This window comes from Schistocerca americana, chromosome 2 (genome assembly GCF_021461395.2).
Source record: "Schistocerca americana isolate TAMUIC-IGC-003095 chromosome 2, iqSchAmer2.1, whole genome shotgun sequence".
NCBI classification, from domain to species: domain Eukaryota; kingdom Metazoa; phylum Arthropoda; class Insecta; order Orthoptera; family Acrididae; genus Schistocerca; species Schistocerca americana.
In genome coordinates, this window is record NC_060120.1 from 472,138,046 (window position 1) to 472,282,224 (window position 144,179).

The following is a 144,179-nucleotide window of genomic DNA, read 5'->3' on the forward strand; positions in this document are numbered from 1 at the left end:
TTACATTAATAATGAAAAGAAACATGTACAAGTGGAGTGAAAAATGTTGATTATGATCATCCATAGGTGTTATACAAATATCAATTAACATTTAATACACACTTTTTACATGATGTGAAGTAGTGTGTAGTCAACTATAGAAAAATGATTGTTATGACACAAGCAGTAATCTAATATTAAAATAAAAGTATAAAATTTACACATTACTATATGAAAATAGTTCACTCAGGTTTCACTTTATAGCATGGTACAAACACGGTTTACTCAAGATCATATCTGAAACAATTTTCTTTATTTTTCAAATACATTAACTTCACTCTGTCACAATGTTCAAATCATGTCGCAGAATTGTGCTATGACCTTCAAACAGAAAGTAACCTTTGATCTTATGCCCTTGAAGTATAAGTGGTAACCAGTGTCGATCATCAGCCCACATCTTATCAAATGGTATCTCGTCAATTGAATACCACTTTGGCAACATTTCTGTAAAATGATATTAACATACTTAAAAACTAACACACTGCACTTTTTAACAAAAAAAATGTTAACAGAACTATTACTATTTGCTTAGAATAAGGAGAAGACTAGGATTTAAACGTCTTCGATACATTAAAGGATCCTTCATGACACTAATTTTCTGCTCCCATTCCTTTGATAGTTTGTTGAAATAAGTCACTGTATTACTAGTTCATTAAGACAGCAAACTAAGTACAATGAGCAGAACACCATAACTATTCAAGTGAAAGATTAATAGAAAATAAGCTGCAATATAATGTGGAAATTTGTGCCCATTACTCCTTTACTGTTTACAAAATATTATAATACACTGTCAAAATCGAGTGGCTTTTAAAAATTAAAGTGTCACTACTAAGCCAAGAACCTTATAAAGAGGATGAATATTCCAAAAAGCATTGCACTCAGTATCACACCAAAACACATACAAAAATATAATTGTAACGTGACAAGGCTGGAGAGAAAGCCTCATGCTGTCGTTAAGAGTTATTTGTTAAAGCTGGGGAAATCAGGAAAGGTTCCACTGCTGTGGTAAGGCCCAGAAACGCAAACAATAATAGACGGTCCAAACAAGTGCTGTGGAAAGACCAGAGCGTCAAAGGAGCATGACCATTAGTTTAAGCTGCTGAAGAATGCCAGGGATTGTTTCCTGTCAGGAAATGCATCCAGCACACGGAATCACTGCAGCAAAACTGTTCATTGTGCTATGTATAAAAGATTGAAGGCTGGGCAATGGTAATGGGTTCTGCCAAGGTCAGCTACAGACAAAGGAGGTAATGATTAACAGGAGTGAATATCTGGCTGCAAGCGATAAGCACCAAGAGGTAAATGCTGAGAGGGCTGCTAACTGCTACAATGGACAAAGCTATGTTGTTTGGAAATATCATGGTGCTGAATATAATAAACACTCTAATAACTTAGAATGGGATGAGGAATATTTGCAGTAAGCTTAAGGGTTATATGTGAGTACAGGAAATGCAATCTTACATACACATGCACCAACTGTAATTACAAGCATAACCCAGACTCTACAGTGTAAATGTTAATACACTATAAATCACAAACAAGGCTGTCTTACACTGTAGACACAATACTGGATATAGTCTGTCTGTGAACTAAAGAGGAAGCAGCAGAGGCCTTTTCATAGGAAGAACCCTGCCAATGACCTACAGGGGCACCCAAAATCAGTTGCCTGTTGCCTGTCTAGCAAAGTAGATCGGCGTGCAGTGATACACATTGTTTCTGTTCGTGGGATCTTAGTTGCCAGTGTCAGTCAGTTAACTTTGTATATTAACTGTTATACTTCGGTATCCGGAAGAGATAGGTTGTCGCCATGCATTGCAAAAAAAAAAAAAAAAATTGTATAATATGAAGGAGAGGCGGTACCTATGGAGTAACGAGCATTCAATCGTCTATAATGTTATTACAGCATGTGTTATGAAGGTGACACAAAAGAACTGTTGGCTAATATTATCAGTCCAAATCCAAAGGCTGCAATTTATGCTAACGTCAGCCTCACCACAATAGAATGCATAAGGAAGGAACACGAAAATAGTAGAAGTAGTGATTCTTGTCATGAAAACTGGCAACAGGCAGGAGAACAGTGTGCTGACCATATCCAGTGATGCCTATCATCTGAGAACGGCACAGTGGTTGGCCGGTACCACTGGGCCTTCCGAGACCTGTTCAGATGGGAGAAAGAATAGTAGTTTGATGGCTCAGAATGTGACCTATCAACCAATCCTTTCTTTTAAACAATGGAAAATCCAGGATGGAATGTACCAATATTATGAGAAGGAAAATTGCTACTCACCATATACTGGAGATGCTGAGTCGCAGATAGGCACAACAAAAAGACTCACAATTATAGTTTTCTGCTGTTGAGGCCTTTGTCCACACGACTGCAGTTTCAGGCAACTGAAACCATACTTCGAGCACCAGCACCAGTGCATGACAGGAATGACGACTGGGTGGGGGTATGGAGAAGGCTGGAGCAGGGAGTAGGAGGGATAGTATGGTGGGGATGGCGGACAGTGAAGTGCTGCATGTTACAGTGAGGGCAGGGAAGAGGTGGGGAGGGGGTGGGGAGGTGGGGGTGGAGGAAGTAGTGGAAAAGGAGAGAAATAAAAAGACTGGGTGTGGTGGTGGAATGACAGTTACACACTACAGCACAACACAGCCCTCCTCCCCAATGCCCACGGTCCAGCCTGCAGCAGTTCGCTGTCCACCACCCCTACTATACAATCCCTCTCCCTCCCCACTCCAGCCTCCTCCTTACCTCCATCCAGTTGCCACTCCCATCATGCACTGGTGCTGCTGCTCGCAGTGTGGTTTCAGTTGCCTAAGACTGCAGTCGTGTGTGTGAATTGCGTTTGTGTGTGTGTGTGTGTGTGTGTGTGTGTGTGTGTGTGTGTGTGTGTGTGAGCGCATTTGCGCGCACGCCGCACACGCGTGTGTGTCTGTCTATTGTTGACGGAGGCCTTAACAGGTGAAAGCTATAATTGTGAGTCTTTTTGTTGTGCCTATCTGCGACTCAGCATCTCCACTACATAGTGACTAGCAACTTTCCTTTTCATGATATTGTTACAATCCTTTCTTTTAGTTAAGTTATGCTGTAAATTTCTTTTCTCTCTAATTCAAAATCAGTACCACCTCATCAGTTACAAGATCTATCCACCTGGTCTCCAGCATTCTTCTCTACCATCCCATTTCGAAATCATCATTTCTCTTCTTGTGAAAATTACTGATCATTCATGTTTCACTACTGTACAAGGCTAAAGTTCCGACAAATAGCTTCAGAAAAGACTTCCTGAGAATTAAAGTCCTCGTTTTCAGAAATGCTTTCCTTGCTGTTGCCACTCTACATTTTATGTCCTCTTTTCACTGCAACTATCATTAGTTATTTTACTGCCCAAATACAAACAGTCATCTAATAATTTTAAATTCTCATTTCCTAAGCTAGTTCCCTCAATGTCGCATGATGTAATTCAACTACACACCTTTGCTTTTGCTGATGTTCATCTTACATATTCCTTCAAAGACATCGCGCATTCCATTCAAATGCCATTTCAAGTCCCTTGCTGTCTTTGAGAACATTACAATATCATCAGCAAACCTAAAAGTTTTCATTTCTTCCTCCTGAACTTAATTGGTCAATGTGTGTGTGACTGAAAATGCAGAAAATTGAGTTTTGTGTTGTTATTCCCTTTCTGAATTTTTCCTAGGTTTCCTACACAGCCTGCTCAATGTACAAACCGAATAACATTGGGCACTCCCTTCTCCAATATGGCTTCCCTCTCATGTCCTTCGACTCTTACAACTGCAGTCTAGTTTCTGTGCAAGTTGTAGATAACCTTTCACGCCCCCCCCCCCCCCCCCCCCCATTTTATTTATACCTGGTACCTTCCGAATTTCAATGAGTGTATTTCAGTCAATATTGTCAAAACCTTTCTTTAAAACACAAAAGCTACCTCCTAACTTAAGTCATAGGACCAGTAATGATTCGTGTGTTCCAACATTTCTCCAGAACCCAAACTGATCTTCCTCAAGGTTGGTTTCTATCATTTTTTCTAATCTTCAGTACATAACTGGTATCAGCACTTGCTTTCTTTGGAATTGGAATTTTTACATTCTCCTTTAAGTCTGAGGGTATTTCTCCTGTCTCATGCATCTTGACCACCAGTGGAATAGTTCCATCATGTCTTGCTCTCCCAAGGATATCAAAAATTCTGATAGAATATCATCTACTCTAAGGGCTTTGTTTCGGCTTAGGTCTATCAGTGCTCTGTCAAATTCTTCTTGCCGTATCTTATCTTCATCTACTTCGTCTTCCCTTCCTTTAGTGTTGTCTTCTTATTCATTTCCCTTGTATAGCCCCTATATATGATGGTGACTTGATAGTCTGGGAAATTTCCGTGAAAGAATGGAACATTTTCCTCGTTCTTTTACGGTTGGTAAGCTTGATTATTTCAAGGATCGTATACAGAATTTCAACAATGCACAGTGTAAAGTTCTCTGTTGATCGCCATCTTAATTGGTCAATGTGTCTGTGACTGAAAATGCAGAAAATTTTTGAGTTTTGTGTTGTTATTAAACCATTTCATTCACAGTGTTGGACTGCCACATAAATCAAACTGGAATTGGAAGAAGTTCTGCAGACTCTGCACCATCACAGACTACCATTTACTTGGAATTAGTGAATTTAAACATGGTCGTACAAGCACCAGAGGCTAGGCAGACTCTAGCAATCCAGCTAAGGTCATAGCAAAGGAAACCACTGACAAAATCCACGATATAGTAATGCACGACTGTTGATTGCTGAGTCTATAGGCATCTCAACTGAGCAATTGCATTATATCCTTCAAAGAGAATTGGCTAGAAAGGAGATGCATGTGTAGTGATGCGGCAATTCCTCACAAGATTTTTTGTGCTGATCTGTGACTGCTAATGAAACCTGGATCCATCATTACACACCAGAGTCAAAATAGCAGTCAAAACAATGGGCAAAGGTAGGTGAAAGTACACCAAAGAAAGCAAAGAGCATTTAGCCAGCTGGTGAGATGATGGTCAGGGATTTATGGGTTTCCCAAGGAATAATCCTCATATATAACTTGGAAAGAAACAAAACAATAACTGGACCCTATTATGCTTCACTGTTGGATCATCTGAAACTTGCGTTGGCAGAAAAAAGACAAAGGTTGGCATGCAGAAAAGAGCTCTTTCACCAGGATAATTCACCATCCCACACATCAGCAATAGCAATGGTGAAAGCGGATGAACAGAGCTTTGAACTGGTTCCTCATCTACCCTATTCGTCAGACTTATCGTCAAGTTCTGTTTCATAACTTGAAACTTTAGCTTGCCAAGAAGAAATTTTGATTGGATGAGGAATTGATGGTTGCAGTCAATGAGTATTTTGCACAGTCTGATAGAACCTATTTTTACAATGGGATGAAAAAACTGGAGGATCGCTGGACAAAGTGTATATCCCTCAAAGGAGATTATGTCGAGGCGTAAGGTGAGTTGTTTATGAAACAAATGTTTTTCCTTGCTTTGTTGTAAACTTATCACACCACTCTCATATGTTCATTCCACATTTCAGCTCTCCCTTGTTTGCTTAGTGGTGGTTTTCCATCTAAACTCTTGATATTCATAGAACTGCTTATCTTTTCTCCAAAGGCCTCTTTAATTTTCCCATTCGTCTTCTTCTGTGTTCCTTTTTACCATTTCAATCATTGCGTAATGATCCCTTTGAACCTTCAACAACCTTCGGTACTTCCAATTTATTCAGGTCCAATTTCCTTAGCATCAAAATCTTAAACATGGCTGCAAAACAGCAACTGTGTAATTCAGAGAAGATTGAAAAATCAGTCAACCAGTTGCAAATAAAGGTTTATTATCCCTTGACCATGGTTTCGACATATGTAAAAATATCTTCTTCAGAAGAAGTAGCTTTATTACATCACACGATGCAATATGCATCACAAGATAAAATATTTGCCAAGTTACTTGTACCTTATGTCAGAGACTAAGGCCAACTGGTACATGTATAACTTATGTAAATATTTTATCTTGTGATTTTGTACCTTGTAATCTGTAGTTTCTGACCAATAAATTATGGTCATAGTCCACATCTGCCCCTGGAAATGTCTTACAGTTTGAAATCTGGTTCCTAAATCTCTTTGTGTTAACATGTCTCTTCCATGTATACAGCCTTATTGTAGTGATTCGAGAATTTCTGTGTAAATTCTAGAACTACTCAGCCTTCTGCTGTCTCGAACACACAATATTCCAGATACAAGTGTCAGATGGTAAAATCCTACCTACTGTGCATCACATTTTTGTGTGTCCAAGTTTAAAGTCAGTCGCGAGAAGAAAGTAGACATGGCGGTCGTATGACACCGACAAGTACTTGTTGGGCAATCCATAGATGTTTTAAGAGGAAGAACCGTGGAGTTTTTATGCAGCTCTGTGCCTATTGTTATGTGAAAGAAGAACAGTTGAAAAAATAATCTTGAAAACTCTTAATCCAGCCTTGTTAGAGGCAAGACCCTTTCTATGATTCATTTGAAGTAGAGTCATGGTTATTAAGCCATCTCTTTTATAAATGTAATTAAATTTGTTTCTGACGTTGGATGGAGCGAGTGACTTACCGGAAGTCATATATGTATGTGAAGAGTAAGAATTTTATTCTGTATGGAGTTCAAATATACCGTTGGTTAATGAAAAGTAAAGTTCATGTATCTCCTTATTTCACAAGTGGAGAGATAGGCTTAAATATTCCCGTACCTAGCATCATTCTACAGAGATGAAGTCCAGAGAGTTTTATAGCAGCCAGCAAAGAAGATCAGCTGCGAATCTCAAGTAAGTCACCTCGTATAAAAGAAATGGGAACTTTGTACATCTACTTCTCATTTTAAATCACCGTCAAAAACATTAGAACGTGGCGACATGTCTGAAAGGACGTGAGAAAATGGGAAATTTAAGTCAAAAACTAGAAAAGAAGTTGTTACGTGTTGCCCTAGCAACCAAACATAACACGACAAGGGATTTACTCTGAGACATTGGAATATGTTCAAGTATCCAACGAAGCACAATTTGAATTAAAAATGGTGAAACATGGAAAATTCACAACTATAAAACAGCAAAGATTTTGACACATTTGTCTACGAAGGAATACACGTAGAACACTTCGCAGGGACACAGATGCGGAAACCAACATACATCTGATGCCGCTGGCACTAGCTGCTGTTCACCAGTGCTGACCTGCCTCTACATCCGCTCACCTACGTAACGAGACTTCCACGCCAGGTGAGCGTCAAACAAAACTTCATAACTTTAGTACGAAAGGGTACATTCTGTTGAGTGAACTTTTATTGTGTAGTTATAGTATTTAAAGTTAGTTTTAAATGCTTACTAGGGCTAAAGCACATAAAAGCATGGACAATATACAACAACAAGTTGAGGACACTCGCCTTAAATAGTATAGAAGAGAATTTAAAAATAGATTTAAAGAATGAATTGACTAATTCTTTGACCATTCATGTAAATCAAATGTTTACTGACCTTGGCCAGAAACAGAATGACAATTTCCAAGATTTATCAAAAAAGTTAGAATTTAACATTGAGGACAGATGTAATAATGTGGAATCCGAAGTTAACGAAAAGTTCGGATCCTTTGAAAATGTGTGCATTGTTAAGTTTAATGCTGTAAAGCAGGGATTGAATACTTTGAATACTTGTAATTACAGGTGTCGGTACAAGAATAGATAATGTTGAAAGAAATTTCAAAGAGAAAATAACAAACTCTGATATCCTAAATGGAAGCAGTTTGGAGGAACAATTTGAAGAAATTATAGATCGAAAAGTTACCGAGAGAATAACCTCCGGAAACGTATCGTCTATTCTGTCTTCCAAATTTGGTGATAACAGGAAGGGTATAGACGGCTTGTTGAGAGAATTCAAGCTTATCCAGGATAAAGTAGAAAAAACATTAACGTCACCTAATGAGGTATTAACTAGTGAACCTGTGACTGATTTACAATGGGGGGCTAATTCAGGGTTATCTAGACACTTCCCTAAATTTAAGCCAGAGGGAGATGTACATCCAACCCATTTCTTAAAAAGGTTTAACCAAGCATTACCAAAAAAACTGGGAAGATTCTAAGAAGATCGAACTTGCAGTAGGGTACCTTCTAGGGGAAGCCTCAGAATGGGGAACGGCAAATATTGAAAATTTTTCCTCTTGGGAGGACTTTCAAAAGAAATTAAAAAAAAAATTACTGGTCTGCCAGTGCACAAGAAAAGTTAATATCAGATCCATGGGACCCGGGTGGAGTCATCTATCCCCCATGGACGTTAACATTCTGAATTAATGGCAGAGTAACGACCGTCGGACCCCGAGTTGTTTCTTCCAAAATAGTCTTTCTGCACCAAATGCCTTTAAAATCTTAAACTATTCTGTCATCTATCCTTTAAAATCTAGAACTATCCTGGAGCCTTATTGCTTAGAAAACAGAATATGACTATAAAATAGAGAACAACTTAAGAAAAACACCGAAAAGAAATGATATCTAGACAAAATAAGCCGAACAGATTATTATATTTATGGATAATATAATATGATATGTCTAGTTAAACAACTGTGATACTGAAATGTATAGATTTTTCTATTTTGTATACAGCATTTTATACCTTTTATGAGATGTGATATAGATGGGATGGATTGTATAAAATTTTGATAATGTCGATCAGTTGTAGAATTTTGGAACACGTATTATGTTCGAGTATAATGAGTTTTCTGGAGACTAGAAATCTACTCTGTAGGAATCAGCATGGGTTTCGAAAAAGACGGTCGTGTGAAACCCAGCTCGCGCTATTCGTCCACAAGACTCAGAGGGCCATAGACACGGGTTCACAGGTAGATGCCGTGTTTCTTGACTTCCGCAAGGCATTTGATACAGTTCCCCACAGTCGTTTAATGAACAAAGTAAGAGCATATGGACTATCAAACCAATTGTGTGATTGGATTGAAGAGTTCCTAGATAACAGAACGCAGCATGTCGTTCTCAATGGAGAGAAGTCTTCCGAAGTAAGAGTGATTTCAGGTGTGCCGCAGGGGAGTGTCGTAGGACCGTTGCTATTCACAATACACATAAATGACCTTGTGGACGACATCGGAAGTTCACTGAGGCTTTTTGCGGATGATGCTGTGGTATATCGAGAGGTTGTAACATTGGAAAATTGTACTGAAATGCAGGAGGATCTGCAGTGAATTGACACATGGTGCAGGGAATGGCAATTGAATCTCAATGTAGAAAAGTGTAATGTGCTGCGAATACATAGAAAGAAAGATCCCTTATCATTTAGCTACAATATAGCAGGTCAGCAACTGGAAGCAGTTAATTCCATAAATTATCTGGGAGTACGCATTAGGAGTGATTTAAAATGGAATGATCATATAAAGTTGATTGTTGGTAAAGCAGATGCCACACTGAGATTCATTGGAAGAATCCTAAGGAAATGCAATCCAAAAACAAAGGAAGTAGGTTACAGTACGCTTGTTCGCCAATTGCTTGAATGCTGCTCAGCAGTGTGGGATCCATACCAGATATGGTTTATAGAAGAGATAGAGAAGATCCAACGGTGAGCAGCACGCTTCGTTACAGGACCATTTAGTAATCGCGAAAGCGTTACGGAGATGATAGATAAACTGCAGTGGAAGACTCTGCAGGAGAGACGCTCACTAGCTCGGTATGGGCTTTTGTTGAAGCTTCGAGAACATACCTTCACCGAAGAGTCAAGCAGTATATTGCTCCCTCCTACGTATATCTCGCGAAGAGACCATGAGGATAAAATGAGAGAGATTAGAGCCCACACAGAAGCATACCGACTGTCCTTCTTTCCACGAACAATACGAGACTGGAATAGAAGGGAGAACCGATAGAGGTACTCAAGGTACCCTCCGCCACACACCGTCAGGTTTCTTGCGGAGTATGGATGTAGATGTAGATTGTAGATAAGGGCATGATTTACACAAACAGATAAATCATGATAAACACAAAACACTCGGCACACCTTTCAAACAACCCTCACAAACAAGTGTGCCAGATTCATCATCATTTGCTGTTCCCATAGGGTTGCTAGGATTTCCTTCGGGTACCTCGACGGTGAAGGTGGGACAAGTCCATTCTGTAGGAGACGATTTAACACCAAACCTCCTCCGGCATCTCACTCAAGTACCTGGGAGGTAGGGATCCTGGGGTATGGAGGTGGGTAGGGTTTCCTGTATTTGGGGCTATCTTCTTTCTCTTCTTTGAGCCTAGCATCCACACCTATTTTTTTCCTTTCTTACTTCTCATTTGATGACCTGTTTATTTTTTCCCTCTTTCCACATTCATAAACTTCTGTTACGGAAGTCCTTCCTTATTTCTGTGGTTTCTAATAACCTACATCCTAATTTGTAGATAAGAAGGCCAAAGAATCAGACTACATGAACACACTTCCACATGTACACAAGTAGACACTTAGACACAAACATACAATTACAGGCTAGAAAGCCACGCGTTGTAGGGGAAAATATGTGTACATCTAGAAATATGCACAACGGTATAGGAAGCTATGATGGTTCTACATCGAATATACATAAGAAAAGGTGTATATAAACTAACAAAGAGGCATGAGAAAAGAGAGAAAATGAAAGCAGGAGAGAACGTTAATAATGATGTGCAATAAGAAATGTCAGTATAATAAATACTCTAATGAATCGAAGGATAGTGGGACATGAATAGTATATGTTGACATAGTATCTATTGAAAGTATAGAAGTTGAGAAGTAGAGGAGGACTCTAGGGAGTAAATGATGTACAAAGAATGAATATGAAGCTTCAGATAGATTTATATCTTTACCAGAAAATACTTAATTATGTTATACATAAAAATGTATACTGGGGTAATGAACCTTGAGGCCTACTCATAAAGGATAACGGGGCGTACACAACATTCACCAAGTATAAAGGGCAGGTGTACACAGCATTTTATACCTTTTATGAGATGTGATATAGATGGGATGGATTGTATAAAATTTTGATAATGTCGATCAGTTGTTGAATTTTGGAACACGTATTATGTTCGAGTATAATGAGTTTTCTGGAGACTAGAAATCTACTCTGTAGGAATCAGCATGGGTTTCGAAAAAGACGGTCATGTGAAACCCAGCTCGCACTATTCGTCCACGAGACTCAGAGGGCCATAGACCGGGTTCACAGGTAGATGCCGTGTTTCTTGACTTCCGCAAGGCATTCGATACAGTTCCCCACAGTCGTTTAATGAACAAAGTAAGACGTCGGTTTGCCGTAGGGTTTTGGAGCATATACTGTATTCAAACATTATGAATCACCTTGAAGGGAACGATCTATTGATACCTAATCAGCATGGTTTCAGAAAACATCGTTCTTGTGCAACGCAGCTAGCTCTTTATTCGCACGAAGTAATGGCCGCTATCGACAGGGGATCTCAAGTTGATTCCGTATTTCTAGATTTCCGGAAAGCTTTTGACACCGTTCCTCACAAGCGACTTCTAATCAAGCTGCGGGCCTATGGGGTATCGTCTCAGTTGTGCAACTGGATTCGTGATTTCCTGTCAGGAAGGTCGCAGTTCGTAGTAATAGACGACAAATCATCGAGTAAAACTGAAGTTATATCAGGTGTTCCCAAGGGAAGCGTCCTGGGACCTCTGCTGTTCCTGATCTATATAAATGACCTGGGTGACAATCTGAGCAGTTCTCTTAGGTTGTTCGCAGATGATGCTGTAATTTACCGTCTAGTAAGGTCATCCGAAGACCAGTATCAGTTGCAAAGCGATTTAGAAAAGATTGCTGTATGGTGTGGCAGGTGGCAGTTGACGCTAAATAACGAAAAGTGTGAGGTGATCCACATGAGTTCCAAAAGAAATCCGTTGGAATTCGATTACTCGATAAATAGTACAATTCTCAAGGCTGTCAATTCAACTAAGTACCTGGGTGTTAAAATTATGAACAACTTCAGTTGGAAAGACCACATAGATAACATTGTGGGTAAGGCGAGCCAAAGGTTGCGTTTCATTGGCAGGACACTTAGAAGATGCAACAAGTCCACTAAAGAGACAGCTTACACTATACTCGTTCGTCCTCTGTTAGAATATTGCTGCGCAGTGTGGGATCCTTACCAGGTGGGATTGACGAAGGACATCGAAAGGGTGCAAAAAAGGGCAGCTCATTTTGTATTATCACGTAATAGGGGAGAGAGTGTGGCAGATATGATACGCGAATTGGGATGGAAGTCATTAAAGCAAAGACGTTTTTCGTCGCGGCGAGATCTATTTACGAAATTTCAGTCACCAACTTTCTCTTCCGAAAGCGAAAATATTTTGTTGAGCCCAACCTACATAGGTAGGAATGATCATCAAAATAAAATAAGAGAAATCAGAGCTCGAACAGAAAGGTTTAGGTGTTCGTTTTTCCCGCGCTGTTCGGGAGTGGAATGGTAGAGATATAGTATGATTGTGGTTCGATGAACCCTCTGCCAAGCACTTAAATGTGAATTGCAGAGTAGTCATGTAGATGTAGATGTAGATGTACCTACATGGAGATAGGGCGACCCATGGCCTAAAAAATAGGGATGTTTTATAAGGAGCGTACCTACCAGAATGGATAGAGGAAGTGCTCTCATAAGGTCAACCCGCAAGTAAGGAATAGGTGCTGATACTAGGCGAAGGGGACAGTATCGTGGCAAAAGTCACAAATTTTATAGGAATTACTCTGGAAGGTATAAATTCTATGAACGACTGGCATTATTGTGTTTTGTAGAAATAAATGAGTGTCAAAAGAACACTTTTATTTCGCCCAGAGTTCCTCTGAGCTACAACTAATGCAGAGTAGTACATACTAGGAAAAAAGGTAGTACAAAAAGATAAGAATGGAAAACAGATTACTCATGCATCATAAACACCTGAAGTTTTCGATTGGAAAAGAAAATTAAGAAAAGAGAAAAAGTCCTCACGATTCCTAAATATTAAAAAAGCTGACTAAAGCGGTCTGCCTATATAAACATATCGATGAAAGGGAAGAAAACTTAGTTGTGAGGATGAGGCATTATCTTGTCATGTGAATGGGTATATACGGAATAGCATAGTTTTGGTTGATGAATAATTAATGATGGATTGTAACCTTGAAATTTATGGAACAATGAGATTTTTGTGACACTTTATTCAATGAAGCTTTTGTGAAGTGAATATTTGGGAGATTATGTAGTACTGCTGGTTATGTATTGAGGAGATATCAATACCGTATTTACTCGAATCTAAGCCGCACTTTTTTTCCGGTTTTTGTAATCCAAAAAACCGCCTGCGGCTTAGAATCGAGTGCAAAGCAAGCGGAAGTTCTTAAAAATGTCGGTGGGTGCCGCCACAACTTAGTTCTGCCGTCGAATATATGTACAGGCATGCTTTTTAGGGTGCTGTTTGTAGGCACAAAGATAAATACTGGCGCCAAAACCTCTGCGTCAGTAAATAAATTTAAAAAAAAAAGGTGGAAGACAAGCTTTTTTTCTCCGCGCCGAGTTTCGACCACTGCATTTTCATACATTATCCAACGAAGTAAATACTAATTCCGTATTGTTCATCTTCGAATGAAGCAGCATTTCAATGTACTACGAAAACCCGACTGGCAAGAATGTTTAGGATGTTTGTCAATATGGCCAAAAAACTCTACGTTCTGAATTTTTTCCTATCTGTGAAAAGAGATGGTTGCTAATACGAACTTTTATAAATTGTGAATCACATGCAGTATTCTCGTCACCATAAGATTAATACGAATATAAACATTTTGTCATGTATTGTTTCGTGTTTGCTACTATCTCATTTAAATCCTGTCTGCGTAATAAACCACAAAACTAGAGTGAGACAACAGCAAACGCGGAAGAATATGCATATCATGTCATGTGTATATTCGTATTATTCTTATGCTAAACAGTGATACAGTCAGAAATGAAGCGAGGCAATTGCCTAGATTTTTAAATCTAAGATGACTCTAATTTCTGTGCAGAATGTAATGTACTAAAGAGGCGCCTGCAAAGATTTTCAAACGGAGAAAAATTTTCGCTAAACTCTCGTTCAGAACATCATCTATCATACGCAGTCTATTATTTGGTTCTTGTTAATCATTATCAAAGAAAGCAGCAGTGTAAGTAACAACAAGTAGCAGTCTCTTGCCATTGTTTCGCTAATGAGACGATTCCTCTCTCTCTCTTTTTCTTTTTTTTTTATTTGTAAGCTGCGGTAGCGCGCTCAAAAGCAAGCCATGCCGCGATCGGCGAAAGGCCGTAAATACGCAGTATCAGAGTACGACAAACAATGCATGACACAGTACAGTAATGCATTTTCAGCGTAGAGTGACATAAACACCTATAACAAAGAAAACTGCGCTTATCAGATCAAAGAAAAATAAGCAATCAATTCAAACCAGACGAAGCACGTGAAAAAGGAAGGGTACCCGTATAAATACGGACGGAGCGCCTGACGCATAGCAATGGTAAAGCTTAACTGCTAAGCTTACGACTCGAACCAAACTACTGTAGCTGTATCGTCATTCACTCGACCTAAATTGTGTCATATTACAGTGGACCAACTTTTTTTCGATTTGGAGATGCTGCCTAAAACTTTTCTCTCCCCTTGAATTTCGAGTCTCAAATTTCAGGTGCGGCTTAGATTCGGGAAATTTTTTTTCCTTGATTTCGAGTCTCATTTTTCAGGTGCGGCTTAGATTCGAGTGCGGCTTAGACTCGAGTAAATACGGTAGGTGTATTGTGGTACTGTTGAAGTTTATTTTGGTGAAGAGTACAGATATTGTAAACATCACAATATTTCGATTATAATGATGATGAATTAGTGAGAGATATAATTAAGCATAAAGGAACAGATGTTTACAAAAAATTATTAGGAAATGTGAAGAGCTAAGCTCATGACATGAGGCTAGTGGAGTAGTAGTAATATCATCTGTGCATTTACAATGGAAAGTTAAGCTAATGGGTACTTGGTATATAAGTACAACACTATTTGAACACTTGAGAAGCACACAGTTACATTGTCATTGAAGTTGTGTCAGCTACTGCAAAGTCTTGGTGTGGTTGGGGTTAAAATTTGTGTACATTAGCTAATTGATTACTATTATTTTTTTTACTAGTGCGTGTTCTTAGTATTATCTTACAATTTGGTATGATACACACTGTCTGTGTGTCCTTGTAGAAGTAGTAATTTCCTTGAATTAAAAATAGTTTTTGTACTAATTATGAAATGTTTTGTCCATAATGTATTTTTTTTTATTTTATTTTATTTTTTTTTACTGTTGATATATCAACTTTTTGCCTGACATATTAACTCCTCTCCTTGAGATAACATATACACTCAGTAGTCTGTAAAGATTCTACTCCAGTCCCACTTATAACATGAGATGTAGAAAACTACATTCTGTTTAGTTTTCACAGTAGTGATCAGGTAATTTATTTAATTACTTCTGTAGTGATGGTAGAACAGTCAAATATTTTAATATGAAAATGAGAATATATCAGATGATGGAGCCTAATAGAAGAGATGAACCACAGTGGACTGCAATGGTGAGCCATGTACATTTCAGGTATGGAAATGAATGGGCCTTGGAACAATGAAGTTTATTCAATGGTTCAATTCCTACCAGTCTGACAGTAAAATAAAAATTTTCATGTGTTGACCAGATTCAATGACAAAATTCAAAATTACTTGTAAAACACTTGAGCATTAGTCAAGTCAAATGTTATATCTTAAAGGAACAGTAAATTTAAAGACATTTCATTCTCTATAAAATATAAAAATCAGATATTTCAGTAACTGTACAGTGTAGTGTTATGAGACAAGTTCTATTGGAGCACAAAAAACACAGTTTTAAAGAACATCTTGAATTTGGAAATAATATTTTTAAAAACTGTTATTGTTTATTGTAAATTGGCACTTTTGTTACACTGATGGCAGGATTCTGCTCACATATGATGCATACATAAATACATAAGTCTTGTGTGGGGGGGGGGGGGGGGGGGGGGAGGGGGGATGCTTGTTGTAATGAAATGGGGTAAAGCTGTACTCTCACTTTTTTGGGGAAGAATATGATACCTTGTTTAAAATACAATATGAACCAATAAAACTTCACATAATTTTTACATCCGTATTTATAATTTAAATGGCATTTAAAACAATTACATATTTTTATCAATAGTAAGTACTTATGGGGATTGCACTTCCACTGGAATGATGAATTTGAGAATATTCCATAGATTTTGTCTTTTTTTTATCTGGAAATAATGGATGTTAAAATTACATTTGCAATTACTACTGCTACTATTATTATTATTATTATTATTAATGACTACTGAAATGCTTACAAAATGAATGAACTACTTTTGTTAACATTACTATTATATCTTTCATGTACAGAGTGGTCCAAAAAATGTAGACACTCTTTGATACCCAATATTAATGTAACAAAATGACATTCCATTACAATTCTTCCACAGGGGGAATGTTATTTTATTTATTCAAAGTGACCCCCATTAGTAGCCAAACAATATTGATGCCACTGAACTGTTGACTGAACTATGGCAGTCAGTTCTGCTGGTGTGATAGCAGCACAGGATGCCTCAATGGTTTCTTGTAGTTCATTCAGTGTAGTTGGCTTCTGTTGATGAACTTCATTTTTAAGGTTGCCCATAGGTAGAAGTCAAGAGGCGTACTCAACAGCTCCTCTTTGATCCACCCATTGTTCAGGTAGATTTTCATCCACTTAGGCTCTGAAATCTCTGTGGTAGGGAGGTGGAGCACCAACTTTTTGATGGTAAAATCTTTCATTTTTAAACACCTCTTGGGTGGCAGGTAAAATCAATGTTTGCAGAAAAAATACGAAGAAAACACCTCACCAGTTATGGTACCTTTAAAAAAGGGGGGGGGGCAACCAAACTGTATAATGACACACCACACCACTCATTAACACTCAGCAGATAAACATGTTTGTCCACGTGAACATCAACATTTTCAGGAGCCCTGTACACACAGCTGTGGTGGTTTACAGTACCATCCAGTTTAAATTGTGCCTCATCAGACCAGATAACCATCCTTGCAAGCCGTTCATCCTTGTGAAGCATGCCTTCAAACCACTACCAGCACTCCAGCCTTCAATACAGATTGTTCTTGTTCACAGTGTTCAGTGATCTTGGAAAGTATCCTTTCCACTTTGTAGCCTTCAGAATTAGAATTCATTGTGTGCTTGATCAGATTACCCCACTTTCATGTGCATCCTGATTCAAAGATTTTTGAGGTGATCTAGTAATATGTTGCAACACAGCAGTGCTGGAAGCTGGACTTGTTGAGGTTTTTGGTCAGCCAGACCTTTCCTTATGCACATCCTGAACAGTACTGTCGGCTTCAAATTTATCCCGAATACAATAAATTGTTGTACATGTTGATGGTTGAGTTCTGTACACATTATGCCACTGTTGTACTTCCATCATGTTTTCGCACTTCCAGTACCAATTCCATGCAGCCTTGCATTGCTCAAATGACAATCTTACTTCACTCATCATTGCACTGTCACCTTCTGGAAAACACATGGCATGATCTGTTGAGAAAACAATCAACTATTTTACTGCAAAAAATTGGAATGATATGTCACTTTGTTCCACAGATATTAACTATCAAAGAGTGTCTACATTTTCCTTCATCCCTCTGGATTATCTTCATAGTCAACTTCTTGGTAAGGAAATGTAATATTGCGCAGAGCATGTACATGTTAGGTATTGTAACCCTGATCTTGTGTTGACTGGATATACTTTAAGAAGAATAGTATTGAAGGTGTTGATTAAAATGTGAAAGACAGAAAGGAAAAACTCATTACTATTTCATTTATAGACATATGTTATACCAAATGAAAGTTTCAAATCATCTCTACAAGCAGGAATACCATCCCCTGACACACAAACTGTGCCAACAAGGAGAAAAAGAATTAATGAACAACGAACAAAAGTCAAGTAAAAAGCAAAATTATAAATATTCCGATTCAAGGAAGTTCTGATCCCCACCTCTTACTGCTCCTCAAGGTGTTGAGAAATATTCACATAAACCCAAATCACTGTGGCAATTAGTGAGGTTTGCTGAGCATTGTTGCTCTTTTGTTTATTTCAGTACAGTGCAGATAAGAGAGAGGTTAGAAGGTACTACTGCTTTCTGATCGCTACATTAACAATGCAAATAATGTTTTACGATCTCCCACAAAAATAATTTTGATTTTTCAAGAGGAATATTGTTTAGTAAAATAAACTACATTGTGTCAGCATAAAGTATGACACATTGTAAACATCTGATGTCACTGAATGAGGCACGTGGACTTCATGTCCGAAGATGACTGCAGTTACAATGTGAAATGTTCTTAGGGTTTTCTCAATAATAGAACAAAAGAAACAATATCATTGCTTAATTAAATAAATACAACAATAGAAAAATGCAAGTGCTATGGGAATCAGTTATACGGGATGTCCTAAATTTTCAGGATCAAAATTATGGAAGGCAGAAGATCTTTAACTCAGTATTTTGATTCAGTGGTTGTAAATAACTATTTCAAGCAATATGAGGTCTTGAAACTGCCATGTGTGTGCTCCATAACCACCAAATGTTGGGGGCACTACATTTAAAAACAATACACAATCATCTCTGACATATACACAAATGGAGATTACCACAGTTTACAGTTCATGACAGAATGTTGACGATGGAGAATTAGTAGCTATATGAAATTCCAGATGTGTATAATGTGTGGTGGAGCAGAATAGAGTGCCTAGTACCTGAATAAATGCACACATACAATTTCTGCAATAGGCATCATCCAAATTGGAAGAAATTCATCATTGTGCATAGACATGTATAAGAAACTGGGGCATTAAAACCACAGAGGTACTCAACAAATAACTTCACACAGCAGAATCAGATGCAAAGATGTTGGATATTGTGGCTAAAGTTTCATCAACAAGCACCTGTCCTTGAAAAGCACACTTCAAAGAACAGAATGTAAAGAGTACTGTTTGACTAACAATTACATCTCTTTCATAAACAATATGTGTAAGTTATGGGCCCCAGAGATCCATTCTGTCAACAGATTACCCATTGCAGTTCTGCAGAGCCAAACTTCTTACGATTTATATCGTTCATCAATAAGGCATCTTTTAACTGTGTTAGCTTTCAACTGCCGGAGTGATGAAAACCAATGTACAATTTTTTTTACTTCGGATCACCAACGACAATTCCATAACAACTTGTGCACAGGAACTATACGAGATCAACAAATAAGACCTTACTTGCTACCACAAAGATTTGACAGTGTACATTACCTGACATCGCTCAATATTACTGTAGTAGTGGTTTCAACACTACTGTGCAGATTCCTACTTCAGCATTAATTTCCATTTCAACCCAGAACAATAGATGCCCTCAGAGATGGACTGGAAGGAGAGGTCCTATCCCACAGTCAGTGCGATTATCAGATCACCCTTCTGTGGATTTTTTTCCTATCGTGTCACAAGAAGTCATTGGTGTATGTAAATCCAGTTGACACTAAAGAGGAACTGGTTGAGGGTCCCTAACTATCTATCTCATTGTACACCACAAAACAGGAATACTAAAGAGAGTGTGACAAAATTATATGTGACACTGTAATGCATGTACTGAGACTGGTGATTATCACTTTCAACAGTTGCTATGAGCTAAGTTATTGCTACAAAATGTAATTTGTTTACATCCATAAAATCTGAATATTCAGTTTTGAGCACTAGCACCTAATCCCTAAGTACTCAGTTTAGGGTCCTCTACTACTTACATAATTTCGATCCTAGAGATACAGGACATCCTGTTTTCCGACCAGAAATTAATTGAGTAACAGCCGACTGTGAGATTCTAAAAATTTTGTCAATGAGAAAGGAAGGAAGGTTAGAGTTTAACATCACATTGACAGTGCGATCATTAAAGACAGAGCACAAGCTCAGATTACAAAAGGATGGAGAAGGAAATAGGCTGTGCCGTTTTCAAAGGCGCCACCCCAGCATATGCCTAGAGCATTTTTTATCAACATCATCACAGAATTAACAAACAAAAGAACAGTAACATAATTATTATACTTTAACATTCCATCTGAAAGTGCAAACCATATTTAACGAATACTACTGCATTAGATCAGAAGTAACACCTCAGTCTGTGGGCCATGCGAGCCTCACTGGGTGTAAGATTTTTGCTCCTATATGTTACATTCCTGAATATTCTACAAATCGAGAAAGGATCTAATCTGTGTCAGCACTAGAAGCTTGATCAGACACCGCACTGCTTCTAAAGCAGAATTTTACTGATGTACCACCAAGCCACATTATTATGAACATCTACCATTATGAACCTTCCAGTTGTCATTATTTGACATTAATAGACATCGTAACCCCTCATATCTTGTCTAACTTTTTACTGTAACAGTGATGTGAGACCCTGATGGTATTCCACAACTGCCATTCCTCTATCATTTGATAACCAATGAAACATCATTTGGTATACATTTTTCTGGTATATTGCTTCTGTAATGTCATCCGAGGAGCAATGTGTTAGAGCACGGGTGGTGTCTCGCAACAAAACTGCGATGCTGTGAGCCGAATTGACAAATGGGAGACACTGGGATAGGTATGCTCAGAAACATTTGTTAGGCCGTTGCATCAGCTCTTCTACTTAGGGCCTAGCACAAGACCACCCATCCCAGTATGCGATCATTGAATAAGACAATAACATCGTCATCTAGTAGGCCAGCTGTGTGATCAATGTATTATGCAGAACTAAACATGAGAGTTATTGTTAAATGTACTCTGTGTGAGACACTTGTCATCTGTATCAACTGATAAACCAATGTTCAGAGGCAGTTGTAAATACTCATCACATTCTTGTGAAAATGGACTGAACAAAGATAACTCATTCTTCTGATCTAAGTTGTAATAACTAATATTTTATGTATCATAGTACTCACTCAGTCTCCTCCTGGAGCAAAGCAACGAGTGTGTTTTTGTCCATTACAACAGCCTCAAATTGCAGTTGCTGACATCATTTGATTAAGTTCTCATGTTGTGACATCCTTCAAAAGAACCACCAGATAGATACAGACATCCTCCGTTACGCCCTTCATTAGCCATGAAACTTTGTCAACTTTGGTCCTATTCATGTTCACTGTGTGATATGCAACAAACACTCTATAGACATGACTGTCATCTTTATGGCAGTCAACCTCGTTCTTCACTTGTTCTTTGGCAATGCACATTGTTGTCATACATGTTCTTCGTTTCTGCCTGGAAGTTGTCCCAACTCTTGAGCTTTCTCACTGCTGGGCAGTACAGTCCAAGTACAGACAGACATTGGGAAGATTCATCATGTCAACCAATCCATTGCATTTAGTGATAGCGTCGAATCCCTTTAGCCATTTTGGAGACACTGGCTGGTGTCTCCTGAAACCATTGCTGGATGTCTAAGGTGCATCTGATTCTTTTGTATTCACTGATACCTTGACAATGTGGATCATAGGAGGAAAGTATTATTTGTATTAGGGTTCCTGTCTGTGAAGGCAACTGCTTTCATATAGCCTTACTGAGTCCACAGCCGTGTCAATGTCCAAAGATGTTTATTGGTAATGGAAAGACTAACTTTCGAAAAAGCTGTGAAACTTGCAGTCACAATACTAGAAGTAAAAATAACTCTGTATAGCTAATGCATCCCTGTGTAGGGTTCATATGTGTGTAATCTAGAAGTACTACTCAACTGAGGTATGGCTATAAAATAACTGGAATATTGCTGCAAAACATTGTATTTCAAAAACATACATATTATTGTCATTCTCAATATACTCACCCCCCCCCCCCCCCCCTCCTCTATATCACTACAATGCTTCATGTGAATTTTCGCTAATGGAAACAGGACTGGAAGCCTTTCTCTTGACCTTGGGGAATAGATAAGAGTCGCATGGTGCTAGGTCAGGTGAATAAGGTGTGTGGTCTAACACAGGGATGCTGTACTTTGTTAGTCACATCTTAACAGACAATGCAGTATGACTCAGTGCGTTGTCTTGATGCTGCGCCCATGACTATTTATTGCACACTTCAGGTTGTTTTTCCTTATTTTCTCACAGAGTTGAGCAAGAACCCTAAGGTAGTAAAGCTGATTAACAGTCTGTCCTTCAGAAACACAGAGAAGATACACAATCCAGGAATATCAAAGGAGACAATCACGACCTCTCAGAATCTTGATTTGCTCATTTGAGCTTTTTTCACTCTCCGTGAACTCGACCCCTTCCAGTGCATGGATTGGTGCTTGGTTTCTAGATCTAAATGAAAAACCAAGATTCATCATATGTTATCACTATTGCAAAGAAATTAGGATTAAAGTGTCAGTACTAACATTTTCATGAGCTTCTTTGTGTTTGATCATGAGAATTTAAGTGCCAGTTTCACACACATTTTTCACATATTAAAATAGTGATGTAAAATATGTCTTAGACATTCTTTGCCAATTCCTACAGTTTCAGCAATTGATCGAACACTCAGCCGAGAGCCATATCCCATCAGAGTACCTACTTTTTCAATATACATCTATACTCTGCAAACCACTGTGAAGTGCATGGCAGAGGTACATCCCACTATACCAGTTATTAGAGTTTCTTCCCATTCCATTCACATGTGGAGTGCAGGAAGAATGATTGATTGAATATCTCTGTGTGTGCTGTAATTATTCAGATCTTATTCTCACAACCCCTATGTGAGCGATATGTAGTGGATTGTAGTATATTCCTAGAGTCATTGTTTGAAGCTGGTTATTGAAAATTTATTAGTTGGCTTTCTCTGGATAGTTTACGTCTATCTTCAGAAGTCTGCCAATTCAGTTCCTTCAGTATCTCAGTGACACTCTCCCATGGAACAAACAAACCTGTGACCATTCATGCTGCCCTTCTCTGTATAGATTCAGTATTCCCTGTTAGTCCTATTTGGTACGGGTCCCACACACTTGAGCAATATTTTAGAACCATTGCACAAGTGATTTGTAAGCAATCTCCTTTGTAGACTGATTGCACTTCCCCAGTATTCAAACAATAAACCAAAGTCTACTATTTGCTTTACGCAGGACTGAGCCTATGTGATCATTCCATTTCATATCCCTACAAAGTGTTACATTCAGGTTTTTGTATGGGTTGGCTGATTTCAACTGTGACTCATTGATATTACAGCCATAGGATACAATGCTTTTTCTTTTTGTAAAGTGCACAATTTTACATATCTGAACATTTGAAGCAAGTTGCCAATCTTTGCACCACTTTTAAATATCATCAAGATCTGACTGAATATTTATGTAGCTCCTCCCAGACAGTACTTCATTATAGATAATTGCATCATTTACAAAAAGCCAGAGGTTAGTATTAATATTGTCCGCAAGGTCATTAATATACAACATGAACAGCAATGGTCCCAACACACTTCTCTGGGGCACACCCGAAGTTACTTCTGCATCTGGCAATGACTCTCCATCCAAGGTAACATGCTGTGTCCTTACCAAAAAGTCCACAATCCAGTAACAAATTTCACTCGATATCCCATATGACGGTACTTTTGACAATAAGCACAGCTGTGGTACTGAGTCAAATGCTTTTCAGAAATCAATAAATAATGCACCTACCTGACTGCCTTAATCCAAAGCTTTCAAGATGTCATGTGAGAAATATGCGAGTTGGATTTCACATGACAGATGTTTTTGGTATCCATGCTGGTTGCATGGAGGAGGAGAATCTGTTCGAGGTACCTCATTATGTTCGAGCTCAGGATATGTTCTAATATTCTACAACAAATCGACGTCAACAATACTGGGCAGTAGTTTTGTGGATCATTTCTACTACCCTTCTTGTAGACGAGTGTGACCTGTGCTTTTTTCCAAGAACTTGGCACAGGTTTGTGTTTGAGAAATCTAGAATAGGTTATAGTTAGAAGAGGGGCTACCTCAGCCATAAATTCAATACTGAATCTGAAAGGGATTCCATCGGGCCCTGTAGCTTTTTTCAGTTTTAATGATTTCAACTGTTTCTCAACACCACTGACACTAATACTTATTTTGCTCATGTTTTCCGCCGTACTAACATTAAATTTGGGCAATTCTCCTGGGTTTTCCTTTGCAAAGGAGCATTTGAAAAAAAAAAGAGTTAAGCATTTCAGCTTTTGTTTTGCTACCCTCAATTTCAGTTCCTGTCTCATTCACTAGGGAATTGACTCTAATTTTGGTGCCACTAACAGCTTTTACATACAACCAGAATTTCTTTGGATTTTGTGAAAGATCATTTGACAATATTCTACCATGGTAGTTACTGAAGGCTTCACGCATTACTCTCTTGACAGCCAAATGTGTTTCTTTCAGCAGCACTCTATCTTTAGCCCTATGCTTTGTTTTACATCTATTATGCAGTAATCTATGTTTCTTTAGAAGGTTCTTTACAGTGACTGTACACCAAGGAGGTTCCCTCCCATTATGAACTGTTATATTGGGTACATATGTATCCAGTACATGGCCAACTATTCTTTTAAACTTGAGCCATAGTTCCTCTACATGCTCCTGCCCTGTGCTGATAGTTTTAAGTTCCTCATTGAGATACTACCCTACTGATTTTTTTATGTAGTTTACTGAATATATGGGACTTAACATCTGAGGTCATCAGTCCCCTAGAACTTAGAACTACTTAAAACTAATTAACCTACGGACATCACACACATCCATGCCCGAAGCAGGATTCGAGCCTACGACCGCAGCGGTCGCGCGGTTCCAGACTGCAGCGCCTAGAACCGCTCGGCCACACCGGCCGGCGCTCATGTCTATTTGTTGTCATTTGATCCAATATATTTCCATCATGAGTGGGGTTCTAACTACTTGTTCTAGGTAGTTTTCAGAGAAGACATTTAGTAATGTTTCACAGGGTGTCTTTTCATGCCCTCTCATAACACAACTGTAATTTTCCCAATTAACTGTTTGATGAGTAAAGTCTACACCGATGACTATTGGGGGAACTTATCTACAAGTGCACTGAGGTTTTCTCTGAAGTTTTCCGTTACATCAGGAGGTGAGTCTGGTGGGCAAAAAAAGGATCCAATCATCATTTTGTGCCCACCCCTGATACCGAATCTTGCCCAAACAATCTCATGCGTGGCTTCAATTTACAACTCAGTGGATTTGAGTTTCTTGTCAGCTGTAACAAATACACCACCTACATTTCCCATCTGCCAATCCTTTCGATATAAACTTAAATTTTCCCCAAAATCTCACTGCTATCAATTTCTGGTTTCAACCAGTTTTCTGTACCTAGTATTATGTGGGCTTCTCTGCTTTTCAGGAGCACTTCAAACTCTTGCACTTTGTTGCAAATGCTTCAGCGGTTAACTATTAGGATTTTAAAACTCTCACCTGTGGGAGGTATTTCTCTTGATCTTACACTCATCCTTCTGGATTTCATGCAGTTATCGTTATCTGGATTGGATAGAGTGTCACCTAATCTGAAAAACCTTTGTGTGCACTCCACAACAATCAGCTACTTGAGTAGCAGCCTCTGATGTGTAGTGCACACCTGACCCTTTAAGGGGGACGCTAAAGTTCCCTACCCTATGGCGCAAGTCCAAGAAGTCGTAGCCTAGCTTGTCACAGAACCTTCAAAGTTTCTGGATCAGTACTTTCATTAGACTCAGAACCAAAGGGCCGTGATAAATTCTAGGGACAATGCTGCAGATTGTGAGCTTCCTTGAAATGCCACGCACAGGGCCTGTCTTCTCAACCTTCTCTGATAGACCTCAGAGCCCAGACAACAGGCATTATTTGTTCCAAATGCACCACAGTCTGCACTTGATTGCATTGTCTTCTTCCAACAGCTGCTGGAATAGCGTCCTCAACATGTTGAATGAGACCCCAGGCATACATAATGAGTGCACCTGGTGTTCTTTCCTGTCCATTTCCCTATGTGGTACCACCATATAGACACCTACCCAATTGCATTTGCCTCCTCTTGACCCCAGACAAAACAGGTTTCCCCACAACAGCTGAAGTGAGTCCCACTGGCTCAGTTTCAGTTTCAGTGAAAGACAGCACCTTGAAGTTGTTGGTTAGGGGGATCAGTATAACAGGTAAATCCTCCCTGCTCCCCATCGACACTGTACAGGACATGGGGACCAGCCTGGTGTTCACTTAGGGGGATGTGGAAAACCGCCTAAAAACCACATCCAGAACAGCCGGCACACCGGCCCTCGTCATTGATCTACCACTGACACTCCACTCACAGTCCAGTGGATGTGTAATGACAGATCCCATACTTCCTGCAGAGGAGACAGAATAGAAAGGAGTGGACAGTACTTGAGGTACATGACTCTCTGGAGCTCTATCAACACAACAACTTGCAGCAGCTGCCCATCATCTGACAGTATTCAGGCTGATTTCCAGCTGCTTACGAATGTCAACCAACTCATTCAGTGTTTGTGAACAGCATTCATAATGAGTCTGCATTTTAGTTGGTGTGATGTATTGCAGGACACTGAACAAATAACTTTTAATTCATCTTGTTGATTTTCTTTTAATCTCTTGAGCTACAAAATTGGTAGTTCCCTATAAGAATTGATGCAAATACACAAAACAAGATTTCTATTGAGGCAACAGAAACCTGTGGTAAAAATTACTAATTTCTTAAAACTTTTCAAGGTTAATTACAGTTATTAGCAAACTCGAAAATAGAGTTAATTTACAATAAATGTATATAATATATACTCCTCTTTAAGGGAAAATTAGATGTTAACACAATAGGTTAGCTGGAATATCTGATACAGTAACCAAATCACAAATGCCAATTTACCTTCTTCTTCTTCTTTTGCTTGCACCTTGTCCCACACCTTTTGCAGGGTCAGCATGGTTACAATTGGATTTGGCATGGTTTGTCTGAAGGGGTGGCCAGATGCCCTTCCTACCACCACCTGGTACCCCCCAGGACGGAATCAGAGTACCCCAGCTGTCTGCATCTAGACAAAATCATGAAAGACTGCGAACATGTTCAAAATGTCTGCGAGACATGTAACTGAGGCGGGACGTGGGGACTAGCCTGGTATTCACCTAGGGGATGTGGAAAACTGCCTAAAAACCACATCCAGGACAGCCAACACACCGGCCCTTGTCATTAATCTGCTGGGCATAGTCCATCCAGGAGGCGCGCCTACCCGAGCCCAGGAAGCAGTACATTAGCGCTCTCGGCTAACCTGCCAGGTCACAAATGCCAATTTACTTAAAAACTGGATTATGCACAGGACAATGATAGCTTCCGAAAATTCTCAAAACTACACATTTATTTGTGTTCACATACAATGACACTGAGAGGTGATCTATTCTTTGGCAGTAACTGTGAACCACAAATGTTCATTTGCTATGAAATAAGTTAAGTACCCAAAACGCTCGTACCGATAACATGCAAAAATAACCTACTTCTCACATAATCATGCAATGAAATTAGAGAATGATTGTTTTGAATGAGGGTAGTCCTACTGCTGTTAAAAATTTTAAAAGAGCACAAATAACTAACAGTCAGAGTTTATTGCACCACTCACAAATGTTTGAAATTTCACAATATATCACAATACAAATGAGTATTTATATAATCAGTGAAAGATTATGCAGAAGCAAGACAAACAGTAAAATATGTGAACCTAGATTTTCATCTGTTTTTGATGTTGAAGGGCGTGTCATCTTCAACATCTTCTGGCCTACTTGGACTGCTCAAAAACTTACACACATGATAAGCAGTTTTCACCACACACTTCTTATATAGGTTTCAGTAACAGTTTTTCAAAGTTTCATGTGAAACTTCATGCCAATCCTTTTACCTGGCGCAACAAAATTACAGCTCTTACACAAATGGAGGCCATGGCGGCAATGATTTGTTACACACACCAGAGATACCAAATTTGACTGAGAAGGCTTCAAGCTGCACAGCTATTGGTCGTTCACTTTTGACATATACATATTCTATGACAGCATCATTCTGATTATTTTATAACCATACCTTGTACATGCTGTAGTGGGAACCTACTTTGTCACATGACTAGATACAGCCATGTTCCAGTTGAAAGTAATGCGTGTTGTTACCTCGCAGTGCAAGCACAGAAAGTGAATGCAGAAAATGTCTTCACAGGCAGCTGTAATACCTTGCTGTTATCATCATTTTAAATTTATTGTCGATGAGGAGGAAAAATAAGTGACAGTGTAGAAGGAAAATGTGATGGAAAGTGTAAGCAGAAGTAGAGTATGCCAGTATTGTTCAAAATATGGCAAGAGTTTTAATGAGTGAATAAATAACCAGTCCATCAACAGTGAACTCTTTGGTCTAGCCTACCATTATTGATCCACAGAAAATTAACATGAATATTTAGGGCACAAAGAAATATAAGTTTAATTCAAATAATAAGTACAAAAATATATAAATAACAAAGCACAGAACTTTATGGGGCATTGGAAAAACTTTTAACTTGAGTAGTTTTATTTTTTTGTTTAATTCGCAGGCTTGCTACACTTAAGATTTTGATTACAGGATCATTTGCTTTCACTCTGTCTACCACTTTGGTGGTACACTTTTTTATTTATTAGACACATTAAGCCAAATTCCGAGAACTATGAAAAAAGCTCAATAACACGCTTGAGTCAATTAATGGCAGGAAATGTTCAAAAAATTCGACCAAGGAAATGCAAAATCTGTATACAACGTTGTAAAAGGAGGTGAAACACTGATATATTCATATGAGATGGAAACTAAGCCAATCAATCATTTGTGTTACACGATAATCAAAACCAATGTATGTTCGTTCAGAAAGCATTTGACGTGTTGTGGCCATTTCTTTGAATGATCCTCTGAGTGAAAGTGCCACCTGCTCTGCCAGATGCTAGCTTAGCTGCAGGGCATAAGTGCAATACATCCCTATGACAGATAACAAGCATTATTAGTCAGTGTCATGCTTGTGCCAAACCTCCGGAAACAGGTCATTGGGCCCTCTGTTGGCCAAAGTAGTCAGGTAGAGTGAACCCTGCATAACAGTATTTAATGTGTTGCAGAATAAGGAAGTGCACAGTACAAAAGAGGACTTCTGAAATTTTCACCAAACTATATAGCACAAACGCAACTTCAAGTATGAGCTACAGCCAACAAATTGAAATGCTAGCAAAATCCATACTTTGCCTCACAAATGTGCTGCCAAAGTGATGTTCTCTACAATCTGTTTCTAAAAGTCATACTCTGCAAAAAAACTAAGTGTTAATTTCTCAGTCTCATCTTAATGTAATAAACCTTCAAAGAAAGGATTCCAGGAACATCATAACAAAAATCACACAGTTACAAAGTGTGAATCAAACAATGGAAAATTTGAGTCAAGAGTGTGTGTGTGTGGTGGTGGTGGTGGTGGTGGTGGTGGTGGTGGTGGGGGGGGGGGGGTATGCGGCACATGCAAGCGCGCATATATATGTCTTACCAGCCTAACCAGCCTAAAGCTGTAATTGTGAGAGTCTATTTGTTTAGCGTATCTGCAACTCAGCATTTCTGCTATATGGCGAGTAGCAACTTTCCTTCTCATAGTATAGTAAAAAAAGTGTGGATTTATTGCTAGTTTCTTCCTCATACTGTAATATTTACTACCACGTAGAATGTGAGTTTTGCATCAAACCACTTCATTTCTGAAAATTGTTATCATACAGGTGTTAACTTAATCCACAATTTTTTGGATGTGCATCCAGCACATTTTTAATTCATATTGCGATACTTCTGCTGACAACCTTTCAGCCATTCTCAAGGTGAGTTGCTTGCAAGCTTTTAAATCACTTTATGCAGTGTGGGTAAACATGCTTGTGTCAGAGAGAGTGCTGTTGCTAACAAGGGCATCAGTCATCGATTAAAACTAATGCATCTAAAAATTAAACAAAGCAAGTGCCGAATCAGCAGATTCACAGTGTGTAATCCATGTGTTGTTGATCATTATGGATGGCATGGAGACTTAGAATATTTACTTTGAGAGTGAAGATGTGAAATAAGGGGTTTCCATAATTTGTTGAGCTGGAAACGCTCGTCTCTGTTGAGCAAATTGTGTGTTTCCACTGGGCCTTGACCACTGAACTCAAGTAAGGTGAGGCTGTGGTCGGTATCTTAACTTTATCATAATCCATGGAATGCCCTGTGGAAACATAAAGTTCAGTCACTACAGATTTATTAGACTGCAGATGGTGGGTATATTGCTGATGTTCAATGCAATGTTCTTTTACAGAGTGTATTGTTTGTCCTATGTACCCATTATCACACTCACGTGGAATTTCACAAATGCCCACCTTTTATAAAAGCAGATTATCCTTCACAGATTCCAGAAGAGCTGTCGTCTTCACCGGTGGATGGAAGATCACATCCTCTTTATGCTTCTTCATTATTTTTGCACTTTTGATGAAATATTTCCCACATACAGTAGAAAGATCATAGACTTGCAACTCTTTCTTCTTGCTCCTTTTCAGTTGGTGTGGCGTATGCACATGCAGAACTTTCTTAATTTGATGTTTTGAATATCCATTCTTATGGAATATTTCTTTCAAGTGTATCAGTTCACTCTGTAGGCTGTCAGCATCAGACACTACATGAGCCTACATACTAAGCTTTACGTACACTCATAGTATGTGAAGGATGGTGACAACTAGATGCCTGCAATTATAGTTGGTGTGAGTGGGCTCCAGGTTAATGCCATGTCCTAGAAACCCATTTTCCATAAGTCACACTAAAACATTTCCCATTCCATTCCAAATTTGATATTTTTATGGATGAAGTTAGGATGTTCAAGAAACTTGACCAATTTGTCTTTGCCAAACCATGAATGTGTCACTGCCATCTCTCCACAACACAGTGCAGAGTTGACTGCTTTTTCTTCGAAATCCTCCGTAAATAAATTAGAGAGAGGACTGCTCATGGCAACACCGCCAATCTCTTCAAAATATTTGCTATCAAATAAAAAGAAAATGGAGGTTAGTGCATGCTCAAATAATGCCATTATGTCTGCCTCAAACTTGCTGCTGATCAGTGAAAAAGAGTCAGTATTAGGTACTTGGTGAATAAGGAAATGACGTCAAAGCTGACTAATAAATCAGAACTGTTAAGTTTCAAAATTGTTAACCTACTAATAAAACTGGATGATTTATGGATAGGACGTTCATATTTACCTACAAAAGGTGTCAACAATGAGGCTAAATACTTGGTCAATCAATAAGTAGGTGCTTCAATGTTACTATTCATCTAAACATCAATGCTTTTAGTATCTGCTCCCAGTGTGGTTTATAACTTCCATTTTCTTCTGAACCATTTTTTGTTTTTATTTATGTATTATTTTATGGACCTTTGGAAGGCTGTATAATCTTGGTGGAACAGAGCTGTGTCCCTTCAATCTGCTAATAACTTACTTGGATAGAAAGCTGGAATTCAGAAGTGTTCTTTGAACACGTGCAGTGGAGCAGTCCTTGTCAATCTTACAATATGTTGTATTATTAAATAAATTGTACATTTTCTCTATGTACCTGCCTTTCAGCAGCAAAACAGTGACATTCCTTTATCTGCAGGTAGGGCTGGCATCTGGGAATCAATCTGGAGTTTACAAACTGCAGCTCTTTCAGACAAGGATATGCTGCTTTTTTTGTGTGGATAGTACCTTGTTTGTGCTTGACTTTCTTCATGCTTTGTTTCTCCAGCAGTGTCATCAGATAATTTTCTAATGGCTTCTTAAATTCCTTTGATAAAAGATGTTAATGGCAGAGGTTTCGGTGTAGGAGCAAAATTCAAGCCCTTTCCTACAACAGCGAACGTCGAGTTGTTCAGGTTCCTATTCGATAGATTAAAAATTGAACATTTAATAGATGTTTCTTACCGAGACCCAGCACTCAGGCAGTCAAACTTTGCAACTTGCCTTGCAGACGATAGAGTTTTGATTGGTCCAGTGTGAATTTGGACAAGTTATGCCATCAGCCCGTTCCCATGTAATACGAGAGAAGCTAGCTGTTATCTTGAGGTGTAAGTGAAAAAACTCTTCTGAGATCAAATCCAACTTTGAGTGTACCTGATTCTTTCTTTATCTTTAACCTGTGCCAAACTTGTTTTACATGTAAACTTAAGAGCATTGCCAGTCTTAATGAAATTCATGAAAATATCAAAGTTACAATGGAATGGAAAATGAATTGCTGTCTGTTGTTCCTGGATGTATTAGTTCAACATAAGGAAGAAAGGTTTTTAGGAAACAGCATTAACAGTAAGCCCACTCATACCAATCTATAACTGCAAGCATCTAGTTGCCAGCATCTTCCACAAACTATGAATTTACTTAAATTTAGTATCTAGGGCACATGTAGTGTATTTAAGCACACACCCCACACCAACCAAAAGAAGAGTAAGAAGAAAGAGATCTAAACTCTACGGCTTTCGTACTGAATGTGGGAAATATTTAACCAAAAGTAGCAAGAACAGTGAAGAAGCATAAAGTGGATATGATCTTCTTTCCAACAGCCAAGATAGCAGCTCTTCTGGAATCTGCAATGGATGATCTTCTTTTACAAAAGGCAGCCACATATCAAAATTCTGTGAGAGTGTAATAAAAGGTACATAGTACAAACAATATGAACTCTAAAAGAATGTCACATTGAACTCCAGCAGTATACCTGCCTTCTGCAGTCTAATAAATCAGGAGAGGCTGACAATTGCATTTCCACTGGCCATTCCATGAATTGTGATAAAGCTAAGATACTGGCCACAACGTCATCCTAATGGGGTTCGGTGGTCAAGGAAGCTCTGGAAATACAATTACTAGACAACCTGCTCAACCGAGACATGGGTTTCCTGCTCAACAAATCATGGAAACCTGTCATTTCATGTCTACTCTCTCAAAGGAAATATTCTGTATTCATGTTGTTGTGGTCTTCAGTCCTGAGACTGGTTTGATGCAGCTCTCCATGCTAATCTATCCTGTGCAAGCTCCTTCATCTCCCAGTACCTACTGCAACCTACATCCTTCTGAATCTGCTTGGTGTATTCATCTCTTGGTCTCCCTCTACGATTTTTACCCTCCACACTGCCCTCCAACGCTAAATTTGTGATCCCTTGATGCCTCAGGACATGTTCTACCAACCAATCCCTTCTTCTAGTCAAGTAGTGCCACAAACTTCTCTTCTCCCCAATCCTATTCAATACCTCCTCATTAGTTATGTGTACCTCCTCATTAGTTATGTGATCTACCCACCTAATCTTCAACATTCTTCTGTGGCACCACATTTCGAAAGCTTCTATTCTCTTCTTGTCCAAACTATTTACCGTCCATGTTTCACTTCCATACATGGCTACACTCCATACAAATACTTTCAGAAATGACTCCCTGACACTTAAATCTATACTCAATGTTAACAAATTTCTCTTCTTCAGAAACGCTTTCCTTGCCATTGCCAGTCTACATTTTATATCCTCTCTACTTTGACCATCATCAGTTATTTTGCTCCCCAAATAGCAAAACTTCTTTACTACTTTAAGTGTCTCATTTCCTAATCTAATTCCCTCAGCATCACCCGACTTAATTCGACTACATTCCATTATCCTCGTTTTGCTTTTGTTGATGTTCATCTTATATCCTCCTTTCAAGACACTGTCCATTCCATTCAACTGCTCTTCTAAGTCCTTTGCTGTCTCTGACAGAATAACAATGTCATCGGCGAACCTCAAAGTTTTTATTTCTTCTCAATGAATTTTAATATCTACTCCAAATTTTTCTTTTGCTTCCTTTACTGCTTGATCAATATACAGATTGAATAACATCGGGGAGAGGCTACAACCCTGTCTCACTCCCTTCCCAACCACTGCTTCCCTTTCATGCCCCTCGACTCTTATAACTGCCATCTGGTTTCTGTACAAATTGTAAATAGCCTTTTGCTCCCTGTATTTTACCCCTGCCACCTTTAGAATTTGAAAGACAGTATTCCAGTCAACATTGTCAAAAGCTTTCTCTAAGTCTACAAATGCTAGAAACGTAGGTTTGCCTTTCCTTAATCTTCCTTCTAAGATAAGTCGTAAGGTCAGTATTGCCTCACGTGTTCCAAAATTTCTACGGAATCCAAACTGATCTTCCCCAAGGTCAGCTTCTACCAGTTTTTCCATTCGTCTGTAAATAATTCGCGTTAGTATTTTGCAGCTGTGACTTATTAAACTGATAGTTCGGTAATTTTCACATCTGTCAACACCTGCTTTCTTTGGGATTGGAATTATTATATTATTCTTGAAGTCTGAGGGTATTTCGCCTGTCTCATACATCCTGCTCACCAGATGGTAAGAGTTTTGTCAGGACTGGCTTTCCCAAGGCTGTCAGTAGTTCTAAAGGAATGTTGTCTACTCCCGGCGCCTTGTTTCGACTCAGGTCTTTCAGTGCTCTGTCAAACTCTTCACGCAGTATCGTATCTCCCATTTCATCTTCATCTACATCCTCTTCCATTTCCATAATATTGCCCTGAAGTACATCGCCCTTGTATAGACGCTCTATATACTCCTTCCATCTTTCTACTTTCCCCTCTTTGCTTAGAACTGGGTTTCCATCTGAGCTCTTGATATTCATACAAGTGGTTCTCTTTTCTCCAAAGGTCTCTTTAATTTTCCTGTAGGCTGTATCTATCTTACCCCTAGTGAGATAAGTCTCTACATCCTTACATTTGCCATGCCTGCTTAGCCATTTTGCTCTTCCTGTCGATCTCATTTTTGAGACGTTTGTATTCCTTTTTACCTGCTTCGTTTACTGCATTTTTATATTTTCTCCTTTCATCAATTAAATTCAATATTTCTTCTGTTACCCAAGGATTTCTACTAGCCCTCGTCTTTTTACCTACTTGATCCTCTGTTGCCTTCACTACTTCATCCCTCAGAGCTACCCATTCGTCTTCTACTGTATTTCTTTCCCCCATTCCTGTCAATTGTTCCCTTATGCCCTCCCTGAAACTCTGTACAACCTCTTGTTTAGTCAGTTTATCCAGGTCCCATCTCCTTAAATTCCCATCTTTTTGCAATTTCTTCAGTTTTAATCTACAGTTCATACCCAATAGATTGTGGTCAGAGTCCACGTCTGCCCCTGTAAATGTCCTACAATTTAAAACCTGGTTCCTAAATCTCTGTCTTACCATTATATAATATATCTGATACCTTGTAGTACCTCCAGGATTCTTCCATGTATACAACCTTCTTTCATGATTCTTGAACCAAGTGTTAGCTATGATTAAGTTATGCTCTGTGCAAAATTCTACCAGACGGCTTCCTCTTTCATTTCTTAGCCCCAATCCATATTGACCTACTATGTTTCCTTCTCTCCCTTTTCCTACTGTCGAATTCCAGTCACCCATGACTATTAAATTTTCATCTCCCTTCACTACCTGAATAATTTCTTCTATCTCATCATAAATTTCTTCAATTTCTTCATCATCTGCAGAGCTAGTTGGCATATAAACTTGTACTACTGTAGTAGGCATGGGCTTCGTGTCTATCTTGGCCACTATAACACGTTCACTATGCTGTGTGTAGTAGCTTACCCGCACTCCTATTTGTTTTATTCATTATTAAACCTCCTCCTGCATTACCCCTATTTGATTTTGTATTTATAATCCTGTATTCACCTGACCAGAAGTCTTGTTCCTCCTGCCACCGAACTTCACTAATTCCCACTATATCTAACTTTAACCTATCCATTTTCCTTTTTAAATTTTCTAACCTACCTGCCCGATTAAGGGATCTGACATTCCACGCTCCGATCCGTAGAATGCCAGTTTTCTTTCTCCTGATAACGACGTCCTCCTGAGTAGTCCCCGCCCGGAGATCCGAATGGCGGACTATTTTACCTCCGGAATATTTTACCCAAGGGGACGCCATCATCATTTAACCATACAGTAAAGCTGCATGCCCTCGGGAAAAATTACGGCTGTAGTTTCCCCTTGCTTTCAGCCGTTCGCAGTACCACAACAGCAAGGCCGTTTTGGTTAGTGTTACAACGCCAGATCAGTCAATCATCCAGACTGTTGCCCCTGCAACTACTGAAAAGGCTGCTGCCCTCTTCAGGAACCACACGTTTGTCTGGCCTCTCAACAGATACCCCTCCGTTGTCGTTGCACCTACAGTACGGCTATCTGTATCGTTGAGGCACGCAAGCCTCCCAACCAAAGGCAAGGTCCAGGGTTCATGGGGAGGTCTGTATTCATGCCATCAAAAATTATCAACAACATACTTATTAAACACTGAGGATTTGTTGATTCTGCACTTGCTTTGGTTTACTTTTGGACATGTCAAGTTTAATCTATGACTGATGCACTTGTTACCTACAGTGCTATCTCTGACACAAGTTTGTTTACTCCACAGCGTGTAAAGTGATTTAAAAACTTGCAAGTAACTCACCTTGAGAGTGGCTGAAAGGTTGTCAACCAAAATATCAGAACATGAATTAAAAATATCCAGGATGCACGCCTGCCTGACAAATGTTGGAATATTCAATCTGCCAGTAAAACTTCAAGAAAGATATTTAATATATTTTAAACAAATATTCACTTGCATACTATCTATTACATAAGACTGTATTATGTATTACATATTTACATCAAGAAATGGGCTCAGAACAAATGGCATTCAACAGATGGAATGTAAAGTGCTGGCAGCAGTCAGTCTGACACCGCTCATCAGAGAATATGGTAGTGCATTCGTCAACATTATTTTCTAGCTCTCTCCTTGACCAAGACTTGCATGTTTCATGCAAATGAACCTTAACACAGTATCTCCAAATAGGAATTGTAGATGGTACCCAAAATCGCCCAGGGACTGCTTCACTATTTTCTTCATGAAGTACTTGAAAAGCAGAATAAGAATATAAGATAGTGTACTACAACAGTAGTGCACCTGCTACTATGTTATACTAATGTATGAGCTAGGAGACTATGAAACCCACCATTTGTCTCAATCAGCTTACTACCAGTTAAAGATCAGGGAGATTACATAAAAAAAAGTACAAATAAGGGACAGTATTCTACTGGGACAGATTTCAACAACATCAAACAATGAAAAGTTCTGGTTGGAATATTAATAATATTACGAAAAGAATAGACTGCTACTCACTATAAAGACAATAAGTTGAGTTGCAGACAGGCGCAAAAAAGAGACTTACACACCGAGTTTGCAGCCAAAACCGACTTCATAAAAGAAAAGGAAACACACACGCGCACACGTACTCACAAAAGCAAACACACCTCATGCCTATATGACTGCTCTCCCCATTGCTGCGACCAGAATGCGATGATGTCATGTTGAGCAGAAGAAGGGAGTAGGGTGGGGAAGGGAGAGGGATAACAAGATATGTGTGGGAGAAGAGGAGTCAGCACTGCCTGATAGAGTGTGCAAGGAGTAGATGGTGGCCAGACAAGGCTGCATAGTGTGGTATCGGGTGCTGTGGAGGAGGGAGGGGGATGGGGAGTGGAAAAGGAGAACAGCCAAAGAAGGGGAAAAGACTGGTGGCAATAGCAGAGAGTGGAGCACAAGGAGGGTGGGGGATGTGAACTGGGAGGAAGTTATGAGACAGAGAGGCAGAAACTGTTGGATGGAGGGTGCGGGGACAGTACATTAGCTTAGATTGTGGCGTAGATTATTTCCGGAGTGGAGAATGTTTTGTAAAGATAACCCCAATCTGCACAGTTCAGAGTAGCTGATTGGGGAGGGGAGGATCCAGGTGGTCCACATTTTGAAGCAACCACTAATATTAAGCATCTTATGATCAGATGCATGTTGTGCCACAGGATGGTGCACTTACTTCTTGGCCACAGCTTGGCAGTGGCCATTCATTCTGGTGGACAGCTAGTTGATAGTCATACCAATATAAAAAGTGTGCTACGTTTGCAGCAAAGCTGATGTATGACGGAACAGCTTTCACAGATGGCCCAGGCTCTGATGGGCTAAGATAAGCATGTGGCATGAGGTTGTGATTGGGAATGGCATAGGGATGGACAGAAAGTTGCGGAGGTAGGGAGGGTGATAGAACACCACGTTAGGAGGAGTGGGAAGAATCTTGGGTAGGATGTCACTAATTTCAGGGCATGATGATAGATAATCAGAGTCCTGACGAAGGATTTAGTTCAGTTGTAGCTGGTGTTTGAGGTTGGTGAGAGGATTGGGAGGGAGGAGGGGGGGGGGGCATATGACATGGAAAATTTGTTTGTAAACTAGGTGTGGGATATAGTGCCTGTCTTTGAAGACCTTTATGAGACATTCAGCGTACTGGGCCATGGAGCTATTATCACTGTAAATACGGTACCCCCAGGTGGTAAGGCTGCATAAGAGAGATTTTTTGGTGTGAAAGGGATGGCAACTGTCAAAATGCAAGTACTGTTGGTGGTTGGTGCATTTAATCTGGACTGAGGTGTGGATGAAGTCATCAGAGACGAGTTCAACATCTAGAAAGGTGGCACACTGGGTTGAGGAGGACCAGATGAAGCAGATTGGAGAGGACATTTTGAGGCTGTGAAGGAATGAAGATAGGGTGTCTTGGCCCTGCGGATAGCATCAACGGACCTGAACCAGACCAGGGATTTGGGGTTTGTCATACACCAGCTCTCCTGCAACCACAGCACAGCTTTTAATATTTGTCTACAGGGTTAATGGCCACTGGGAAACTGTGGCCAAGAACAAAGGGAACCACCCTGTGACACAACTTGCAGCCGAACATAAATGCTTGATCTGAACGGCTGTTTGAAAAACTGGGCCATCTCGATCCTCCCCTCCATCACCAGCTTTTCTGAATTGTGCAGTTGAGAGTTTTCCTTATGAAATCATATTGGCCTCAACCTAAGGTAATCTACTGTCCCCACACCCTCCACCAAATACTTTCTGCCCCCTCTGTCCTATCACCTCCCAATTCACATCCCCCAAACACCCCCCCCCCCCTCCTCCCACTGCCACCCCCTGCTCCACTCACTGTCCTCTGCTCTCTGCCAACACCACCGGTCTTTTCCCCTTTTCTGATGCCCTACTTTTCCTTTCCCAGTTACTGCCATCCCTCCCTCCTCCACAGCCCCCTGACGCCGTATCAGGCTGTCTTGTCTGGTCACAATCTAGTCCCCGCATGCTCCGCTGAACAGTGCTGACTCCCCTCCTGCCACCCCTATTTTCTATCCCTACACCTTCCCAAACCCACTTCAGATCTCAAGGCAAATATATTTTCAACTTACTTCTAGTTGCAGTGTGCTCAAGGAAAGGTTATTTACATCAAAACATTGCAGCATAATAATAATAATTTCAAATAGAGTACATACAAAAAACCTGTAAGTGAAATAGAGGCAGACGTAATGAAATGCATGATATCAGTACCATTCATTAAATACTGTATGATACTGGTATTTGTTAAGTTAGCCATAAATCAAGATAAATAATAAGTAAATATATTTAAAAACAAAGATGATGTGACTTACCATACGAAAGCGCTGGCAGGTTGATAGAAAAACAAACAGTAAGGGTTGCAGCCAGAGATGGGAACTTTAAGTGTGAGGTCTTTGGGGGTAATGCCAAATGTCAGACAAGCCCGAGAAAATAGAATATGGGAGCGTAATCTGGCTAGGGCGAAGGCATGTTTGCGAAGGGAATGTAAATAAACTTAATGGGGTCGTTGTGGGGGTGTTGTGAGGGTGACATGGTATTAGAAGGTGGAAAGTGTACCATGATCAGCAAACTAAAATATGTTGGGCTGTACAATGGATTGCAGCTTACTGTTCATATGGCTAAGCAAATAGAACATAGCACCAACTAATAAATGTAATGCCAGTAAAATGAAAAATCTTGGCAGGGGGCTACATCACCACCAACAAAAACAATGCAAAAAATGGTGTTAGCATATGTAGTTTTCAGAAGCCTCAGTAACAATGAATTCAAAGTTGATAATGTATGAAGAGTACAGTATACAAAAGAAATTTTGTTTTACACCCTTTTCACTGTTTCCAACAAAATAATTTGAATATGCTAGATATACAGGTTGGCAATGGCTGTTTGTTCAGTGTCTACCTAGTCTACTGCAGCTTCCTTCAAACATGCATGAATGTTGGAAAGAACAGGCACCGCTGACATTCTACAGCCATATTAAATCAACAAAATATAAATTTGTACTGCTTAAGGTTCTGTCAAACAGGGAGCAGGCTGCACATGCAGGCAGCTGCTGTGGCCTCTGTGTTCCATGCTGTGGCACTGTCCCGGGTCAAACAGGAGATGCGCACCTACACTAGACTACCCTCGCCCGCAATGGGTAGTGGGCAGGTTATGTTTTTCTAGAGAGACCTCAGCGGGCAAGTGCTGACAAGATGGTGGAAGAAGCGAAAGACTTAGTACATGCAAATGTACTTCTGTACAATATACAACACATTCATTATAAAAATGTGATAAAGAAAGGCTGGAACATGAAAGGAAATAGGTACATGTCTAAATTAAAAAGGAATTTTCTTTCTTTGTAAGTAAATGCATTGTTGCATTATATACTGGTTACAGTATTAGATGAATATTGTCATTTAAAATATAGTTCAGTTGAAATTATAATATGCTTATGCAAACTAGTGGTGACATTGTAGTATAATTTAAACTACAAACACATCCTTTATAACAGGTGTGAAGATATTGTCACTTCACAACTTATTACTAAGAAACAGTTCAGAAAATGGTCTTGCAAAGCATAAGCAGAGCCACACGATGCATGTTTGAGAAAGCATTAGTTGAAACTTCCTAGCAGATTAAAACTGTGTGCCCGACCGAGACTCGAACTCGGGACTTTTGCCTTTCGCGGGCAAGTGCTCTACCATCTGAGCTACCGAAGCACGAATCACGCCCGGTACTCACGGCTTTATTTCTGCCAGTATCTCGTCTCCTACCTTCCAAACTTTACAGAAGCTCTCCTGCTTAGTTCTGCAAGGTCTGCAGGAGAGCTTCTGTAAAGTTTGGAAGGTAGGAGACGAGATACTGGCAGAAGTAAAGCTGTGAGTACCGGGCGTGAGTCGTGCTTCGGTAGCTCAGATGGTAGAGCACTTGCCCGCGAAAGGCAAAGGTCCCGAGTTCGAGTCTCGGTCAGGCACACAGTTTTAATCTGCCAGGAAGTTTCATATAAGCGCATACTCCGCTGCAGAGTGAAAATCTCATTCTGGAAAGCATTAGTTCATTTGTCACCAGGCTGTTCCTCTCTGTCAATAGATATGCAGTTTATCTATGAAGTTCCTAGACAACATGCTGTTTTGACAAAAGCTTTTGCAGTATCAATTTGTATGTCTGTAGATCTTAAAAAGAGTTGCCACTTTTGAGCGAATATACCGAAAGCATTTTCCACCACTGATGACCCTTGCATACAGTATTTGTCTGTTTATTGATAATTGCCTTCTAAGGCTCCTGATTCGGGTTAAGGGGGAATCAGACATATCTGAAATTAAAACCCTCTATCACCAGACAGCAAATGAAGGAAGGGCGTGTTTGTTCATGGCAATGGTTTTGGAGACAAAACACATCAGCCATGTATGAATTCATGGAAAAAACACAGTTTAAAAAATTTTGATGTCAGTGTATCTGTCAGAGCTGCCCGCACCAATAGCAAAAAAACTGTAATCGTGGTCAGCAACTTCAAGCACGACAACTGAAAAAAAAGTAACAAAAATGATTTGAGTCATTGTTTTTAGGACACTTCATTCTCAACATGATTCTCATCTATCCTACCAATGCAGTTAGGAAACTGCCATCATTCCATGAAGCCTTATCTCAGTTTTCTTCCATATTTCTTATGTTGGTTGTCATAAATACAGTGGTTGTAAAACTTTGTTCAGTTTGTCATCAGAACTGTGACTTACTGCACAGCAGCTGACAATCGCAATGAGCACAGCTCAATAACTGGATCGCTGCATCCTGCCTGTGCTCTGTTGGAGAACAGCCAACCACAGTGGGTAACAGTGCATTCTGACCATGCAGGTAGCCCATACTTTGTTTGACTGAGCCTTTCATGTGAGTAGTCGCCAGGCTAACCATGCACTCCTCCCAGATCAACCCAAACTTCCATGTGCCACAGTGTCCATGTCCCATCCTCACATACACACATATTCTTACAATTCCTGTGCAGGGAGAGGGAGTGGTATTCCCATCACTTTGCCTTGCTGTGGCATGAACATGAACACCATGACAAATGGAAGTTTGGGTCACTCCAGGAAGTGTGCATGGAGAGCCACAGTCATTAAGGCAACCACTTGCATTAAGCAGGAAACCTGGTTTCAAGTTCCAACTGGCACAAATTTTCATCTGTCACTACCCATTTGTACAGCTGGTGTATAATCATATTCACAATTTGCGAATACATTTTGTTAATTTAATACGGCAGTAGATTGTTGGCATATCCTGTAAACTGACTCATTTCACATAATTCCAATAAAAGAATCATTCAAATGATCTATGGAACATGTAACTAACCAACTAATTAACCAGCATGCATGTCTGGAGGACCTTGTATTAGACTACAGACACAGAAATCCAAACATTGCCAAGCTTTTTTTTCATGCCACACCAAGGAAAAACATTGAGAATAATAATGTCTCTCCCTGTGCAGGAATCACAGGAATAGGTGTGAGCATGAGATGTGGACACAGTGACATATGGAAGTCTGGATTGGTCTGCGAGCATGTACGCACAGCCAAAGTGGTTACGATGACCACATGCACTTAGCAAGAAATCAGGAATCGAGCCGCGGTCTGGTGCAAATTTTCATCTGTCACTAATCATTTGCACAGCTGGTCATAATCGTATTCACAATACATTTCATTAGTCTATTAGATGTACACTTACATATCCCTTCCTTCCTTCAGTATAAAAACATTTTATAGCAGATGTGGTGGTGTGTTCACACTAATGAAAAATTAGTTACAAAGCATTGGAAAACAGAAAAAGGAAAGGAAAACAGACAACAAATTGGTTAACTCTCAGAATTACAATACATATCTGAAAAATCACTCTTTATACTGAGTGAATACTTCTGTCGTCTTATTATGTGCGCTATTATGATTCAAGTTAGCCATACAATAAAATAAACTTAAAGTAGTGATGGCATTCCTCTTCTACTAAACGTAACTAATAAATTTTTAACATATACATACCATCTGATTCTGAGACATTTCCTGACCATTTATGGGTTTTAAACACATGTACCTCTAGAATTGTCAAGTCACCCACAAATTCAAACTCTATTACTCCTACATGTTTCAAATCTAGTGCTGTCAATCCACTTTCTTCTTGCAATTCTCTGAAATTTTGAAAAGGTATAAAATCACCAAACAATCTGGTAAACCAGAAAGTACTTGCAGTATCTCTATTGATATTACAGGGTCTCCCCTGATGAGAACTTGTAATTGTCTTCCACAAAACAAGCCACCACACCATTCCACCAAAAGTAATGAAAGTTTTACATTAGACACGAGTTGATTAGTATATTTTCAGTGTAAGGCTAGTTAAGGCTAGTTTTGCTCTCTGACAGTCATATGCAACAGCTTGTTCTATCATCCATCAACAGGGTACACTGGTGAATAAAAATATTACTATCTTTTTGACCTGAGTTAATCAGTAAAGCTTTAATCTGACCAAAAGTAACAGGGTATCTATTAATGGACATTAATAAGGGGTGTGTCCTCCCCTTGCCTCTATGATAGCTTGAACTCTGCTGGAGACACCTTTAATGAGGTACGTGTATGAATGATTGCCGATTCCTTCTCCAGAGCTGAAACCATAGAAGTTAGTAATGGTAGCAGCAAAGTTGACATGCTAACTCATCCTGAAGTCGTTCCACTGTCTTCAGGTCAGAACTCTGGATACGCAAATGTTATTATCCATAAATCATTGCCCCATTGATGCAGATAAATGACAGGGTGTATTGTTATGCTGATACAAACTACTGTCACCTCCAAACTGTTTCTCTATTATATGCAGTACATACTGCTGTAAAATGAGTTCATATTCTTCTGCATTTAGCATTTTTCTAAGAACAATAACAAGATCATATCCTGATTATGTCAAATGCCCCCAAACCATAGCACCACCTTTGCCTAATCTATACTCTTCTGTTGGACTGTGTAGCGGATCATAATTGGTAAAAAGCTTTGACTCAGGTGCAGCGAATAATTAATGCCGAGAGTAGTATAAACTGCCTGCAAGAATTGGACATTCCAAGCTATGGACGTATCTCTCTGGGATAAGTAACCAAAGATGTATATTTGAGAACTCTGTGTGAAGTGATTACAGAGATCGGATGTGTATTACGTTGGAGAGATTTTGCTACTGTTGTGCAACGCTATTAAGCTCCATTGTGAATGTTTAGTTAGTCGATGGCACAAGAAACAAATGCAAGAAAATAATACACGTTCAAGGTGTGTATTTTTCATTTTTTATAAGATCTGACAAACATTCTTCAGATATCACGTGACGTACGATTGATCGGAGGTGCAGTGTGGAATGATACTGCAAGCCTGCATCTTTTCATGGTCAATTCTGTTCGAAAGAATATCTCAGAAGCAATAAAGTTTTTGTTGATAAAAAAGTTAGACACATCAATCCATACACATCATATAACATAGCACCTAGTTGTGCCGAACAATCTTCGTAGCGAAATAAACATTTTACAGATTTCAGGTGGAGCAGTTCTGACATGGAGTACCAGCGAGATCGACACTGCAGGACATAAATCTAGCTCTCCCGTGGTATTTAAAACCAAAGACTTACATTCTTTAGCTTTTAAAAGACTATATACATATATAATAGAAAGAAACATTCCACATGGGAAAAACCTATTAAAAAACAAAGATGCTGTGACTTACCAAACGAGAAAGCGCTGGTAGATACACACAATAAAAAACACACAAACGCATACACAAATTTCAAGCTTTCGCAACCCACGGTTGCTTCATCAGGAAAGAGGGAAAGACGAAAGGATGTGGGTTTTAAGGGAGAGGGTAAGGAGTCGTTCCAATCCCGGGAGCGGAAAGACTTAACTTAGGGGGGAAAAGGGACAGGTATACACTCGCACACACACACATATCCATCCGCACATATACAGACACAAGCAGAAATACGTAAAGGCAAAGAGATTGGGCAGAGATGTCAGTCGAGGCGGAAGTACAGAGGCAAAGGTGTTGTTCAGTGACAAGTGATGTACGAGGGACGGCAACTTGAAATTAGCGGAGGTTGAGGCCTGGTGGGCAACGGGAAGAGAGGATATATTGAAGGGCAAGTTCCCATCTCTGGAGTTTTGATAGGTTGGTGTCAGTGGGAAGTATCCAGGTAACCCGGACGGTGTAACACTGCGCCAAGATGTGCTGGCCGTGCACCAAGGCATGTTTAGCCATAGGGTGATCCTCATTACCAACAAAGACTGTCTGCCTGTGTCCGTTCATGCGAATGGACAGTTTGTTGCTGGTCATTCCCACTAGAAGACTTCAAAGTGTAGGCATGTCAGCTGGTAAATCACATGGGTGCTTTCACGTGGCTCTGCCTTTGATCATGAACACCTTCCGCGTTACAGGACTGGAGTATGTGGTGGTGGGAGGGTGCATGGGACAGGTTTTACACCGGGGGCGTTTACAAGGGTAGGAGCCAGAGGGTAGGGAAGGTGGTTTGGGGATTTCATAGGGATGAACCAAGAGGTTACGAAGGTTAGGTGGACGGCGGAAAGACACTCTTGGTGGAGTGGGGAGGATTTCATGAAGGATGGATCTCATTTCAGGGCAGGATTTGAGGAAGTCGTATCCCTGCTGGAGAGCCACATTCAGAGTCTGATCCAGTCCCAGAAAGTATCCTGTCACAAGTGGGGCACTTTTGGGGTTCTTCTGCGGGAGGTTCTGGGTTTGAGGGGATGAGGAAGTGGCTCTGGCTATTTGTTTCTGTACCAGGTCGGGAGGGTAGTTGCGGGATGTGAAAGCTGTTTTCAGGCTCCTGCTACACCACTGTACACATATCACCTTGAATGATGGTATTATTTAGCGTCACTTTTTGGCCCAACTACATCTACATCCATACTCCGCAAGCCACCTAAAGGCGTGTGGCGAAGGGTACCTCGAGTACCTCTATCGGTTCTGCCTTCTATTCCAGTCTCGTATTGTTCGTGGAAAGAAGGATTGTCAGTATGCCTCTGTGTGGGCTCTAATCTCTCTGATTTTATCCTCATGGTCTCTTCGCAAGATATACGTAGGAGGGAGCAATATACTGCTTGACTCCTCGGTGAAGGTATGTTCTCGAAACTTCAACAAAAGCCCGTACCGAGCTACTGAGCGTCTCTCCTGCAGAGTCTTCCACTGGAGATTACCTACCACCTCCGTAACGCTTTCGCGTTTACTAAATGATCCTGTAACAAAGTGCGCTGCTCTCCGTTGGATCTTCTCTCTCTCTTTTATCAACCCTATCTGGTATGGACCCCACACTGCTGAGCAGTATTCAAGCAGTGGGCGAACAAGCGTACTGTAACCTACTTCCTTTGTTTTCGGATTGCATTTCCATCGGATTCTTCCAATGAATCTCAGTCTAGAATCTGCTTTACCAACAATCAACTTTATATGATCATTCCATTTTAAATCACTCCTAATGCGTACTCCCAGATAATTTATGGAATTAACTGCTTCCAGTTGCTGACCTGCTATATTGTAGCTAAATGATAAGGGATCTTTCTTTCTATGTATTCGCAGCACATTACACTTGTCTACATTGAGATTCAATTGCCATTCCCTGCACCATGCGCCAATTCGCTGCAGATCCTCCTGCATTTCAGTACAACGCATGGCAAATTCTCTTAGCTACTCTTCTACGTATGTTATCAAAAATCAAATTCCTACTCATTTTAACTATGCACTTATTTATTCCATAATGTCCATATTCTGATTAATGTAGCAAAACCAATAAACCGATATGCCGAGATGGAAATCACAGTTCCCATTCTCCAACACCTAATTTCTATCTTTGGAACAGTACATTCCCATAGATGTGTAGCGACCGCTACTCACATCAACTGCTGTGCCCGCACACATTAGTTCCGTTTGCGCCTTCCATAGATACAGTTGTGTCGTGAATTCAGTGACTGCATGGCAACAAATGAATGGCATAAACCGCCAAGTTTGAATCTGCCACCTGGAGCGCTGAATAATGTTGTTGCCTACTCCTTAGAGTTATAACTTTTGTTTTTAAGTTTATTCTGTTCCTTGGTTACTGTTTTGTTGTTTACAAGTTACCTATGGCAACTGTGCTTCTTTTCTGTAATACCAAGTAATAAACCATTGAAGCATATTCTCAGTGCGTGTTTGAATATTTATTAAGTACGGGTAGCTCTACATGACGAAAATATACCCCATCAGATGCAGTAATACTGAGCAACAACTGGGCACTGAGCGTTTTCAAGGTAGATTTTCGTCAGTCTCAAATTATCACCTTGATTCTATTCACTTCTCATACTTTTCTTAATGCGCCTTCCTCTTATTTGTTCCATGAACATGAGCATATGAACTACATTTCAATCAGTATTTAGGTCTCTTGGGAACTGACAACTCTGAGCTTCTCTTTAGACCATTTGCTACCACATTTTCTTCCCTCTGGATGCAATAAATTTCAATGCCAAACTGCTGCAAGTATATTGTCCATCTCATGAACCTTGTGTGCCTCTACTTACATATTCTCAAGAACATGAGGACCTTATGATCAATGTAAACGATGACACGCTATCCAAGCAAATAGTGCTTGAAATTTTTGGCAAACAAACATTACAGTAAATGCTTCCTCCTCTGAAATATTCTTTATCTCGCAGATCTTTTCTTCAAATTTTTCTCAATCTAAGTAGATACACCTTCGAATTCTTTAATCTTAGTGCCAAATTTGGCATACTGCTCTACATATTCCTTTCGCCTCCTGGTCCTCATTGGTAACTCCAACTTCATCCTCTGTGTCTTTAGTTGGTCCAAGAAACAGTACTGCAGGTGGCATGTCTCCCATCATCAATAAGACTCAGCACTTGCTGAAATCCATCTTACCCTGAAAGAACTGTGACAAGAGATCAGGTTATACTTGTTTGAGGGCATGCTGAAAAGTAATGCCTCCAATTTTATTATGTGAAAACTCTTAAAGCTATCTAAATGAAACAAACATATTAGCATTGTTACTCTTCCTGTCTATGTATTTATTTCTCAACACAGTCACTCCAATGGTGAACACCTTTCTCCCAATGGCAGACCAGTTGGTTGATACCGACACTGTAGAACGTTTGACTTTGTTGACACAGACACAATCTCACTTCTGCTTGCACGACTTCATCAGCATCAAAGTGAAGTCCTCAAAGGTGTTCTTTAAGTTTTGAAAAAAGTTGAAAATTGTTTGGGGGCCAAGTTGATAGCAGTGAACCCAAGTGTCTGACTGCTGTAGATGTCACAGCACTCATGTGTATGTTGACTTCATCGTGCTGAAGAAGAGGGTGCTCCATGTGTGGATGGACTCTTCAAATTCGAAACTCGATTACAGGTTGCCGTTTCCCACACACCAACATAGTTATATTACACGCTGCCATGTTACACACCATAATTCAGAACTCTCTAACGGTAGAGGGTTGCAACTTTCATCAGCGAAGTGGGAAAGTAGACCGAGTAATATGCATGACATGTAACACATCTCTTTATTTCCGGAGATAGCCAGGCCTAATACTTACCAGGTTTCGTAATTTTGCCAATGGCTTCAACTACATGCAAGCCAGTTACGGGCACCACAACTAATGTTTCCTTATTTGGGATGAATTCCAGAAATACATGCAAACACCTACAAGCCACCCATACAGTCTCTATCAGACAATGAGTTGGCATTCCAGGCAATGGCTAGAGTGTGATACTGGACCCCTCCTGACATCTTGGTTGTGATGATGGACTGATACATAGCACGCCCATGATCTACATTAGGTTGACAGGTGATAATCTGGTTGTGAGCTGGCTAAGCCAACAAATGTGACTGCCATATAAAGGCTGTCGTAACAGGTTGACCTGCACTGTAGCCTAATTATGCTCATGTCATATTTAAACACTTCACAGTAAATTCAGAAAATATGTATTAGATAACTGACATGACTCTGATGAGTATTTTGAAGAATATTATTTTTATCACACATAAACTTTGAAAAATGCAAGGGAGAATCCACTGTGTAAGTTTTACCCAGAAACCTTCATTTCTACCACAGGGTAAATAGCTCTGTTACACGTAGAAATCACATTTTCTTTCTCTAAAAAAGATCATTTACATTATTTTGTCTATGATAGTGTTCTGCATCAGTACTAAGTACATTTGTATTTACTATGGTGTCTTCCACATTTTCTCCCATTACATTATTCATCTTGTCCACAAAGAACAAACTGAACCAACTGCAGGCATGTCCACATTCAGTTTGGGAATGGTGTGAACATGTCCTGCAAGTCTGCTGCAGTGTGCTGCTAGAGCTGCACTTTCTGTAGAATACTTTTTCACTGACGTCAGACCATCTACTAGCCTCTTATTATTTCTGTTACTTTGGTTGTGTTCCTAGCACCTTTGCTTAAAACTGCTCCCCATCATAACTTGTGCTCCCCTGTTACCAGTAATAACTGTTACTAGTGTAATATTTTTTGCTCAACTTCACACTGTCTATCAAAACTTCATTACCATCATAGATAAATGAACCTATTTATTCTTTTTTCCCCTCTATACTGCCAGTTATTGTGTCTCAGTCAGTGGTTTCACATACAGTGTACTTACAACTTTCTGATTTATCAGTTTTTTACAGTCCATTATTCACCATTTGTCAAGAAGTTCTGAGACTGATTTTATTCCTACCCTGTAACCAATGTAACACAGTAACTACAGTGGCAGCTTGAATAAACAACTGCAGAAAGCTGATGTGCATTCGACAAGTCATTTGTGAGCAGGCAAGGTTAAGCAGTGGACGCGCAACCGTAGTGTGTCAACACTGTCATGTCACAAATCGCAATGGAGCAATGAACTGAACATCTCTAACTCGTGAATTCAAGACATTCTCCAGTATGTTTTGAAGAAGAGAAAAGTGTATGTGAAATTTGTCTCACAAATCTTGACACACAAATGAACAACAAGGAAGTGTGGACACCTGCTATGACTTGACTGAGATTAAAAATGTGGTGAATTCTTTTCGGAAAAAATTTTCATGGGTAACAAGACCTGGTATTATCAGTAAGAACCTATCACAAAACAACAAAGTACACAATGGATCTCTGATGGTTCACCAAAAGACTGAAGAAGGTGCATCTAGTTTCACATGGCATAAACATCCTGTGTGCTGTACTCAAGTGGGGAGGGATTATGTAGAAGTGTTAAAACCACCATCTTCCCTCCTCTATATTTTTTATTAATGAAGTCTCAAAACTTTTTGGATTGACAAGGTATATGACTTCTTAACTTCTCTACTGACCCTAGCCTCTAGGTTTATGGCATTTTCTACTTTGTCTATAGGATTGATTCTTGGTGGGTCCATATTAGCTATTTCCCCAGCTTTTATGCTAGCGTATGCTTACTTCCAACCTTATTTACACCTGTGTCTTTTAAGTCAGTGACAAGTTTTCCTTTGTCCTTGTGTCAGCATGGCTTTCAATATTCTTGAATGTTTGCACTTTTCTAACCCCAACTCACCTTAGACGTGCACACCTTCATGGTTGGTCAATCGCCTCCTGACACCCTAGAGGAACAGTGTGGTGTAATCTTCCTCAGACCCATCCATAAATAGCCTCTTTTCCATTTGTGTACCTCCAAGTGTTGCACATTTAGTTATCACACTGCCTGTTTCCCTGTGCCAGTCTATTACCGTGTTAATGCTGCACCTCAGTTACATGCTCAAAATACTCGATAAACCTATCAGTCTTATCCCTAGGTGCCGAAACTATTCATTTATGCCATGGCAACTTATTTGCAAGACCCACAATTTATAAGTTCAGATTTCACTTTTTGTCTAAATGCCTGGACACCCATTTGTATGCAAAACTCTTTTGCAGAGTGTTGTCCTGGATTAAACTTTGCTCCTATTCAGAAATCTTGCACAAAATTGTTTTGTTTGTTAGTAGACTAATATTCATTCAAAAACTCTGTTTTAAATTCCACAAGAGTACTGCACTTTAACAAAACCTTGGCTGATCCTTGTAATGCACCTCCAGCTAAATGTCTGCAAATAAATGAAATTCTCTCATGTTCTGACCACACTCGTGGCAATAAATATTTGAAGACTATTGGAGTTCTGTCAAAGGAATGGCTTGCTGGTTGGGAACTCTTGGTTCGGGAAAAGGGAGAGCCATAAGATTACCTGGTACAGTCAAGACTTAAAGAGAAAGTCGATAGTTGACTACTTCCTGTATGATAGTGAGACGAACAGGACCATCATTGAAATTAAGGTATTACCATCAGAGGCCTTGGATAGCGACCACCATCTGCTGGTAATGAACCTGAGAGGGACTAAGGATAATAAAGGGACAGAAAACCAGGAAAGACGTATAAGGGTATGGAAGCTGAAGGAGGAAGAAAGCAGGCTGCAGTACCTACAAGTAGTAAAGAAAAGCATCCCAAAGGATGAACCAAAAATGGTAGAAGAGGAATGGGGTAGATTCAAGGGAACATTGATATGTGCGGAGGAAGCAATATGTGGGAGGACAAGCAACAAAAAGAGATGGAAGAAACACCCTGGTGGAATGATAAAACAAAGGATATAGTACAAATGAAGAATAGAGCCTTTAGAGTATGGTTCAAGAGGAGAACAGTAGAGACAAGGGAAGAGTATCAGGCAAGACAGAAAGAAGCAAAAAGAGTGGTGGCGGAAGAAAGAAGAAAGTGGATGGAACAGTGGACCAGAATGATGGAGGAAGATAGTGAAGGTTCAAAAAAGGCATTATAAGGTACGATTAAAAGTAGGAGGAAGAATGGTACGACAGATTATGCTTGAATAGTGAACAAAAGTGGACAAGTTGTAGAGAATAAGGAGGAACTCACGAAGATGTGGAAGGAGTATTTTGAAGAACTCCTGAACCCGAATGGGGATCTGGATCAGGAGGAACAAGCAGAGGAGAAAATAAGGAGGAACAGCAAATAAAAAAGACCTTACATGGGGAGAAGTGTAAGAGGCTATGAGCAAGATAAAGGGAGGGAAGTCACCAGGTCTGGATGAGCTAAGTGTAGAGATGGTGAGAGCAGCAGGAGAGCTGGGGATACAATGGCTATATCAAGTAATGAAAATTAAGTGGAGACAGAAAATGATCCCAGAAGACTGAAAAAAAAAAACAGAACAATGGTCCCTATCTATAAGAAGGGAAATAGAAAAGAGTGCAAGAACTATTGGGGAGGGATAACATTGATGAGTCATTGTCCAAAGATTTTTGAGAAAATTTTGGAAGCACAAATTTGGGCAAAATTAAGAAGGAAGAATGAGGGAAGAGCAACATGGCTTCAGAACAGGAAGGTCCACAGTGGGTCTAATTTTGCTGTATGACAACTACAGGTACAGTGCCATGAATATGATATAGATCTACTAATGACCTTCATGGACATTGAAAAAGCACATGATAGTGTACATAGAAGCAAAGTGTGGAAAGCCCTGGAGAACAGAGGAATAGCAAAACAGATTATCTGGAGGATAAGGGAAATGTACCATCGAAGTGTGAACTGTGTGAAAGTGGGAGGAGAGAGATCAGCCAGGATTGAACTGAAGAATGGCTTGAGACAGTGAAGTGTACTTTCACCATTACTCTTCATTGTAGTGATGGAGGATATAATGAGTACAGTAGCACAAGTAATTGGTGAAAGGAAAATGAAAGCTATGGCGTTTGCAGATGATCTGATGATTTGGGGGAATAATGAGGAGGAAGTACAAGAGCAGTTGGACATATGGGAATGAACAGTACAAGAATATGGGATGAAATCACGTATAAGTAAGAGTGAGATGATTATCGCAACAAGAAAGAAGGAGAGAGGAACGACTGGAATAACAACTAGTGAGGAACGATACTGAGGAGAGGGAGAGTTTCAAGTACTAGGAAGCCTGATACAGGAAGATGCAAAAAAGACAGAGAAATAAATGAGTGGGGGAGAAAAGCAGAAGCATTTCAGAAGAGTGTCAGAAGCCTGATATGGAGTAAGGATATACCCCAAATCAGTAAAAAGGTGATATAACGGTCATACGGTCATACTACGTTCCAATCTTGACATATGCATCAGAAACCTGGGTTATGAAAGGAAGAGAGAAAAGCAAAGTACAAGGTAGTGAGATGAAATTCTTGATAAACAGTATTGGAGTGACAAAGACAGACAGGTTAAGAAATGAGAGGATCAGAGAGTTAATGAAGGTGGAAACATTACAGGAGGAGATAGAGAAATCAAGGCTGAGATGGTATGGACATGTTAAGAGAATGGAGGAGAAGATGATACCCAGGACGATACACGAGATGAAACTGAAACGAAAGAGACGAAGAGGAAGACCAAGAGACAGATGGCTGAAAGGAGTAGAGGAATGTGTCCAGAAGACTGGACCACGGTGAATACAGAGAGACAATGGCAAGACAGAAGACGATGGAGAAGCCTATGTTCCATGCAGACCAGGCCAGAGGCTGGAAACTGTCCATGATGATGATGATGATGATGATGATGATGATGATGATGAACCAGCCACCAACCAGCACTCCTCTGATCATCCAGTGACATCCTGGTATCAACCACGTCCTTCACCAGGGCTTTGACTACCTCTCACCGTGCCCTGACATGAAAGATACCCATACCAAAATCCTACCCACATCACCCAAAGTAGTGTTCCACTGCCCCTCCCAACCTACAGAATATCCTTGTACATCCCTATTCCAATCCTGATTCCAATCCTGCACTCCATTGTCCCATACAGCACCCCACCACTTTCTACTGCACCATACTATACTCCATTCATCATACAAATAAACCTCATGTAAACATTACACTATGTATTCTTCTGCATTTGCTGGAATCTCAATGGATTTTGTTCATGTGGAGCAGAAGCCAAGCTGTCTCAAGTACAGTCAAGTACGATAATGAGGATATGTTTTATGCCGTGCGTTAGGTGTTCATCAACTCAGCGATCAATACGGGTCAACAGCTTTACCAGCACCTTTAACTTTGGCCAGGCAAGTGATCCAACTAACCAGCAGTGATGTGAACCGTTGCACTAAAGATATGAAAAGAGATGAGCAGAGAACAATATAGCTCTGAATATTTAGTTTTCTTAGGTGATTGGACGGAAAACATAACATGCTCTCAATCATAGCTAACATAGTATTTTAATTAAAAACAAGAGTGATGAAAATTCGTGACTTTAACAAGGGTAATTTTTCTGCATGAGCTACGTGCAGCGTAAAAGTGCACTGCTGGAATTTCACCGTGTAGTTAAAAATTGCAGCCACCGAAGGAATTACAGTCAGTTGTCCGGTAATCTCTGAACTCATTCCATATCGGACTCAGAGGAATACATTTCAGTACTGCTAAGTTGATAACGAGGCAATCAGTAACAGAATCCCAAGCCACACACACACACACACACACACACACACACACACACACACACACACAAAAAAGGTTCCACATTTCTTCCTTTTTTGACATGCTGTTTTGCATTTCACCATCATTCAGCTTTGACATATCACAAAGCTTCATGCTTTCGTTCCAGTACATTTGACAGCTTAAATGATGATGTTATTTCTCATGGCAAATGCCTTAACTTGGCTACAGATCAGTTCTACTGGATTCAGGCCGCAGTGTTAAGGTCACAACTGTTGAAATGCAGCATTTGTACAATGTGCTCAACACAGTGAAAATTTTTGTTTTCCATGTTTCCAGGACACTTTTCACTCTGGCATGTGTCAGAACGCATCTGTTCTACAAAACAATGGGCAGATAAATGTAAATGTCATGTGCATAGGCCTCCCGTCGGGTAGACCGTTCGCCGGGTGCAAGTCTTTTGATTTGACGCCACTTCAGCGACTTGCATGTCGATGGGGATGAAATGATGATGAGGACAACGTAACACCCAGTGCCTGACTGGAGAAAATCTCTGACTCAGCCGGGAAATGAATCCGGCCCCTTAGGATTGACATTCTTTCGTGCTGACCACTCAGCTACCGGGGGCGGACTATGGGCAGATTAAAACAAAGACTAGTTGATTTTTTTTTTTCATTTTTCTGCAAAAAAAGTTAATTGTGTAATTTTTCCTTAACTTGTGCCATACGTAATTAGAACCTAGAAGATGTGCATGTTTCTTGAGAAAATGATGGTTAAGTATGAGTTAATTACCATATATCTAATGAATTTTATATTTAAAATGATTTAGGTATTCAAACAGAACAAAAAAAAAAAAAAAAAAAAAAAAAAAAAAAAAAAAAAAAAAAAAAAAAAAAAAAAAAAAAAAAAAGTTTCAGCCCACAAGGGTTTTCGAACTGCTGCCCACCAGCATAATAAATTAACAAGCTAAGACGCTACCCATTACGCAATGTATGTAACTACAATGCTGATTGCTTAAACGTCAAAGCTGATTTTTTTGTGTAATATTGTGAACAACATTAACAACAACATGTTTCTTGCCGTTAATGGCGTACCGCATGCATGTTTCACTACGACGCAGGATTCAGTGTCATCCATTTTCAGGTTACATATGAACAACGAGACAATCAGAGCAAAAGTAGCGCTTACAGACTCTGTGACTGTACACGATTTTTGAAATAAAAATTACATAGCTAAAGTATGTCAGCATGGTTCCTTTGAAAGGGCACGACTGACTTCCTTCCCCGTCCTTCCTTAATCTGATGAGACCGATGACCTTGCTGTCTGGTCTCCTGCCCCAAAATAATCCAATAGCTAATGTATGACTAAGAAAAACAATGCTGGTTGTTAACACATCAGAATGTCTTGAAGTTAAATTTAGAGTGACATAATAATAAGATATCTAACACATAAGTTGGACCTACTTCCAAGAGCGGAACAACGCCAGTGTACGAGGGCTATAGCTGCTGACCAATCATGGTGTTTGTGTTTGTTTACATCAGGTTTATTCTTATGATGAAGTATAGTCATAAGTATTTCCTACCCGATACCATGTAGGGCCATATATGAAATCAGCCATATTATACTATGTATCAGCCATGCTGCAATTACTGTAGAGTATTCTGTGGGCATGACACGTAACTAACTGTCTGTTTGCATGAATGGCTACTGCCAAACTGTAAACTTGACCATCCAGTTGCCAAAGCTGCTACACACCACTTCAATAGCTGCTTCCCTATGCTACCCATTTAGATACTCCCTTTCAATGTAAGTTTCTCTGAACCATGCATGTGGGAATACTCCCTCCAGCACATCCTATGCTCGTGCAATCCCCCCTGGCCTAAACCTCATTACCTTTTCCCTCCTCTTTTCTGTCCACGCCACTCCTTCCCCATCCAGATCATTATTGCATTCTCCCATCTTTGTGCAGCCACTGAGTCATCAGCCCACAAAACTGCTTTCAATAATCAGCCTCACTGTGGCCATGGAAGTGTGTGTTTGGGTCCCTGTGTGGTTGAGAATGTAAATGTGTGTACTTTAAAAAAAAACACAAGACCACAAAAACTAGTGTCAATACTATTGTGTGTTTATATCCTCCACACATCAGTAGGAGAGCAGTTTTCTTTCCCTTATTTTATGTATAGTATCTATTTTGTTAGTTGTATCTGCAGTTTTATTTTACACATCTTCAATGCTAATAGAAATACTGTGTCCATGTTGTATTCTTGTATCAGTTTCTCAAATGAGACCTCCCTGGATCTTTTCATGTTGTTTCCCACACTCACTATTGAAATACAATTTTCTGCTCACACTTGTCTGTCTGTCATCTTTTTCTGAACAAATCTTGAACGATGAATCAATCTTTTCTGTTTCACACGTCTCAAGATCTGCAACAGACTCTTGGCAAGTTTTTCTGAGCTCCACTGTTATCTCATCCTTAAAGCTAATCCTTCGGATCATTCAAATTGGATTTCCACATTTATTATTGCCTAATCAGCTTCTGCTCTACATCCGCCTTAAAATCTGTGTTGTTGATATCTAATTTCTCATTTAAACTAGTGCTCAGAACTGAGCTAGTAACTTCAATTTTTGAAGTTAACTCTCTTCTCAAAGGAGAATTATTAGCATCTTTCTTTGAATTTGTATCATTTATGCTACAAGTACTGAATCAATTTCAAAACTTAGGGCAGCCATACAACTATCTAGCACAGCTTCTATATTATGTGTTTCTTGTCATTCCAATGGGGTTCTCCATCTTATTCACTTAATGGCTGGCCAGAATCCTCAGAAGACTTTTCTTCAACTTTCAGTGCTTTCTCCTGCTCAGTGTCCTCTACTCGGGTTATTACTTTGGGGTCCTTTGTAATAAGTTTGTTAGACCAAGTCACCAAACAATGAAACAATGTGTCCTCTGCTCGACGTAAGTGCTGCGTAGCTGTAATGTGTTCGTCAGCCAGCTGGTTGTCAGTCAATCAGCTGCCACAGCAGTGGCCACCACAGGCAGACAGAATGGGCCACCCCTTCAGATGAGGGCACTGCCATGGCAGAAAAAAAAGAGCACCCAACAGCAATGATCAGGCAGTGTCCAAACAATTTATCAAGCTCCACTGGCACTGTAAAGGGTGATGAGGAGTGGTGTAGCCTAGCACACAAAAAACACTAGCCAATTCAATAATATGCTCTGCCAGTTCACACTCAAACACTCTTATTTATTTCCTAAGCACTGTTTGTTGCATAGTATTGCCCACTATACTCTTATGAATCATGGTCAATACAAAATCTAAAACTGGTTGCACTGCCAATTGCCTCTTTCCCACAACTTTCCGCACTGTTGAAATTTAGCACCTGCACTTGTGGCTTTGAAAACTGATTGAGAAGTTGCGAATGATACTTACAAAATTCATTTAATAGCTCACCGTAAATTGGATCTTGAAAACAAAGTTAATTAAAGTTCTTTAACATTAAAAGAATCCAATCGTCACATGGTATGTATGTTGACATTATACAGTTTATAATACTTAACAGTGCTTCTGCTACTCGACAAAATTTAAAGTCTGAAATCTACTCAGTAGATTCTCTCTGAGTTTGCCATCTATCATGATGAAAAATCTTCCACATGCAACACAGTAACAGCACCCGACCGAGCGAGGTGGCGCAGTGGTTAGACACTGGACTCGCATTCGGGAGGACGACGGTTCAATCCCGCGTCCGGCCATCCTGATTTAGGTTTTCCGTGATTTCCCTAAATCGCTCCAGGCAAATGCCGGGATGGTTCCTTTCAAAGGGCACGGCCGACTTCCTTCCCCGTCCTTCCCTAATCCGATGAGACCGATGACCTCGCTGTCTGGTCTCCTTCCCCAAAACCAACCAACCAACCAACAGCACCCGCATACCGCCATAACTCATTTCTGGCCAGCTGAGGTGCACCTTTCAACTGATAGAGTGGATGGAAGACAGGGCACTCACCCTCAAATTGCTAGACGTGCTTTCACCCCGAGCCAAATATGGTACGTATGACCAACTAGATCACTCAAAGCGCTCCTATTTGGGTCTCTGCTATGCTTTTGTAATTTTTTAAGATTCATGGATTTTTTGCAAAGTGAATCCCAGCAAAAATTATTACCGTATTCTCCAAAACAAAGGCACATAAATTTATTAAACATGCAACATGGTCCGCTGTGGGTTCTGAAATAACTTTACATTGATCCACAACCACATATCCCCAAAGATTTCTATAATGTACTATAATGTCTATACTGAGAGCTTAAAACAAAGGATAGTTAATTTAAATTTTAGTGAAATCATTAATTTCAAAATAACTTGGTCAAACTGAAGAATATTTCTCCATGGGCATGGGAATGCTCACTGTACATGAAGTACTCGTTACTGTTGAATTACAGCTCTCTAACACCATTCCCTAGTGATGATATACACATTGAAAAATGCCAATATCTCCAAAAATACATATTTAAGTTTGAATAAACTTTACAACACATTTTTCATTGGTTAGCTCTATGCACTGGCAACATTACATTTACTGCACAAGCTTACTTTAGCAGCTCTAAAATGAGTGCGCAACAGGCTGTAGCATCACTGTGACACAGTATAGACAACACACAGAGTGGTTGGCTGTGCGTATGAAAATGGTGCCGGCTAGGAGAAAACTTCACTTGCTTCCCCACACACCGTATAATGCTAATGCCTTTTTAGGGATTAGGCACAAATGAAGGAGAAAATAAATCCAAAGCATTTTCAAATTCTATCAGTCTAAAGCAACATGGAAGTTCATATTCATTCCTCTGGTCCATAATTTTGGTAACAACATGCAGATGGTCCATTGTATTACATACAATGCAACAGCCAATTTGTTCCTTGTCAGATTAAAACCTATTTTTTATTCTCTCCATTTGTTTGATGCCTTGTAGATTATGGAGAAGTGAAGATAGGTCCATAGTTCTTTTCTAACTTTTCTGTCTCCTCTCTTGTCAAGTGAAACATTTACAACACTGCTACACTTTTGGAGAACTGGCTTCTTTCAAAAACATTATGCAAAAAAATTTGCAACTTTCTTTAGAATAAATTAATATGGTTTTACTGTACTTACACATACAAGTATTCATCTTTCAATACCTCAATCTCTACAAACCTCATGCATGATGCCAGTCACATTAAAGCACAAAGAAATCGCACTGGAAATATTTCATCAAATTTTATTCCTTCATGCCACGATACAATATGCAATTTAGTGAAACTTTGCATAATGCAGGTACTTACTGTTTCCTCAATAACACAAGTTAATAAAATATCAGGTTCTACTTCTTTCCTTGTTCTGGAGACCCACTAGATTATTCAATATGGATCTGTTCTGCTTGTAGTTATTTCATCTAGCATAAAATATAATGAATTTTTAGCTACTACCATTTGATCTGACTTCCCCCCCTCCCCCTCCTCCCTTTATTTCTTTATAGCTAGGCTGAAGGTATGATTTTATTATTTTAGGAAGCAGACTTCCTAATGTGATTTTACAGATATAATTTTAATTTGTACATTTTTGGTTTGACTTTACCATGACTGTTGTTAATATCAACTGGAATGAAATTTGTAGTTTGAATTGAGATTTAGTGTGATAATATGATTTTAAGCTTGGAAGGGAGGATACCACATGCATGAGATGCCTCACATAGTAATACATTTCCACAGGTGTTTTTTGTCAGGTGTAATTAACACCATCACTCTAAATTCCATTGTCACTAAATTGTTCCATAACGTGACACATTCTTTGTGCGATAATTCAATATTTCAACAGCTTCAAAAGAGACAAGAAGGAAAATTGATACAAAAACACAAGCCTCACTCATCCGTATCTCTGAAGTTCCATCAGTAAATGCACCCGTCTCAAGTTTCATATTTCCTATCAACATCAGTGTGAGCACATCATGCAATTACTTCATCAAGTTTGTATCCATCAGCCCTTGCATTCATAAAGTACAACACTACAGCAATTTCATATTGGTATGCATGCCTTGTTTTGTTTCACTGCCTACAGTTCCAACTCCAAGTCCATTTCTACAACCAATTCAATTTTGATTGCACAAAGCATTTAAGTGTTCCTTCAGTATGATTATCAGATTTACTGTTGCTGGACGCCAGCAGAAAATAGAAAATATGGATCTGTTCTGCCCTTTTCTTACATGATATACTGTGAACTATGGATGAAGGGCAACAGGCAGATTCCATATTCCTAGATTTCCGAAAGCATTTGAATGATATACTGCTGCAGACTGTTAACAAAGGTATGAGCGTATGGAATAGTTTCCAACATATGTGAATGGCTTGAAGAGTTATTAAATAATAGAACTCAGTATGTTGTTCTCAATGGCGAGTGTTCATCAGAGACAAGGGTATCAACAGAGTGCCCCAGAGAAGCCTGATAGGACCACTATTGTCTTTCATATACACAAATGATCTGGCGGACAGGGCGAGCAGCAGCCTGTGACTGTTTTCTGATGACGCTGTGATGTATGGGAAGGTGTCGAAGAAGAGTGACTGTAGGATGACAGAAGATGACTTAGAAAAATTTCTACATGCTGTGATGAACAGCACCTGGCCCTAAATGTGGAAAAAGTTAATGCACACGAGTATGAAAAACAAACCAGTAATGTTCCGATACGAGATTAGTATTACCCTGTCAGACACAGTCACATCATTTAAATACAAAGGGGTCCCCCCCCCCCCCCCCCAAAAAAAAAAAAAAAAAAAAAGGAATAACGTTGCTGTGGGCGGAGCTTGGGTAGTAAGCATTTCTGCTATTTCAGCTGCTAGGCATGTATAGCGCCAGTTCAGTGCCACCTGTTTTATCGACCTGGCTTGTTCTGTTCATTTGCAGTGACTGTTTTTGCTAGCGCTGTTTGTCCTTGTTTCATTTTTTACGGTGGTAAGTTTAAGTCAACAACATGCAGCTGTGAAATTTTGTTTTCTACTTGGTAAAAATGTTGCTGAAACTGTTTTAATGTTGAAAACAGCTTACCAAGTTGAATCCAGTGTACAAGTGATTTGCTCGATTTAAAAATGGTGACATATCGATTGATGACAAACCTCACTCTGGATGTCCATCAATGAAAATTTGAAAAAATGTGAGACCAACAATCAAACCTTTTAATTGCAAGTTTTAAGAACATTGTGCAACAGTGTTCATCAAAAAAGAGTCAATTTGTGATGGAAAGGAGACCCCACCACGACAACACACCTAACACACAGCCATCTCTGTTAGACGGTTTTTGGCTAAAAACGGCAGGGTTAGTTTTTGGCTAAAAACGGCAGGGTTAGTTTTTGGCTAAAAATGGCAAGGTTCCGCTGCCCCACACACCTTACTTTCCTGACCTGGCTCTGTGGAATTTTTTCTTATTTCCATGCATGAAAAGGGGCATGAAAGGACACTGATGTGACATCAATGAAGAAGTTAAAAAAAAAAAAAGGGATGAACTGTCAGCCATTTCTGAAGATGACTACAAAAAATGTTTCGAACAGTAGAAGCACCACTGAGACAAATGTATTAGTTGTAAAGGCGAGTGTTTTGAAGGGGATAAGGTTGTTTTGTAAACAATTTAATGGTATGCAAAGCAGCATGAAATAGAATGTGCACGTGAGGATTCTGATAAGGAAGGTGTATGGTCAACTTTGGTATACTGGGAGCATTTTAAGAAAGTGTGGTTCATCTGTAAAGAAGACTGCATATAGGATGCTAGAGCAACTTATTCTTGAGTACTGCTTGAGTGTCTGGGATCCACACCATGTAGCATTGAAGCAATTCAGAGGCGAGCTGATAGATCAGGGTGTATACATGGACAGGGGGGGGAAAAAATCTCCGATTTTTCCCAGTTAAAAATACACCTTTTCCCTGGTGAAGGTACACATTTTCCCAGGTGAAAATATGCTTCCTCCACCATGTTAAATGATTTTATACTTTCCCTTGGAACTGTAAAACTTATTTACGATTTGAATGGTGCAGGTGTCATATACTAGTGTAGAACTCCCCAACATTTTAGGAAACGAAACCCAGAAAAAAAACCAACATGTTTTGGAAAGATCTTCAATTCATGGCAACATGTATGTTGCACATTTTTGTATTAAAAAAGTATAAATATGAATTAAACCAAACACAGTCTCCGAAGCACAGAAACCAGATTGCGATGCAGTTTTGTCAATCGATCATAGCTAAAGTCACATAATCTCACCAGCCAATATGACACATGATGTAGTCAGACAATAGCAACATTACAGTTATGTAGCGTGAACATACAAATGGGTAAAGTTAATGGTAAGGCGACCATATATATATATATATATATATATATATATATATATATATATATATATATATATATATATAGTGGATGTCCATGTAGTCTTTGTACCCGAGGGTGATAATGGAGTATCTTTGAAGGTGTGCCATATATATATATATATATATATATATATATATATATATATATATATATGGCACACCTTCAAAGATACTCCATTATCACCCTCGGGTACAAAGACTACATGGACATCCACTATATATATATATATATATATATATAGTATATATATAGTATATTATATATATATATATATATAGTATATTATTTATTATATATATATATATATATATATATATGGCACACCTTCAAAGATACTCCATTATCACCCTCGGGTACAAAGACTACATGGACATCCACTAAAACAACTTATGCATCCTGTTTAACTGGAAACAAACTTGGTTGACAATGGCTGTACCTGACTGGAATATTATGATGATTTTTACCATTGATATTCATGTCAAAAACAGCATTTCAAAAATAATAAAAAGGTCATCAATATTTATATAAAGTTAGTACAGTGTAGTTAAAAGGAAGAACACTATCACATTTAAAACAATTTAACATTTCTCACAAATCTTTCATGCATAGAACAAACCTCATACAGTCACTCATATTTGCTTATTTACATATTTTGCACTGGAGTGAATATTTTCAAAAATCTTTCTGAGACTCAACAATCTATCGTACATTTCTGTGCATAGGAAAGTGAAATTACATTATATCATTAAATAATTTGCAATCATAGGTCCCAAAATATTGGTATTTTCAAATGACCAGTACTTATTCATTTTTGAAAAAATACAGTCTATGGGTGCAGTTGAGCCTGGAAGGCAAAGGATAAATTCTGTAACCCTTCGGAAGGACTGTTACTGCATTGCTTTTCTCCTTGAATATTTTGAAAATTTCCATCCAGTTATTCTGAACTGCTACATTGTTAGAATTCCATTCACAGAATTTTTTAAATATAATTGTTTAAGCCATACAAAATTCATCAAACAAGAGTGAAGAATCAAGGATTACATTACTCATGTCTTGTATTGTTGAAATACTGGCCTCCTCATCTGACCATTTTGGTTTTGATTTCAAAGTAGACAAACGAAAATCAGTGTCATAAGGAAATTTCTGACTGTGTGAAACCAGATAGTCATGCTACACAGTAGAACATATTTGCAAATCAACAAAATCTATCTTGAGCTGGTTGGCCACACTCATACAATTTCATTAACATGGATTTAACTTGGAGACTCAAAAAATTATTCTCTCTTCTATTTTTTACCTTTGTTTTTAGTTGCTCATAAGAATAGCCTTTCAGTTTCTAAAATGCTTGTTTGAATGAGACAGCTAAGTGGACAAAACATAACCATAATTCTGATTTCTCATTATTGAAAAATGAATGCAAAGAAGCAGGCCATCCTGATTCTGACAGTAAAAATGATTTTAAAGCAGGATACAATTACACAATTCTTTCAAGTGCAGGCAATAATGCTAACCACCTTGTACTGCTGTAACCCAGTACTTGCTGCTATTCAGTATTCACAAATTCACAGAATTCCTTTAATCGTTCCACCCTGACACTGCACATAAGGAAATACTTATAAATTTTACACACAATATTTGCTACATCAATTGGTAACTTGCCTACTGCTGTTTCTACGCTGTTGTGAATTATACGTGCCACGCAGGATACAATTACACAATTCTTTCAAGTGCAGGCAATAATGCTAACCACCTTGTACTGCTGTAACCCAGTACTTGCTGCTATTCAGTATTCACAAATTCACAGAATTCCTTTAATCGTTCCACCCTGACACTGCACATAAGGAAATACTTATAAATTTTACACACAATATTTGCTACATCAATTGGTAACTTGCCTACTGCTGTTTCTACGCTGTTGTGAATTATACGTGCCACGCAATCAATCCCTACAAGAGACTTTTACAGACTTATAATTTCCTGAAAATGTTTTCTTTACCTCCTCCATTAACTCCACGAAACATACCATTCGTAATATCAGCTGAGAGAGAGACAAATTTTGACCCCAAATTATGGGCCCTTAGAACATGCTGTCATTTTCGACTCCATGGAGATCTAACAACTTTATATGTATATGTAATCCACTTTCAGGTCTGAAATATCTGACAATGAGAGGATGTAACTTAGTAGATTTATGACTTCTGGTCTCAACAGAAATGCTTATAAAATTCACTTCATTAAGGTCTTCTTCAGTAAGAAGCTCTTTGCATCATGGAACCAATATAATATTAACAACACATTCCGTTTCTTAATCATTTTCGGTGTGCAGTCCACAGAACTATAGCTGTGACTCCGACACAGAGTGTAGTAAGCACTTGTTCCTTCTGCTGCAGCCAATTTTAATTCTTCATTGTGTGAGACAGAAGGAATTTGTAAAAGTTACCAACAAAATTTTAAAAAATGCAGTAGTTAATAACAAAAGTATAAGATTTCAATATTACAATATTCTGTTAATATAAATAATGTTATACTGGAGAAGAAGGTGTCCATTTTCAACAATGTTGCAGCAGCTGTTGAACCCAATTTACGTTTCTTAGTTTTCTCATGCTGTAAAATCTCTGAACATCCACCACGTGCAATGGAAAATGTGTTGTGGCAAGATGTGCAATAAACCTCACAATTTATTTTGGTACTTTACAGAAAAGGATACTTTCCCTTGAGTTTAGATGAAAACATGAAATTATGTGCATAATGTGAAGAAATGTTGCGTCGCAGTAGGGAACAGAAAGATTCTCTAAATACTGAATGTGAATACAATACTGAAATGATTATTCACAAAACTGAACAAGATCATAAGCACTTCTTAAAGCGTTTAACACCCAACAGTCACCACTGAGCTGACGGCGGCACAAGCACGCATAGAAAATAAATAAGAATTGTCGATATTCAAATAAAGAAAAAAAACATGGGTTATATTTAAACCTTCACTAAACAATAGTTTTACTTCTCAGCTAAGTATGCATTGTTGCTGTTTGAAAGTAAATATTAATCTGGTTTAGTACAATAGAGATATGGAAGTGGTGAAAGGAGAGGAGGGGAGGTGGGGGGGGGGGGGGGGGGGGAGGCAATTGTTGACCATTGTAGTGTTGTGTGGAAGCAGACAGGTACTTCAACAGAAACCTAAGAAAATTAAATAAAGTGATAACCTGGAAAATAAAGTAATTTTACAACATATTTTCGAAATTACAGATTCAAACATTACCAAACAATTATACATAAATTAAATAGAAATCAGCATTATTAATTTATGGCATAAAATGGATTTGCATTTTATGGGGACAATGGACGTCTGGACCAGAAAAGGGGACTGTCCCATTTTTTTACAGGACGTAAAACAGTTAACAGTTTGATTTAATATACATATAGTATAGCGACAAAATAAGCTAACCTTTCACATACACCATTGGCCTTTTTTTGCGTGTACACCCTTGAAGATGTATCTAACACAAATATGGCAGTAAAATTTTAAATAATAACATAAATGCCTGCCTGGTCTTCTGGGCCTAAACTTTTTCTCATCGCATATTCTCACATGCACCTTAATTCATCTTGCATAAAAGGAAATTTACTTTGAAAGTAATACTTTTCAAACCACCATTCACAATATTTTCCTGTGACCTCTGAGAAATAGATTCAATTTAGCAATTGGCAGAGAATGCCAGACAATAGGTGTTACTGCTAGGCATAGCTACAATGACGTAGGAAGCCCATGCTTGGTGTTTGCTCTCCTCATATGCCTTTTGTCACGTTTCTGTTTGGAATTTCGTGTGTAGGACATCAGATGGCCTTGCAGCACTGTGACATGTTATTCTGAAGGGACATACGGGTTTATTGTAATTGGGGCAATACTTTTATGGTATCCTATCCAAAGAAGAAATGCAAATTAAGAAATATTCATTTCAAAACTCGACTCTGCAACTCAAAAGTACCCTAATATTTTGCTATATGGTGATTTTAACATAGATTTTTTTTTTTATTCATACTTTGCAATTCTGTTATGCAGCATCCATGCAGTACTGCAAACAGGTAGTAAGAAGGAATACTAATTTTTTGCAAAAATAAAAAATAACAGCTGTTTGTACACCGAACTAAGATCAACAAGTTTTAATGACCTTTTTAAACTATATAAAAAATTTAACAAGGTTATTTGTGAAACCAAGAAACTGTAATTGACAGTTTACATTGTACTCCACAAGTAAATATACATCCTTGTAGAGAGTTAAATGATAAAATACATTGTGCTGCCGGTCTGTATTTACTGAAGAATGATGTTCTGCAAAATTAAGGTGTAAATAAAACAAATTAAGAGATATCGTCAAGCCTAGACGAAGTACCAGACAAGTTTTGAAACAGGTGTTATGATCGAAAAACATTGTGTTTCACGGAAGGTAGATACATAAAATTCTGCTAAAGCTGTTGGTATATTTCAACACAATATTTTATTCAATATTACTGACCAAATCTGCCTGCTTATTCACCTTCAAGTGAAAATTTACTGGATGTTCATAAGTACGCAACATTAAGGGATCATACATTGTATCACAAAAGAAACAAGCCATCAGAGAATTCGCCAAGAACATTGGAATTTTGTACACCATACAAAAATGCAGTCCCAAGATAAAGCCCTCCAAAGATGACACTGCGTATACCATTTTCATTTTGAAGATGTGAATTTTGGAAAAAATTTTAAAATGATGTATCTCTCGAACAGTTTTAGATATTTTGTTATTTTTTTTTTTTTTTTATTTGGAAGATAATTGCTTTATGATTCCAAAGAAATCCTCTATTTGGACTTATCTGTCAAAGGTCTTTTACTATAGTATTCTGGACTTTTTTTGTAATTTATAGAAAAAAAAACTTTTTTCAAAAATGCCATTCCATAAAAATTTGATTTATTTCCTGTTGATTGGTACCATATAGTTCTACATTCCCTGAAAAGGAGAGCTTCCACTTTTAGGCTGAACAGGTTTTATAAACAACTGAAATTTTTGCCATCCATAAAACCTGTTTTATTACCACACTATCACATAACATGCTCATAAAAATCAAAACCTAGCCTTATTTAACATAATTTTAGTTTTGAAAGATGACTAAGAGACTCATTTTTCAAGCATTTTAAATGGTTCCAAAATGTACATGAAAGGTCCAAAGACTTAAAGGTTTCAATTTATACAACTTCTGTCGACTCTGTTTTGTACTGAAATCAGCCAGCCAATGAACTAAAAACGTGTTCCACTGCTTCAGATCTCCCTTTGATATAGTGTGATGCCTTCCTGTTGAACCAATAGGAATTGGAGCACTTACAATCTTCAAAACATTGTGAACAGGAAGTAAGCACTGATGGCGTTGTTGTTGTCCTTCAGATGGAAACCTATATCCAGCAGCTGGTCCATGTGGTAGATAAAGTTCACTACAATTTCGTTTAACTCATAACTGGTGTCTATAATCTCTGCAATCCATCAATCACGGTCATACACATACACCACAAACATCCCCCTTCTCAGGTTGTGAATCTGAATATTATCCTGCTGTTTCTGAGGTGTTGGCCCGAACGAATGAAATTTCTTCTTTCTTGCTCTTTAAAGTCCATGCAATATGAGTTTGCCCATCACTTTTGAGTCCAAAAAGTGTCTTCTGAATTCCTTTCACAGGCGTTTGGTCCATTCTTCCTTCTTCTGCTCACGGAATGCTTTGATTTCCTCTTTGGACAAAAGAATGAGAGCTGTGGATGCCTAAGATTTCACAAATCTCGCAAAATCCTCAGCATTCTGAATCGCAGCTGTATTTGGTCTGGAAAGATTATGTTTTGTAGCATGGTACTTCAGCAGGCCTCCTACACCATCACAAGGCCCCTTCCTGTGAAAAGTAGTGCTGTATACCCAATCAGTTGGCACAAGTGACTTACTCAATTCAAACAGCTGGTAATGATTTTTAAAATGACTAGAAGCATCATCAGAAATAATGATGATCTTCTCTGCCCCTGTTTGCAATTGAAGAAATTTGCACATTGCTAGCAAGGCATGTGCCGAGTCATGTCCTGTGTCATCACTTATAACTGTAAAATTTGTGGTCTTGTTTTGAAAATACGTCACACCAGTAAAAACTGAAACCTGATCATTACTCCAATGATGCCCTTGTAGTTCCTGTGGGAGAATTACAGACCAGTTCTCAGTAAAATCACAGTGAAGCACTAAACATAGTTCTTCGGCCTGTACATACCCTTTCACTTCTGCTAGGTGGTGGTGGTGGTGGTGGTGGTGGTGGTGGAATTTCTTCAGATGCTTGTGTGTTATTGATTTCACTGACCATTTACCACGCTCATCAATGAAATTGTCAAAGGCAACAGTTTCCTTAATTAGTTTATTTTCCTCCCATGTCGCATATGTAATTTCCGCAGAGTTATCTGCTGCATCTTCCCAGCCAAGTGTCTGTAAAGACAATCCTCCATTTCCAGGGCAGTCATCACAGTCTTGAAACAAACCAGTCTCTCGCTTTACGTCACAGACTACTAATGACTTCACGCACCCAACCTAGATGTCATATGTCACGTGCTCCAGTAAGTTCTCCAAAGTTACCACAGAAAGTTCAAAATTTGCTCAGTACACACATTAACAGACATCTCTAGGTGGTTGTGGAACTACGCACAGAGGTCATAGTGCATAAAATTTTATCTTCCAATATGTGAAGTTATATAGTTGCTCTTATAAACTGCAAAAGTTTCTTTAATACTGTGAGTAATGTACCTCTTCACTTTCACAAATTTTTGACCTTCAACTGTTACAGTTATAGTGTCTTTTTTGTAGGCACTCTGGTGAGAACGGACCCATTTATCTTCCAGATAAAATGACTGCAATATTTGAACTTGAGCTGCTTCTACAGGATGACCATAATAGGGATCTGGTCTTTCAAAGACTACTTTTACAGACCTCACATTTCTTGATATGTCTACCATGTATTTTGATACTGATGGAATGTGGTTCAAAATTGTTTTCTTTGAAAACGTCTCTGGAATAATAGTTAAAACTTGCACCTTTTCACTGTAGGATGCACAATATCAAACAACTGACTTGATAATTGTGAAAAATTCCTGGCAAAAGGTGGAAGAGTGCTTTGATTAATTTTCTTCTGAAGATGGAATTTCTGCCTTGAAGAATGTGGTCAGTTTCGCTGTATTGTATTCATCCATAGCTTTAGCAATTTCTCTGTGTTGTCTTGATGCATAGAGCTCATAACTCGACTTCACTGACCACAGTTTCTTAACATAACTAACATCTACCTCTGTAGTTGACTGATTCAGGGTATTTAGTTCTTTCTCTATTGATACAAAATCTGCATCATCTGCACCATGGGAGGCTTCATCTTGTTCACATACTATCATTGTCATTATTATGTCAAAAAACATTTAGAACACAAAAAGTCATCACTGGAAACATCTTCACTTTAAAACAGAGTCTTCAAATGACAACACTTATACTCAACCTGAACAAAGTCTGTTTTTTTGTTTGTCTTATATATCACTCTTTTACGGATATGCAAACAGTCAGCACACTTCACTCTCCTGTGGTCCCAGTCAGAAGATATTCCAAACAGTCCTGTTCACAAAACACAATGCAACTGTGTCAACTGGCAAATTCCTCACAAAAACGCAGAACTCACTGGATGGTCTCAGATTTCTTAGAAGTTTCTTCCGTAAACAAATTAGCACTGAACCACTACAACACAGAAACCTGCAATGAACAACCACATCAAAGAAACACAAGAAACTACAACAAAGTGTAAGAAATATTTGCAACAAAGAATGTGATAAGAAATAACTGTAACAAAGACAATAGAAATAAACACTGTAACAAAGAAATTAGTAAGAAACAATTTCAAGGAAGACATACATTAGCCTTGAAAGCTAAAAAAATGATTTTTTAAAATGAAACCTGTCCAACTTAGAAAGTGGGGGCTTTCCTTTACAGAGAATATAGTACTACATAGTACTAATTGACAGGGAAAAATCTAACTTTTCTGGATTGGCATTTTTGAAATTTTTTTTCTGTAAGTTATAAAAAAATTCAAAAGGCGACAGTAAAAGAACTGTTACAGAGATAGAGCATATTAAAATTTTTCCGAAAGTCAAATCTTCACAATAGTGTTCACAGTGTCATCTTTGGAGGCCTGTACCTTGGAGCAGGAATTTTTTTGGAGAAAGGAAAAAAATACATGTTTCTTACTTACTTTTGAAGTGATACGGATTATGCCTCCATAATTCAGCTTAAAGTGCACATTCATATGTCCAGATTCACAATGACTTAGGCCCTACCTGGTATTAAGCTTTTCAGTGTGGTTTTCAGGATACCAATCTTCTTGGAGCACAACAACTGTATTATATCATGTTTAGTTCTTTATTATGGCACAATGCCACATGTGCCAGAAGATGAAAATGTGCACTTGAAATTCAGTGAACAGTTGAAACTAGCAAATAGCACGGAACACTTTGTTTCAAGTAAATTGATTGCCTCATGGAAATGAATAATAAAGACCACATTTCTTTAGTAAACTGACAAAAATAAATTCATTGTTTTGCAACAAAAATAACTTCATTGTTTTGCAAGGTGACTGATGTTTGAGTGTCAATAACGTGGAAATAAAATAAAATCAGAAAACTGAAACTGACAACATGTTTTAGTGTTGAATAACTATGTGAAAGTATTTTAATTCACTGGGTAGCTCCCAACTATAGAAATTGTTGTGTTTGCGTTTGACGTGAGAGCTGTAAATGAAGAGAAAACAGCTATATCATGAAACGCATGTATGGGTCACATGGAGCTACTTATGCAGCTGACAACCACACTACAAGTAGCCAGAAGCAGGAGAAGGCACTGCTTGTACACGACTTCAGCTCTGGGCATGTGCATGAGCCCGCTGGCAATTGCTCAAACAAACCTCATTTAAACAGTTGTGGCTTCACACTCATCAAAAACAGTTTGTTGTTACAAAGATAGCATAGTCTTTGCCCTAAAGCCTCTGACACACTTTGATGTCGTATTGTTTTGTTGTTGTAAAGGGAGCTGCATTTTATTTGCAATTTATGTTTTATTTTGGTGTTTTCCCTCATTTATGTTTTATCGCTGCAGTATTATTCTGCAGTAGATTATCAGTTGTTACCACCAAAATCCAAAAATTCACCTGAAAACTAAAACAACGAAAAATCCCTGGAATCCTAAAAAATTCTCCAGTTTTTCCCGGAACATATACACCATGTAGGTTTTTTAACAGCAGGTTCGAAGAACATGCAAATGTTATGGAAATGCTTCGGGAACTCAAATGGGAATCCCCGGAGGGGAGGCAACATTCTTTTCAAGGAACACTAGTGATAAAATTTAGAGAACCAGCTATTGAAGCTGACTGCATAAGAGTCCTACTGCTGCCAACATATGTTTTGTGTAAGGACCATGAAGATAAGATATGAGAAATTATGACTCATTCAGAAGCATGCAGACAGTTGTTTTTCTCTGCTCTATCCACAAATGGAGCAGAAAAGAAATGACTAGTAATGGTACAGGGTACCCTCCACCATGCACCGTACAGTGACTTGCATAGTATGTATGTAGATGTAGATTCATTATACACCCACATCCTCCTCTCTGCAGTTCCCTTTTCCTTGTATCTTGCTCATCTAGTTCACTCCTCAACATCAATAGGTCCCTCTCATTATTCTTCCTGCCTGCACCAGTGTGAGCTCATCAAAACCACACACCCACTTCCCATCTCCTTTCTCCCCTTGCCCACTGACAGAACCCCTCACCCAAGTCTAGCTGCAGTGCTGATACACTGTAGTCAACAAGAAAGATGATGCATTGTAGGTGTACATGTACGTACGTATACTTTTTAGTTCCGTAAAAGGATTTGTCCGAAAGCTCAGCAAAGTTCTCTGTCTTGTTTATGTGCCTATCAGCAACTCTACTATACGATGAGTTGTTTTACTGTTTCCGCTATTTATATTCCTCCACAGACTTTCTATTGCTAAAATTGCTGGTTTCAGTTGCAAAAATTTCTGTATCTGGACCCCATATAAATGAGCAAGCAGTCTTAAGTTCAACAACAGATAAGCATAAGAAAAAGTAACAATTAATATGTTTTCATGTTATTTTATAGTGTGTGTGATAACTGTAGCATTCCGATGTTTGTTGTGATAGTATATTTTTGGTATAGCTGAGGTACTCCTTGGACATTGTATGGTGGATCCTAACTGTTAACGAAAACTGCACCTTTTACAACAAGAATTTATGCTGACAGCCAGAATACATTTATAGAGTAGAATATAAAAGAATAATTTGGTAGTTCTGCTCCTAATAGGCCATCTTGTGACTTTCATTTATAGAAATGGAAGTAGCTGTCCTGGTGTTCTATGGGACATTAAGCAATACAGTTATCCATTGAAGAATCAATTCCATTTGTTATGAAAATTATTTTTCATCATGCCACTGAATTCATGAAAGAAGTACGTGTGAAGAAGAGGAAACAGGGTAATGAAACCAATTACAAGGCAGGGTAAAGCCACACTAATTCACTGAAGCACTTATCGAATTAGAAAACACATTAAAAACTAAATGGCACCTCTCAGCATAAGGTTTATAAATCTCAGACATAAACTTAAGTTTTCAAAACCACGGTTTTTACCTTGCAGCAGCACACTGTATTGTTTCGCCAGGTTCAACTTTCCCTCCAAAGCCATTCCACTTCCCTTTTCCAAATCCTCTCTTCTTTAATCCTAACAGAATTTCTCTGTCTCTCTGTACTATTACCAAAGTAAGCAGCTTACGAAACATCAGCTGTAAAAAAGAAAAATTTTCACCCTAAATTTCAAGACTACTTAGTATACATAGACAGACAACTCATATGACAGATCTGTGAAAGGAATGAACAGCTAGCCTCAAATTACATACGATACAGAGAAGAGATCAGAAGCACTCATCTTTACAATTTATTTTTTATTTTCTCACAAGACAGGGGTTTCTATTTCTTATTCAGTTGGTATACATCTTACGTATACATTTGTAAAATATGAGGTTCATTCAAATGAAATCTGGTCAGTGCGTCTACCTTTGCGTTACACGTAAGGTGGCACCACGTAATTGTTGGTACGGTGGCGCCATATAGTGGTAGAGAGACTGCCGTGTGCCCATCGTTTGATGTTGCACAGCACCAGTGTGGTTTCACACTGAAGAGAAGGTGGTCACACAAGTTATCGTCCACTACTGAACGTGCAGGCGAGTAAGCAGGAAAAACGAGGAGTGATTCGATTTTTGGTGGCGGAGGGAGTTGGAGGCCGTGAAATGTTTCGATGGATCAAGGCTGTGTATGGTGAGTACAGTCTGAGTCGTTCAAGTGTTGTGGTATGGCGCAAATGATTCCTTGAGGGGCGCAAGTCACTGGAAGACAATGCTTGTCCTGAACACGTTCATCATGTCATCACACCTGAAATGGTTGCGGAAGTGAATGATTCAGTCTTGGACAACAGCACAATCAATCACCGTGGATGAGATCCATCGCTTACTGGGTATTAGCATGGGCACTGCCCACACCATAATGCATCAACACCTGAACTTTCGAAAAATCTGTGCACAGTGGGCTCCCCACCAACTGACTGCCAAATAGCGCAATACTTGAATGGCGCTGTCTTTGAGTCATCTGCAACATTATCATGAGGAGGAATATAGCTTCCTGTTGCATGCTGTCACAGGTAACGAAATGTGGTGTCACCATTTTGAACTGAAAAGCAAACATCAGAACAAGCAGTGGAAACATGTAACTTCACAGCCTCCAAAGAAATCAAAGGCTGTGCACACCAGTTCTGGTAAGGTCATGATGTCCTCCTTTTTTAACCACAAGGACTCACTGCTTGTCAAGATCCTGGAACAGGGAACCACCATCAATGCCCAGCATTATCAAGCCACTTTACAGAACCTTAGATGAGCCATTAAGTCGAAATGTCGAGGCACGTTGTACAACGGCGTTATCCCCCAGCATGATAATGCCCGCCCACACACGGCCAATGCAGTGAATACGACATTGCAGCAGTTTTGGTGGGAAACGTGTAACCTCCCCCTTACTAATCGACCTATCCTGCTTGCGATATAAAATATGACCGTGGATCACATGTATACCTAATGGAATTTTTCTAATTGGATAAGGCTGTCTTTCCCGAAGAAGTAATACTGATAAGTAGGGGGAAAGTGTACAACTGATCTTTCTGATAGAAAAATCTACTAAAAATAAAAAAGTAATTAAACCGAACAGGGCTACCATTTGGAAAAATGAAGTTATTTTGTGCATTCACTCACGAACAACACTGGACAGAAAAGGGGTACCACTGATCATGAAGCCAAAAGTTACACTAATGAACAAAAAGGAAATAATTAGAATCGCCAGCCCACTAAGGCGATTTACATCCAAAACCCTGTACAAGATGATGGGAAAGAAAAACATTTAATATTAAACACTGACATGGCAACTGAAGGTTGTCACTTTTTTTTTTTTTTTTTTGACACTAATTTTAAGTGAGTAAAGAAAACTGAGAAGTCACTTTTACATTAAGTTTGTCATTAAATTTTGAAAAATGCAATCGAGTAATGATTGGAAAATATCCACTTAAGCTGTATGTTAGTATTGAACTTCGTTACGTGAACAATGACTTTCAGAGACCTCAACATAACGTCATCAAAGAAATTTAGAGAAAGGCAAGCACTTTTTACTTTGCAGTTCCTTAATTTTCAAATTGGATTTTATGTTATTGTCTGAACAACTGAGCCTTTTTTAATGACTTGAACAGAATTAAATACTAGAATACGTACCAAACCATACAGCCATGTGCTCCAAGCTATATGTAAAATAAATAAAACTTCTGCACTCTTAATTTGTGCATTTTCTTTAGATTTGGAATTTTTCCAGTGATAGAGTCTCAAACTTCGGTTAGCATATAAGGAAAAAAGGGAACAAGGACCCTGCTTGGTAACTGTTTGGGCACAATGAGGACACAATCGCCCTGAATTTAACTGATTATTATTTAAATAAAGTTCATTAATCAAATCACATTCAGTTGTGCTGCTGGGTTAGCCATTAATACTTTCTACCAATGAACAGTCTTACTTCAGTGCTGTGCGTGCGACGAAACTCGGAGCCATGAAGAAACTGTGTTGCTGGAACTGCTGCTGCTGTTGAAGACGGTAGCATCTTGTGGGGCCACGGGCAATCCTAATTAATACAGCCTCTTCCACCCATCCACTGTCCTTCCTCCTGCTGCTAGTCATCTTGCCGGCGCGCGTACATGATGCTGCCTAAATGGTACTCTCTACTGCGAGAGCGTTAACACCACACTTCCGCACATTACAAGCACTGGAACCTGTCTCCCGCTCTCTCTGAGCACTCTGCACAACAACCCCCTACCTAAAGATTTTACAATGCTAAAAATACTGGAACACCCACCATACAGTCCCGATCTTTCACCATGTGACTTCCATGTGTTCGGACCTCTAAAACAAGCTATTCGTGGACATCGATTTGCAACGGACGACAAAGTGTGTGACTGAGTCCGGGCCTCGATCCAACAGCAGCCTACTAGCTTCTTCAAGGATGGAATTGACCAGCTAGTGTCACAATAGGATAAATGTGCCAACAGTTTTGGCGACTATTTTTGAGTATGTGTACTGTGTATAACTACATTTTTGAGTTAATTAAATCATTACCATTACTTTATACTAGTGATCAGATTTCATTTGAATGCCCCTTATATATATGGCAAGAAATGTAAAATATATATGGCAAGACACAATTGGTCGATACTTTTACTGATCAAAATACAATTTGTCCATCAAACAGAGCATGACAACTACTAATTTGTAGTGCATATCAGGAAAAACATTAGTAAACACAAATTGTTCTATAGACAATCTGAGAACTCAAAGTAGATGTTAATAATAAAAATAAATTGATTGCTACCGCATAATACTTCCGCCTCACCATTTTTCTGGGCTCAACATTTCACTCATCATGAGTGGATGCTGACTCAATTTTTCTGACATACAAAAGGGAAGAAATGGAGATGTAAGGGAGATGTGGGCGTGTGCCAGCATGGTCACCATGTTCCTGAAGTCATTTCTAAGTGTGTGTAGCATGTAACTTCCCCCCCCCCCCCCCTCCCCAAAACTGTGTTATCAAGCTAACTTGTTCCAAGTATGTATAAACACAGCAACAGATTTTGAAGAACTGTAGCTAATGTCTTGTCCAGGCAAACCTGATTGATGTTTTCTGTGGATTTTCTTAATTCTTCTGTCAAATGAAGGGACAGTTCCTTGAACAAGGCCCTAGCGCGTCACCTGTTCTATCCTCACCAACAAAGGATGTTTGTTTTATGTCTTTATATATGATGTGTATTTTCCTTATATTGAACTGATAGACTGTGTATCATTGTATAATGATCTTTAGATGCATAAATTATTACTAATTACTGCTACTACTATCACTAGAAACAGGAGCAATACAAGTTAAAAATATGCATCTACTTAACAAGAAAAAGTGCTGAATTGTATTTCTGAGTTGCTCTATGTACAAGCAGACTATACACTGTCAGTCACCACAAAAATAGAACTCCAATACCTTCCTACTAAAAGAAGAGCTGTGCATTTCTCTTCAGCAGTTAAATTTTGTACTTGATACACCAAAAACCTAACACTCTGCTAAATAAAACAGTGTGAAAAATATTAAAAATTATCAAACTGCTTATTCTTCTTGCCCACAAGTGAGGCCAAATCTCAAAATATCTTGAAAAATTCCAATCTGCCTTGAGGTCTACATCACACATTCTTCTAACATACTAGATTGATTTATCAGAATGACACAGACACTACACTTCAAAACCGCATCGGGAGAAAGAGATGCAATAGTAAAGGAAATATATTACACTTTAAACTTTATATTACATTAATTACCATCATTAATAATAAGCATTTGTGTGACAATCAAAGGGGTTTGTTTTGCACCTTAAATGGCAACAAAATAATGTATTCTGAAATGCACAACACCTACCACGGTACAAAGTAACATGCAAAGCAAAATTGACTAACAGCAGGCACTTACTGTTTGTGTAAGAATTTAACATTGCACTGACATACCTCACTGTGGATGAGTCACAGATCAGATCCAACCTGTTAGTCTCAATAAATTCAGTTCTCTCAGCAAACAATCTAATTTTTTATGCAAACATACTGATTTGGAAAAGGCTTAGAAAGCATAACTTATGAAAGCTAAAACTAATTATGAAAATCAGTAACACATTGTCAACCACAAGACTGCCAGTGAACACGACAGAGCCCAATGCCCAACACCATGTGCCTGCCAGTGTGCACATACTCAACTTTGCTTAGTAAAATGCAGTACTGTTCATTAACTTGTTTTTCTTGATAGAGTTGTTGATAGTGCGCAAGAAATCAGGGTCAATTATCTTGTTCAATGTTTTGAATTTTGCTTTTTGCAGCTTTACCTTCATCAGAATTTTCATTAATAATTCATATGAAATTTCAACATTGCTCAACATCCATTATAAAGTTGACTATTTATACCTTGGTATGCTTCATCATATAATATGAGCATAAATTGTTTTAGCTCAAATGGATCCTGAATCTTCAACTGTTTAGTCAGTGTGACATTATTAGTGTTGGAAAACAACTGGTTTTACAGATAAAGGATTACGAAGGAAGCTGGAAGAAGCAATGACTATGACAATTATTTTGGCAATGGACTGCAAGAAATATACAGAAAACAGAACTGTCCGAAGCCACAACTGTGACCAAGATTAAACCGGTAATACCTTGCCAACCAAAGATCGCACATATAGGCCACAGTCATCCACAATGTGTGTTTCATCTAGCCACACTTGACTGTGGTTGCACATAAACACACCATCCAAAGATGTACAGTCGAGCAAGGAAGGGAGGAAGATTGGGTTTAACGTTCTGTCGACAATGATGTCATTATAGACAGAGCACAAGCTCGGATGGTGTCAAGGATGGGGAAGGAAATCGGCCATACCCTTTCAAAGGAACCATCCTGGAATTTGCCTAGAGTGATTTATGGAAATAACAGAAAAACTAAATCTAAATGGCTGGATGGGGATTTGAAATGTTGTCCACCCAAATATGAGTCCAGTGTACTAACCACTGCACCACATTGCTCGGTCACAGTAGTGTGTTGATTATCCAAAATAACTGGGGGACAAGCAGCCCACTTACAAGCAGTTAAGTCATGCAGTTTTTCCAGGACAGGTATCTGATACTGGTCACTTTCATCTCGGTCTTCAAACCATCACAAGGAAATATCTAAACATGCAAATGCTTCAGAAGCAGCTGGTATATTTTCATCTTAATTTTCTGAACCATTTGTTGATGAGATGCTGACAGCATCAGCTTTATGAGTGATAAGGTTTACAATAACTATTCTTTTCTGTAATACCTTCTGAAGGCTTGATAAGGACTTGATCCATGAACTGTAATAAAGAGGTTACATTAGGTGGAAGAAACATCACTTTTTGTTTAAGATATCACATATTAGATGAGTTAGTGCACTGTCAAGGAGCAGTAATGCTTTCTCCTTTTTGTATTCTTTAAATGATGAGCTATTACAGAGGGCACAAAGAGTTCCACAAACCATTCCATGAAAACCATATTATCCATCCATGCACTCTTTTGTGTGGTGTAAACAACAGTCCTGACAGACATATTAATATGTTCAAAACAACATGATTTCACTTTTACCAGAGACAACCATAGGCTATCAGTAGCATTAGCACAAGCTAAAGCACTAATGTGAGCCTTGCTTATTTTAGGACCAAGTGCTGCTAATCCATGAAATGAAGCAAGAGTTTTCTTTGTAGTTGAGCACAGTTTCGTCAAAATTATAAAAGTTTTTGAGAGCATAATCTTCTACCCTCAACAGGTCTCTTTGTTTGATTTTGAAAGAAGAGTTGCTGAAGAATTAGTAGACAGTTTTTCTCCTTGTATCTGATGCTCATAAGTGCCTTGTCTTGACTTAATCATTTTAACCAGCCCATGCTTGCTTTAAAATTTGAAAGCCCTCCAAGGTTTTCATTAACTGAATTACCTTTTCACATAAAATGGGACCAGAGATAGGTTCTTCTTGTGATTATATTTGTGTAAACCACTTGTAAACAGCATCAGCTAGATCCATGTTCTTGGTGAGCTTCACAGTTTTATAACTTGTCAACCAGTAGAATCAAGCTCAGAGATGAAATTTGTGATGCTCATCTTTTGTTTTTTTTATACCCGCAATTGTCGACTTAACCCTAAGATAACTTGTTTGCCGATTCCCATTCCTCTAAACTTTTATTACTCTCATATTTATCTTCCACAAAAAGGACAACATTAGGCATTTTATATCATAAGTTTATTTTACACAATAAAGTTGAAACACACGTCTGTAACAGAGTGAAAATGGTTATTACCATCTCAGCAGCTTGGTATTGGTGCAGGAAGGGGGCAGGGGGGCCAAACGGGCAGAGAGCAGCGAGAAATAGTCATTCGGTTGACTGATGCTCTACTGTACTTCACTAAACAGAGTGAAGCTTCTGTCTGTCATTGGGCACATGGCATCGAGCATGAGGGCTCTGCTGTGTCTGTCTGTGAACCTCATGACAGTCAATATGTCAAGCCATCCAAAAAAATGGACTCTTCTGATACGCAGATCCAAGTGTAATTTGAGTAACTTCTCTAATGTGGCACATCCATAATTCTAATGAATATCACGGCATTCATATAACTATATCTCAGATATGCACTATTGAAATAAGTTATAACAGTAGATGTGTTTTGTAATTTGGGCAGTAAAATAACTGAATGCCAAAGTAGAGAAGATACAAAATGTAGACTGGCAATGACACAAAAAGCGTTTTGGAAGAAGATAAAATGTACAGTATGGAGAGCAGCATCAAACCTGTCTTTAGGCTTGTATAACAACAATTACAACAACAACTGCATCTTCTCTCTTTTCTGCAAGTTAACATGGCGTACCACAAGGTTCTGTACTAGGAGCTCTTCTCTTTCTCATCTGAATTTATGGATGACACCACAATAATAATAAAAACTATGAAGAAAAGTATCTTAAAGAATATATAAACATGGCCACAAACCAACACAGTAACTGGTCTCATTTAAAACATCAAAATTTTAATCATGGTAGTACAATGACAATTAACTTTTACAGCACACAAAATGTAAATGTTGTACATGCATGTTCATCATTAAAAGGCTGTTATGCCCTAAGGATCCTGGAAAGCTGCATCACTGAGCAGAACAATATCAAGCCCATACTATGCAAATTTCCATTCACTTCCACAATATGGAATCATTTTTTTTTACTAGCAGTGGTCTTTCAGGTTGCCTCAGCATGATTGGTGTAAAGCAAAACTGTTGATTCCGTTTTATGCACAATATTTCAATAACCAATTCAGTTTTCTTCTTCAGGTGGTGCAAGATGTGTTGTTAGGCACACTCGCTGTCTTGACTCTAACCATACTGTTGGAGTCCAGGCAGTGAGTACTCTTAGCAACACAGCTCGCAGCACCTGAAGAAGACAACTGGATTGGTCATCAAAAACTGTGCATAAAACGGATCAACAGTACACCAGAAAGTGTACCATCAATTAGCACTATTAGTTACTACCAGCGACCCCCCCCCCCCTTGCATTCTTTGAAGCAGGGATGCACAGACTGTGGCCCGTAACTGATCTGATGGCAGCCCACTTCTCACTGTTCGTTCTTGTAATTTTTTACTCATTTTTCTCGCTCCCAAAAAGGAAAGAGCAGACACTTGTGGAACTTAGTTCTTTTGAGCTGAGTCTAGCAGGCATTGGGGTAGTGGGGAGATCAAAACTTGGAATAATAAATTACTTCATGGCACATTAGTTTTGAAGTTGCTGTCCTGACTAGTCACATTGAGGGTTTCACAGCTCACAGTACCTGCAAGTCTGTACACCGCTGCTTTAATGAATCGAACTCCCCTGTATAAAATTAGCTTATGCGGAAAGCTATTTTCAAATACTGATATGAATTTATTATGGAACAGATTATTTTTTATACTGGCTTTTGGTTCATTATAAATTTCGTCCCAGGTTGTTTCTTGTAAACTACTCTGAAAATATTTGCCAGTAGTCATTAATGATTTTAACTGACTTCCACTGAGGTATATACACACTGTACAGCACTATGTCATTTATCCTGACTAACTGTGCATCATGATCAGAGAGAGCATTTGTTACTGGGTAAACAGTTATTTTCTTGCTTTTTTCCCTCAGCGCAGAAAACATTATCAATTAGGGACCTACTGTCTTTATCCACCCGTGTTGCAATGTTAACTACTGTGAGCAAATTGTAGGATCCGAATAAGGTTTCCAGATCATTTTTCCTATCATAATCATTTAATAAAATCTACACTGAAGTCACCACAGACTATTAACTGTTCGCTCATGTCTGACAGAAAGCACAGTAAGGAATCCAGGCCCCTCATAAAAAAATTCAAAATTTCCCCATGGAGATCTATATACCACTACAATTAAAAGTGAACTGTTTTTCAGCACTGATTCACAAGCACACACTTCTAGGTGCTGATCACTACAAAATCTACTTGTGTCAATTCTTTTGAACTTGTGTTCTGTCTTAATGTATGCAACAACTCCTCCTTTTCCCATATTAGTTCTGCATGAATAAGCTGCTAGACTGTAATCTTTCATATGTAACTTATTTTAAAAGTTTGAAATTGTGTGTACAGTTTGTAAAAAGTCACTAAGCACGCTCATTCTTAAATACCGGATGAATAAGTCTGGATAATTTGTGTGCCGCGAGTTATGCTGCCTCTAAGATACACACACACACTCTGTAATATTTGTCTTATTATGTTAAACCTTTAACATAACTTTATAGCTTATAATGAGTAGTTCATGACAGCATTTTAAATTTGGTCTGTGGTGGTTATCGACTGCAAGAGTCGACCGCCTCATCTATGAGAACGAGCTTCTTTGAAAACTGTTGATCTCAGTGTGTTCCGAACTCTGTATTCGAGCGGATGTGTTTGTACCGGCATGATCAAAATAAAGTTAATTCATTATAAACGAGCGAATACTTAATGTTGGGTTCAATATTACCGTACGTAACATCCCGATCCCCACACTGGAGACCCCGACGCTCAAGAACGCCGCTTACGACGCCAGAAACATGTACTGGAACATCGCCATGGACAAACAATGCAGCAACCCTTTATCGGATTTCTACATCCATCGACTTCGCATCACGCCGCATCTGGATGCAGCGTACAGGAAGTGTAATTAGTGTGTAAATTCCCAACTCTTGTGTGAATCGTGCTTTTTGGTAACTTTCATCACCTTCTTACACATCGACAATGCGACCGAGGCGCACAAGTCGTCCATCGAAACCCGCTCAACGCGTCGGTAATTTTACTTCTGGACAGTGCAGTGCTCCTTTGCCGACTAATTTTGACAATTTTGACTTGCTTTTGTGTAATGAATTAACTTTGTGCACTGCTTCGACATCGGACAATCATGCCAAACAATGGAATGCAACAAATGGGGACTATTTTGAAAATCCCAGTTCGCACGAACTCTGAACTACGGCTAAATCGCATGCCTGATCGAATTCACAAACGCCCGTCACGGCTACCGCATCTTCCGCGCAGCGTGCAAATTCATTTGACCCGGTTTCCGCACAGCCCGTCTTCCAGAGTTCGAATGTTCGTGCCAACTTTTATGCCGCTTCTCCGTGCTTGTCCCTCATTTGCAGCATTCAACTACCAACATTTCTCTCGAACCAACTTCCAATATGGTTCATGGTCGTGAAGTATATATTCTCCTCTTATGGCATCACCGACAAAAGTGAAAAATACCTCGTACTCTTCAGGCACATAAAGGACTATCATTATATAATTATGGACATAATCTGTGACAATTTGAGTGACAAGTACACCAGAGCGAAAGCCGCTTTCATTCAGCACCTGTCACCAACATCACAGGAACAATTCCATCAAGGGCGTCCTACTGATCAATGATAATGCGCCAATTACACTAATGACAATGCCGGCTGTTTCTCTGTGCAACACTGGATGTGCCACACCTCCCTCTACGCAGCACCAACTCTGCTCGACTGCTACCAACAGCGACACCATGGCCGCCGCCTGCTGGCTCACTGACCTTGACCCAGTCAAAACAAACAGCTGCACGACTTACGATCCCGCCACGGCTACCGCACCCGAATCTTGTCAACAACTGGCCGACACTACACACACTTACCGAGTCTGATACTATTTACAATTTCCCTTGTTTTCTTCACCCAATTTTACTTTTTGCTGCTGCTTTTGATAAGACCAGATATCAGAATCCTTCATTCATGCTTGCTTTAAAGTTTTTTACTCTTTCCATTCTACACCTAGATCTATAGAGTCTCAAAACGGATGGACTTCTTCAATTTCAGCTGTGCAGTTCACTTTAGCACACAAAGAACCAAATAAAACATGCTGATTGTAGATTCAATCTCCTCCAAGCTCATCTCGATGAAAAGGTCATTCACAGATGTCAAAAAATCATAGATATTTGCTTTATTAATATCTGTTGTTCTTGATGAGCTAATGTTTTCAAATTTCCAGAAGCTGATCGCTTGATGAAGGCTCATGAAACCCTTGGCCGAGTCAATTCCAGCTGTCCTATGTCCGAACTACTTTGTATGCTTCAGTCCAGCCCATTTTGTCTATGCGTGTCCAGGTGACATAATAATTAAATTAGCCCATAGCTCATATTTTAAGTCAGAAATCTTAGATTATACATCTGCTATGAAAACATGTATACTCGTATACTTTGAGGGATAACAATTTGGCATTGTTAGTCTCCGATTACGACCACTCAACTGAACATCAACTGCATCACAGTTCTTTAATCTGTCAAATAAAGCAGGAGAAAACATCGGATACAAATCTGTAGCAGCTGAAGAGACACCAACTTTTAATGTAATTACTTCCTCATTTGCTTCTAATTTAGTGCACTTCTTTTTGAAAGTTCAAAGCATCTTACCCATTTCTAAAAGAATTTATTCTTTATCTGCTTCCAGTTTAGTGCACATCTTTCTGAAAGCGCAAAGAAAACAACTTACTTTGAACTTATAATTCCATGTAATAATATATTATTGTCAATAAAATCATTCATATGGGCTGGGGGTACATTTCAACACTGTTGAAACTGTCCCATGTGCTGCTATCAAGGCTAAAGCATTGTTACTTTTTTTAACAGGTTTTTCAAGTGGTAGTTTATAACATATTTAGATTCAGGAAGAGTGTTAAATGAAACAATGGAAAATCCAGGATGCAATAATGACAATATTATGAAAAGGATAGTGCTATGTACCAAATAGCAGAGATGCTGATCACAGATAGCTTTTGGCCAAACAGGTCTGCATCAGAATAGGCAAAACACACACACACACACACACACACACACACACGCACAGAGAGAGAGAGAGAGAGAGAAATGTGTGTGGGTTGTGTTTGCAAGAGTGTGTGTGCATATGTTGTCTATTCTGGTGATCATTTTCATAGTACTGGGAATAATGTTAGTGATTCATGCAGGCCTTTGTCTAATAAGCATTCCACCACTTCCTGGATCCACAGGAACTTTACACCTACTATTTGTCAAGGCCACAGGAGACAATCAAGCCTAGCTTCATTAAAAGCATACTTCTACATTCTGTGTTTATTTGTATTTTGAGTGATTTATTTCCATTGTATTATGATGATAAATACTGTTTTGCTGTAAGATTATCCCTGGATGAATAAATAAATGAATAAAAAGACACATGAGATCAATAAAAAAAAATGATTTTAAGAATTCAGGCAATCACAATAATTGTACACAAAAGTAAGATCATTTTCATGATATGCCAGTGAACACAAGCAAATGTCAGACAGGGAGGGGAGAGAAATGATCCAACATTCAAAAATATAAAATCTATCACAGATGTAAAAGGAGGAAGAAATTTGATTTACCAATAGTACTCAATGCCACTCCTTTCATGAATAATAGATTATTTGATAACAGGCAGTAGCATATATATATTTGTTTTTCATAGCACAAGAATTAAATGTGGAGCTCATGAATGTTTTGTTAGTTTATATATGAATTCCTTAAATTGTAATCTAGAAACCAAAACATGCAAATGAAAAATAAATGGAATAAAACTTTAAGGTTACTACACTTGATATCAAAGTATACTGCACTGTATATTACACAATAAAGAAGAATCGTGAAAGAAGGTTGTATACATGGAAGAGGCCTGGAGACACTGAAAGGTTTCAGATAGATATATAATTGTGACACAGAGATTTACAAACCAGGTTTTAAACTGTAAGACATTTCCAGGAGCAGATATAGACTCCGACCAAAATTTATTGGTTATGAACTGTAGATTAAAATTGAAGAAACTGCAAAAAGGCACAGAAATTTAAGGTGATGGGACCTGGATAAACTGAAGTTGTAGAGAGTTTCAGAGAGAGCATTAGGGTGAGATTGACAAGGACAGGGGAAAGAAACAGAGTAGAAGAAGAATTGGTAGCTTTGACAGATGAGATACTGAAGGCAGCAGAGGATCAACTGGGTAAAAAGATGGCAGCTAGTAGAAATCACTGCGTAACAGAAGATATATTTAATTTAATTGATGGAAGGAGAAAATATAAAAATGCAGTCAATGAAGCAGGTAAAAAGAAATAGAAAAGTCTCAAAAATGAGATCAACAGGAAGTTCAAAATAGCTAAGCAGGGGTAGCTAGAGGACAAACATGAGGATGTAGAACTTACATCACTAGGGGTAAGGGACATTAAAGAGACTTTTGGAGGAAAGAGAACCACCTGTATGAATATCAACAGCTCAGATCGAAAATCAGTCCTAAGCAAAGAACGGAAAGCAGAAAGGTGGAAGGAGTATGTAGATGGTCTACACGATGGCAATGTACTTGAGGACAATGTTATGGAAATGGAAGAGGCTGTAAATGAAGACGAGATAGAAGATATGATACTGCATGAAGAATTTGACAGAGCATTGAAAGACCTAAGACAAAACAAGGCCATGGGAATAGACAACACTCCATTAGACCTTGGGAGAGCCAGCCATGACAAAACTCTTCCACCTGGTGAGCAAGATGTATGAGACAGGCAAAATACCCCCACTCTTCAAGAAGAATATAATAATTCAAATCACAAAGAAAGTCGGTGTTGACTTGTGAAAATTCCTGAACGATCAGTTTAATAAGTCACTGTTGCAAAATACTAACACGAATTCTTTACAGGCAAATAGAAAAACTGGTAGAAGCTGACCTCGGGGAAGATCAGTTTGGATTCCGCAGAAAGCTTGGAACACAGCGCAATATTGACCCTATGAGTTATCTTAGAAAGATTAAGGAAAGGCAAATCTATGTTTCTAGCATTTGAAGACTTAGAGAAAGCTTTTGACAGTGTTGACTGGAATACTCACTTTCAAATTCTAAAGGGGGTAGAGGTAAAATACAGGGAGCGAATAGCTATTTACAATTTGTACAGAAACCAGATGGCAGTTATAAGAGTCAAGGGACATGAAAGGGAAGCAGTGGTTGGGAAGTGAGTGAGACAGGGTTGTAGCCTCTCCCCGATGTTATTCAATCTGTGTACTGAGCAAGCAGTAAAGGAAACATGAGAAAAATGTGGAGTACGACGTAAAATCCACGGGGAAGAAATAAAAACTTTTGAGGTTGCTGACAACATTATAATTCTGTCAGAGACAGCAAAGGACCTGGAAGAGCAGTTGAACAAAATGGACAGTGTTTTGAAAGAAAGATACAAGATGAACATTAACAAAAGCAAAACGAGGATAATGGAATGTAGTCGAATTACATCAGGTGATGCTTAGGAATTAGATTATAAAATGAGACACTTAAAAGTAGTAGATGAGTTTTGCTCTTTGGGGAGTGAAATAACAGATGATGGTTGAAGTAAAGAGGATACAAAATGTAGACTGGCTATGGCAAGGAAAGTATTTCTGAAGAAGAGAAATTTGTTAACATCGACTACACATTTAACTGTCAGGAAGTCTCTTCTGAAAGTATTTGCACGGAGTGTAGCCATGTACATAAAACATGGGCAATAAATAGTTTAGACAAGTAGAGAATAGAAGTTTTCAGAATGTGGTGCTATAGAAGAATTCTGAAGATCAGATGGGTAGATCATATAACCAATGAGGAGGTGCTGAACAGAACTGGGGAAAAGAGGAATTTGTGGCACAACTTGACTAGAAGAAGGGACTGGCTGGAAGGACACATTCTGAGACATCAAGGGATCCCAATTTCATGTTGGATGGAAGCGTGGAGGGTAAAAATCATAGAAGGATACCAAGAGATGAATACACCATACGGATTCATAAGGATGTAGGTTGCAGCAGTTACTCGGAGATGAAGGGGTCTGCACAGGATAGAGTAGCATGGAGAACTGTATCAAACCAGTCTCTGGACTGAAGACTACAGCAACACAAATAAATGCAATGCTAGAGCCTGGCATAAGATTTTCATCCCCTGGAATCCTAACTGATGGAGCTGTAGAAAGGCATTATGACTCTAAGCCAACTGGTAGGTCCAAGATTTGGATACATTCTTATCAGGTGTTCAACACATGCCTTGCTTTAGGCCTTCCAGCAGGATTCAATTTGTCTGTCAAAGACTTGTTATGCATATCATCCTGGTGCAAAAAAATACTGGTCACTGGCTATGATTCTGCAAGGTACATGTGCTGTACAAAGGTATTTATTTCCTATAACGATGCAAGACATGTTTCTAATCCAACAGTAATTGGAACAGTAGTTATACAGTTTGCGAACAACAAAAAGCCCATAAGAAAGTTAGTAATACTCCTTGTATATAATACCAGCATACAGCTCTCGTGCACAAATATGGCAATTGTTAAAAATCTCTTAAATTAATTACATTCACATTTACACATCACAAGAATTCAAAACTTGTAAAAACTTTTCTAGAGCCCACTGAACTGTTCAAATAGCTAATTGTTATCCACTTTTCATGACTCATCTGTGATTATGCAATTTCATTTCAAATGCAAGAGAAAAGCACTGCAAGCTTTAAACAGTATAACAGCACGGAGAGGATTAAGATGCAGCCAAGAGGGAGTTCCACAAGGCACAGAAAATCTGTAGTGCTCAAGAATTTTTGGTACCTGGCCTCAAAACAGTATCAACTATGACATGGTAAAGTGTGAATACAATTGCCATCAGTCTCTATTCTATAAGTTTTCAGTACTGAGCTATAATATACATAGGCTGTGAAAAAGACCTTATTTAAGATGCAACTATTGACTACATGTGTATAATGGGGCACTATTGTAGGGATTTTGAATGTGGTTTTATTAATATTAATCATTACAATTTGACTTGTCAGTTTTGCAGGAAGGATGTGAACAGTGGTGGAGTTTGAATTTTGTAATTCTCTTGAGGAATATGAAAGGAGATGTGAGGCAAATGCTGAGTATTGAAAAGCACATTGAAGTTGCTACATGAGGAGCTAGGTACCATAATAACTATAGCAGTTTTAGAGCACCTAGTGGGGACACAGACATACTCACAAATAAACTGGAATCTCTGCTGGGCATTATGTTCACTGTATAAAGGCAATTGGGTCCTGTGAACCCAGGTGTAAAGACGTACGTTTAGTGAAGGTGTTCCCCCCCTCAATAGCTTTGATCTGTGCCACCGCACATAAAAAAAAATTAACAAGGAAGTTATTATGGACAGACTAAACAGACCACTGGACAGTGATAGCGATGACATAAGCTGAAGAAACAGCAATTGTGTCCAACCTGTTTTGGTAGTTTGTTTGAATACTGGAACTGAGTGGTGAAGGCGATGAATGATCAAAATCTAAGATATTTATAGCGATTTCTGCAACTGTATAATTTTTATACTGAATTTGAACTTTTCTTTTGGTTTACAACTTTGAAGCCTAGTCTATTCTGTGTTTAGATGTGAAGTTTCAATTGTGTAGCATAGTATTTGTAGCTGTTGTGTAGGTCCTTGGAAAAATATTTTTCACATTCCAAATTCTATGCACTTCACTTCCTTTTAACAGGACCACTAGAAATGATGACTATAATTTTACAATGATGATGATAAATCTCTATTAAATGTTTAATATTTAAATTCCACCCAATCTTTTTTTTCCCTACGAAAACACTCAAAATTTAACCAGACCAAGTCCTGAGGACGGAGGTGGACCTTATGAGAATCCAGGTGTACCTTATGCATTACATTTTTAGGTGTACCAGTTGGGGTTAATATTTTATAATATGGGTTCTATTATTAGAAACATAATGCGACCACTTTTACACCTAATTTATCAGGTGTGACCCAGTACATCACTTGTTTTTCAATTCCACTCATTAATAAGCAAAGAAAGAACAAGGAAACTTAACCAGCACAAATACTGTTGTTTACAGTTAAATCTTAGGAGGGTTAGAATTTCGATCCACTAAAAATAAGGTTTTATATGGTGACCACCTAGTTCAGTGCACACAATGTATCTACAAATGACGACGTGGTACACATGCTCTATCACACATAGTGTCTCTGAAATCTGTTCTGCAATGGAACCACCATTTCTGTCCCTGCAGAAGTACCATAAACCAAACTCTTCATTTGACCCCAGAGTCAAACCCAGTGATCGTGGAGGCCATGCGACTGGTCCAACTCCGTCTATCCATCCGTGTCTGAATCGTTGGTCCAGATGTTTCCAAAAATGATGTGAAAAGTGATTGGTTCCACTGTCATGCTGAAACCACATCTTAATGGACTTTCAGTGGCATGGCATCCAACAACTCTTTGTTGAAAGGTTAAGTGGATGGGACCCGGGAACTTGGGATTACGCATGGGTGGTCCAGACACATAACCATGCTAAATATCTGCACACACAATGATACCCAATCTGTGTTGGAATCCCTAGACATTTACGTCATGTGGGTTTTTCGTCTGCCCAGGCACGGGCATTTTGAGAATTGAGAATACAGTTCCTAGTAAATTTAAATTCATCTTTGAAGAGAATGTGCCATCAAAATACTAGGGGCTCACTGATGCAGCAGTGCAAAACTGCATACAGAACTCAATGCATGGTGCAAAATTGCCTGGCATTATTTACTGTATAATATGGAGTACGTATGGATGTACTTGTTGGTCCAGCAGAACATACCAGATGGTATGTTCAGTTGCTCGTATATGTGTTGGCAAGTTATCTTCAACATGATGCAGAATGGCCTCTTCGAATTCGGCTGTGTGATGTCTCCTTGAGGCACCGCAGTCACTCCTGCTGACGGTGAAGGTTCCCCTTGCATAACTGTGTTGAAAAGGGATTGCAATGGATTTGGAGGTTGTGGATAATGATCTTGATAAAGATTTAGTTTAGTTTAGCTCATGTAAGTTTAATTTATCTTTTGTCCATGGATCATATTTTACAATGATCTTAAACTTGTCTTGTTTACAGTTTTATATGTGAATAAAACAATTTTTTTTAAATCTGTCATTGACAAATAAAAACTTTTTTTTTCTAACAATGTTTTATAGATAGTCATTATTAATACATAATGATCAAATATACTACTAGCCTACATTAATTCTACTACTAGCCTACATTTTTCTATTTTTGCAATACCGCTGAAAATACTGATATACTTAGACAAAATGCAAACAAATTTTTTTAGATCATGTACATCGACCATACTGCACAAAATATTTAAACATAAGCATAAAGTGAAAATTCATTTGAAACATATCTGCACCAATACATTTCATCTGTGTGTTCTCGTCTGTATTTTCAGCACTACATTTTGTCTTCCATTTACCTTCTTCTAGGAAATTTGTTTCCACATGAAAAAGCAATTGTTTTACTCCATATCCAAGTTTACATTTGTCCTATGGATTTGCCTGCAAGTACATCTTCACTGTATACGAACATCCAAAGATGATATGTTCCTTCAGCTTTCTTTTGAAGGTTCTCACTCCCTTTCCACTCTTCATGCTAAATGGCAGTCTGTTATAAAATAAGCTTCCTGCATTTGTAGGGTCCCTATCTGTCACTTTCAATTTTTTGCTGCACATATGGTAGTTATCTCTAGTTCCCGTGCTGTGATTATGCAAATCTCTGTTTGGAAGTGCTGTACAATTTACCATTAAAAAAGTATTGTCTCGTGTGCATAAACTTTGCACAGTCAGTATTTTAAATTCTATTAATTTGTTTCTGGAGGAAGTTTAGCTACGCATCCGATGGCTTTCTTTTGAAGTTTTAAGATTCTCTGAATGTATACATCTACTGCTCCTCCCCGTACTGGGGAAGATAAGTCCATAGTACATTTATAGCAAGGTTCCTGTGTCCATTGTATTGCACATGCTTTTCCATTAGGAATATAGTTATACTTAGTTTTGAACATATCTTATCAATGTGATTTCCCCATGTTAGAAAATTGTCCACCTCTATTCCCAGAAAGCTGTTACAGTCCACTTCTTCAGAGTCAGAATTATCTTCTCTAAAATACCATTCTGCCATTTCCAGATTCTCACCAGTTCTCCTTTCCAAATACTCCTTCGGGGTAACTACACACTAATCAAGTTGTGTCATTAGCATACATAATCACTTTTTCATTCACTGCAGTGGCTTGGTTGGTTGATTTGGGGGAGGGGACCAAGCAGCAAGGTCATCAGTCCCATCAGTTTAGTGAAGCATGGGGATGGAAATTGGCCATGCCCATTCAAAGGAATCATCCTGACTTTTCCCTGATTTGATTTAGGGAAATCACGAAAAATTTAAATCAGGATGGCTGGATGCAGATTTGAAATGTCATCCTCAAAATGTGATTCCAGCATTCTAGCCACTGCGCCACCTCGCTCGGCACTGCAGTAGGCATTTCACTAGTACTGAACCCTGAGCTACTACATATTTAATCTCCAGAACATCAGAGTAGATAATTTTCTGTGTATTTTAGGATTTTTGTTTTATTTCGACGAAAACTTGTCCGTTTTCAACAGAAGTTTTTACATTGTCTGCAGTTTTTCCACTTATGTATGGCAGTCCAGTTTTTCTATAAGACTTTTGTGATAGACACAATAAAAAGCTTTTGAAATACGTAAATATACACTAGATACTTTCCTTTAATGATCCAGTGGCTCAGTAATGTGTATTATTAAGTCTGTCACATACATGGAAGAACCCTGGAGACACTAAAAGGTATCAGATAGATTATATAATGGTAAGACTGAGATTTAGGAACCATATTTTAAATTATAAGACATTTCCAGGGGCAGATGTGGACTCTGATCACAATCTAGTGGTTATGAGCTGTAGATTAAAACTGAAGAAACTGCAAAAAGGTGGAAATTTAAGGAGATGGGACCTGGATAAACTGAAAGAACCAGAGGTTGTACAGAGTTTCAGGGAGAGCATAAGGGAACAATTGACAGGAATGGGGGAAAGAAATACAGTAGAAGAAGAATGGGTAGCTCTGAGGGATGAAGTAGTGAAGGCAGCACAGGATCGAGTAGGTAAAAAGACGAGGGCTAGTAGAAATCCATGGGTAACAGAAGAAATATTGAACTTAATTGATGAAAGGAGAAAATATAAAAATGCAGTAAATGAAGCAGGCAAAAAGAAATACAAACGTCACAAAAATGAGATTGACAGGAAGTGCAAAATGGCTAAGCAGGCATGGCTAGAGGACAAATGTAATAATGTAGAGGATTATCTCACTAGGGGTAAGATAGATACAGCCTACAGGAAAATTAAAGAGACCTTTGGAGAAAAAAGAGCCACTTGTATAAATATCAAGAGCTCAGATGGAAATCCAGTTCTAAGCAAAGAGGGGAAAGCAGAAAGGTGGAAGGAGTATATAGAGGGTCTATACAAGGGCGATGTACTTGAGGACAATATTATGGAAATGGAAGAGGATGTAGATGAAGATGAAATGGGAGATATGATACTGCGTGAAGAGTTTGACAGAGCACTGAAAGACCTGAGTCGAAACAAGGCACCAGGAGTAGACAACATTCCATTAGAACTACTGATGGCCTTGGGAGAGCCAGTCCTGACAAAACTCTACCATCTGGTGAGCAAGATGTACAAGACAGGCGAAATACCCTCAGACTTCAAGAAGAATATAATAACTCCAATCCCAAATAAAGCAGGTGTTGACAGATGTGAAAATTACCGAACTATCAGCTTAATAAGTCACAGCTGCAAAATACTAAGCTTTTGACAATGTTGGCCGAAATACTCTCTTCCAAATTCTGAAGGTGGCAGGAATAAAATACAGGGAGCGAAAGGCTATTTACAATTTGTACAGAAACCAGATAGCAGTTATAAGAGTCGAGGGGCATGAAAGGGAAGCAGTGGTTGGGAAGGGAGCGAGACAGGGTTGTAGCCTCTCCCCGATGTTATTCAATCCGTATATTGAGTAAGCAGTAAAGGAAACAAAAAAAAAGTTTGGGGTAAGTATTAAAATCCAGGGAGAGGAAATAAAAACTTTGAGGTTCGGCGATGACATTGTAATTCCGTCAGAGACAGCAAAGGGCTTGGAAGAGCAGTTGAATGGAATGGACAGTGTCTTGAAAGGAGGATATAAGATGAACATCAACAAAAGCAAAACAAGGATAATGGAATGTAGTCGAATTAAGTCGGGTGATGCTGAGGGAATTAGATTAGGAAATGAGACACTTAAAGTAGTAAAGGAGTTTTGCTATTTGGGGAGCAAAATAACCGATGATGGTCGAAGTAGAGAGGATATAAAATGTAGACTGGCAATAGCAAGGAAAGCGTTTCTGAAGGAGAGAAATTTCTTAACAGCGAGTATAGATTTAAGTGTCAGGAAGTCGTTTCTGAAAGTATTTGTATGGAGTGTAGCCATGTATGGAAGTGAAACATGGACGATAAATGGTGTGGACAAGAAGAGAATAGAAGCTTTCGAAATGTGGTGCTACAGAAGAATGTTGAAGATTAGGTGGGTAGATCACGTAACTAATGAGGAGGTATTGAATAGGATTGGGGAGAAGAGAAGTTTGTGGCACAACTTGACTAGAAGAAGGGATCGGTTGGTAGGTCATGTCCTGAGGCATGAAGGGATCACAAAGTTAGCATTGGAGGGCAGTGTGGAGGGTAAAAATCGTAGAGGGAGACCAAGAGATGAATATACTAAGCAGATTCAGAAGGATGTAGGTTGCAGTAGGTACTGGGAGATGAAAGAGCTTGCACAGGATAGATTAGCATGTAGAGCTGCATCAAACCAATCTCAGGACTGAAGACCACAACAACAACAAAGTCTGTCACTGCAGTCTTAATGGATCTCCCCTTTCTAGACCCATGATGGGCTTTGTTTAAGATGTTTTGCTTCTCTATGAAGTTCACAATTAAGTCTTTCATTGAAAATATTACACACTTGTTGCGCATCTGTCACTTCTTTCCCCTCCCTTGTCTGTATTTGTATCTTTTAAGACATTTGACTCTTTTCTGTTCTCATTTCCTAGTTATCAAACATGTTTTGAAACGGCTGTAGCATGCGAACGGTACGTTTCCGAACATGGGTTCCAATTCAAAATATTGTCTACTGAGTCGCCTCTGCAAGTCCTAGAAGTTTTTAAGGGAGATTTTCGAGCACCCTGTATGTGTCTCTATTATTTCTGTAATTTATCGGATGTTCCCGATACTATTGTTCTAAATGGTCAACCGAGGAATGAATAAATAAATAAAATAACAAATACCACTCACCAATACAAAAGATCCGAGCCACAACCTAACTCAATTTCGCGCGACAACAAACGCAACTCGCAAGGAAGCATCAAATTTAAAAGATGTTCCACTTTTCATACACACTGCGAAACATGAAGTCGATTCACATGTGACGGTGCCTTCGACCATAGATACTACTAGATTGGCCTTGCTGTGCAGAAGCTATAGGGCTGGTGCGGCTCCAACATAAACCATGTGACTGTTGGCAAAACGTGGCGGGATTTCAAATCAGCGGTCTGCCATTCTATGTTTGTATCGTATTTTCCCCACATTTCTCAACTGACTGCCAAACGCTTCCAAGAAAAATTAATTTTTTATTTGTGAAAAATTGTGCCAGAACTACATTTGACCTGGATTTGTTCACAGTACCATTTATAAAATCTACCAAATACATCGAACGCCACTCTGGTGGGCAGCGGGACGAAATTTACTGCAAACTATCAATTAAAGTAAAATGTCGTTAAAATTCTTTTAAACAGTAAGAGTGGCCTCGTGTCAAAACTTTAAACACTGGATTCGCCGCGTTTTGAGCTCTAGTCACTTATAAAAGAAAATGGGATATGGGAATTATGTCAACTATAGGTGCCAAAATTGTTGACTTTAGGAGCACGTCCATTTTAGAGAATCAATTTTAGGTGGACTTCAAAGGTTCAGTTCCCACTATTTTTACAATAGTTTAAACTATCAGTTTAAGAAAATGATATTTTAGATGAAAGGTGAGACTTTGAAGTTTCAGAAAATAATTTTGGAGCCTAGGTTTAAAAATGACAGACACTGTAAATATAAATTATAAATATACATTGTAAATAATAACTAACCTATCAAAACACTTCTCAGCGAAGTGCTTCGAGCAAAGGCGCGCATGTGCAGATAGCTTAAAGTTTTTCCGTTTCAGGGCCTGTATCCAAAGCTGCCTTCGGTTTTCGTCCTTAGGGAACCTATGAGTAGGAACGAGAAACAATTATACTTACTTCTGTAACCGAATTATCACAGATACTTTCCAAAATGTAATATGAGTCTGACTCTACAGGCATCACTTTCAACACTGTAATTTACATGATACTCTATTTCAAGTGTAAAAAACATATAAAAGTCGCTTCAGCAGATTTCAATAAGGCATCTGCACTATCATAGAAACACACGTGAAATGTAATGCCATTTCCCCCGACAAAACGCTGAGTACAGCCCTAAGCGCAACACGAAACAACCATGTTTTGCCAACATTCACGTGACTTCAGCCCAGAGATGTTGGAGCCACGAAAATGACGTCAGGGCCAGTCTATTATATTTATGGTCGAAGGACGGGGCGGAACGGAGCGGAACAGGCATAGTTTGCTCCACAGCCTATGCATAAGTCGGATCTTCACTACACCGCGCAGCTGTCAATTTAGATGCCCTGACTGACAGAGTGAACGTCCCGTTGTGGGTCATTAACAAAGATATTTTACTAACACATGCAACTGTGCGTTTAACACGTGTATAGAAGAACTAATCACCGATATCATCCTATTTAAATAGCCACAAACGTAATTTATCAAGTGCCGGGAATAATGAAACATGGAAACCAAATACTGAGCACAATGTAGAAATCGAGTACGGTACCATACATGACAGGACATATCACATGAGCATGCATAAAGAACGAATCAGCAATACTATCCCCATTTAAATGAGCAAGAATGCAATTTTAAAAAATTACCAAAATTATGGACACGAAAATTAACTATTGCTCAGCTGTCAAGTACGGTGCTGAATGCATAGTATGCATATACATAACACCCTGAGAAACAATTTTTCCATGGCAACGAATGTAAAAGATGATGACAAGTTGCTATCATGTATTGATGAACAAAATCGTTTGTAATGTTACTTTGCTATCGCTCAATTCAGTGGAATTTCATTATTTTTTTCATCAGTGTAAACAAACAGTAAGACATAGATGTCTGGTTTGACAAACAGTACACTAAACTGACTGTCTGCACAAATATCTGCACACATTACCTCTGTGCAGACAAATTGTTGTGTATGAACAGGAGATTTGCGCAGATGTGAGATGTGTGCAAACCTGGAAATTGGAGTTGGGCAATGCCTTTCTTTGTATATACGGCACGAGACATACTGTGGCTGCGCTCTTTTCGAAGACATACTTTGGTTTTCTCGAAGGCATCGATAGATATGTGTGTTGCCAAGTATCGTCGTGACTGCGGCAGACATGCCCATTTCACAATCGTTATTTACACAGTGGTGTGTGCGTGAAACTCAAGAAAATATTTACAGAGACATACCAGACGATGCAGAAAACCTACAATGATGAGTGCTTAAGCCATAATCGGTGTTACGAATGGTTCACAAGATTTAAAAAGGACCGGACAGGAGTTAAAGATGATCTTCGTTCAGGATGCTCTTCGACTTCTAATGACGGCGCTCATGTCAGGAACGACAACGAAAATGTGGGTGCCAATCGAACACTGACTGTTCGAGAGATTGACGAAGAGTGTAATACTTAAGTTAGTTCACGTCATGAAATCCTGACACAGCGTCTTGGAATGCATCGTGTTGCCGCCTAGTTCGCCCCACGCCTCTTGAGTCAAGACCAGAAAGACCTTCGCCTCTCAATCTGTGAAGAGCTTTTGAATCGCGCAAATGAGAACGAGATATTCCTTAAAAGACTCATAATTGGTGATGACACTTGGGTCTACAGTTATGATGCTGAGACCGAGATTCAATTTTCACAATGGGTCGGTAAAGCTTCTCCAAGACCAAAACAACCTCGTCAGATCAGGTCAAATGTCAAAGCTATGCTGACGGTTTTCTTTGACTTTGAAGGATTAGTTCCTCATGAATTCGTGCGACAGGGACAAATGTATTGCGACACCTGCGAGAAAATGTAAGAAGGAAACGGATTGAAATGCGGCGAGACAATTCATGGTTCTTCCATCACGATCACACACCCGCACATTCATCCCTGTTGGAGCGTGACTGTTGAACAAAAAATTAAAACACGGTGTTGACTCATCCTCCGTACTCTCCAGATCCGCCCCTTGTGGACTTTTTTTATTTCCAGAGTTGAAAACACTGTTGAGAGGATGACGATTTGCAACGATAGATGAGATAAAAGAAAATTCGCAGAAGATGCTTCGCACGATCCAGCAAGAGGCGTACCAAGACTGCTTCTGGAAGTGAAAACGGCGTTGTGAGCTGTATATCAGTTGTGGAGGAGAGTATTTTGAAGGAATTCATGCATAATAAGTAAAACGTAAGTGTAGAAAAATTTTGTAGACACAGTTATGGTATTTTTTGAACTGACTTTGTACACTACCTCCATTTCTCAGTTGCCTATTCTTTCGATGTACACTTAAGTTTTCCCCAAATATCCCACTGCTATCAGTTTCAGGTTACAACTAACTTTATGTACCTAGTATTACGTGAGCTTCATTACTTTTCATGAGTACTTCAAACTCTGGCACTTTGTTGCGAATGTTTCAGCGGTTTACTATTGGGATTTTAACGCTCTCGTCTGTGGGAGGCATTTATTTCGATCTTACACTGATACTTCTACTTTTCCTACAGCTATCGTTATCTGAATTGGATAGAGAGTCACCTAATCTAAAAAATCCTTTTGTGCGCCCCACACACAGTCAGCTACCTGAGTAGCAGCATCTGATGTGCAGTGAACACCTGACCCATTAAGGTCCAGGAAGTCACAGTCTAGCTTGTCACAGAACATTCGAAGTCTCTGGTTCAGTCCTTCCACTCGGCTCAGAACCAAAGGGCCGAATCAGTTCTGGGGACAATGCTGCAAATTGTGAGCTTCATTGAAACTCCATGTGCAAGGCTAGTCTTCTCAACCTTCTCTGCCAGTCCCTGGAATGATCCAAGAATGACCTAGGAGCCCTCACAACAGGCATCATTTGTTCCCATGTGTGCCACAATCTGTAGTTGGTTCATCCTGTTCCCTCAATGGCTGCTGGAATAGCCTCTTTAACATGTTGAATGAGGCCCCCCCAACATACACTTTGAGTGCACCTGGTGTCCTTTCCTGTCCTTTAGTGCCATTTCCCTAAGGGGTACCATCATTTGCGAAACATTTTAACTGCCAACGATTAATAGGCCAAACCATTTTGCGTTTTCCTCCACCTGACATCAGATGAAAATTGTTTCCCCTACACAGGTGAAGTTAGTCCCACTGACTCAGTTTCAGCTTCAGTAAAGACACCACCTCGAACTTGTTGGTTTGGGGGATCGGAGCAACACCCTGAGACCTTCCTGATCCCTGTCCGCCCTGTACAGGACACCTAGATGTAGCACTGACATGCCACTCCCAGTCAAGTGGACGAGTAATGGCAGATCCTATACTTTCGGCAGAGGAGACAGGATCCATGGGAGAGGACAGTGCTTGAGATGCCTCTGGTACAGGTATCACAGGTACACGACTCTCAAGACCTCTTACAACACTCTGATCCACAGCAGCTGCCAATCGTTTGGCAATAGTGACGACGATTTCCAGCTGCTTACGGATGTCAACCAATTCAACCTGTGCCCGAGAATAACATTCACAGTGGGGATGCATTTTGGCGGGTAATGTATATTACAAGGCAGTGAACAAATGAGTAGGTTAGAAGCATAACTCACATGCTCCAAAAACATAAATTTTCACAAATGACTAAAAACGTGTTTTACATGTGTCATGCGCATGTCCCATATATTTACATCAGTATGTGCACGAACAATGGCTGTAAATCATTATGTGTATTTCAGATTATGTTTGCTTATTGAGAAATTACAATTATTTAAGGTTATATTATGAATCATGTGAGTTTTGTTATGTAATATGTAAGTTTTGACAATCCCCATTTTGGATCTTGTGAGTTTCGGTACTGAGCTGTTTGGACGATGTTGGTTTCGCAGGAACTATCGTGTTGCGACTCGATATGCAGATCATGAAAGTTTTTGATATTGTTCATAGAAACTGAACAGCAATTAAATGCTCCTCCATGGTGTTCACATGTCGGATACTGGGGCAGCACTGAAGGTTTGTACCATTAATGGTGGAACAAACTACACTGTGAGGTTCGGTTTATTTTTCAGAAATGGACTTAAAATATTGAATTTGCGATTCCTCACTGTTAAGTTCTAAAGAAAGAGTCCTATACATTCTTATGTGGAGGAACAAATCAAGCCAATAACAAGAATCAGTTTAATTTGAAAACAATGAAGAAAACAGGATATTCCAACCTCATTCGTTTGGCTTCCACATTTCTGGATGCTGTGAACGTTTCCTTGGCCTTCCTCTTTCTCCAGCGGGTGAAACGTTTTCTTCCATGACTTGTGTCTCAAATCAGTTTTATTCCAACCAGTATATTGAATTATATTTCCCAAAATAACTGAACAGAACAGAAAACCCACTTCACTGGCATCAATATGTACTACTACGCAAGAAAATAGCGCCGAGTGAGCTAATCGCTGATTGGTCAAGATGAGGTACGGGAGAAAACTCACAAGATCCCACGGATCATGAGACTTTTGAAACTAACCATGAAGTTGTGCCAAATGTGAATAATTGTTTCGTGAATTATGTTCTTTGTATAAAGCTATATGAGAATACGTCGGCATCTCAATTTTCATTATTTTGGATGGAGCATGTGAGTTATGACTCTAACCTACACAAATAACTTTAAATAAAGGCTGCTGATTATTTTTAATCTGTTGAGATGAAAAGTTGCAATTCCCAATAAGAATTGAAGCAAATACACAAAACTAGATTTCTGTTAAGGCAACACAAAAATCGGGTAGAAGCTACTAGTTTCCTAAAACATTTAGATGTTAATTACAGTTGTTAGCAAACTCCAAAACAGAGTTAATTTACGATAAATAAATAATAAATAGTGTGCTGGTTTTGTGAAGTATATTGCAGTTTGAGCGAAAAATTGGAATCCATTGCCAGGAAAATAAACTTCTTCCTTTGCTCTCGAAAGTAACTGAAACAGCTACAAAAAACATGGGGAGAAATATGCTTGCACCAGTGCCAGAATGTACTTGGTTTGCATATGTGCTTAATTTGAAGACTTTCTTGTCTGGAAAAGATGTCTCCTAAAAAACTAGCTTGTTAATTTTCTTTTATACTTTATAGGCAGCTGATAGTGAGACTAACTCACCTATTAATTCTTCCTCACATGTGTCAGTTGTTTCATGGTTTTTTCAGACGATGGGTGGTAGTTTGTTTTTACCAGATAAACAAAGTGTTTGAATATTCACTCGCGTTTCCGTGTTTAATGCTTAATTTGTAAATTATTGACAATTACAAGTCCCAGAAGTTCTCAGAAACCTGAAGGTGAATAATAAAAATGTTGCAAATAGCCGGATGCGAACAGAACATTACTGCAGTTGCAGTTCCATATCCTCATCTACTGCACTTCATCGATGATGTAAAACTTACGACTTTGTCCTGTGTCATGAGCCATCTGAAACCTTTAAAAGGCAATAACTCATTATCTGACATTTATTATCAATAAGCTATGCCTTCTTGAGAGATCCTCAATGTGCTAGTGTAGGACATAAGATATAACATGTTATAAAACATGCCAAAATACGAGCTTGAAGAAACCCAATATGGCCTGACCCATATGCTTCAGCCACAGTATATCTTTGAAAGAAGTGCAGCCACAGTACCTCTCATGGTGTATATGTAAATAAAGGCGCTTGGAATGTGCATGTGCTATTTGAACCCACAGGTTAGAGTAATTTCACTCAAACTTGTGGATTCAAATCACACATGCACATCAAGCCTGAGTATGTGGATGGGAGATACCCGCAAATTTAGCGCTAAAATGTGTTTGAGTCAGCTGTTTGTTCACTCAGGTATCTCTCGTCTGTGTGTGTATGCAGAGTTAATTTAGTATGGTAGGTACACATCAGTATACTAGATAATTCATTGCCGAATTTATCTAAATGTATGGGAGTTACATATGTTTGTGGAAAGTTAAAAGCAGGGAATATGGCGATTAGAATAAGAAGGCTGCTGCTTATAATTCTTTAACAGAGAAATTATGAGCGATTGGTCCTATGCCAAGCAGGGAAACGTTACACAGTAATAAAAAACTGTTGCACAGTGTTTACCTGAAAAATCTATTCGATCTGGTGCTGGGGGGGATTGCTAGCATGAGTTGTGCCAGGTCAGCAAAAAAAAAAAAAGTTGACCTTATTTGTTCTAAAGAAGAGTGCACCCACAATATTGTTTTAAAATATTAATGGAAGATCTTGGACAGTGGCTTCAGGGACATAGTTATTATTACACTTGTTCACTTCCTAATATAATATGTGGTTCTCACCAAGAGTGATTTGAAGGTGAACTGTAGAAATTGATGCCACAATACTACAAGTAAGTATTTTCACATATACTATGAATCTCTGTCTAAAGTTTGAAAATCTTTACTTAGAATCAAATTGAACTATAGCTCATTGGCTACATAATAACTTCTAGGAATATTCTATCTTCTAAGAATATTATGACTCAAAAGTAATGCAGTACTGGGGGCATCAGCACCTTTTGTTAGAGCAGGTTGCATACATTCAGGGCCAAACTTGATTGATATATGACCCCCTCCCCCATTAACCTATTGTTCCGCTAACTAATTTATGATGCTCTGAGGATAATCTATCCTTCTGAGAAACCCCCTTACCTCTCCCCCCTCTCCCTTCTCCTCCCACGGCACTCTGGTAAATCCCCTCACTGATACAAGTGTAATAATAACTATGTCCCTGAAGGCACTGTCGAAGATCTTCCATTAATATCTTAAAACAATATTCTGACTGCACTCTTCTTTAGAACAAATAAGGTCTACTTTTTTTTTTTGCTGACCTGTCACAATTCCTGTTAGATTGTGGCATTAGACAGCATTGAGTGAAAGTATGTTAACAATCCCCCAGCACCAAATCGAATAGATTTTGTTATTTTGCTAAGTTTTGTGGGTAAACACTATGCAACAGTTTTTTTATTACTGTATAACGTTTCTCTGTTTTACATAGGTCAGTCACTCAAAATTTCTCTGATAAAGAATTATAAGCAGCAGCCATTTACTCCTATAGCCATATTCCCTGATTTTAATTTTCCACAAAAATGTGTAAGTCCTATATATTTCGATAAATTCGGCAATGAACTATATAATATACTGATGTGTACCTACCATTCTAAATTCAATCTGCACACACACACACACACACACACACACACACACACACACACACACGACGAGAAATATCTTAGTGAAAAGACAGCTGACTCAAACACATTTTAGCGCCAGATTTGCGGCTATCTCGAATCCACACACTCCAGCTTGTCTGTTCATGTGTGATTTGAATCCACTAGTTTGAGCGAAATTACTCTAACCAGTGGGTTCAAATCACACATGTACATTCCAAGAGCCTTTATTTACATATACACCATGAGAGGTTCTGTGACTGCACTTCTTTCAAAGATACACTTTCGCTGAAACACGTGGGTGAGCCCATATTGGATTTCTTCAAGCTCGTATTTTGGCATGTTTTATAACATGTTATAACTTATGTCCTACAAATAAATTCTGGTCCAAAACGCTAGCACACTGAGGATCTCTCAAAAATGTACAGTTTATTATTCTAGAGAGGGGGAAATGTGTCTGCAAGCTATTTACCAGACATTTAAACATTTTTTCCGTTGTCCTCTTGGGGTGTAATGGTTGTGTGGTATAGCCTGTGTTTGAGTCATAAACAACTGCGTGTGCTGTGTGTGAATTAGAGCACTATCTACCTGCGATCATTAACAGCAGATGTCTCCATACAACAGTCATCAGAGAACTTCCAACTCATGTGTGATGATGAAACATGTCCATCGATGGAAAAGCGGTTTTCGCACCTTCCTTTATACGAATGAAGATTTACTCGATGTATTCCATTCCCCTGCCGTCTCTTGGGCATAAATTGAAATTTCAGTTTCATAACTACGGTGATTTTAAGTTAGTGGTGGGTGTTTGTGAGTATAGCAATCCCTGTGTATACATCAGCTTGACAGATGTCCTGTTTACGGAGTTAGTGGCAGCATGGTATGTAATTTCACGTGTCAAAACACTGCTGCTATGGATTTGTCTGTTTCCTTGTATGAGGCATTCTCCATTGATGATAATCGTTTTATAGAACTGATGTGAGCATAGTACAATTTCTCAACTATGATCGGATGTGGACAGTGAGCGCTATGCACCTCTGGAAAGCTACATTGTGCAAGTATCACAAAGACTCAACGTTTTTTTCATTGGTGTAGAAGGAGGTAATTTTATCTCCTTAAAGTTTGTCACCATAGTGAGTGGGATAGAAGACTAGCAGGATGGATCTATGTTGGAAATATATGACCTGCATTAGAGTGCATATGTTTATGTTCTATGATTATTTCTCTCTTATCAGTACCTTCTTGGTACTGACCCCAGACACTAGAACAATACTTTACAGTTGATTTGCTAAAAATGCTCCAAACTCTATCTGTATGGAACCCCATCATGCATAAAACCACACACCACACATTTTCTTTTTAACTATCTGTTATGTCATCACAACACTCTCATATCTACTATACACCAATAAGGGGTGCTAACCTCCTCGACATGTGCGCATCTGGTGAGACCTTGTAGACTTGGCTGGGCACTGTGAGTAAGATTGTTGCGGAACAGCTTTTGCTGAACAGCAGTTATGGACTCGGCTCGTTCTGTTCCTTCCCAAGATGTGGAATGTAGTGTGTATACTGGTCTCCTATTTCTCGTCAACTGCAAATTAAATAGGTGACAGTGTTGCATGGAGGGCTGGTCAAAGACATTGTGAGAAGACCTTTCAATCTCTAACATAATCCTGAGAATGCGAGAATGCTCTGTCACTCCCTTCCTCATAGGGAAAGACGAGCAGTTCTACATTGTGCACTATGATCGAAGTACTAGAAAAATGTAGATAACCTAACTCATCGGTATAGGACGCTATCTGGTATACTTTGGTATCTATATGTTAGAGAATTAACAATGAATGGATGTACTGCACAGTCATTTATTTACATTCACAAACTAGTATATGGTAGTAGTAGGATAGTGGAACGCTGACCACAATTGTGATATGAAGTTGATATGCAAGTTAATTAAATACATCAAATAATTACCCCCACCCACACCCAAGCCAGATGACATTATGTGTTTTCCTCAGCCTGCACATGGCTCCCCACTCCCTCCCCCTCCCCACCTCTCCCCCTCCCGCTCCCCCTCCCCCTCCCCATCCCCCCACCTATCCTATTGGCGGCACTTTCGAATTTTGGCTGAAATTTCGAATTTTGGCCTGATTTTCGAATTGTGGTGGGGATTCCTTTACCCAGGGTTGTGCTATGTCTCTTCCCAACCCCCTCCCACAGAAACTGTCGGAAAATTAAAAATGAGGGTGCCCTTTCCGGGACTCGAACCCTGGTCCTACTTGATGGAAAGCCCAGTTGTAACCTGCAACACATGGAAACTGTCCAGGTACATTAAGAAAGGTTAGGTTAGTGTATTTATTTTGGTTGAGAAACTGAAATAGAGATAGGTCCCAATTACGTAATTAATCATAAAATTACTCCTAATTACACAATTATATGCATAGTGCTACACAAGAAGTATCTAAAATCACAATACAGCCCCGAAAACTGACGATGTCATACAACTGGTGACATCCTGCTGGGAAAAAAATTTTACAGTACCACTCGAAACTAGTGGCAGACGTACTCAAACTCTACGCTAAATATTTCTCCAGTATTTGTAATACACTCTGTCTCGTTGCCATATCATATTTCTGGCACTCACGATATCTCGAAACGAGTTACCTTTCTTGAACCTGTCTGCTATAATAAACTTCCAACGTGGTTTTAGTCAGTCCTTACGCATCTTGCGACTGCTGCCATACTGCAGCTTTGCGCATGTGACAGATGTGCTGCGTACAAAGTTAGTGGCGACATTATTTATAATTTCACGTGTCAGACGCCGTTGCTATGCGTTTATCTGTTTCCTTCTAAGAGGTATTCTCCGTTACTAACGATCATTTTATATAGGACTGATACTGGCATAGTGTAGTTTCTGAACCGTGATCAGATGTGGACAGTGGATGCTATACATCTCTGGAAAGCTATATTGTGCATGTATCACACAGAGTCATTGTTTTAAGGAAGTAGTTTCCTCTTTTTACAGTTCGATACCATAGTTTATCGTAGAGAAACCTGCAAGAAGGATGTATGTCATGCTCTGGAAATATATTTTTTACATTGGAATATTAACAGCGTTACATTCCACATGACTGATAGGTCGGAAACTCAAGCGATCTAACATTATAGCCTGTTTTAAGTGCGGAACATTGTAGCCTTAGGAGTGCATGTGTTTATGTTCTCTCTTACCATTATCTTCCAGGTACTGATCCTAGACTCTAGAACAATACTTTAGAGTTGAGAGCGTAGTTGATTTTCGTAAAATGCGAATTCCATCCATCTGGAGCTCCATCATGCATAAAAATCACCTGTTTCAAGTTCTTCTTTACCGTCTGCTATTACATCACAACGCTTTCGAATATGTTACTATACTCCGATAAGGGGTGCTAACTCATCTATATGGGTGCATCTGGAGAAATCTTGCGCACAAGGATGGGCGAGGACTTGGCTAGCTCCATTCATTCAAGAGACGTGGAATGTAACGGTCCACTTCTGGTCGGTTGCAGATTAAATCGGTAATGGTGCTTCAGGGCGGGTTGGTCAGTGACAGTGTGAGGAGTTTTTCAGTCACTAATTTTACCCCAAGACTGTGAGAATTCTCTGTGGCCGCCATCAGCATATAGATAGAGCGTAAAGTAAGCACTATGCTCGAGGAGTTAGAAATATGTAGAGCACTGTCTGGTATACTTTGATGACGTATGTGTTCGACAATTAACAATAAATGGACGTACTGCACAGTTATCTATCTACATTCGTAATGATACTCGCAAAGTAGAGAGGAGGGGCGGTTTAGCTATGAAACTGGGAAACATACTGTTGCAACATTGCTCGGTGTTGAAATTACTGTAAAGTAGCTAAAATTGTTCGCACTATCAAATGTGATGCTTAGAATTAGAGTACATTGATGATGTCTTTTCCACCCCTTCCATCCACTGGTAAGCTGTTGGTTACCACATAATAATTGACTGACATCGCTTGTTTGAGTTGGAGAAAAAGCTTTGGTGGAGGGACAACACTTTCTGGGGATGGATAACCCTGAAACAGCGATCGCGTACATGACTGCAATGTGAGGAACCAGTCAAAACAGAACACAGAGTAATCAGCTATTCCGTAACTGTGACAGTTGAGTTTAATGTAGAGGTTGTCAATCGCTGTCGGATAGGAGTTTGGAAACTCACCACAACACTGCCAAACTCTTCCAGTTTCCTTATGTTGTAACTGTATTTAATTTAAAATCATCCGGTGTGTGTGTGGCGTGTTATGGTAGTCGGAGTAACAAGATGATTCACACCGCGCTATGACTAGTTTTCTGTGAGAGGCAATGGATCGGAACGTGTTAATGTCAGTTTAGAACCTGACATAGGCCTCGAAGTCGTGGTGGAAAAATAAAATGTATGGCAGTGTACAAAGGGTGTTACAGCAGAAAAAAAGAATGTTTCAAACAACGACACAGGGTCACAGGGAGCGTCTCTTGTGAGTTAAAGTATGGTCTGTTGGATACAGTCATCCTCCTACAGTACAGGTGATGAAACTTTAAACTTGTTGGTGCAGTGGATCAACACCTGTATATTTGATAGGACCGTCACATGTGCTCGATGCTGGCACACATGTGGTATGTGTTTTTGATCTATGGGAGGAGAGCCAACGGCCTTACCGCAGTGGTAATACCGGTTCCCGTCAGATCACCGACGTTAAGCACTGTCGGGCTGGGCCAGCACCTCCTATAGAGGGGTGCTGGCTGGGCTCGCACTTGGATGGATGACCATCCGGTCTGCCTAGTGCTGTTGGCAAGTGGGGCGCACACAGTCCTTGTGAGGCAGAGTGAGGAGCTACGTGATTGAGAAGTAGTGGCTCCGGTCTTGGCAACTGACCTACGGTCGGGAGAATGGTGTGCTGACCACATGCCCCTCCATACCCGCATCCAGTGATGCCTTTAGGCTGAGGATGACACGGCGGCCAGTCGGTACCTTTGGGCTTCCATAGTCTTTGTGCGAGGAGTTTAGTTTAGTTTAATATGGGAGGAGAGAGATGCGGTAAAAATCTTATTGAGTTCTCTATCAATGAAGTTAGTGGAGCTTTTATAGTTCGTAGTGTTTCTCTGTTGGATGGTACAGGATAACGATGATAGCATGTTGGGCTGATAGACGTGAATGGGACCTGAGGGACATGGATCTGCTTCAGACTGCAGTATCTGTATGTCTCACTAACTCAGATCGTTCTGTTTCTACATGGGTTGTAGAAGGTGGTGTATATGGCTTTCTCCGATTTCTGTTGTTCCGACTTGAATTACAACGATCTCATGTGCCAAGCTCCAGAAATGGCAGCAGTTGCAAGATGGAATTTTACTGTAGCAGACAGGTTCGAGAAAGGTAACTCGTTTCAAGATATGTGAGTGCCAGATATATGATATGCCATCGAGACAGAATGCGTTACAAATACTGGAGAAATACCTAGTGGGGGTGGAGTGAGGGGGCTGTAAATACCTGTTTCATACCATGCTCCATAGCCGAATAGCTTTCAAAATTCGGCAATTTTATTACGAGGGTGCACAGTCTATATTCAACGTCAAGGTTTTTGTCTGAAAAATTAACTCATTCGTAGGTAAAGCCACACCTCGATTAATAAATCCGGTATAGCTTTTAACTTGTGTGCACGTATAGGACCAAGACCGCTTGTGACTGTAACATACAGTAGTTGTGGGAATCGGGTTTTTTAACATCTGGCTGCTTGTAAGACGATTATGCCTCTCTTTCTAAGACAAAGTGGTAGCACTAGCAAGAAAAACTTATGACACATGTCCCCCCATCGTTGATATTAGGTCAGTATTATTTCATATCACCAGCAATCTGTTACTGACGAAGTATTATACCCAGTAGTATGATAGGTTCATCTTGAGCATGAGGCTTATAAAGTATATGTTTTTGTTCTGACATGTGCAAGGGAAATGACTATGTCCAGTTGCAAGGAAGGTATGGATTTGACGTGGAGTACTGTGATAGCAAAGGGAAGAGTATGTCAAGTCATACGAATGTTACTGATATATCTATTTCCTGAGCCACGGTCATCAGCAGGGTTATCTCCAATACTTTGCTCATTGCCGAATGTTGTTCAACTGATATTGCCATTGTAATATTTAGTTGTAAGTACAGAGATAAAATATGTATGAGGTCGGTTTTTTTTCATTGGACGATTCTGTCTATTGTTGCTTGGCATGCAGTGCCGGTGACTTGTGGCAGGAATGATTCACGATTCCTGTTAACTGTATGAGCCGTACGAATGCAGACACCTGTTAGAGGGTAGGAATGTAGCTGACTTAACTGTTGTCACCTAGACAGCCGAATAGCGAGCTAATACTTAGTATGTGTTGGATAGCTTTCGTGATCATGTGGAAATTTGAGAAGATACAATGTGGACATGTGTTTGTGCTAGACCGTTATTCCCTCCCTTGAAAATTGTCCGGTTGACTGCTCCTGCACATTTCGCGCCTTAGTTAGTTGAGGAAAAATCGATTGTGGTGTGTGTATTTATCATATGGAAGATACTTTACCGGTTCTCTAGATATGAGAAACACCTTAGTTGACCTTGTAAATTATAGGGATGGTTTGGAATGTGCTACATCACTGGCGTCGGTATTGGCGAGTGGAAATTTCAGTTTTCTTCATTTTTCTCGAGTTTCCGCGTAAATGTCGTCGCAGACGTGACAAGTTTCTTGTTACTCAGTGGTTTACAGCACGCCCCACCTAGCTAAAGTTTCGGGTTTTCTGGAGTTATAATTTCCAGTCTATATCTTCGAAATTATGTTGCGTCAGTGATCGATAGGATACTGCTGTGTCCTTGATATCGAGAAGTACCGCGAAAATGGTATAATATTATGGCAAACCATGCGAAAATACATGTGTTCTTGTAATCCCAGAGTCTGGACATGGGTGTAGAAAAGCAAGCAAGCAAGCAGGTCCGGACCAGAAACAGTAACGTGTTTGTGCCGAGGGGAATGAACGCGAATTTGTAGAACAGTTCTGAGAGTGACTTTAATCCTCTGAGGGCGCTCTGGTTACGTGTTATGAGTGGATGACCGCCCGACCTCGCAGGAAATATCTAGTGTGACGAGTATATGTACTGTGCTGTCTGTCTTCGCAGTATATGTACTAATGATGTAAAAGGGCTGAGCCTGTATGGTGCAGGTTAAGATTTGCATGTTTACTAGATTGATACAGTACGCGGTGATATATTGATGGGTCGGAGATTGGTTTAACGTCCTCATATTCAAGCTTCTGTCCTCGATGGGAGAGCAGTGTAATTGAGTAGGAATCTTTCCGTATTTGACGATATGTGGGGTATGTGGTGATATATTGATGGGCCGCAGGTCGGTTTCACATTCTAATATTCAAGCTATTGTCCACAGTGGGAGAGCAATGTAATTGAGTAAGTCTTTCCGTATATGATGAAAGAAAAAGAAAAAGGTTGACAGTGCTTCCATATCGGCAGCATCAGTAATTCAGGGGGTAAATTCGATAATAGCCAATCATAACGCTCAATTCATCCACACACCACCCTTTGTGCTGGGATATAGGTGTATCTACATAGTGGTGAGAGCGTTTGTGTATGTTGAAAACAGGAAGGGTAACACATGATGGAGGGTCTACCACGTTAGGACCGTGAGGTAGAACGAATTCGCATTTTCCTTGTTGTTCTACCGATAATGATGTTGATTACAGTACATCAACCCGCATCGGTGATGTCTTTCCAAGCATTACGTACGCGGGTGCAGTATTCATTTTCACACATAGTCCTTCATAATACTTGTTCGAGAGAATCTTGGCGGGATGCAGCACCTTCCAGAGGCACTGATTGTAAAACTTTGTCAGATAATTTTCTAGGACTGAGGAGAATCGAGACATATAGCTGGTGTGAGTGTAGGCATACGGTAATTTTTTAGGGTGCTGTACAGATATAAAAGATAACTGCACTGTTTATGTAAAATGTGTATTTATTGAAATGTAAAGTTACTGTCTCTTATGTTGTGCCATGACCAGAGAAGATGAGTGTGTGTCCTATCGTGAGGGACGTATAGGTTTAACCCATCGATAACAGCGAGGGTATAAGAGAGATTTGTTACGTGGAAAATTATGTGCGCTACAGATACTGAGATTCGTTCCAGAACCACAGCCGTCAAGAGGAGATATACATTGATCGGTATCAGACTGTAGCAGCAATCGTAATATTTAATTGTAGTTACACTGGTAAATATGATCCTGGCTCCCAATATTCTTGTGAGTCTTGTATGTATTTGATGATCTGTAGACAACTTTTGCAGATTTAACTGTCAGTGCAATTTAGCGATCGTTCAAAATACTGAAAGCAATGGCGAATGATGTTCCCGCTGGACCCGCAACACAGCTATGCGTAATCGCGCCAGCAATGTGAACACAAATGCGCGCACGGTCCAGAGGATGACTTGGCGCTTATTTAGATAGATATGTGACGTCCCTGTAACAATGGATAAACTTTCACATGCCGTCGACAGCTGGGTGAGAGTGCTGACTCGTGCTAGCTCGTATCTGGCGGTGGCTTGCAGCGTCGACGCCCTCTGGAAATAGGTCTTCGCTCCCGTCCGGTCGCGTCGGCAATGGTGCCTAGGTGAACACATATTTCGAGAGGAGTTTCTAAGGTACCAAATATGAAAGGGATGTCGGCGCCTCATGCCTGTGGGACCCAAACGGGCTTCTGTGCGTCACTGCGTGGGAAGTGCCGGTGCATCCCGACTTCTGGGAGGGAGTATGTGCGCAGGACTCCTGTGCGACCCAGTTGACAGGGGGTGGCGGGTGGTGCCTGTGCTGTGCACGTTGTTTGCGTGGCTTCCTAGCAGGTATGTAGGCTGTGCTCTGCGTTATTTGGACAGTTTACGAGTTGATTTGATGTCTGCACATCAGTGTACTGCATTATTTAGGAGGAGTTTGCATGTTTGTACTGATATTATTTCGGTAATTTAGGAGTTGTTTGTAGTGCGTTATTTAGAAGTAGTTTACAGGTCTGGGGGCTGTGTGGCGTGACCCCAACCGTGTCAGAGTGTGTGTTTTGTATCACTGTGATAAATATACTATCTTTCAAAATCCATCCCTAAATAAATGGTTAAAATAAATAAAATACACTCCTTCCCCTCTCCAGCAGCCCAGTGCAGGCTGAGTCATTTTCCCCTCCAGAGAGTCCTCTTGGCTTATGTTACAGAATGGACAACAGCGCCCTCTGGCGTCAGTACTGTGGACTAGGTCCAGACCTCATGGCGACTCCACTGTTTCCCACCATTTTTCCCCACCATCTTGGGTTACGCCACGGAATGGATGACAGTGCTCTCTGGTTGTGGTACTGTGTACTAGACCTAGACCACATGGCTAGCACACTGTTTACTGCCATCTTGGATAACTGTACTTGCGTAATCAGCTGACATCGTGACGCCATCTTGGATTACGTCACGGATTGGAGTGCTCTCTGGTTGCAGTACTGTGTCCTAGGTCAGTTGGGGTCCTGCTTCATGGTGAACACACTGGATGGCTGTACTGCATCAAATTGTTTAAGTGAAGACTGGTGCATGCAAAATAAAGACTTATGTCCAGCTCGGGTCAAATTCCATCCCCGCCAATCCCTAGGACGAGGTGGCAGTAGGGTGACTTAGGTTAGTGGAATTGCCCTTCCATTCCCGCCATTTTCTGGGAGAGTTGGTGGTCGGATGACTTGGGTTAGTGAAGGTAGCCCAAGTGACCTTTCTTTCCTGCCATTTTCTTAGGTAAGCAGAGCTGTGCTGCATTATCCTGATGGAATTTGAGCTTCACGCCGCCATCTTGGACGACGTCATCGCCGCCATCTTGAATACATCTGACAACACTGCAGAGTCGGTCAGAATGAACTATGTCCCAATGCTCACGGACGCATCAGCGTCCTCACAAGAGCTGACTATCCCCACATTGCCCCCCGCAAGTGCACAACATTTTGAATACGGAAAAATTTCACTGTAACGATAATACTTAACGTCAACGCATTTCTCCTAATCGAGCATCTGTTAAAGAGGAAACAATCACAATGATAATAAACGTTCTTTTCCCACAAAAATAGGCTCAGTCCATTATCTTATATTTTCATGAGCAAAATCGGTTTAGTGTTTTGGTTCGACTGCAGGATACAGTTCGAATCTCATTATTTTGTGACATCCAATAAAGGGAAAAAACTACAGCACAGCCACAGATTTTAGAGGATGTCCAAAGTGCTCAAAATTGGGAAAAAATCTTCCAATATTTTGCTGTGGAATCTCCCCGTTACTGCAGAATTTCCTCATATTTTTGAAACCATCATTCAATGTAGAAAGAAAACGAGAATTTAAACTCAAAGAAAATCATCTATGATAAGCAATTTTTTTCAGTTTTATGGAAAAATTACACGACCTGAGAATGTTACTCACATTCAAATCAGTGCCTGTAAATAAACTGTCATGCATGTGTGTATTACAAACATTTCAGATATGTGAAATAACATTACAGAGCATAGCCATCCACAGCATTTGATTACATGAGGCAAAAAACACAATCATTTTACGTTTGACAACATCAAGCTATAATTTAAGAGGGTGTTGCCGATTTGTACACTATGGCAGGTTCCATTTTACCAAGGCAATGCTACATCACACTGGTATTTAAGAAACAAATCATGAGAGCCTGTCTTGAAATGGAATCTCCTACAAGGTTTTACTGTGTCTCTCTCTCTTCTGCTACATCAAGAACAAATACCTTCTACATGTTTACATTTGAAATATTTTCTTCATAACTCCCTTCTACCGATATGTCTATAAAATTTCTTTCAGTCAGTAGATAATCTTTCTCAATAGCAGATCAAGTTTTGTAAACAATTTGATCGTCACAGCCTGTTTCACACAATCTACTCACAAGTCAGGAAAAACGCTATCCTTTCTAGATTCCGTAATGAATTACACTGGTATATCTGTGTAATATCCTGTGGGGCCCCTGCGAGTATGCAGAAGTGCTGCAACATGACGTGGCATGGACTCGACTGATGTTTGAAGTAGTGCTGGAGGGAATTGACACCATGACTCCTGCAGGGCTGTCCATAAATTAATAAGAGTAAGAGGGGGTGCAGATGTCTTCTAAAAAGCACATTGCAAGGCATCCCAGATATGCTCAATAATTTTCATGTACTGGGGAGTATGGTGGCCAGAGGAAGTGTTTAAGCTCAGAAGAGTGTTGCTGGAGCCACTCTGTAGCAATTCTGGATGTATGGGGTGTCGCATTGTCCTGCTGGAATTGCCCAAGTCTGTTGGAATGCACAATGGACATGAATGGATGCAAGTGATCAAGCAGGATGCTTATGTACATATCACCTGTCAGAGTCGCCATCTAGACGCATCAGGGGTCCCATATCACTCAACTGCGTATGTCTCATGCCATCACAGAGCCTCCACCAGCTTGAAAAGAGTCCCCTACTGGGATGCAGGGTACATGGATTCATGATGTTGTCTCCATACCGACACAAATCCATCTGCTGGATACAATTTGAAACAAGACTCGTTCTACCAGACATCATCTTTCCAGTTATCAACAGTCCATTGTTGGTGTTGACAGATCCAGGAAAGGTGCAGAGCATCAGGGGAACACGAGGGGGCCTTCAGCTCTGAATGCCAATATCACTTATGTTTCGTTGAATGGTTCATATGCTGACACTTGTTGATGTCCCAACACTGAAATCTGCACCAATTTCGGAAGGGTTGCACTTCTGTCACGTTGAACGATTCTCTTCAATAGCCGTTGATCCTGTTCTTGCAGGATTTTTGCTGGCTGCAGCGATGTCATAAATTTGATGTTTTACCAGATTCCTGGTATTCATGGTACACTCATGGAATGGTTGTATGGGAAATCCCCACTAGATATTTCTCCAGTATTTGTAACGCATTCTGTCTCAATGCCATGTCAGAGGTTCTGCAATATACCCACTGTGTTTTAGGCGAAGTTTTGATTGAGATCTCTAGTGTTATGCTCTCCAGTAGAAATGCTGTCTGGGATTTGGAATAAACTCTTTCTATTCAACCACATAACTGCGTTGGATCACATGCAGAAGTCCTTTAATGATTACAACCACTAGTGAATAATTTTTCTGGCACTCTCATATTCTGAAACGAGTCACCTTTTTCGACTCTATCACATACAGTAAAATTTTAGATAGTCCCTATGCCTCTTGAAACTGCTGCCATTTATGCAGCTTTGTGCATGTGATCGTTCCAATTTAAGCAGGAACTGAGCAGAAGTATAGAAGAGCTGTATCTACCACCTTCTGCAACCTGTGTAGAAACAGAGTGACCTGAGTTAGCGTGGAAACAGGAATATGTTGTTATAGCTCCGCCAACAGTGTACGATGTGTAAGGTCAGCGCCAAACGAAGCCTGCTCCTGCAACACGAGGTAGTATAAAAGACACTATGGTAACTGGGGTAAGGACGAGGACTTTGCTACTGCATTGTGGTGCGTCCCCGAACTACATACAAGTACTGCTGTCCAAAGCAGATCCGTGTCCCTAATGGCCCATTTACATCGATCATCCCAACATACTACCTTCGTTATTCTGTACCATCCAACAGAGAAAAATTTTGAACTATAAAAGCTCCACTAACTTCGTCCAATAGAGAACGCAATAAGAGTTTTACCAGATCTCTCTCCTCCCATATATCGAGAACAAATACCGTCTGCATGCCAGCATCGAGCACATGCGATGATCCTATTAAATATACAGCTATTGATCCATTGCACAGACCAGTGTATACTTGCATCGCCTGTTCTGTAGAAGGATGACCATATCCCACAAACTATACGTCGAAGAGACCCTCCCTGTGACTCTGTGTCGTTATTTGAAACATTGCATTTTTCTGCTGTAATACGCTTTGTACACTGCCATACGTTTTATTATTTCCACCACGACTTCGAGGTCTGTGTGAGGTTCTAAACTGACATTAACACGTTCTGATCCACTGTTTCTCACGGAAAACTAGACGTCGCACGGTATGTCTTCTTATTACTGCTGCTACCATAACACACCACACACACTGGATGATTTTAAATAAAAGACAGTTACAACATGAGGAAACTGGAAGAGTTTGGCAGCGCTGTGGAGAATTTCCAAACTGCTGTCCGAAAGTGATCGATGCCCTCTACATTTAAACTGATCCGTCACAGTGACGGAATAGCTGATTACTCTGTGTTCCATTTTGACTGATTCCTCTCATTGCAGTCACGTATGCGATCACTGTTTCGGTGCTAGCCATCCCCAGAAGATTGCCCTTACACCAAAACTCTTCCTCCAACTCAAACAAGCGATGTCAGTCAATCACTGTTTGGGAACTAACAGTGTACCAGCGGACAGATGGGATGGAAAAGACACCATCAATGTACTCTAATAATAAGCATCACAGTTAATAGACCGAACAGTTTTAGCAATTTTACAGTAATTTAAACACCGAGCAATGATGCGACAGCATGTCCCAATTTTAGTATCATAGCTAAACCGCCCTTTCTCTACTTTGCGAGTATCATTACGAATGTAGATAAATGACTGTACAGTACGTTCATTCATTCTTAATTCTGGAACACATACATCATCAAAATATACCAGACAGTGCTCTACATATTTCTAGCTCCTCGAGTATAGTGCATAATTCACGATCTATGTCTACGCGGATGAGAGTCACATAGCATTCTCCCATTCTTAGGATAAAATTAGAGATTGAAAGATCGCCACACACTGTGTTTGACCAGCCCGCCATGCAGCACCATTACCGATTTAATCTGCAGCTGACCAGAAGTAGACCGCTTTATTCTGCGGCTCGTGAATGAATGGAGCTAGCCGAGTCCTCGCCCATCCAAGTGCACAAGATTTCTCCAGATGTGCCCATGTCGAGGAGGTTAGCACCCCTTATTGGTGTATAGTAACATATTTGAAAGTGTTGTGATGTAATTGCAGACGGTAAAGAAGAACTTGAAACAGGTGATTTTAATGCGTGATGGAGCTCCAGATGGATGGAATTCGAAGCATTTTACGTAAATCAACTATGCTCTCAACTCTAAAGTATTGTTCTTGAGTCTAGGATCAGTACCTGGAAGGTATTGGTAAGAGAGAACATAAACACACGCACTCCTAAGGCTACAATGTTCCGCACTTAAAACAGGATATAATGTTCGATCGCTTGAGTTTCCGACCTATCAGTCGTGTGGAATGCAGCGGTGTTAATATTTCAATGTAAGAAATATATTTCCAGCGCATGACATACATCCTTCTTGCAGGTTTCTCTACGATAAACTATGGTATCGAACTGTAAAAAGAGGAAACTACTTCCTTAAAACAATGACTCTGTGTGATACATGCACAATATAGCTTTCCAGAGATGTATAGCACCCACTGTCCACATCTGATCACAGTTCAGTATCAGTCCAATATAAAATTATAGTTAGTAACGGAGAATACCTCTTAGAAGGAAACAGATAAACGCATAGCAGCGGCGTTTGACATATGAATTACACGCATGCTGCCACTAGCTCTGTAAACAGGACATCTGTCAAGCAAATGTATACACGGGGATTGCAGTGCCTCACAAACGCCTATCGCTAACTTAGAATCATCTTAGTTATCAAACTGAAGTCTTGATTTAATACCCAAGATGCGACAGGGAAATGGAATACATCACATAAATCTTCATTCGTTTAGAGGAATGTGTCACGTTTCATCACACATGAGATGGAAGTTCTATGATGACTAATATATATTGATGACTTGCCATTCTATATTCGTGAAGAGGCAAACTTAGTTCTCTTTGCTGATGATACAAGTATAGTAATCACACCTGACAAACAAGAATTAACTGATGAAATTGTCAATATTGTCTTTCAGAAAATTACTAAGTGATTCCTTGTAAACGGACTCTCACTGAATTTTGATAAGACATAGTACACACAGTTCCGTACAGTGAATGGTATGACGCCATTAATAAATATAGACCTTAATCAGAAGCATATAGCTAAGGTAGAATAATCCAAATTTTTAGGTGTGACCATTGATGAGAGATTAAATTGGAAGAAACACATTGATGATCTGCTGAAACGTTTGAATTCAGCTACTTATGCAATAAGGGTCATTGCAGATTTTGGTGATAAACATCTTAGTAAATTAGCTTACTACGCCTATTTTCACTCATTGCTTGCATATGGCATCATATTTTAGGGTAATTCATCACTGGGGAATAAAGTATTTATTGCACAAAAGCGTGTAATCAGAATAATATCTGGAGTCCACCCAAGATCATCCTGCAGACATTTATTTAAGGATCTAGGGATATTCACAGTAGCTTCTCAGTATATATACTCTCTTATGAAATTTGTTATTAACAACCAAACCCAATTCAAAAGTAATAGCAGTGTGCATAACTACAATACTAGGAGAAAGGATGATCTTCGCTATTCAAGATTAAATCTAACTTTGGCACAGAAAGGGGTGAATTATACTGCCACTTAAGTCTTTGGTCACTTACCAAATAGTATCAAAAGTCTGGCAGATAACCAACAAGTATTTAAGAAGAAATTAAAAGAATTTCTGAATGACAACTCCTTCTACTCCATAGACGAATTTTTAGATATAAATTAAGAAAAAAATTATTAAAAAAATTAAAAAATTAAAAAAACACAAAAAAATAAAAAAGTTGTTATATTAACTTAAGTATGTTGTTAAATTAACTTAATTAAATTGACTCGTTCCACATCATTACGAAATATCGTATTCATGATCCATGGAACTAGTATTAATCTAATCTAATCCAATCTAATCTGAGAGGTTTGCTGTTAACTATCGTAAGTAGACAGTGCTCTAAGACCCACACAGAACACGCGATTGCATACGAGCCGAACACAGGATATGTCATACAACTAAGGCATCCTGACAACATCAGGAAAAATAGTCAAATGTCCTGCAGCAACTTCTCCCACTCTCTCTCCCTAGAATAGAAGCAGATGGTTCTCTGTTCTTCCAGGAAAGCACCAAAGACAGCAGTCAGTTCATGTGTATCACTGTTACCTCAACCGACATGCAATAGAAAGCTGTCTCGACGAAAAAAATTATGGTTTCACTGGTTCCCGATGCTTCCATGTCAATGTTTTCTCGTATTCCTCTTGCTGTCGCATTATACATATTTTCCGGAATTCTGTCGATTTTCTTATGTCTCTTCTACCCATGCGATCATGACATGACGTCTCTTCCCATGTTCTAAAATTGCTTGCAAATGTAGTACAGCTGCCAACACCTAGCACAAGTACACTGATCAGGAGGCATAGTACAGCACTCTACTAAACTGCATCCAGTCTCCTTCATCCCACATATCCTCATTTGCAGTGTGTTTGCTGTTTTCTCTTTCTCTGTGTGTATGCTTTTAACATGGATACTTGTGTGTGCCTGTAGAACCAAGACCGCTTGTGATAATAATATGGTCGTTACGATCATGTTTTTTTAACATATGGCAGTTTAAAAGACGATTAAGCCTCTCTTTCTAAGACAAAGTGGTACCACTCGCAAGAAAACTTATGAGACATGTCCACAGATCGTTGATTTTCAGTCAGTATTATTTCGTATCGCCGGCAATCACTTATTGGCCAAGTATTATACTTAGTAGTAGGGGAGACGTGACAGGTTCGTCTTGAGCATCAGGCTTATAAAGTATGTTTGTGTGTGTGTTCCAACACGTGCAAAGGAGATGACTATGTCCAGTCGTAAGGAAGGTCTGGATTTGACGTGGAATACCGTGACAGCAAAGAGAAGAGCATGTCGAGTCATAAGAATAGTACAGATATTTCTATTTCCAGAGCCACAGCCTCCAGCGGGGTGTATTTCCGATACTCCGCTCATTGTCGAATGTCGTCCAGTTGGGGCCACGATTGTTATATTTAATTGTAAGTATAACGATAAAATATATATGTTGCCGGTTTCCTAGTGTGATTCTGCCTATGCATGCTTGGCGCGCAGTGTCGGGAATGATTCACGTTTCCGGCTAAGGGTAGGAGCTGTCTGAATGGAGAGGCCTGTTGGGGTGCAGGAATGTATCTGACTCAACTGTGACGTCCTCTAGACGACCGAATAGCGAACCAATACTTAGTATGTGTTGGACAGCTTTCGTAATCGCTTGGAAAGTTGAGAAGATTCAATATGGACATGTGTTTTCGCTGCACCATTATTCCCTCACACGTAAGTTTTCCGATTGACTGCTTTTTCACATTTCCTGTCTTTATTTAGTTGTGAGAACATCGATCGTGGTGTGTACATCTAGCAGGTAAAAGACAGGTGGAAGACACATTTGGTGGTTCTCTAGACATGAGAAACACCTTAGTTGACTTTGTAAATTATAGGGATGACTTGGAATCCGTTACATCACCGACATCGGTATTCGTGAGTGGAAATATCAGTTTCGAGATTTCACGTAAAGGTCTTCGCAGACGCGATAAGTTTCTAGCTACTCAGTGGTTTACAGCACGCTCCACCTCGCTAAAGTTTCGGTTTTGTAGAGAAATAATTTCCAGTCTATATCTTCGCAATTATGTTGCGTGAGTGATAGGTAGGATACTGCTATGTGATTGATATCGAGAAGTATGGTGTAAATGGTATAGTATTATGGCAAACCATGTTGAAATAGCTGTATTCTTCTAATCCCAGAGTCTGGAGATTAGTGTAGAATACAGGCAAGCAATCAAGTAGAGACCTGAAACGGTGATGCCTTTGTGCCAAAGGGAAATGAGCTTGTCTTTGTTCAACAGTTTGGAGAGTGACTTCGATCCACTATGAGCGCTCTGGTCACGCGTCGGAAGGGAATGACTTGTGACCGTCGGCTGCGGGAAAATATCTAGTGCTGAGAGGAGTATATATGGTGCTGTCTGTCTTTGCAGTATATGTACGAGTATCTGGTGGTCGATACCTATATGAATGATGCAAAAGGGGCGATTTTGTATGATGCAGGATACTAACTGTATTTTTACTACACTGACACGATATGCGGTGATATATTTTCGGGTTGGAGATCGGTTAGAAGCTCTAATATTCAACTTCCATCCTCAGTGGCAGAGCAGCGTAATTGAGAATATGTATTTCCATATTTGACGATCTGTATGCCACTTTTGCAGGGTTTTACTGTCAGTGCAATATTGTGATCTGTTCAAAATATTTTTGTCGCTGAAAGTCTCGCTTGCAGAAAGAAAGAAAAAGGGGGACTGTGCTTCCACAGTTGTGCCATCAGTAATTGGGCGGATAAATTCAGTAATAGCCGATCAGAATCTCCATTCATTCGCAAGACATCTTTTGTGCTCGAACGCAGGAGCCTCTGCATACCAGGAAGAACATTTACTGTTTCTGAGACATATGCTGAAAGCAGGATGTCGCGATTTTCAGGGAGGATAACACATGATGGAGGGGTGCCTCGTTAGGACCATCAGGAAGAATGCTATCGATGTTATTCTGGGCTATTTTCGTAAACAGATCCTGTTAGAACAATAATTTCCGTACAGGTAAGCTGAGACATCACGAAAGCTCCTACAAAGGCGACTGTTAACCATTTCTGGAGCACTTTACTATTTCCGAGAGGTAGACTTGGCTTTTATTTACATAGACCTGTGACGCCAGTAAAACATTAAGAACCTTTTAGCTGTGCCTGCATGCGTGAGCCGCTATGGAGACATCTCTCGCTTGATGCTGGACTTGCAGGTAGATGTAAGTCACAGTAAACACGTGCGTGGCCGGAGGTGTCTCTCATGTCCCATTAGCACCCCGTGCTATTCTGGGAAGCACTGTATCAGATTTCTATAGTGTGACCTGCGAAGTCATAACATTGAGAACCTTTCAGCTGCGCCTCAAGGGTGAGTCGCTCGGCAATTAGGTCTTCACTGGACCACAGGTAGAGAGGCATTGCACCAGCAACGGTAAACACGTGTGCGTCCAGAGGGTGACTTGCCTCTTATTTACATAGGCATGTGACGTCAGTATAACACTCGAAGAATTCTGATTGTAAACCAGAAAATAGGCGTGACTTTCACCTGCTTGCTGTAGGCGATAGTGGGGTTAGAGCGATGGCTCGATGTCCAGCGCTGGCTTGTGTCTGGCGGTGGCTCACCGTGGCGTCACCGCGTGTGCGATTGGAGCCTCTGATAATTTGCAGTTGACGATAATTCGAAAGAGTTTTTTACGTGCAATGACTGTTTGTGCAGTGCATTATTTTGGGCTGTTTAAGTGTTGTAAGCGTGTTTGCAGACCCTGTTACATGCATTATTTTTTACAGTTTATGAGTTGTTTTTGTGCTAGCACATCAGTGTACTGCATTATTTCGGTGATTTACGAGTATTTTGCAGGCCTGTATGCTGCGTACTGCGTTATTTCGGTAATTTACGAGTTGTTTGCGTGTCTGTACATCAGTGTGCTGCATTATTTCGGTGATTTACGAGTAGCTTGCAGGTCTGTAGGCTATGTAGCGTGACTCCAACCACATCAGGGCGAGTGTTTTGTATCAGTGTAATAAATATACTGTGTCAAATCCGTCCCTAAAGAAATTGTTCCAAAATAAATAAAGTAGAGTCCCTTCTATCCAGCAGCCCAGCACAGGCTGAGTCCTTTTCCCGCCAATTTCCCCCCTGACCACCATCTTGGATTACGTCATGGGAGGGACAAAAGAGCCCTCTGGTAGTAGTACTGTGAACTGAATCAGTTGGACTCCAGACCTCATGGTGGACACAATGGATGGAGCTACTGCCTCAAATTGTTTAAATAAATACTGTATGCAAAATAAAGAATTGGGTCCAACCTATCCAGCAGCCCAGCACAGGCTGAGTCCTTACCCCACCAATTCCTAGGAAGAGGTAGCGGCCAGCCGCTGTGGCCATGCAGTTCTAGGCGCTACAGTCTGGAACTGCGCGACCGCTACGGTCGCAGGTTCGAATCCTGCCTCGGGCATGGATGTGTGTGATGTCCTTAGGTTAGTTAGGTTTGCTTAGTTCTAAGTTCTAGGGGACTGATGACCTCAGAAGTTAAGTCCCATAGTGCTCAGAACCATTTGATTTTTTTGCGGAGGTAGCGGTCAGATGATTTAGTTTAGAGGAGGTAGCCTAAGTGACCTATTTTCCCGCCATTTTCTTAGGTAAGTGGAGGTAGCCATGGTGTGTTGCATTGTCCTGCTGCAACTTGAACTTCCCGCCATTTGCTGGGGTATAGGAGGGGAGGGGGGAGGGGGGGAGGGGGTTAGGTTAGTGGAGGTAGCCTAATTGACCTATTTTCCCGCCAAAATTTGAATTTCCCTCCATGACGTCATTGGGAAGTTGCCATATCTATCGCCGCCATTTTGGAACCACCATCTTTAATAAATTTGGCAGCAGTGCAACTTTGGGTGGTATGAACTTTGTCCTCCTACTGAGGCTGCCTGTAGGAGAAATAGATGATGGACCTACAGGAGAAACAGACGGTGGACAAAGATTTCTTGGAAACATTCAAAATGGTTCAAATGGCTCGAAGCACTATGGGACTTAACATCTGAGGTCATCAGTCCCCTAGACTTAGAACTACTTAAGCCTAACTAACCTAAGGACAGCACACACATCCATGGCCAAGGCAGGATTCAAACTTGCGACCATAGCGGCAGTGTGGTTCCGGACTGAAGCGCCTAGAACATCATCATCATGTTGTTCAGCACAGAGGTAGGGGAAATTGCTTATGATTGTCTAGAAGCTGAGTCTTGTTTATATGTTTATATATAGCATCAAAGAACCTTTCTAATGATAACTAATGCCATTGTTACATCATTGTATTCTGTCACAGTACTTTGGAATAGTTTAAATAATTGTGAAGCAACAATAACATCAGAACTTTCAGCAAAACATTGAAAAGGAATATCATTGTTACAGTTGCCAATTTATATTATTTTACGTGATATCACATAGAAAATTGTTACAAATACATAATACGATATATTATACCAATAATGCTACAATAATATAGAAATTCTTTTGTAAAAAAAAGCAAGAGATTTCCTTTTGAAAATCATTGAAATACAAACATGTCCAAATGCTTCATACACATTAGAGCATGTCCATATTTAAATATACTTTAAAAAATTTTGTTGTAGATTTGGTTTACAGATATGAACTGCTTTTTGGCACAAAAGTAAGAGCGTTTGCTTTGCAACGTATTATTTTCATTCATATGTATACATGACACAAGTTATGTTGATTGCAAAAAACTGCATTTAGTGGACACATTCGTCTTTAGATAACATCTTTTCAAATAAAGCCACAAGCAGAAAGATCGAAACTTAGAGTTAACAGTGACCATACACCTCTGATTGCATAGCAGCTTAGAGGGAAAAACATGTCAGATAGGTCACAGACAGGTCTGGACCTGCACAAAACATTCTTTGTCTCTGATGACAAGTCAGTATTCCAGAACTTGGGGAATGAAACCTGCGCCAGTATGCCTGAAGCTGAATGTTCCACTGTTGTAAATAACCCAAGAGGTCTGAGCTGAATTGTGATGTCATAGAATCTGTCCCAGTATTCAACGTGAGCCAGCATGACAATGCATCACTTCAAGTTTCCAGCCAGTTTATGCTTCAGACAACAGCCCTGCTTTCATAGGAAACACACACTAGAGCAATTGGGCTATTTTTTGAATTTCCTGCCATTTTTGAATTTCCTGACCTTTTTGGAATTTCCCTCAAAAATTTAAATTTAACTTTGCTTGACACATAGGCCAGTTGGGGGAAGGGTTAGGTATGTCCGCACACCAGAAAAGCATGACTGTTCTCCCCCTACCCTACTATTGTCATGCTATATAGTGGGCAACAGTCAGACTGGTATCCCACAGCTGTCCACGACGTTTCCAGACACCTTTTTGCTGATCATCAGGGCTCAGTTCAAAGTGGGACTCGTCACTGAAGACACTTCTACTCCAGGAAGTGAGATTTCAGAATGAAGACATGTCTCAAGACACCCCTTACAGCTGTGAGATTCTAACCTGTCTGTCTCCTACCATGTTATCCAACAACCAGGAGTTATGGTCTGGGGTGCCATTTCTTTTCATTGTGGGACCTCTTTGATTGTCATTCATGGCGCCCTTACAGCAGAGTGGTATGTCGGCAGTATTCTACACACCGTTTTGTGGCCCTTTGTGGCTAGCATTCTGGCATTACATTTCAGCAAGATAATGCCCAACTACTCACAGCGAGAGCTGCTACTGCTTGTCATCATGCCTGCCAAACCCTACCTTGGCCAGCATGATCTTTGGATCTCCCTCCAATTGAGAACGTGTGGAGAATTATAGGCAGGGCCATCCAACCGGCTCGAGAGTTTGACGATCTACCGCGCCAAATGGACCGAATCTGGAGCGCTATACCTCGGGAAGGAATCCAACAACTCTGTTAAACAATGCCAAGTTGAATCTCTGATTACATAAGAGCCAGAGGTGGACCAGTGCGTTAATGACTTTCTAAATTTGTGAAGCTCTTTCTAATTAAATTTTTTCGGATCGTAACCTTTTGTTTGTCTGTACATGTACATCACATCTACCGATTTCTGTCCCATTTGGATAATTTCTTTGTCATGCATCGTTGTTTTCTGTCTTAGAATGTAGTTTCACCGATCTCCATTACAGTTTCAGACTGCAAATAAAGACAATTAGTAGAATTATATGTAAGGTTTGCATTAAGTTGGGGCTGTTATTGTGCAACACACGTATGCCCATTCTGGAGAAACGTGACTGGTTCAACACAGCGGGTCAGCTTGAAATTACTGCAAATTCTCCACATCAAATAGGTGGCATTGACGATAAATACATCAGGGATTATCAGAGCAGGAGTAAATGGTTCTATGTTTTTCAGTTAGTCTTGGTGGCAGTAGTGGATGCGAATTAGAATTTTATTTTAGTGGATGTCGGTGTCTATGGTAACTATTGGGACACAGGTGTTCTGAAAGAAGCGTCTTTATGAAAAAGTTGCAAAGAAACACACTTAACCTACCTCCTCCCAGTGCACTTACAGATATTCCAGGGGAATTGCCTTACATATTCGTATTAGATGTAACGCTTGCATTGCATAATAATTTCCTTCGGCCCTGTATTGGATGAAAACTTAACATCAATAAGCATATTTTTGATATCGCTTCAGTAAAGCAAGACAATTTGTAGAGTGTGAATTTGAAATAATTGCCAGTAAATGGTGGAGTTTTCACCGAGCATTAAGCCTCTCCATAGTTTTTGCGACTGATATAGTGAAGACTTGTACTGTTCGACAAAATTTTATACATGAAGAAGAGGCACTTAATACTATGTGTGCTGATATGCCTCTCAACTTTCAGAACTCCTGCATTCACAAGCAGTGTGGTTTGTCAGCGAACACTATCATAAAGCAATTTGCTAATTACTTTGTTCCTGAAACTGGAAAAATTCCATGGCAGAATTGGTTTGCAATATGTATTCGTACATTATGCAAAATAGACAATATCTATGAAAAGAAGGAATGTGTTGTGTATTAATAAAAATCAAACAAAATAAATTTGAGACGAAATTAATCTATATATAATTTCTTTCCTTTTCTCTCAGCCTTCGGAAATCTTCTTTAAGGTATGCACATACATCCTTCCCTTCTTCGGAAGTCAACTGCCTATCTCATATTCTTTGACCATCTTTTTCCACAGGACTGGTCGTTTCTCCACCAACATAATCAAAACTACAGAATCAATCCTGAATTCAGCACTCAATGTGAAAACCAACAGCTACCACATACAATGGCTTGTATGTCTCTGATGACATCTGGCTCCCAGCACATGGTGAGTTGCCAGCTCATGCACGTGCTGACATGTAGTAACATGTCCAATTGATGGCCTGGCACACCGTGCGGATGCCGATTCTGCAGCAGGAAGCTGGAGCTGCAGCCAACAATCAGACCATGAGATCCTATGAACAATCTCTCATAAGGAAGGACACTCATAGCTATGGGCAAAGCTAGGCTGCGGCTACACCTAGCTGTGTTTTCTTTCAAGAAATTAATTTAAATGTCATTATTACACAGGTTTTTCACATGGTCAGATCTGAAAATTTTTTGGGCTACTTACAAGTCAACACTTGTCTTCCACAATATTAAAAATGCACCATATCCCAGAATCTAGCCTCCCCCCCCCCCCTACAAACTATCGTATGGACGCCCTTGCTGATAAGATATAATCTGTGACTACAAGCCAAGCGATTCTGCCATACTGGCAAACAGTGAAAATTCTAGTCATAGACAAAGGCCCTAACATTGTCACCAAACATCTCGAAAACGACGAATATATATATAGAGGAAACATTCTCATATATATATATATATATATATATATATATATATATATATATATATATATATATGGAAAAATTACCACAAATGTCGAAAAGTTCTGAATGTTACACACTACTTTAACGAATATTCACAAGGATGTAGACTACATATTTTTTTAATATCTGTAAAATATAGAAACATCTGTAATATACAAAAGAGAAAAGGTTTTCATCAAAATTGTTGATTAGTTCTTCACCAATTACTTTCAAATTTTTATACTTTCCTCTATTGAAAATGTGGAAAAACAGATTCTATATATTTTTAATAAATATAATACACAAATATTATGTAATATATAAAGGGGTAATGTTGTTACCGAAAATCCCAAAATTTTCTTGACTGATTTACTTCAGATTTTTACATAGTAATCTTAACATTCTGATATAGGGAGGGTATATATTTTTAATATATATAATATACAAATATATATCCAATATACAAATGAGAAATGTTGTTACCGAAAATCTGAAAATGTTCTTCATCATTGTCCTTCGGTTGTTTACACTATACCCTAATCAACACTCGATAGGTATAAACTATATATTTTTAATGTAAATTAGATATAAATACATATAAAAGAGGAAATATTGATACTAAAAATTGTAAAAAACTTCTGAACCAGTTGTCTTCTAACTTTCCATAATACTCTAATGAACTTTCCTTAATACATATAATTCATAATTTTATATGCAACATATGAAGGGAAAATGTTGTTACCAAAAAATTCCAGAAAGTTCATGCTATGCTAACAAACATTCGGTTGTATATAGGCTACATTTTTAAATACATGTAACATATAAAGACATGTGTAATACATGAAGTAGCTCTGTTATCAAAACAGAAATTTTTATTGATGAGATGCTGGTTGGTTGCGATCTACTTGCTGGTAGAGTTTGCATCTCCAACCTATTTAAATTTGCAACACTATCAAAAAATATGGCATAATGAAAAAGATGAGATATGTTACCTGTATGCAAAATATTATACTTATGTATTTCATTGCTTCTGGCATAGAAAAGATGTTTACCAATGTAGTGTGTGTCTATGTCATATTGCAGATCCTAAGATGACAGTTGTTACCAACAGTCTTGAAAAGTTCTTGACATGTGTGTATGTGTGTGTGTGTGTGTGTGTGTGTGTGTGTGTGTTTGTGTGTGTGTTTGTAATATATAAAGTGGAAACATTGTTACCAAAAATCCCGAAAATTTCTTGTCAGATTTACTTCAGATTTTTACACAATACTTCTGTGAACATAAGTTATATACTTTTTAATATATGTTGTTGGGAGAATTTTAGGAAAGTCTGGTTCATTTGTAAAGGAGATTCTTGAATACTGCTCGAGTGTTTGGAATCTGTACCAGGTCAGACTGAAGGAAGACATCAAATTAATTCAGAGGTGGGTTGTTAGATCTGATATCAGTAGGTTCAAACAACAGGCAAGCATTACGGATATGCTTTGGGAACTCAAATGGAAATCCCTAGAGAGGAGGCAACATTCATTTCAAGGAGCACTATTGAGAAAATTTAGAGAACTGGCACTTGAAACTGACTGGCAAATAATTCTACTGCCACCAACATACTACATTGTGCATGAGGACCACGAAGATAAAATACGAGAAATTAGGCCCATATGAAGGCATATAGATAGTCATTTTTCCCTCGCTCCATGTGTGAGTGGAACAGGAAGGGAAATGACTAGTAATGGTGCAGGGAACGCTCCTCCGTGCACTGTACATTGGCTTATCGGGTGTCTATGTGGATGTATAAAGACCTGTAATTTATAAGGGAGAAATATTATCACCAAAAGTCTCTAAAAGTTCTTCAATTACTCACTTAAAGTTTTCATCAGTAATCTGGGCAGAAGATATATATATATATATTAATACGCATTTATATGTTTTTGATGCTAAAGTGTATTTCTACAGATTTCAATATATACATGTAAATTTTAATATACAATGCACGAAGTCTATATAGTTGCCATCTTTTGTTATCTACAGTTCTCTCGCCGTTTGACTGGGCGTGAGTTGATATGACGACGGGTGCTCACCAAAGAGCTCATCTTAGCCGTACATCGGCTAAACAAGCTAAGAAATTTGAGCAGCTTGCAGCTATGCAAAGATAGTCATTGTATGAAACAGCACGCACTGTCGTCAACCTGTCACACAAGAACCTGGGCAAAGGAGCCATCTCGGCCCTTAATAAAGGTTTGAATTTTGCTCCTACAATTCGTAATTTACCCATCGTTGATCTTATCAGTGGTGTAGAATAGGCGGTGCGGCATCTTGCACAGGACTACGCCGACGAAGTGAGACTTATTACCAGTCGCTCTTTGGCCCAGCTAAGCCTCCCAGATCTACTATCAGTAGAGAGGAGAGGGAGGGGCTCCGTTTACTTTGGAGAGACGAAGATCTTGTCTCCGCCGTTCTTAATACTATCGAACATCATAGCAAAATGACATCACTGTTGGAGGACAGTACGTGAAAATGCCTTAAACGGGACCCATCTTTGGCGTACAGCAGAAAACCCAGGGAGCTACTGAAGAATTCCGGTCTGCCATATGATGTTACGAGAAATCTGAGTGTCCGAGCTCCTAGACCTCCCAGGTTGTACAGACTGCCGAAGATCCACAAGGATGATGGTCTGTTGAGACCTATTGTCAGTGCAATTGGTTCTCCTACCTACAAGCTGACCAGATACGTAACAAAGTTAATGGCTCCTATCATTGGCCAATGTGAATATCACATCAAAAACTCCCAGATGTTCATCAAGAAAATCAAACAGATTAGAGTTGTTCCAAATGACATTTTAGCCAGCCTGGATGCGATATTGCTGTTCACAAAAGTTCCTATTGAGGACACTTTGAAAATGCTGGCGGATCTTTTTCCTCCTGAAACTACAAAGTTGTTCCGATTTGTGATGACGACCACCTACTTCTTTATGGTAATAAATTTTATGAAATGAGGGGCGGTATGCCGATGGGTTTCTCCGTTGTCTCCATCACTGGCCAACTTTTTTATGGAGAATTTTGAGGAATGTGCATTAAATTTGACTTCCCTCCACCCATCCTTATTTTAACGTTATGTTGATGATACATTTATGGTCTGGCCACACGGCGCAGAAGCTCTTGAACAGCATACATCTGGTTCACTGTTGAGGTGGAGAAGGAAGGAAGGCTGCCAGTCGTAGACGTTTCAGTACAACGACAGGCGGACGGGCGTCTCGGCCACTCTGTGTACCGTAAGCCGACGCATTCCGATTGATATCTTAATGCACAGAGTTTCCATCATCCTGTTCAGGAGAGGGCCGTTTTGAACATGTTGGTATATAGAGCAAAAACTGTTTCTGACGATGACCACTTGAAGTCCGAAATTAACCATCTGAAGTACGTGTTCCGAAGAATGGCTATGGTGCACGCGATATAAAGGCAGCGTTCTCCAAGAAAAGGAAACGTGAAAATACTGCACACTCACAGGATGAACCACCGATTGCGGTTCTTCCTTTTTGTGGCTCTATATCCATCAAAATAGTAAAGGTCCTGGGTAGACGGGGTATAAGACCGATTTTTCGTCCTCCTAAGAAAATTAAGGAGATGATAGCTGCTCCTCACGATGACGATGGAGACTAGTCGAAAGCTTGAGATTTTATTCCGAACTGACGCGACAAGAAAACCGAGAATGTTTTACATATCAGTGTCGTCGCGAAGGACTTCGTTCTCATACAATTTGTGTCTGAAATTATGTATAGGGAGAAAGAAAGTATATGCGATAAACAAGTTGTCTCATGATTTACACACCCTGCTGTTGTAGTTGAAACTGACTGCAAGAAAGAAAATGAAACCACACATTTTCAAAAACAGCATTTAATAATAAATATCTATTTTAAATTATAAATATATGTATATTACAGAAAGAAGAAACTATATTAACACAAATCTCGAATAGTACTTGATCAATTTATTTCAAATTTTTACATGATACACTAATAAATATTCAGACAGACATAGGTTATGTGTTGTTTAATATGCTGATGTACAGATTTTCTGTTAAATCTGATCGCAAGAAAGAAAATGCTCTGCTGTGCTGTGAAAATGTGTGGTTTTCTTCTCTTTCTCATAGTCAGTTTCAACTACAATAGCAGAGAATATAAATCGTTAGACAAATTATTTTGCCTATATATATTCTTTCTCCCTATATGCAGTTTTAGACACAACTTGTATACATAATAATGTGCTGTATTGTTTGCTTCCTCGCCATCGGTTTTACAGAGAATTTTAAGAAAGTTGCAATTTAGATTATCAGGTTATGATTAGAATACTGAAACAGAACCTGAACCACCCAAATCTTTGCAATTCTAACCATTCGCAGGTCCTCACAGATCCAGCAGCTGGAGAGGTGTCTCTTGGACTCAGTATACGAATGATATCACCTAATTACCCATTCATTTGAAGAGACTTTAATTCCCAATCCAGATTTTGTTTGTAGTCACAAGAAACAAGGCTCAAAGTCAGAATGAGGGGTAAGAGGAGAGGAGGACAGAGAGGGGGAACGAAATGTACAGAAACAGAAGGAGTAGCTGATGGGAAGAGAGGGAGTGGAGGATATGATTTAGGATATATATATGTAATTTCCATACATACTAGGGCGATCTGAAAAGTCCTGAGCCTGACAGTGAACACAGCAATTTATGATTTCAAAGATGTTTTAATTTTCAACATAATCTCCTCTAACGCAAATAGATTTCATTTAGCGGTGTGCCAATCCACTATCCCGTCTTTGTTATATTTTTCCAGGAGTGCTGTGAAGTACCCATCTGTAGCCACAATGATTTCTTGACTGGACAAAAAATGCTGATATGTGAGAAATTTCTTAAGATCTGAGAATAGATGGAAGTCTGACAGAGCCAAGTCTGGGGAATGGGGTGGATGTTCAGCAATTCCTAGCGAAAATCCTTCAATTTCCAAATTTCCATGACACATTTGTGGGAAGGTGCATTGTCCTGATGGAAGGTAGTAGTGGGCTAAAGACAGTGTCGCCCCAGATTGCGGTTTGCCTACATCAGAGGCAAAAAGCATTCAGGGGCAAACTTATTGTTTGTTTCCACTAAATGTATATGTGTTCTCAAGTGTCGGTGCACACAGGACCCCGGAGATATTTAGCGCTATGATATATTTGAGAAGAAAGTTTCATTGCTTGGTTTGTTTAATGTTGGCGTGTGATACTTCCTTCTAACAACCCTACCACAACAAAGGTCATAATTTTAATAACGATTGTGGTGTTGCTCACGCTGCTAAATACTGCATTATCGAGCAACAACAGTCATATTATGTGGCAGGTGTCATTAGAGCACAGTTAATAGTCATTTCATGTAATAATGAGAAAACTAGGCACTCATCTTTTTGTGTTTCCCACGCTGGTCTCGTCGTAAAATCATGGCTCAATCGTTGAAAATTTAGGTGGTTATGATTCCAAGCTTGGATGCAAAGAGGCCTAGGTTTTATTCTGCTATATTCAAAAGTTTTGTAGATGCGCTTCTCAAACCATTCTTGGAGATTAAACCTTTCAAAGTTAGCACAATGGTGATGTAAAAAAAAAAAAAAATAATCAGCACTCCGAATTTAAGTTACACTTCCTTTTAACTGCTTTTATTACAATATCACGTATCACACAAAACATCACTTCACAATACAAAACATACTTGAAAACTTCTTTCTCACATTTTATAAGCCAACTATAATAGGCGTCTTTCCAACATGATGTCCAAGACTTGACCTTTTCAAGGTCCGACTCTCTAACAACTTAACAACTAACTATCGCTTACGCGCTCAAAAATCAGAGTTACAAGTACGTCAAAGATCATAGTAACAAAAGAAAGAATACACATAAGAATAATATCATTGCAATATAAACATATCGATGTATCAAAAGTGAAATCAAATCTGAATGTTGTCTCAGAAATATGTTAAGTAGTTAACAGAAGCACAGTAGAATATTACTGGTATCGAGAGGTTCAGGTGAGGTGCCGTAATGGTTACGTTAATTCAAGTACCATTACATACTCAAACGTTGCAAATATTTTAGTATGAAGACAGATCATCGTAAGGTGGAGGTGAGTGTTTGATGTGATCTATTTGACTCCTGTAAGTTGTTAAACGATTAATTTGGCGGGGTAGTGCAAATGGATATTCATCTATTTTTGATATCGAAATTGCATCAGCTTTCCCTTTGTCTCCAAAATTAGGCAATGGGAATAAAGTATACCGAGGAGAGATGAAAACCTCAATCTTTGTGTTCGGAGACACTAGTTCACACAGACAACATGGAGTGGCCTTTTGAGAGAGACACAGACATGAAGTGAGTCTGGAATTTGCCGATCAAGTGAATGCCGCCACTTGGTGCTTTGTTTGGGTGGGAGAAAGCGCGAGATCAAGGGAGGCCAAGATCCGGGTGCGTGGTCTGTGGTATTTAGTAACGTGGTCTATAATTATGACATTTAACTGTTTTGACCTTTGTAGTGGTGCCCTGACAATAGACACACTCACGGGAGACCCTAAATGGTGGCTACTGTACTGCACTTCATTCCATTCCCTAGTGATTACAGTTATTATGCCATGGAGGAAAAGGATGGGGTGCAGTCAGATTCTACCCCAGTGGGGAGGCCCCATCGCCTGTGAACTTATTAAATAAAGAATATGTATCAATATATAACTGACTTTGATTTGAATTTTGTGTCGTGAGATCCTCCCTTTCCTTCACAGAGTGAAGACACACTCACGGGAGACCCTAAATGGTGGCTACTATACTGCACTTCATTCCATTCCCTAGTGATTACAGTTATTATGCCATGGAGGGAAAGGATGGGGTGCAGTCAGATTCTACCCCAGTGGGGAGGCCCCATCGCCTGTGAACTTATTAAATAAAGAATATGTATCAATATATAACTGAAATATATAACTGACTTTGATTTGAATTTTGTGTCGTGAGATCCTCTCTTTCCTTCACAGAGTGAGTCTTTTTCCTATTCATTTTTTCTGGGATGGTTGGGGGTGATGGGGCGAGGGGCAGGGGGGGGGGGGGGGTGAAGTTCTCTCTTGGTGACAACTTCACTAGCTGAGTCGATCCCTGCATGTCAAGATGAGCGCACACATGAAAAGTTTCCAGTAAGACGAAATCTCGAATCTCTAGCAGTGTAATTAAGTAATTAGGACAAGTAGTAGCTGGATGTGAGGTTTTCCCACCAAATAAAAGTGAGATCTAGCCCCTGCGAAATGAATTTTATAAATAAGCTGTATATCGTATACTATATAATTGAATTTCCTGTCGTGAGTTCCTTCCTCTCCAGCACAGATGGCAGTTTAGAGGTCATGGCGGAATCCATTCTCAGTCAGGCATTTGCCTTGGAAGGATTTCTCGCATGCATCAGTTTTCCGCAGGGGTTAACAGAATAAATGGTGCTTTGTTTGCGGTTCAGTTCGGCCACGATCGACAGCACGGATAGGGCCGGCAGTGGCATATTGCAGGAGGAGAGAGAGAGAGAGCACGCGTTTTGACAGGAATTTCTTGGGTGTTTGGGGATTAGCATGACCTCCGGTCCGTCAGTCGCGGGGCCCGAGTGGATACCTCTTCGACACTGGCGTGTGGCCTGCCCGCTGATGGACACGTCGCTTTGCGGGGCCTCTGGTGCAACCTGAGTCCAGACAGCTTGTGCGCGTGGTGCGAGCTGGCACTGGGGGGCGGGCCAGCAGACGGTTGCGTCCATTCGCGGGACCCCAAGTGGCATGCGGGCGTGGCGAGAAGCGATAAAGCTTTTCAGATATGTTTAAGCAGTCTGTGACAGTCTAAATATGTATTTTCTTATACGATCGGAATGAAAAAACATCGCAATTGTTTAAATATTCCATATATCACCTTCTATCCCTTTAATTGTTTAAATAAACAATATTCCACACATTGTCTAAATTGTTTAAGCAACATTGAGTTCACTGTAATCGACTTCCCGTCAAATTCTTTATATAAATAAATAAACTATGTTCCATACATGGCCTCATATCCCATAAATTGTTTAAATAGACAATATTCCACACATTGTATAAATTTTTAAGCAGTATTCCACCCACAGCAATCGATTTCCTATCAAATTCTTTAAATAAATAAATAAACTATTTTCATACTCTTTCTCGTGTCCTATAAATTGTTTAAATAAACAATATTCCACACATTGTCTATATTGTTTAAATACGAATAATATTCCATCCACTGCATTCGATTTCCCTCCAAATGGCTGATCAACTGAGTCTTTTTCTCACCAATTTCTGGGAGGGGGAGGGGAGGGGAAAGTCTGGGGCGTTTCCCAGAGGGTGGATTTAACTGATCGATTTAATTAATTAGGCAATCAAATTGATATCAAAACTGTGCTTGTATTGGTGAGGGGAGTTCCCAGAGGGATGGCAGAGTGGGAGGTGGATTGGGAGGAGGACGAGGGGGAGGGGTGGGGGAACAATAGGTTAAGGACCTGTCAATAAAAAGGAAGGAAGGATTATACCCAGGGGACCATAACCTCTCAATCAAAAGGTTGGAGTGTCCCGGGGGTTTTAATCGTCTTAGCAGAACAATAGGTTAACCTCTCAATCAAAAGGTTGGAGTGTCCTGAGGGGTTTTAATCGTCTTAGCAGAACAATAGGTTAGGGACCTGTCAATCAAAAGAGAACAATAGATTTGCCCCTCAATGTATGCTTGCCCCTTAATATAGTAAACCTGCACTAATAAATTGTCCTGAAGCATAGTTTTTTCCACTTCTGAAATTGATTTTTTTCCTTCTTTAAGCTGGGTCTGTTTTCATGAATTCTTGCGGCCAGTTTCATAAGAAGTTGAGAGTTGTATTCTGTAGTTATGGTTTTACCTTTCTCAAGATAGTCAGTCAAAATATTCCCGCCGATGGCACCATCTTTATCTTCTTTAGGATTGAATAATCGGCTTCTGTCAGCTACATAGACTGTAGTGTGGACTCGGGTGAGTAGTGGTGAATCCACGTTTCATCCACCATCACATATCGACGCAAAGTCACTTGGTTTTTATGAAAAAGCACCAAGCACTTTTCAGAATGTGTCGTGCGAATGCGTTTGTGATCTGCAGTGAGCACATGTGGCACCCATCTTGCACAAAGCTTTCTCATGTTCAGTTCCTGGAGCAAGATGTGATCAACACATTCCTTTTATGTCCATAGAGCATTAGCAATTTCACGCGCCTTTATATGCTGATCTTCCAAAATCATATAATGCGCTCTGTGGATGATTTTCGGTGTGCTTGCACTTTTTGGACATCCTTCATATAGATCATCTTGGACGCTTTCACTGCCTCGTTCAAAGTCGGCCGCACATTTCTTTACGGTGGAAATTGAAGGCGAATCACCGCCATACACATTTACAAGCTGAAATCATTTCCGGTCGGTGTTAAACTTTCTTTTACGAAGAATTTAATCACTGCACGGTATTGTTTTTTTTTTTTCATTTGCGACATCATACACATCACAACTGCTTCAAACTACTGCCTGCAGTCCGTTGGTGCCTGGAATGACGTGTAATTTTACGTGGCGTCTACTAATACGTGTACCGACGTGAGGGAAAAAGAATCTCTTGAATAGTGCTGTGATATACGGGCGAGGACAAGAACTCTTCAGATAGCCCTCATATTTAGGAATTGCGAAGCATTGTCTGGGTCGTTAGTGAATTATGAAACTATGCATTGTATGACTACAAAGACAATCAAGACCCATAATGAGCTATAAAACTCTGCATTGTATATCTATAGTTTTAGTTATTTGAAGTGGAAATTGATTACATAAACAATAATACTGATAGTTTTTTTTGTAGACAATCTAATGATGGACTTCAGTGTTACTGTGCCGGATGACTGCACTCATTTCGTCTGCCAAATTACTTTCTACAGAACCAAGACTGGAAACATGTTTCATTGTGCACTCACATTTATGGCTGGCAGAACCATAACGTTCCCAGATGTGTAACGCTTCCACCACACAGTGCTAATGTGAGTATATTGTCGTAAATAAATATCTGCAATTACCCATCGAATCTATAATTATGTGTTGCTCGGATAACATGTTAAGGATTTGCATGGTTGTTTTACGAAAAAATACGAGATTTGCTCATCAGTCTGAGACTCTTGCTGGGTTGGATTAATAAATGTGGGATATAATTATCACGCAACCTACATTAAATGTATGTTCCCTAAATCAATTACCCAACACAGGGCTATTAGAGGAAATCATCATAGGCAAGGATTAAAGCAGTTTACAAACCGCCTTAGAAGAATTTTTTTTAAATTAGTAACGTCCTGTCTACAGCCTTCTCCTCTTGGCAGCTTCAGACTCTGAGATTGACTCCGATATTGGCTGATTTGTGCATCATCATCAATGACAGCGTCGTAGATCGAGTGCTGTCAGAGCTCTAACGATGTATGAGAAGCAGGAGAGAGATTGATTCGTGGTAAAACTTTAACGTCCATCAGTTTAAACCTTATGATTTTATTGTATCGAGTACATGTATGGGTGACTTTGCTTCTAAATAACGTATTTTTGTTTAACATAGGATATCAATATACTTTTTGTTAATAGGACTGTATAGGCGAATCCAGCAGCTCACAGACGTGTAACAAAAATAATTTTAGAACGTTTTAACGTCGTCTTTATGCAGCATTCGGAGAGTACTCGAACGTATTTATCTATCTAAGTGCGTGGGCTCCTCGACATGACGGCCAGTTACCTGACGAAAACTACTACATGTGTATCAAGCCATTGAAAGGATTTCTGCGCCGTTAACTAGATGCACACACAAGTCGGCGATTCCCTTCACCCATTTATCAGTTTATGCGGGACGTTTTCCAACGGATACCGTCAACCAATGTCCGCACTTTGAGGCTGTGGTGGTTCTCCCCCGGAGTTTTAGACGTGTCGCTTACGTGAGGAGCACCACTGTGACAATAGTTTTATTCCTCTGAGCTACCTGGAGCCTTGTGGTGGTGGAGGCAACACTCGCTCGAGTAATCTCTGCAATCCTACTGTTATCAGATATGTGCAGACCATGTTGCAGGAGTCATTGTGTGTATGTTGGTCGCAAATTACTTCCTGGTTGTGTCTCTGGTGAACTCTTATCGACAGAAGTTGTGTGATCTCTGCAGTTGTATATATGTATATATATATTTACGAGTCTTAGTGACGTCACACACTCATGTCACGAGAGTTACATGTCCTTTTATTCTGCCTTGGATCACCGGCATATCTCATCCATTGTCAGTGGTATTTACAAGTCTTATAGCATCGCCACACACTAATAATATTGCAGGTTTTATTTGTATCAATATCGTGTTCTGACATGTTAGTAGTAATGCATTGGCTTTTCACTGTTAAAGCATACACATACAGGGCATTCAGAAACTATTCATTCAGGTTAATAGAAGAGGTACAGAACACCAAAACAAATATATTTGATTATGGTACATATGGTTCCCCAACGGCAATTTCTGATGCTAGCGACGCTTTACGCAGAAGGTAGTTTAGCATACTAATTACAGTGGCGACATTCACAGGAAGTATGTCGGTGGACCATTGATTGTTGTGTACATTGAAAGATTCCTAGCATGTCTGCAGTGATACGAGCAGCAATGTGTTGTGGGCTGTCGATGGTCGAACCCGGGACTCCAGCTGGCAGAGCTGAAGCTGAGGCCCACTGCGCCGTTTCTCGTCAGGAGATCGAGCAAGTTCAATAGCGTCAAGGGGGAGTGCAGAGTGATACAGTGGTATTCAGTACCATTGCCTTATTCACATAATTTACAGTACTTCAATGGGTGCAGTGTAGTGTCGGCGTGCAGCCCGCAGCACTGTTCCGCGAGTCCAGCCAGCTTAGCAACTCCTGGTATGCCGACGCCGCTGCTCCGTCATCAAGGCCGCTCAGCTGGAAGTCGGCCGCTCACTGCCCGGCCGCCGCCCACCGAGGCGTCGTGTCGTGTGCTGCGTAGCTGCCTGTGATTCCAGAGACTGCTGCAGTACCCGGCACTCGCTGCCCTCCATCCCATTTGGCCTGCTCTGTCCGACCATAGGACAAAGGTGGTTGTACTGGTCACCCGTGGCCCTTGGCCACTGCTGCTCCCAGGACAGGACCTGACTCGAACCTGTGCCCTCTTGGACACCGTGCCGCAAATTGGCATTAGTGGTGCTTGCCAGATGGCAACACCTGCCGCCGTCTCTGGTGCTGCTGCAGTGCTGCTGTGCCTCCCGCAGCATACGCCTCGTCCGGACCCCGGTACGCCAGGTGGGAAGCGAACATGGCCCGTCCTGGACCCGCTGCAGACCACTGTCACTGCCTCCTTCAGGCAGACTGTGCAATCTCCAAGTACCCGGCTGCCGTTCCATCCCACCATGGTGTTGTGTCTCTGGAGGCGGAATGCAGCCCAAACAAGTACATAGAAACAAAGTACAGGTTTACAGAGAATATTTACAACATCGCTGACAGACTGGCCCCTATAAGTTGAAACGTCCCCTTTTGAACAATTATACATGACTGTCCTTAACCTGACACACAATATTTTTTAGCGCAACGCAATCTGACTTTCAAAAATCCCTACAAAAGAATGGCCCTGACTATACCTGACATTAACCTATACGTTTCACAAATCACTTACCTCACCAAAAATCTTCGTTACTCGAACTACTGCCATACAGCAAGCGCCACTACTGCCAGCTAAATAAAAGATTCAAACTACGGAAGGCACTAACTACTGATAGCCATAGTTAGCAAATGAAAGATTTTAATAGAGGACAAACAATGTATTTACCTTAATAGTCATAATATATATAGCAGTTCCTGACATCCAGTCTTACAAATTTCAAAACTCCGCCATCTTTCTCCCCACGTCCACCACTGCTGGCGGCTCAGATCCAACTGCGCAACGCTACGTGCTGTTCACATCCAGCTGCCCAACACTACAATGGCAGACAACAATGCAAACTGGCCACAGACTGCACACAGCACAGCCAGTGATTTTCATACAGAGCGCTACGTAACGTTGCCAATAAGAATAAATAAACAGCCTACTTACATAGCCCCCATGCTCCCCACAAAAAATTTTACAAATTGTTTTGGGCAGTGTCCAGTAATGATTTGATAAAATTTTTCATAATTACAATAACAAAGAAATCAAATGAACACACTTATTGATACAATGTTGGTCAAAAGCTAAAATTTTCTCACAGTCCATAAAGACAGTCCTGATCATTCATCACAGTAAAACTGCCGTTTCTTTTCTCAAAGTCTGAGCAGTAGAAGAAAATGCACACGGAAGTAGTGGATTTCCATTCAGTCTTGAAGAAGTAGTGTTGTCCTTCCAACGAAAAGACAGTGCTGACTCTTGACATGCAGACAGGTAATGGGCCACAACAGAGCAAACCCACCGCAGAGTCAGTCGAAGTTTTGAAGAATATTGGTAGGTAGGTCATCACAGAGTAGACCCACTGTAGTCCTGGTAGAGATTACGGTATTGGTGGGCCACCAGAGGTGCAGACCCACTGTAGTCCTGGTAGAGATTGTGGTATTGGTGGGCCACCAGAGGTGCAGGCCCACTGCAGTCCTTGTAGAAATAATGGTACTGGTGAGTCAGCAAAGGTGTAGACCCACTGTAGTCCTTGTAGAGATGGCCAGCAGCCATCTGCTGCGACTGTGCAGGTGCACAATCACCACCGAAGAGTCTTGCAGACAATATAGCAAGTCCATAAACCACCACTTGTGCACTCACCGAAAATTTTTTTTTGAAAGGTCCTTAGAACCAGCAATGCTGTTATCCAGTCCCTTGCTGAATTATCAACACACGTGCAAGCACTAACAGTCCCAACTTCTCACATACTGTGCATATATTATGACCAACAGAAATGTGTGCAGTGAAATGTAACTTACAAGTTACTTAATTTGATGAACTGGTGTCAATTACAATTTTATAACATGAGAATACAATCACAAAGGTACAAAATACATCATTAAAGAACATAACAATACAGATAACATTTGTAGTAAAACAAGCTTTACAAAAGAATAGAAATAAGTACATACATAAAAGATCAGAATAACTTTTGAAACATCAATTTCACACATGAGCATTAAAACAGAACAGATAAATAATGTCTAAACATCTTTACAAAGTACATAACATATTATTAATGCAAATTATATTTGAGGATAACAGTATTCCTCATCATAGTGAATGTAGCTGAGTATTAGAAAAATTCTACAACATAAATCGTATCAGATAAACACATAAAGACAGGATGAACACAAATACACAAGGGTACACAAACATATAGCGTGTAGCGACGCTGCCGCGCGCTAATTCAAGCTCGCCGGTGTGTGTGGGTGTGCTGTGCGCGTGTGTCAGTGCAGTGGTGTGCGGTCGCAATTACTTTACGCGACTTTTGTGTAGTTCCGCGCCCAGCCTCTAGAGGCGCTGTGTTTTCTAGCTTTTATATACGTTCTGTTTATTATTATTATTATTCCTTGTTTTTTGGGTTAGTGAGTAGTTCCGTGCCTCCTGACTTGTGTGGACGAGTACTGTTTTCTCTCCTAACTACGGAAGTTTCCAAGGATTAAGGATCCTCTGTATAGGCCGGAAGCAAATTTTATAGCTCCGTTCTGTCCATGCATGCCGGGCGTCGTCAGATACGCGCTCGCAATAAAGTTATTGTTGCTCAACTGAAGGTCTTCATTCTTCTGAATCACGTTAAGCAAAGGTCGGACAGCCACCAGTTTAGCTGAACCCGACAAGTGGTGACCCCGACGTGATTCAAGCAGAGACCGACGTGATTCAAGCAAAGACCGACGTGATTAAGAAGAAGCAGCCGTGAGCTACGCAAGTAACGAGCACATAATGACCAAACAGCAGGCCGTCTCCAGGATTGCAGTCCGTTTGCCGCCGTTCTGGCCCGACAACCCGGTACTCTGGTTCGCGCAGGCAGAGGCAAGTCTTAGCTGCGCTGGAATAACGGTCGAAGCAACTAAATTTGCGCTGATTGTGAGCCAACTCGACCAACGTTATGCAGCCGAGGTGCAGGACATAATCACAGCACCGCCCGAGGCTGGAGCTTATGCCAGGCTAAAATCAGAGTTGATTCGACGGGTGGCCGCGTCACAAGAGGACCGGATACGTCAGGTTCTGACACAGGAAGAAATTGGCGACAGGAAGCCTTCTCAATACCTGCGACATCTACGCAGCAAAGTTGACACCGTTACTGTGCCAGACAGTCTGCTCAGAACGCTGTGGAGCAGTAGGTTGCCGCCGCAAATAAAAGCCATAATCGCCTCACAAACGAACATGCCGCTGGATGACGTGGCGCAGCTAGCAGACCGGATTCAGGACGCGATCACACCGGC

General features: G+C 39.7%; 1 protein-coding gene across 3 annotated transcripts; it reads right to left on the reverse strand.

The window, feature by feature from the left end:
- Positions 1-259: 259 nt before the first annotated feature.
- On the reverse strand, positions 260-96,212 carry LOC124596121 (oxidized purine nucleoside triphosphate hydrolase-like). Of its 3 annotated transcripts, XM_047135137.1 has the most exons (6): positions 96,077-96,212; positions 91,520-91,663; positions 73,867-74,018; positions 43,345-43,490; positions 26,996-27,158; positions 260-483 (listed from the first exon to the last, which is right to left on the reverse strand). In XM_047135137.1, exons 3-6 carry the CDS (start codon positions 74,013-74,015, stop codon positions 456-458), a joined length of 486 nt encoding a protein of 161 aa, XP_046991093.1. In that variant the 5' UTR covers positions 74,016-74,018; positions 91,520-91,663; positions 96,077-96,212; the 3' UTR covers positions 260-455. The 3 variants fall into 3 exon arrangements, with proteins under 3 accessions (XP_046991093.1, XP_046991092.1, XP_046991094.1); XM_047135136.1 differs by lacking the exon at positions 91,520-91,663; XM_047135138.1 differs by lacking the exons at positions 26,996-27,158; positions 91,520-91,663.
- Between the last annotated feature and the right edge of the window lie 47,967 nt (positions 96,213-144,179).

Excerpts from the sequence above, each read along its gene's own strand:
- LOC124596121 (XM_047135136.1), bottom strand. The coding sequence starts at position 74,015 with ATGTTTCGTAAGCTGCTTACTTTGGTAATAGTACAGAGAGACAGAGAA. Across the intron at positions 43,491-73,866 it reads ATACAGTGTGCTGCTGCAAG|AGAATTGCAAGAAGAAAGTG; the intron begins GTAAAAACCGTG and ends TCAAAATTTCAG. Across the intron at positions 484-26,995 it reads AGCAAAAGAAGAAGAAGAAG|AAATGTTGCCAAAGTGGTAT; the intron begins GTAAATTGGCAT and ends ATCATTTTACAG.